This window comes from Strigops habroptila, chromosome 22 (genome assembly GCF_004027225.2).
Source record: "Strigops habroptila isolate Jane chromosome 22, bStrHab1.2.pri, whole genome shotgun sequence".
Lineage (NCBI taxonomy): Eukaryota > Metazoa > Chordata > Aves > Psittaciformes > Psittacidae > Strigops > Strigops habroptila.
In genome coordinates, this window is record NC_044298.2 from 402,106 (window position 1) to 530,943 (window position 128,838).

The following is a 128,838-nucleotide window of genomic DNA, read 5'->3' on the forward strand; positions in this document are numbered from 1 at the left end:
CATGATGGGACCAAGCGTGTCCTGATGGGATCAACCATGTCCATGATGGGACCAAGCGTGTCCCAGTCATGAGCATTGCCATGATGGGACCAGCTGTGCCCTGATGGGACCAACCATGTCCATGATGGGACCAACCATGTCCTGATGGGACCAACCATGTCCATGACAGGACCAAGTGTGTCCCAGTGATGAGCATGTCCGTGATGGGACCAGCTGTGCCCTGATGGGACTAAGCGTGTTCTCGATGGGATTGAGTGTGATAGAACCAGATGTGCCCTGATGGGACCAAGCATGTCCCCAACAGGACCAAGCATGTCCTTGATGGGACCAATTCTGCCCAGGCAGGACCAAACGTGTCCCCAACAAGACCAAGTGTGTCCTGATGGGACCAAGTGTATCCCCAACGGGACGGGGTTTGTCCCCTGCGGGACAGACCGTGCCCTGATGGGAACAAGCGTGTCCCCAACAGGACCGAGCATGTCCCTTATGGGACCAAACGTGCGCCAATGGGGCTGAGCGTGCCCCAGTCACACTCAGGGCACCAACAGCCCCCCATGTCCCACCCCTGCAGACCAGAAGCCACCAAACCACACTGGGCACCATCAAATTGGGGGCCCAGAGCACCCGAACCCCGCTCCAATGCTGGTGCACCAGGGCGATGGGGGGGGTGCAGGGGGTCCAGCCATGGGGGGGGGGGCTGTGGGGCTGGTGCTTTAAGAGCCCCCCCCAGCCCGGCCCCCTGCAGCCGGGGAGGGGTTTGTTTGGTGAGAAGGGGATTTCAATGGAGCCACCACAAAACCTCCCTGTGGGGTGAGGGCCGGGGGGGGGGGGGGGGCGGGATGACCTCAGCGATGACTTCATCCCGCTCCCAGCTCCCAAAAACTCCTGGGAACCTTATAAGGAAAGGACTAAAAATACAGCGCGAGGGGCCGGGGCAGCCCCCTCCCCACAACGAGCCCTTTGGGGGGGGGGGCGAGACGCGGGCGAGCAGGAGCCGCGCTGGGGCCACCAAGGGGGGGGTGGCCCTGTGGGTTGTCCCCCGTGATGGGGACAATGGATGGGGACCTAACCCCCCCCCCCCCCCACGGGAGCGGCGGGCTGGTCCCCAGCCCCACACCAGCGCAGGGATGTGGGCAGTGGGGGGTCCATCCCCATTCCCAGCCGTTCCCATCCTTTCCTGCGACCTCCCCCCCCCGTCCCGAGATGTTCCCCCCCACCACCTCCCGCTCGCCCTTCACTCGGGTCAGACCCCCCGGAATAGCTCCGGTGTCTATAATAAGCTCTTGGCCCCGTTTTGGGGCTCATTCAGCTGCTGGGTCATGCCCCCCCCCCGGCAGCTGCTGCCAAATCGGGGCGATCGCGGATGCCTGAGGCCGAGCCCCGCGGCGGGATCCCGCCGGGAATGTGCGTCTGGAGCCGTCCGTCAGCGGCGGGGAGGGCGGAGGGGGCCCGGGGGTGATGCTCCCCCATCGCATCCCATCGCATCCCACCGCATCCCACCGCATCCCACCGCATCCCATCGCATCCCACCGCGCCCCATCGCATCCCATCCCCAGGGCGATGCAACCCCCGGGGCGATGCTCCCCTCTCTATGGGGCGATGTACCCCCATGGGGTGATGCTCCCCTGCCCATTTACGCACCCGCAGCACCCATAAAGAGGGCGCAGGATGCGGCACAGGCCGGGATCAGACACCCGTCATTAAGCAGGGTGGGAATGAGCCGGGAACAGGGATGCAGCGTGGGAAGCAGCTCGGCCGGATCCCAACCCGTGTGTGTCAGCGCCGTGCCTCAGTTTCCCTTCTCACCCAGCCCCAAATGGAACGGGGCTGAGCCAACTATGGGCAAAGGGGGTACCCCGCTCCCGGGGCACCCCATGGCACCCACCTATGGGACACCGGGATGGGGGCAGCGAGGGCAGGAGGTGACTCAGCTCCGGACACGCCACTGACAAAGTGGTTCCTTCCTCATGGAATTGCCGGTGTCCGCACGCAGGTGGCACCGGGACAAACAGGGATGTGCCCCCCCCCCCGGATCCAACCTGCCACGGACACGCTGGGAAAAGCCCCCCCAGATCCCGGCTGGTGCCAGGATGTGGGGACAGGATGTGACCGCGGCCGGTCCTGAGTCACCCCCGGCAGCTGGGGCTGGGTCCGGCCTTGGAAAGGGATGAGGCTCCAGAGCGTCCCCAGGGGTTGCCCTGCGCGGTTCAGGGGCCCCATTCCCAGTTTGGGGACCCCATTCCCAGTTTGGGGGTGCCGTTCCCAGTTCAGAGTCTCCATTCCCAGTTTGGGGACCTTATTCCCAGTTCAGAGTCTCCATTCCCAGTTTGGGGACCCCGTTTCCAGTTTGGGGACCTTATTTCCAGTTCGGAGGCCCCATTCCCAGATCGGGGGCCCCATTCCCAGTTTGGGGGTGCCGTTCCCAGTTCAGAGTCTCCATTCCCAGTTTGGGGACCACGTTTCCAGTTTGGGGACCTTATTCCCAGTTCGGGGGCCCCATTCCCAGTTCGGGGGCCCCATTCCCAGTTTGCCGACCCCGTGCCAGCCCTTCCCCATCCCTCAGGGTGGAAGATCTCCAGGAATCCCGACCACATTCCAGCCGCGGGCAGGTGGAGGGGGGGTCCCTGAAACCCCATCGGGGCGACAACTGCCGGGCTTGGGTTTCGGGGCGGGGGGGGGCGCTTGTCACCTCCAGGCCCGTGGGACCCCCCCTCATCCTCCTCCTTCTCCTCCATGGACCTCCCAAACCTCTCCCTCCTGCTGGCCCCCCAAACAGGGGGACGTGGACCCCCAAAACCTCTCTTTGCTGCCCCCCCCAAATAGGGGGACATGGACCCCCCCAAACCTCTCCCTGCTGCCCCCCCCCCCCTTCACCCCACGGGGTCGGGCACGATCGCGACGCACCCCTGTCGCGACCGGGTCCCGCCGCGCCCCACGGCGCCCCCTGCAGGCCGCCCTCAGCGCTCGTCACTCTTTCACCTGATTGGCCACCTTGTTCTAGCCAATGAAAGAGGCGTCTCGCCGAGGAGGCGGCCCCCGGCTGTCTTTCACAGCCAATCGGAAGCCACAAAAGCGTTCCTCCTCCTCCCGGAACAGCGGCTAACCAATGAAAGCCGCGATCGGGGCTGACCGCTGAGGGAGGCGTGGCAGACGAGGGGCGCAGGAGGCGGCTCGCAGCCAATGAGCGTGGCGGGTGGGGCGCAGGAAGCGGCTCGCAGCCAATGAGCGCGGCGGGTGGGGCGCGGGAGGCGGTCCGCAGCCAATGGGGAGCGCGGGGGGCGTGTCCCCGGCTTCCAGAGAGTTCGGAGACGGGAGCGGAGCGGCGGTGAGTGATGGCGGCCCCGGCGCGGCCCGAGCCCCGCTCCCGGCTCCCCCCGCTCGGCGGGGCCCGGTGGCGGGCGGAGGGGATGGGGGGGTTAAAGCCGTGGTGACCGCCGGGGCGGTGCGGGCGCGCCGCGGGGATGGGTCGCTCCTGACATGTCGCGACTTCGCGGTTGTATCGCAGCGCGTCGGCAGCGAGGACGATGGTGAAGGAAACGGGTTACTACGACCTGCTGGGCGTGCGGCCGGGCGCCACGCTGGACGAGATCAAGCGGGCGTACCGGCGGCTGGCGCTGCGCTACCACCCCGACAAGAACCCCAGCGAGGGCGAGCGGGTGCGTGCAGCCCCCCCCGGCGCCCCCTGCCCGGCCCCGCTGCGCCCCCCCCGGCTCACCCCCTGTATCCCCCCAGTTCAAGCAGATCTCCCAAGCCTACGAGGTGCTGTCGGACACCCACAAACGGGCGCTGTACGACCGCGGCGGGGAGCGAGCCATGAAGGAAGGAGGCTTGGGGAGCCGGGGGGGCAGCGCTGGGTTCGGCTCGCCCATGGACATCTTCGACTTCTTCTTCGGAGGGGGAGTGCGGATGCGCGGCCGGGCTGACAGGAGAGGTACCGGCATAAAGGGGATCCCCTCTCATCCTCCAGCACCCCGCGACCTGCCCAGCGCTGCTTTTGGGGGGCAGCAGCAACGCCCCCCGCGGCACCCGGCCCGACGCTTCCTCCTCAGCCCGTCATTACTTTCTCCATCAGCCCCTGTTCAAAGGGCCCTGCCCTGGCCCGGCTTTCCCCCGGTGTCCCCGGGGCTGGGGCTGAGTCAGCCCAGCGCTGCCCTGGGCTCCTTTGGGGGGAGGCTGGAGCGAGAGTCAGGGCGTGCGGAGCCGCTGGGGTGACTCTTGGCGTGCCTCTGGCCTGGGTCATGGCACAGGGTGACTCGCCGCAGCGTTCCCTGCTGGGATGGCGCGATTTAATAGCAGGGCAATTAGGAGCCCGGGGGGAAGCGTCTGCTCCAGCTGGAGGGAGGCGATGAGGAGCTGCAGGGAAAGAGACCACCAGAAACATGGGGAGATCCCTTTGGAGCCAGCGCCTGGCTTCATCCCGAAGGATGGAGGGAAGCTGCTCGGCCACTGCTCCCTATGGAGAGCGGGGTGATGGGGAGGCTGACCCGGGCTCTCCCCTCTGTTCCCGCAGGGAAGACCGTGGTGCACCAGCTCTCCGTGTCCCTGGAGGACCTCTACAACGGCACCACTCGGAAGCTGTCCCTGCAGAAGAACATCATCTGCAGGAAGTGTGGAGGTGAGCCCCGGGGTGCCGGGGGGGGTCCCCAGCACCGCAGCCCCCTCCTCACCCCTCCTCTCCCCTCCCCGCAGGCTGTGGGGTGCGGGAGGGCGCCCAGAGGAGGTGTCCCAAGTGCCACGGCTCGGGCATGGAGGTGCGGATCCATCAGCTGGGGCCCAGTATGATCCAGCAGATCCAGACGGTGTGTTCCCAGTGCCAGGGCCAGGGCGAGTGGATCCGGCCTCGGGATTGCTGCCTCACCTGCAACGGCCGCAAGGTCGTCAGGGAGAAGAAGATCCTCAATGTCCACCTGGATAAAGGTGGGATGGGGCCGTGTGGGGCGCGGGGGCGCCCCTAAATGTGCTGCGCCCCCCCCCCTGAGCTCCGCTTCTCCCCCCCACAGGCATGAAGGACGGGCAGAAGATCACGTTCCATGAGGAAGGGGACCAGGTCCCGGGGCTGGAGCCCGGGGACATCATCATAGTCCTGGATCAGAAGGAGCATCCCGTGTTCCGGCGCAGCGGCGACGACCTCATTGTGCGCAGGGAGATCAGCCTGGCCGACGCGCTGTGCGGCTGCCGCCAGGTCATCCGCACCCTGGATAACAGGAGCCTGCTCCTGGCCTCCCCGCCAGGTGGGAGCGGGAGCGGGATGCGTGGGGCAGCCCTGCAGTGGGGCTGGGATTGGGGGCGGGATGCACTGGGACAGCCCTGCAGTGGGGCTGGGATTGGGGGCGGGATGCACTGGGACAGCCCTGCAATGGGGCTGGGATTGGATGCACTGGGCCAGCCCTGCAATGGGGCTGGGATTGGATGCACTGGGACAGCCCTGCAATGGGGCTGGGATTGGGTGCACTGGGACAGCCCTGCAATGGGGCTGGGATTGGGACCAGGATGCACTGGGACACCCTTGCGAGGGGGCTGGGCTTGGGGCTGGGATTGGCATCGGGATGCACTGGGACAGCCCTGCAGTGGGGCTGGGATTGGGATCAGGATGCACTAGGATGGCCCTGCAATGGGGCTGGGATTGGGACCAGGATGCACCAGGATGGACCGGGATGCACTGGGACAGCCCTGCAGTGGGGCTGGAGTTGGGACCGGGATGCACTGGGACAGCCCTGCGAGGGGGCTGCGCGCTGACACTTGTCCCCCCACCAGGGGACGTTATCCGGCCCGGAGACCTCAAGTGTGTCCCCAACGAGGGGATGCCCGTCTACAGGAGCCCGTTCCAGAAGGGGAAGCTCATCCTGCAGTTCCAGGTGAGGAGCGGGCGCCGGGGCCACATCCTGCACCCCTGCGGGGTCTCCGCCTGCTCACGCCGTGCTTCCCCGCGTGTTCCCAGGTGAAGTTCCCGGAGCCAGGCTGGCTGCCCCCCGAGCGCCTGCGCCAGCTCCAGGCCTTCTTCCCGCCGCAGGACGAGGTGATGGCCACGGAGGACACGGAGGAGGTGGAGCTCAGCGACTACACGGCCCATGGGGGGCCGGGGGGGCGAAGGCCCTTCCCTGGGGACCCCCCCCACGATGATGACTTTGAGGACGGGACGCGCCAGCACGTCCAGTGCCAAACCTCATAGCCAGGGCTGGGGGGGGGGGGGGCTGTGGGGCAGAGCTTGGGGGGGGGGCTATGGGGCAGGGAGGGGGCTCTCGGAGCCGTCACCTTCAGGGATGTACATAGGTCACCTTTGGACAGCACTTCACCTCCCTTTGCCCCCCCACTTTGGGGACCCCCCCCCCAGGCCCTCCTGCTAAAGGGGATGGGCCCCTTCAGTGGGTGCTGCCCTGCACTGAGGGGAAGGGGGGGCCCTCACCCCCTGCCTCAGTTTCCCCATTGATGCTGGGGCAAAGCCTCCCGACGAGCCCCATAGGGGGAGGACTTGAACTGCCCCCCCCGGCCCCGGCCGGCCCCACAGCGCCGTGGGGCCCCCACAAGGCCTTTGCTTTGCCCATTTCTGTCCTTGCTGGAGCCTGGCTCAGGCCTGGGAGCGAGGGGGGGGTTTCTCTGGTCTCTTTGCACACACAAAAGGGGGTTTTTTGGGGGGGGTCCCGTCCCTTTAATTTATTTTTTAGAGGAATTTTAAGCATTTTTTCTCTGTTGTCATTGTCGGGGGGGGGCTGGAGGGGGGGCACTTTGTACTTGGCATTAAAAGCAAATCCCGACTCCAGCGGCTGCGTGGTGCCGGATCCCTGCGGATTCCCCATGGATTCCCTGTGGGGTGGCTCCGGGCTCCTGCTCCGTGGCCGGGGTGTGCCTCAGTTTCCCTGCTGTGACCCAGCGGGGCCAGAGCTGCCCCCCAACCCCTCCTGTCCCCCCCCCTTTCACCCCATTGTGACCATCCCTGCGGAGGCACCCCCCCCCCCCCCAGACAACTTCATGCCCCCCATTGCTTTGCTGTGGGGCAGAACCAGGTGCGGGCAAAACCCCCCCAAACTGGGGGGGGAAGCTGCACCCCTTTAATGCACGAAGATGGGGGTGAACCCCTTGGGGGGGGCTGCAGCTGGACACACACACATACACCCCCCCGCTCCTGCTGGAGCTCAGGGAAGCGTTTGGCTCCAGATGTGGATGGAGGAGGAGAGCAGGAACAATGGTGGCCACCGGCCAGCTTTGGGGGGGCCCCACAGCCCCCGGGGTGAATCCGCACCCTGTGGGAGGGGGGTGATGGGTGGTGGCCGTGTTCCCCCCCCCCCCCCCCCGCCCTGGGTGTCCCCTCCCAGAGGTGACAGCGCGTTATGGGGCGCGTCACCCGCGTCCTGGGCTGCCCTGGGGGCACCCCACGGCAATGGGGTCACCCCACGGCAATGGGGTCACCACCAATGGGAGCCCCCCCCGCCCCCCAAACCGGTCTCTGCCCTTTGTCACCGGTGCCCTGTGGCACCCGCAGCACCAGGGACCCCCCTTCCCAAACCTGGCACCTCCCAGAGCCCATCACCGGGACCTCCATCCCCATGGATCATCCTGGGGGGGGGGATTGCTCCTCCAGCCCGGCTTAACCCCCCCACCCCCCCAACCAGGACCCCCCATTCCAGCCTGGAAAAGGAGGATGTTCCCCCCAAACCTGCCCAGCAAGTCCTGGGGGTCATTCCTAGCCCCATCCTCAGCCCCATCCATGGCTCCATCCCCGGCCTCATCCACCCCCCAGCACGCTCCCCCCTGGCGGGGGCTCTGGGGGCACCTCTCTGTGGCCCCCCCATTGTCCCCTGCGCAGACCCCGCGCATCCCCCCACGGCTCCAGCGATGGGGGGGGGATGTTCCATGACCCCCCCCCCCAGCACATACACTGCGGGGCCCCCCCGGGGGTCGCTCATTCATTCGCTCCCTCCCGCCCATTCATTCCTCTGCTCATTCATCCCCTCGCTCCGGCCCCGCTTTGTCTCGGCACATGAAAGCCGAGGGGCCCCCTCCCCATCCCGGGGGGCAACCGGGGGCCCCCCGCAGGTCACCGGGGCCGCTCGGGGCCGGCTGAGAGGCGCCGGGAGCACCGAAACCACCCAGGAGGAGCCATGGAGCGCGGGGGGGGGGGCCCATTCCAGAGCATTCCCGAGCACCCTCTTGGCGCTGGGGTCACTGTGACCCCCCCCTTCCCAGCTGGAATTCGGTTCCGGTGGGATGGGGGCACATCCATCACCCCCCCCCCCGGACCTCCCCATCACTTGGGGGGCAGCAGGATGGGACCCCCAATGTGGCTGGATAGTGGGGGGGTTGTGCAGGCCCCATAGACCCCCCGTGACAAGCAGAGACACGAATCGGAGCCGTCCCTTGGGCAGCCAAGGGGAAAGCGGATATTCCAAAGGGGGGTAGAAGCGGGAATTGCGCGGGGGGGGTGGGGGGGGGCTGGTTTTCCATTACCCGGGTGGGTGGTTGTGGGGTCTTGGGGTGGGAGGAAGCGGCAGGTTTGGTGATGGAGCCAGGTCCATTGACCCCCCCCCCCGCCATGGTCCCGCATCCCGGTTGGATGCTGGGAAAACCGGGACATGGTCTGGGAATGGCGATGCCAAGTGTCCACCTGGAGATACCGGAGCCTTCATCCCCCCCTCCTCCTCCTCCCCAGGGAAGGTGTAATTACACCCTTCCTGCTGCTGCTGAGGAGGGGGGGAAAGCAGCGGCCCCCCCCCATTGCTGCCCCACAGCTGCCCTATGGCTGCCTCATGGCTGCCCTATAGCTGCCCCACCTCTGCCCCATTGCTGCCCCCTGCTTCCCACGCTGGGATGTGCCAACGCGGCCACTGCCTTTGCCTGGGGGCCCTTGCGCAAGGATCGGGCGTGTGGCAGCAGGAGCAGGACATGGGGATGTCGGGACATCGGGACGTCGGGACATGGGGCAAAGGACATTTATTGGGAAGCGGAGGGAAGGGCCAGGGATGGTCCGGGAGGGGTTGGACCCGGGGGAGGGGGCCGGCCCTGGTGCTCTGTGACCACGGAGCCACCATCTGGAGCCATCGGGGGTTTCCTTCCACCACATCAATGACAATAAATACCTGGGGCGGGGACACACGGGGGCTGCGTCCAAACACAACACATCCAAGTGAACCAAACCTGCCTAAAACCAGCCCAAACCCCCCCCCCTCCACCCGGGTGCTTTGGCTGCAGCGAGAGAATGAGGCTTGTGGGGGGGCTCTGCTGTACCCCCAGGGGAAGATGCACCCCTGTGGCTGTGGGGGGACTGGAGGGGACACGGGGGGGGGACACGGGGACACTGGTGCGGTGGCATCACTCCCGGACGTAGACCCTGGTGCAGACGACGTCGTCGGCCGTCATGGTCTGCAATGAGGAGCAGGTCATGGATGGGACCCCCCCACACGCACGCACATATATAAAGGGAGTTTCCCAGCATGCCCCGGGGCAGGGATGCTCACCAGGATGAGCTCCCCGTCGTTGGTCATCTCCCTGGACCAGCCCGTCTTGGGCCCCTCGCCCCGGAGCAGCCGCTGCTCACAAACCATCTTGTTCTCACTCGCCCACTTGGCCAAGCTCTGCACAGGGGACAAGGGGACAATGGGGGGGGGGACACCCCGAGACACCCCCAGAGCCCCCCCACAGGGTGCACTATCTGTCAGTGTGCTGGGACATGCATGGGGATGGGGATGGGGATGTGGATGGGGATGTGAATGGGGACACGGATGGGGATGGGGACACGGATGGGGGCACGGATGGGGATGTGGATGGGGATGGGGACATGGATGGGGACACTGATGGGGATGTGAATGGGGACATGGATGGGGACGTGGGTGGGGACACAGATGGGGACACGGATGGGGATGGGGACATGGATGGGGATGTGAATGGGGACGTGGATGGGGACGTGGATGGGGACGTGGATGGGGACGTGGATGGGGACATTTGCTCCTGCTCCCAACAGTGTCTGGGATCACATGTACCCGGGGCAGGGGGCACAGGGAAGGCGGAGGGACCGTCCCCCTCCGACAAGAGGGAGCATGTGGCTGCATGTGTGCAAACACGCGTGTGCACGCATGACCACGGGCGCACTTGCACCAGTGTGCACGCACACGTGTGTAACTGCTCTCACACGCCTCCATGTGCCCTTGTGCAAAACATGTGTGGACACGACGCGTGTCCATCTACGCACACGCGAGAGCGCGCACACGCACACGAGTGCTCCTGCCCTCCCGCCACACGCGTGTGGGTGCGTGGAGACACGCGTGTGGGTGCGGGGGGACGCGGGGGGGGCCGCACCTTGCAGGGCCGCCCGTCCACCGTCTGCTCCTCGAACTCCTGCCCGATGCAGAAGCTGATCTCCGTGGTCCGCACCGTGGTCGAGGTCTTGATGTAGAAGCTCTCCCCGTCCTGCCGGATCTCCACCGCGGGCTTGGAGGCTGCCGCCACCGCGATCTTCCTCAGCATCACGTTAACCCCTGGGGACAAGGGGCGGGACATGGGGCTCCCCACTGATGGGGGGCCCGGGGGTGGCTCTGGGGCGCGGGGGGCGCACACACACACACGCGCGCATCGCCAGGGGGACCCCGGCCCCGCGGAGGCACATCTGGCTCAGCCACATCTGGCTCTCGTTACCTGGCTCCGGATGCGCCCCGGGGAAGGGATGAGGGTGATGGGGTGGGGGGGGGTGTGAAGGGGCTCCCCCAGGCCGGGGTGACGGCGGGGACACGGCCCTCGGTGACCCGCGGGTCCCCCCCCCCAAAGCGCAGCTGCGGCTTTGTCCGCGCTGCCGCGGGCGCCTCATCCATCACCGGCCGAGCCCCGCGCTGTCACCGCGGCCGCGCTTTGGGGACGTTGTTCCCTTGGCACCCTCCGCCTTGTGCCCCGGTCCCCCCCTCAGAGAAGGGCCCTGCGGGGAGGGGGTCCCCCCGCATGGGAATGAGGGGACACGGATGGTCCCAACCCCGCAGCGGGGACACGGGGGGATGCGGGTGCTCGGCGCGGGGGGGGGGGCACACGAAAACGTCCCTGGGAGGCTCCCCATGGCCGGGACCTTGGGGATGCTGCTGCTGACCAGGGCGGTGCAGGGGGGACCCCCAGGTCTGACCCACACTTGGGGGTCCCTGAGGCCCCCCCCCCCATGATGCTCAAGAGGAGAAAACAGCCGCCAAAGGGAGCAAAGTCCCTTTATTGCGGGGGGAAGGGGGCACGATGCAGGCAGATGTGGGGGTCCGGAGCTGACACACCCTCCCCCCCCCCCCAGCGCCTCCACCATGGGGGCCCTGAGGCCGGGGGGGCCCCGGAGCCTCCCAGGTCCGCGGTGGGGAGGGAGGAGCAGCCGGTCGCAGATCGCTTTCCCTGCTGCGGTTCCCCCGGTGGGGGGTGGGGGGGAGGGAGGGGGCCGCGGGGGGGGGGCGGGGAATGAAACCCAAGAAAGTGATAATTATCCTGAAATATTCGCTCCGGATCCCCTAACCTGGAAAAAATCCCGCTCCGGCGGCCCGGGGGGGGCCCTGCCCACAGCCCCGGGGCCCCCCGCTTCCCCCCCCGGCCGTGGGGCCCGGCTCTATGCACCTCCCAAAGCCCCCTCACAGTGTGGGGCAGAGGGGACCCGACATAGGATGGGGGCACCCCGTAGAGTGAGGGCCCCTTGGGTGGGATGTTGGGGATACCGGGGAGGGGGGAGCCCCATTGGGTGCCTTTGGGGGGGGGGCAGGCGCAGGGTGTTGGGGGGGATGATGGTTGGGGAGCACCACAGCGGCGGGGGGGGCCGCAGGGGCTGTGCTGGACCCCCCCTCCCAACCTCCCGTGCCTCAGTTTCCCCAACGGGCTTTGTGAAAGGGGGGGCTCCGGACGCCCCCAGGGCTGGAGGAGGGGTTCGGTGGGGGGAGATGTGGGGCAGGACCCCCCCCGATCCCCCCCACACCTCGGGGCTCGCACTCACCCAACGCCTTCAGCAGCTCCTCGAAGTTCTCCGAGCTCTTCATCTTCCAGTTCCCGGAGAAATTGGGCATCGCGGGGCCGGGGGGGGACAACGGCGCAGCGAGGGGGGGACACCGAGGGGGGGACACCGGGGGGGGACACCGAGGGGGGGACACCGAGGGGGAACGGACGGCACCAGCGACCCGCCGCTCCCTGCGCACCGGCCCCGCCGCTCTCCGGTCCCGGCCCGGCCCGGCCCGCCCGCGCCGCCCGTTTTATTGCCGGGCCGGTCCCACCCGCTCCGCCCCCGGCCCCGGCCCCGGCCCCGGCCCCGGCCCGGGGGGGCTCCGCGCTCACCTGCGGGGCTCCGCACCGGGAGGGCGCCGGAGGGACCCCCCCAAAGTGTCTGCACCCCCTTAAAGTGTCTGTGCTCCCTAAAGTGACTGTGACCACCCCTAAAGTGACTGAACCCCCTTAAAGTGTCTGTGCGCCCCTAAAGTGACTGTGACCACCCCTGAAGTGTCTGTGCCCCCTAAAGTGACTGAACCCCCCCAAAGTGTCTGCGACCCCCCAAAGTGTCTGCACCCCCTTAAAGTGTCTGTGCCCCCCAAAGTGTCTGTGCACCCCTAAAGTGACTGTGACCACCCCTAAAGTGACTGAACCCCCCCAAAGTGTCTGTGCGCCCCTAAAGTGTCTGTGACCCCCCTAAAGTGTCTGCACCCCCTAAAGTGACTGAACCCCCCCAAAGTGTCTGTGCGCCTCTAAAGTGTCTGCACCCCCCTTAAAGTGTCTGCACCCCCCAAAGTGACTGAACCCCCCTAAAGTGTCTGTGCCCCCCAAACTGCCCACATCCCCCCCCCCCGAGCTGCCCGCACCCCTCTAACCTCCCTGCACCCCTAACCCCAGCCCTGCCTCGCGCGGGGGGGGCCACACGCGTGCACACACACGTCCCGACACGCGTGCACACGCAGCGCGCAGGTGCTCGGGCCCGCACATACATGATGCGTGCACACAAGCGAGGAGCTCCACGTGTCGCGTGTCCAGCCCCGCGCTCACACGCGTGTGTCACACATGTGCAAGCGTGTTCGGGCTGCGGGAGGTTGGGTTTTGGGGGGGAAGGGGAGGATTTGGGGTGCTCGGTTGAGCCGGTACCGGGATGAGCGAGAAATGGCGTTTCTGGCTCCTTGGCAGCTCCAAGATGGAAGGAGCGAGATTCCTGCTGCACTTTGGGGGTGAAGCTGCCCCCCCGGAGCCACATTCCCGTCCCGAGCCCCCCACATTCCATGGGGTGGCGCCGCCGAGGAGCCAAGTTGTGGCTTGTCGCGAGTCCCTAATCCCCTGAAGAACAGGATTCCCAACAAAGAGCTGACAGATCCCGACCTACGGCGGCTGCTGGAGGGGATGGGGCTGGAATGGGGGGGGTCGGGGAGGGGGGCACCCCAAGGCTGTGTGTGTGTCCCCCCCCAGGGCCACAGGAGGTGGCAACGGCATGGATTTGGGGGAAAAGCAGCTGGATTTGGAGAAGTGGGTGGAGGGGATGGGGTGGGACCCCCCCCCCGCCCCACATCTGGAAGGGATTCTGTTGGGAAGGGCGGATAAAGGCTTCACACCCCCCCGAATTCCTTGGAAACCGCAGAAATCCCGAGGGCAGGGTCCAATGGGGGTCACCCCCCAACTGCCTCTCATTGGGGGGGGACAATGTCCAGTGTCACCCGAGCTCCCCGGTGGGACAGGACCCCCCCAACTTCTCACTGCGTTGAGCTGAGGGGCTCCAAGGTTGGGGGGGGCGGTGTGAAGCCGCCCGTGCTGCCCCCCCCCACCCCTGCAAATCCATCCCAGCTGTGGGGCTCCCTCGGGAATCGATCCCAGCCGGACAGCGGGAACGTGCCCCACTGTGGGGCTGGGGGGGGGGGGGACCCCACACACACACCTCATGGCCCCCCCCCTCCCCTCCATGTGCCCCCCGGCGCCGGCTCCTCCTTCCCGAGGAGGTAAAAGCTCCTTTAAGGCTCGGCCATTCCAAAGCCTGGTCGTAAACTCGGCTCCAACACAAAGGCTCCCGCTTCCCATCCATGCGCTCACCTTCCCTGGGATCCGGGGGCATTCCCACCCCTTCCCGGCACGGCTCTGGGTGAGGCGGGAGCGCACACACACGGAGCCTTTGGGAAAGGGGAGCTGACCCCCAAAACACCCCGCAGGATCCCATGGGATGCTCGGGAATGCTGCGGCCCCCCCAGTCCCACATGGATGCAGGAGGGATCCCCAAGCCCTGGGAGCAGGCACTACCCAGCAGCCCACGACTGAACTGGGAAAGGGGGTGACAATGGGGGGGTCCCCCATGAGCATGGGCTGGTGTGAAGGTGGGGGGGGGGCGGGCAACTGCTTCTCCTTCAACCAGCAGCACCCCCACAGAGCCTGGTGTGGGGCACCCCACTGCCCACCCCCCCGGGGGGGTCCCCCCATTGGTCTCCAGCACCAAAAGGCTCATGAATCATTCCCGTTTAATTGGGATTGGGGCTGTAACCAGCTCAGTTCCAAACAGCCCCCACCCCGGGGCAGCCCCAGAACTGGGGTTCGGGGCAGCCCCACACCGGAGGCAGCGCTAAGGACGCGGTGGTGGCACTGGTGGCACTGGTGGCACCGGTCCCCCGTGCCCAGGCTCGTCCTGGCCCTTGTGCAATGAGGAAGATGGAACCAAAGCTCCCAAACGAAGAGCTCCCGGAGCCCTTCGGCGCTTCCTGCTCCTGGCAGAGGTAGTTGTGCAAGATGGGAAGGACCAGGAAGGGAAGGAGCCCGCCCTGGGCACCGCTTCCCGCAGGGAATGGGGCTGTGGAGCAGGGAGAGCCCCTCGGAGGCACCCAGACTGTGGTACCAGCACCGCTGGGGGGCACAGTGTGGCCCCAGCTCTGCCCCACGTCGCTGGGGAGGACGGGGGCTGTCACACAGTGCTGGGATAAGGCACATCAGGGCGCAGGGATGCTGGTGCCCGGCTCCATGCTCCCACCCGTTGTCCATAGGGATGGATGGAACAGCACCGGGACCCCTCTTGGGGTGCAGGATGGAGCTGGGGGGGCCTCACTCCTGCTTGGGGGTCAGCAGGAGCTGTTGCTCCCATTCCACCTCCACCACCTTGTAGAGCTCCATGGTGGTCCGGGCGTCCTCCACCGAGGAGTGGCCGCTCTTCCCGACCTGTTGGGGACAGAGCACGGGGGGGGCACAGCCTGAGACACTGCTCTGACACTAACCCCCCCCCCCCAGCGCTGCAGGGGTCCCTCCTCCTGTGGGCTGGCACCCAGTGAGGGGGAAACTGAGGCACGGGGCAGCCTCGCAGTGGGGGCACAACTTGGAGCGCCCCGAGCTCAGGATGGTGGGAATCATGGAATGGGTCGGGTTGGAGCAACCTTAAAGCTCATCTAAAGCCACGGGCAGGGACACCTTCCACTAGAGCAGGTTGCTCCAAGCCCCTGTGTCCAACCTGGCCTTGAACACTGCCAGGGCTGGGGCCCTTCCCGCCGGGGGGGTGCCCCACCTGGATGTCCTTGTGCAGCAGCTCCTTGGCCAGGCGCTTCAGGGACACGGTGGCGTTCTCGGGGAAGCCGCCTTTGCGGTTCAGCAGCGGCATCTTGGACGTGTCGCGGGTGAGAGCTTCGGGGTGGAAGTACTTGAGCGCCTTGAAGTCGTTGTGGACGGCGTGACCCACCACCACCTTCCCCGCGAGGAGGCGCAGGATCTGCGGAAGCGGCTCGGCGTGAACGCAGCCTCCCCCCGTGGGGCTGCCCCACGGCGGGACCCACAACGAGCCTCCCCCCCCCACCCCACCCCCCACCCAAAAACCCGGCCCGGCTCCGCACCTCTTTCCGCGCCGCGCCGAACGGGACGGCGCCGGCCATGTGGTGCCGCCGGATGCCGCTCCAGCGGGTGCGGTAATCCACGACGGGCGCGGCGGGCCGGACGTACCGGTCGTACAGCACGTCCCCGCCGTAGCCCACGATGCTGCAGCGGGCCAGGGCGCTGCGGCGCCCGCCGGGGCCCGTACCCACCATCTCGCAGTCGATCGCCACCGCCGGGCCGCTGGGGGGCGCTGCGGGGCCGCTCCCGCTCCCGCCGCTGCCTTTGGCGCGGGCGGGCGCCGGCCCCCGCCGCTCCGCGCGCCGCCGCTGCAGGAAGCGCCGGTGCTTCCGGTTGCCGCGCGGGGCCGCGCGGGGCCGCGCCACGTGCGCCGCGTGCACGTTGAGGATCAGGTCGGACATCGCGGGGGGGGGAGGGGAGCGGGGGGGGGGAGGAACCGGGACCCCCCCGGAGCCGGCACCGGCGGCCGCGGCACGAGGCGGGGTAACCGGCGGAAGTGACGCGATAGCCCGGCGGGAAGGCGCGGATGGAGGCGGGCGGTGAGTGGTGCGCGGCGGCTCCCCGCGGTGGTGACGTGCCGGGTGACGTCACGGCGGGGGGGGGGACACAAACACGCGCTGGAGCTGCCCGGTGATGACGTCACGGCCGCGGGAAGGGGGGGGGGGAAATGGCACGGCCGGGTGACGTCACGGCGGTGGGAGGGGCGAGGGAGCCGCGGCCCCGGTGATGTCACTGCCCGGTGACGTCATGGACACCGGTGTGATGTCATCGGCCCGGTGAGCTCACAGCCAGGGGGAGGGGGATGGCGCCTGGTGATGACGTCAGAGCCCTAGTGGTGACATCAGCGTCCCAGGAAACACCCCGGGATGACATCACAGCCACATGGGTGACATCACAGCCCATGGGGGGACACCCCCCATGATGTCACAGCTCCAGGGGAAGCCCTGGGATGACATCACAGCCCCAGGAGTGACGTCACAGCCCCAGGGGAAGCCCTGGGATGACATCACAGCCCCAGGAGTGACGTCACCGCCCCAGGGGACACCCCCCGGATGACATCACACCCCAAGGGGTGACCTCACACCCCCAGGATGACATCACCACCCCCCTCCCCAGGTTCCCCCATGGCCGCCCCCCCCCCATGGGGCTCTGCAGTGGGAGCAGCAGCGAGCAGCCGACATCGTCCGGCTGCTGTCTCTGTACCGGCCCCTGCTCGACGCCTGCGTCATCGTGAGTGCCCCCCCCGGGCCCCCCCATATCTCCCCCCGTGTCCCCCCACATCCCCCAGCCCCACCGCCCCCTCTCCCGCAGGATTTCTTCGCCGAGGGGCTGTGGGCGCAGCTCCCCCCCCCCATGGCAGGCAGCCCTGGCCTCGGCCGCCCCCCCGCAGCTCGCCCGCCTCCTGGGGGGGCCCGATCCGGGGGGGCCGGGGCCCCTCTGGCCGCTGTCCCTGTTGGCCTTCGCCGCCGCCTCCCGCGCCCTGTCCTTCCCGCGGGGCCCCCCCGGCGCCGCCGCGCGCCCCCCCTGCCAGAGCCGCCGCCTGCACCCGCTGCTGCGCCGCCACGTCAAGCCCAAGAAGCAGCACGAGATCCGGCGCCTGGGAAACGTGGGTGCCCCCCCCCCCCGCACCCTTACCCCCCCAAAACACCCCCCAACACCCTCCTGTCCCCACAGCTCCTGCAGCGCCTGAGCCAGGCCACCGGCTGCACGCACGTGGTGGACGTCGGAGCGGGGCAGGTAGGAACGGGGGGGCCCTGGGGGGGGGGGTCTCCATGTGTGTCCCCATTGTCTGAGTGTGTGTCCCCCCCCCTTTCCCAGGGCCACCTCTCGCGGTTCCTGGCCTTCGGCCTCGGTTTCTCCGTCACGGCGGTGGAGGGTGACGGCCGCTTGGCCGGAGCCGCCGAGCGCTTCGACCGGGAGCTGCTGCGGGAGCTGCACAAAACGGGGGGCACCGGCCCCGAGCGGCCCCCCCGGCGCCGCCCCCCCCCCCAGCCCCGCTCCCCGCTCACCCCCCGGGGCCCACAGCACGTTCCGGGCCGCTTGGACCCGCTGCTTCCATGGGGGGAATTCCTGTTACCCCCCAACCCACCCGCTCCTGCTGCCCGGAACCCCTTGGGGGGCCCGGGGGGGGCAACGGACGGGCAGCGGGTGCTGGTGACGGGGCTCCACGCCTGCGGGGACCTGAGCCCGGCGCTGCTGCGCCACTTCGCCCGCAGCCCCGCGGTGGCCGCCGTGGCCTCGGTGGGCTGCTGCTACATGAAGCTCTCGACCCCCCCGCACCCCCCCGGGTACCCGCTCAGCTCCTGGGTCTCCGCTTTACCGGGCCATGAGCTCTCGTACCGGGCGCGGGAGAGCGCCTGCCACGCGCTGGAGCAGTACCGGGGGCGCCTGGGGGGGGGCAGCCCCCGCCTGCGGGCGCATTGCTACCGGGCTGTGCTCGAGACCCTCATCCGGGGGGCCCGGCCCGGCCTCAGGCGCCCCGGGGTGCAGACCGTGAAGAAGGCGCATGCCCTCAGCTTCCCGCAGTGTGTCGGGGGGGGGGGGGCACGGACCCCCCCGGTGAGATTTGGGGGGGGGAAGCCCCATGTGTGTCCCCCAGTAAGTTTGGGGCTTCCCCTCAGTGAGATTGAGGTGGGGGGACTCCCCTCTGTGTGTTCCCCAGTGAGGTTTGGGGGGGGACACCCTTATTAATGTCCCCCAGTGTGGCTGGGGGGGGGGGAGCCCCATTAGTGTCCCCAAGTGAGTTTGGGGCCTCCCCCAGGGAGTTTGGGTTGTGGGAACCCCCCTCAGTCAGTTTAGGGGGGACGACCCCTATTAGTGTCCCCCAGCAAGTTTGGGGCTTCCCCTCAGAGGGTTTGGGGTGGGGGGGACCCCCTTCAGCCCCCCCTATCCCCCCCCAGATACGCCCGCCTGGGGCTGCCCCGCGTGGGGCTGGATCCCGCCAGCATCCCGCTGGATTCGGCCGCGGTCGGGACCATGCTGGAGCAGCAGCACCAGGTCGTGGCCTTCTTCAGCCTCACGCTGCTGCTGGCGCCGCTGGTGGAGACCCTCATCCTCCTCGACCGGCTGCTCTACCTGCGGGAGCGCGGTGGGTGCCCGGCGGCGCTGCCCCCGGCGACGGGCCGGTGCCACCGGTGCCACCGCTGAGCCCCCCCCTCCGTGTCCCCACAGGCTTCCACTGCGCCCTCGTGCCCCTCTTCGACCCCCGGTTCTCCCCACGGAACCTGGTGCTGGTGGCCGCGCGCTGCCCCCTGGGCACGGTGCTGGCGGGGCTGGAGGAGGAGGAGGAGGAAGGCAGCGAGGATGAAGCTGAGCCCCCCCCAGCGGGACAGAGCCCCCCGAACCCCAGCACCGGGCACCGGCCGCAATAAACCCATCATCAGTGGCTGCACCAAAGCACCACGGGGCAACGTGAGAGGTGTTTATTACCCTGGGGGGGGTGGTCCAGTCCCCCCCCAGTTAATACCAGTAAGATTTCTTAGCCCGGCGCGTCTCCACGATGTCCATTGCATCCATGATCTCCTCCTCAAAGGTCTTCAGAGACGGCACGTACGTCTTCTCCATCGCATCCTCCACCGACGTGTCCTTTGGGCCATCTGTGTGCCAAGGGACAGCGTTGACCCCCCCCCCAGCCCCTCCCCGTGATCCCAACATGTGTGTGTCCCCCCGCCATGTCCCCACTCACCGATCCACTGCTCGGGGACGATGCCGTCGCGGCGCTGCTGCAGCGGCAAAGGGATGATGCGGCCGCTGCGCAGGGACACGCGGACGCGCTCGCCCTCCTCCGTGTAGCGCCATTGCACCTCCGTGGGCTTCCTGACGGCAAACAGCAGCTTGAAGGGGGGGTCATAGTGGGGGGGTCACTTTGGGGGGGGTCCTCTCACCCCCTTCTCCGTGCCCGTTACCGGTCCTCGGGGTCCACCAGGGAGATCTGGCTGAGCAGCAGCGGCGCCTCGCTGGCAACGTAGGTGCCGCTGTACTTGGTGGTGCGGTTGATGTAGCGGTAGTGCTGGCATGGGGATGGGGGGGTCACCACCAGCACCCACAGCCTGTGTGTGCCCCCCCCCCAGTCCCCAGCTCCAGCCTCACCGTGTTCAGCCCTTCCACCACCACCCAGTTGCGGGCTCGCACCACCTGGGTGACCATCGCCTGCTTCCCCGCGTCCTTCCCGCTCAGGACCTGGACCTGCGGCGTGAGGAGAAGCGGGGGGTCAATGGGCATGGACCCCGTTGTGTGGGGATGGGGGGGGAGGATAAAAAGGGGGGACACACACACACACTCACCGTGTCCCCCTGGAACACCTTCCAGTCCTCGCTGGCGATGGGCTCCACGATGACCCTGCGGCGCTGCTTGCCCGGCGGGTTGCGGTGCTTGGCGGCCGCGGTGTCGGGGGGCCACGTGCCGTGCCGGTAACCGGCGGGCAGCCGCGCCGCAGCCAGCACGGCCGAGAGGCGCATGGCTGGGGGGGACACGCTGAGGCACCCGGGGACCCCCATGGGGCACCCAGGGACCCCCTTGAGGCACTCGGGGACCCCCATGGGGTACTCAGGGACCCCCATGGGACATCCAAGGACCCCCATGGGGCACCCAGAGACCCCTTTGAGGCACTCGGGGATCCCCATGGGGTACTCAGGGACCCCCATGAGACACCCAAGGACCCCCATGGGGCACACAGAGACACCCATGGGGCACTCAGGGACACCCATGGGGCACTCAGGGACACCCATGGGGTCATGGATGCTGTGACTTAGAGGGGGGGGTCACCCGGGGTCCCTCTTACATGCCCCCCCCCCCCAGTGGCACCCCGGGGTCGCTCTGAGCGTGGTCCCTCTCCCCAGCAGGACCCCCTCTAGAGCTCCCTGTCCCAAGGGGACCCCCAAACGCCCCCCATAGGCCCCCGGTGCCCCCCAGAGGCCCCCGGTGTCGCGTCCCCCCGCCCTCACCTCCAGCTCCCGCGCCCTCCGAGCCGCGAGGGGGCGTGGCCTGGCGCGGTGCACGCCGGGACGGGTAGTCCCGGGGGAGGGGGACTCTGTGGCGGCGCGGTGCACGCTGGGAGTTGTAGTCCTTCCCTCCACTGCCGGCGCGGTGCCTTAGGGCCGCGCGGTGCACGCTGGGAGTTGTAGTCCTCTCCCCCCCCACCGCCCGCGCTGTGCCTTGGGGGACCGCGCGGTGCACGCTGGGAGTTGTAGTCCTTTCCCTCACCGCCCCTCCGCGCACACCCCCGGTGTCCGCGGCCTTGGTCTGCGATGGAGGCCGCGGCCCCTCCCCGCCGCCCCGCGGGGCTCCCTAAGCGAGGCCGGGGCTCCCCCCGCGGCCTACGCGCTGCCCCGGCCGGGGCCTCTCGGTGGCCGCTGGGAGCTGTAGTCCTCAGCCCCGGCTCCATTTTCTCCTCAGGGCCCGGGGCCGGGGGAGCCGTGACCCGGCGGGACCCGCTCCGGCCGCCGCGGGCAGCGGACCCGCGCAAAGGGAGGCGCCAGCCGGTGTGGAAGCGCTTTAAAAAGGCATGAATCGCTTTTATTTCCAATCAATCAACTGCTCAGCCCCTAGGACTCACACTACAGAAGCATGCACCGCGCCGGGGGGGGCGCGGGCCGGGGCTCGGGGCTCTCCCCCCGGGGGCTCAATTCATTCCTCGGCTCTTGGTTCCTGGTTTCAATCGCGGGTTCGGGTGGGTTTTTCCTCAGCCGGAGCTTCGCACGCAACGAGCAGCACCCAAAGGAGCCCATCGGGGACGGGACCGGCGCGCCGGGGAGCCCGCTACAGGCTGCCGTGGGGAGACACGCACATGGAGGGGGGGCTCGGTCGCGGCGGCTCCGTCGCCCCGAGGGGAGCCCGCGGCGCGCACTCACCTCTCCTTGTGGTCTCTGACCTCCCCCGTGCCCGTCTCCTTGGCCTCGGTGGCGTCGGGCGCGCCGGCGGCGCTGTTCTTCTCCCCATCGCCCGCGTTGGGCTTCGGCTCCTCCTTGGGGGGCTCCTCGTTGTCCATCTTCACCCCTTCCTGCCCCTCCGCTTCCTTGGGGCGTTTGGGGGAGTTCTGGGCAAGGGAGAAGCGAGGCTCAGCCTGGCCCCCCCCGCCCCCCGGTACCCGCAGCCCCATTCCCGACCTTTTCCTACCTCGGAAGCATCTTCTGCTTTCCTCTTGATCCCGGCTTTCTCGTTCTTCTCCTTGGATTGCTCGTCGATCACCAGCTTCCCCTCCTCGTCGCTGCTGCCCTCGGCGTTGCCCTTCTTCTCCCCGTCGCCCTCCGGCTCCCGCTCGGCGTCCTCGGGGCAGGTCTTCTTCTGGGTGGGCTGAAGGGAATCGCGCAGGGAATCACATCGGGAACGACACGGGGGGAATGAGCCACGTGGAGGGGACGACCCAACCACCGCTCACCTGGTAGCCAGAGGCTTTGACTGTTGGGTTGTTCTCGATCTCCCACAAGCCTTCGCTGAAGCCTTTCCGCTTGTTGGGCTTCCCAAACTTCTCCTTGCATTCCTCGTAGGGGAAGAGGTCTTTGGGCCCCAGGAACGCTCTGCTCGGGAAGGAAGGAGCCGTGAGGGATGGATCCCACCTCTCCCCATGGCCATGGGGCGCTGCTGCCCCCCCGCTGCCCCCCACTCACGTCTCGTGGGTCCCGAAGAAGAACACTTGGTATTTGTTGGAGGAGGATTTGACGGCGGCTTCCGGCATCTCGTCAATCTGCGGGACACCGGGATGGGATGAGCACAGGGAACACCCGGACGCCGGCGCGTCCAACCGGGCACGGCTCGGGAGAACAGCATCCCTTGGGAATCCACCCCCTGGCAGCACCCCCCCCCCCCCGGCATTCACACTGTGCCCAGCGGTGCCAGGGCAGCGGGGGGGTCCCTTCTCCCACCCCACGGATAAGCTCTTGTCTAGACTGGCTCAGCCAGATTTAGCTCCACAGATCCCGCGGGAGCCATCGCTTCCATAGGGATAAAGCAGGAGGTGTCGGGGTGCTCGGTGCTGGGCCCCCCCCCAAAGGCGCCGTGATCCCGCTGCTGTCAGGTGCTGCTTCCCTGAGCGCGAATATTCCCAAGGTGCCAAGTGGGAATAGAGCGAAAGCGACTCCGGCGGCTTTAAATAGCAGCTAAAAATAACGCCCCCCCGCCCCCCCCGGCTCCAGCCGGCACGAGGAGCCAGCAATTCCCAAGGGAAGCCTGGAAGGAGCCGAGCAGGGCCTTGGGGTGCTGGGTGCCACTCCCGGGGTGCTGCTGCCCCACGGCGCAGCCTTTGCCGTGTCACTGTCACCCCAATGTCCCCCAAACCATCAGACGGGGATGCTCTAAGGGCTGACCGGGCCCAGGGTTTCATTCCCAGAGCTGGGAATACCGCCCGGCTTCACCCCTCGCCATCCGGGACTAAGAGATGCTGCTGTGCCAAGGGGCTGCGGGCACCGGGAACGAGCGGGAAGCTGCTGCGCACATTCCCTGCTCCCGCAGAGCTGGACCAGGATGCGGCTCCGTTGCCATCAGTTGGGAGCATCCATCTTCCCGGATCCAGGGGGTTTTTTGGGATCATGCCCTACCCAAGCCCCACCCCCGGCACCACCATCCTGCCCCAAAGCTCCCTCTGCTCCCCCCATCCGGCACCTCCAAACGCATTCCAGGAGCAGGGATGAGGGGAGCGGGGATGGTCTCACCCTTCTCTCAGCTCATTCCCGGGACGACGGAGCAAAGGCTCCACTATCCCGAGTGGGAACACGGCCCCCGAGCCCCCCACAGAGCCCCCCCAACGTGCTGGTTTCAGCCTCCTTCCCTAAGGAACGTCGCTGAGGACACAGTTTGAGCCGAAGGGACCTTCCCAGCTCATCTCCTCCAATGCAACAACCAGGGACACCCGGACACCGGGCGCCGTGTCCCCACGCCAGGACCCGTCCTTGGCCAAGGTCGTGCTCGAGACCCACGGATGGGCCCCGATGAGGCGGGACCCAGCACCCAACCCTTATCTCTGCCCTTCCCCAGCACCCCCTTCCCGTGGGGCTCCTCTATCTGCAGGGGCAGGCGGGAGCTGGCCTGCGGGTGACACCCTGCTGGGCACCGCGATAGCACCCATGGGTGCTGGGGGGGGGAGCCCCCCAACACCCCCCAAGGGCCAAAGAGCCCCGGGCCAGGCTCCGGTGTGGCTTTGTCCATCCCGTTGCTCGGTGGTTGCAGGTTAAAGCACAGTCCCCCCCCACTGTCCCCCCCCCCGGTGGCACCAGCACGTCCTTGCCCCCGGCACTGGGGGGCACTGGGAACAAGAGGCTCCGGAGCGTGGCAAGGGAGGGACGGGCACAAGCCCCACTGTGGACTCTGCCCCCAACCTCTGCTCCTGCCCTTTGCAACTGGTCCATGGGGCAGGAGCGGAGCAAAGGGAGGTCCCGGGGACCCCAAGGGAGCAGTTCCCCCCCCACCCCGCCTCAGTTTCCCCATTGCTGGCAGTGGGGAGTTGGCCGTAGGGAAGAGGGAATGAATGGAATTCATTCACATGGGGCGCACAGGCAGGTGGGTTGGGGGGCCGGGCTCATGCAGCCCCATCCCAGTGCCCAGCTGGGTATGACACCACGGTGATGGGCTGCACCCAGCACCCCTGCCCCCCAAGTTCCCTGGATTCAGCCCCAAAGTGGATCCGACCTGGCTACAAGGAGCGCCCCCCACCGTATGCCTGGCGATGGGAATGGGACCCCTGGCACAGCGCACCCCGGTCCCTGCCGTGCTCCCACCTCATCCCAGCGGGTTCTGGATAACGGATGGGCTGCCTGGATAAGGGCTGGGATGTGAGGAAGAGGATGGTGTGTGTGTGTGAGGAAGCAGAGGTCCCGCTCCCCGCCCCTCATCTCCGTGCCTCAGTTTCCCTTCTCTTTAGCGCTGCCCCATTGAACCGAAGTGGGGGGGCACTGAGCTGCCGCCATAACCCCGACCTCCCCACGGTGCTTCCAGCTTTCCCTTTGCCATTCCTACCCCTTCCCTCGCCATTCCAGCCACACCTGGTTGGGAACAACCATCCCAGCACGTTTCATCACAACACCCGCTTAGTCACGGGGTTAGTCACCGGAGGGAGCGGTGATGGGGGGGGTGGGGGGTGTTCAACACCCCAAATCCCCCTTTATCCACCCCATATCCCTCATGGAAAACCTGTTCCATGATGGTGGATCCCTGTGGCTCCTCCTCGCAAAGCCGCTTCCAGCGGCCGGTGCCAAATCCGAGCGGTTCCCAACCCCCTCCGCGGCCTCCCCGCCAGAGCCCTACAAACCAAACAAAAGTTATTCAAAGCCAGGAGGGGGGAAGGAGGAGGGAATGGTCGGGAATGGTTGGGAATGTTGGGAATGGTGGCGAGGGGACAAGCAGCGCGATTCCTCCCCGTTCCGCTTTGATTCGGGAAGCAAGGGGGGGGGGGGTGTTAGCGGCCCAGTTTGCAACAAGGCCGGGAAAGGGGGGGGGGGAAACATTCCAAGGATTAAACTGCATCATTAACTGCTTCATATAACCCCAACCGTATCCCCAAGCCGGAGCTTCCCACCGGGATCAAGCTGGCTGCATCCCGGTGTCCGCGGCCCATGTGCTGCCCCCCACGCCGGGGGCTTTGGGGTCCCCAGCGCCGCGCAGGGACCCCCCCCTCCACCATCCATACGGTGCTTGGGAATGCTGCCCGGCAGCCAGGAATGGGACTGGGGGCCTGGCACATGGTGGGCACCTGCCTCGGCACCCCCACGTGTGTGTGTGTGTCCCCCCCCAAACTCCGTCCCAACTCCTCCATAGCATCCATTATCCAAAGCCCAACTCCAGGCCCCCCCCCATGGCCCCGCGGCGGTGGGAAGGCCACGGGGGTCACAATAGGATGATAGGATTGGGGGGGGGTGATTTTAGCTACACCCCCCCCCCCCCCAAATCCCCCCGTGCTCCGGAGCGGGAAGCGGCGCTTCACCCTTCTGCCCATAGGAACCCAACCTATGGGTCCCCCCATTCCCACCCGTGACCCCCCCGATCCCCTCCACACCCCCCAAGAGTGGGGGTGAATAAACAGCACAGAAGGGCCCCGGGACGCGGTTCCCGGTACCCGAAACCCCCAAAATCCCATTAAAATAACCACAAAGCGCTTCCCCCCCCCCCCCCGGTACCGACCTCCCCCCCCAACTTTTCCACCCCGCGGCCTTATATAAGGCAGCGGTAAAGTTGGAGCCAGCCGGGAGTCCCGTGTGTGTCCCCCCCCGTTCCCGGTTCACCGGCCGCGTTATGCAACGGGGAGCACCGGGAAAGCGGGCGGAAGGATCAAACCGGGTCCCGTGGCTGTCCCCCCGCCTCGTTCGGTCGCCGGTTGCTTACCCGGGCGGGCCAGTGCGGGTAACCCTTCATCTTGGCAAAGACCAGGTCCCCGCATTTGTATTCCTTCTGCCGGTTGGACCGGGACATCTTCGCTGGCGGCTGCTCCCGGTGCAACGGAGGGGAAGGGGAAAGGGGGAAAGGGGAGAAGGGGAAAGGGAAAGGGGGGGGTTAAAGCCGAACTTTAGGACGCGAACCCCTAAAGCAGGAGGGATCCGCACGGCAAAGCACCGCGGGGAGGGGGGGGGGGGGAAGGAGGAGGAGGAGGGGACCCGAAGGTTCCTCCTGCCCCCCGGTGCGGCGGCGCCCGGTAACGAGCCCTATGGGGGGGGCGCGGCGGCGGGGGGGGGGCAGCCCCGGCCCCGCGGCGTTAGAGGCGGCGCGGAGCGGCGGAGGGTCCGCGCCCCATGCGGTTGTTTGTGTTTGAATTCAACTGCTCCCTCCCTCCGCCGCCCCCCCCGGCCTCCTCCTCCTCCTCCTCCTCCTCCGCCGCCGCCGCCGCCGCCGCCGCCGCCCGGTGGATGCGCTCGGTGGCTCCGCAGCGCTGCCTGGCCCCGGCCCACGCGGGAGGGGAAAATGGAGCCCGATACGAGTGGATGGGGAACGGTGGGGGGGTGGTTCCAGCTCGGGATGGGGGAGTTGTCGTGGGTGTGTCGCGATAAAAGGGGACGCGGCGCGGCCATGCGGTGTGGGGGTATGGTAGGGGCGGGCGGAAGCATGTGGAAGCGGTGTAAATCCATGTGAAAACAGTGTAAAACCAGCGTGAATCCATGTGAAACCAATGTAAAACCAGTGTAAATCCATGTGGAACCGGTGTAAAACTGTGTAAAACCAGTGTAAATCCATGTGGAACCGGTGTAAAACTGTGTAAAACCAGCGTGAATCCATGTGAAACCGATGTAAAACCAGTGTAAATCCATGTGGAACCGGTGTAAAACTGTGTAAAACCAGTGTAAATCCATGTGGAACTGGTGTAAAACTGTGTAAAACCAGTGTAAATCCATGTGGAACTGGTGTAAAACTGTGTAAAACCAGTGTAAATCCATGTGGAACTGGTGTAAAACTGTGTAAAACCAGTGTAAATCCATGTGGAACTGGTGTAAAACTGTGTAAAACCAGTGTAAATCCATGTGAAAACAGTGTAAAAGTGTGTAAAACCAGCGTGAATCCATGTGAAACCAGTGTAAAACCAGTGTAAATCCATGTGAAACCAGTGTAAAACCAGTGTAAATCCATGTGAAAACAGTGTAAAACTGTGTAAAACCAGTGTAAATCCATGTGAAAACAGTGTAAAAGTGTGTAAAACCAGCGTGAATCCATGTGGAACCAGTGTAAAACTGTGTAAAACTGGTGTAAATCCATGTGAAACCAGTGTAAAACCAGTGTAAATCCATGTGAAACCAGTGTAAAACTGTGTAAAACCAGTGTAAATGCATGTGAAACCGGTGTAAAACTGTGTAAAACCAGTGCAAATCCATGTAAAACAGTGTTAAACTGTGTAAAACCAGTGTAACATTGTGTAAAACTGTGTAAAACCAGTGTAACATTGTGTAAAACTGTGCAAAACCGGTGTAAAACTGTGTTCAACTGTTAAACCAGTGTAAAACCAGAGGAAATTCGTGTAAAACCAGTGTAAAAGCAGTGTAAAACCATGTAAACCCAGTGTAAAACCATCTAACACTGTGCAAAACAGTGTAACACCACACAAACCCCAGTCTAAACCCTTTGTAAACCTGTGTAAACTGGTGAAAAACCAGGTAAACCCAGTTAAAAGTGGGGTCAAACCAGTTAAATCTGGGGTAAAAGTGGGGTAAAGCCAGTGCAAACCTAGTGAAAGGCCAGTGAAAGCCTTGCACAGGCGGTGTAAAGCCGGTGTAAAGCCATGCAAACCCCTTGTAAACCCAAACCGTGTCGAGCCGGTGCCATTCCCAACGTTCCCCATCCCAGCAGGAGCTGATGGTGCCGCCGGAGCAGGAGGACTTTGGAAAGAGGGAAGATAAACAACTGGGAGCATTTTGTGCTCTGGGCGAGCTCCAGCATTCCCCAAAGCGTTGCTCTTCCCAAACCCCCCGTTCTACCAGGATCACTCCCAACATGGAGAACAGAATCCTGGAATGGGTTGGGTTGGAGGGACCTTAAAGCTCATCTAAAGCCATGCGCAGGGACACCTTCCACTGGAGCAGGTTGCTCCAAGCCCCTGTGTCCAACCTGGCCTTGAACACTGCCAGGGATGGGGCAGCCACAGCTTCTCTGGGCACCCTGTGCCAGCGCCTCAGCACCCTCACAGGGAAGAGCTTCTGCCTCAGAGCTCATCTCAATCTCCCCTCTGGCAGGTTAAAGCCATTGCCCTTGTCCTGTCCCTCCATCCCTTGTCCAAAGCCCCTCTCCAGGTTTCCTGGAGCCCCTTTAGGCACTGGAGCTGCTCTAAGGTCTCCCCTTCACGCAGCAGAGGGGCAGGATCCCCTCCCTGCCCTGCTGCTCCCGCTCTGCGGTGAATTAAACGTGCAGGAACATCTCTGTGGGGCTGGGGACGGGGGTTATGGGGTGATGGAGGCATAAACTGTCACCTCAAGCTCTATAAACCTGTCCCAGGTTCAGACTTGGAGCAGTGCAGCTCGCCTGGGGGGGCCGGGGTGGCGATGGGGACGCTGTCCCAGCACCCAGCCTGGCCCAACCAAGCATTAAATGAAGCCCAAACCCTTTGCAAGACGAAAAGCTCCACCATGAGCCGGGGTTCCTGGGCTGGATCCTTTCCCTTCCTCCCCTGGGGCTGCTTTCCTTGGCTCCACTTCTCCTCCCGAGCTGCAAAGGAACACAAAGGGAGAGGCAGCGGGGTCAGAGCTCCCAGCAGGACCCCGGGGAGGGCCAGGCTTGAGGAATCTCCAGCTTAAACAAGAAAAGCTGGATAAAGGGCAAGGAAAAACAAGGTTTTGCTCCCTCCTTGTGCGAGGCGAGAGCAGGACCTCGGTTCAACTCGGTCCCCGCAGGGTTAGTGCTGGGTTTCCAGGTTTAACTCCTGCTTTCCAATGGACCCGCTTAGGAAGGAGGGAATGAACCAACACACTGGGGAGGTGCCGCCGTACCCCGGGATTTCACCCCAAGGGTTGATCCACGGCTTCGGGTCCCACCGCATGTGGGGAGCTGGGGCTGAGCCGCGCAGGGAGAGCGGCCCCGCAGTGACACAGCACCCGGGCCCGGGCCCGCCGGGAGCTGTAGTCCGCGCTCCGCCGCTCGCTTGGCGATGAACTAAGCGGCCTGGCAGCGGGGAGCGCCGGGAGCTGTAGTGCGGCCGCCGCCGCCGAGCCCCCGCGGGCCCCCGGCGGGCCGCAGCCGGGCTAGGCCGTACTCTACCCCGGGGCTTAGCCAGGCCTCACTAGGCCCGACCTAGGCCTGGGCCTAGACCTTGCCCGCGGCTCCCCTGGGCGTCCCCTCCCCGCTCCCCCGCCATGTCCCGCCCCGGCCCCGCCGCCCCGCGGCTCACGGGGCACGCCGGGAGCGGTGGTCCCCGCCGGGCGGCGAGCGGACTACACTTCCCATGGTGCCGCGCGGCGGGTCCGCGCTGGGAGGCGGGCGAGGGGCCGCGCGCAGGGCACGCTGGGAGTTGTAGTTCCCGCCGCGCCGGGGCGCGGACCCTGCCGGCAGCCATTATCTGGGAGCGCGGCGCGCCGGGCGCGGAACCGGGCGTTGGGGCCGCTCCGCCGCTGCTCCGAGCCCGCGGCCCCGCCGCTGCTCCGCCGGGCTGGGGCCGCGATGGCGGCTTAGCCTCGCCCTCGGCCTCCCCTTGCTCCCCGCTGTGCTCGCTGAAGGCGCGGCGGCAGCGCGGCCTAGCCGAGAGGGCGGATCCTCGGCCTCGCGTAGCGGCTGCTGCCCGCGGAGGGCCGCCCTCCTCGGGAGGCCATGTCCTTGGTGGCCTATGCCAGCAGCGAAGAGGAGAGCGATGCGGAGGAGCCCGCGGGCGACGAGGAGGAAGCCGCCGCCGCTCCTCCTCCTCCTTCTGCCGCCGCAGCCCAGCAGCCCCCGGCGCGGGGGCTCTTCGCGACTCTGCCTCCCCCCAAAGCCCCCGCGGTGCCCCCGCCGCCGGGCAGCGGCTTCCCCCTGCTGCCGCCGCCGCCTCCCTTCCTTATGGGCCCTCCGCCTGGCGTGAGGGGCTTCGGCGCCCCCCCGGGCCCCGCCGTCAGCCCGCCCGAGGCGGGCGGGAGCGGGGAGCAGCAGCCCCGGCCGGGGGGGCTGCTCCTGCCGCCCCCCAGGAACGCTGCCGCCGACACCGCTGCCCTCAGCCTGCCCCCTCCCGGCGCGGCCGCTGCTGCTCCCGCCGCGGCCGGGGGGGATTCGAGCCTCCCCAAGCCCAAGAAGAGGACGGAGCCGGTGCGGATCACGGTGCCCGAGTTGCACAAGGGAGATGTGAGTATGAAACCGCGCTCGGCCCCGCTCATTGTGTGTGGGAGCTCCTCTCCCCGAGGTTGGTTTGCCTGGAAAGAGCAGCGTCTCCTTCCCCTGCTCGCACCCATCCCAAGGGATTAGATACAAGCTCTTCCCTGTGAGGGTGCTGAGGCGCTGGCACAGGGTGCCCAGAGAAGCTGTGGCTGCCCCATCCCTGGCAGTGTTCAAGGCCAGGTTGGACACAGGGGCTTGGAGCAACCTGCTCTGGTGGAAGGTGTCCCTGCGCGTGGAGCTGGAGGAGCTTTAAGGTCCCTTTAGCCCAACCCATCCCATGATAATCTATCACGGCACCAGAACCTGTTGTGCTGGCATCTACAGGGAGATTTGTCCTGGCTCCAGCCCTAATCCTAAAGAGCTTTCCAGCATTAAACTGATATAGAAACCTGATTTATAATCCCAACACAGCAAACCCCAGCTTATCTCCACCCTTATTCACTCCCGAAGGTACCGAGGTGCTGATGTGGATGGCCTTGGGTGGGGGCATCCCCCTAAAGTCTCTTCTCCTCTTTGCTCTGCCAGCGGTGGCTTTGCCTGTCAAGTTCTTCTGTCTCCGCAGGCTTCGGGTGTCCTGCAGCCCTTTAGTGCTCGTTTCCCTCTTTGCTCGTGGTTGCAGGGTGTTACAGGGCTCCTGAGCACTAAATCCAGGCAGCCCCGTGGTGGGAGCAGGGAAAGGCAGGTCCCTGCCCCCTTAGTGAGCAGCTTTCCCTCTCCCCTTCGCCGTGGGTCTGTGCCTGGCCTCAGGTGCTGCTGCTGCTGCTGAGGAGCTGCACTGGGGTGCTCGGGGCAGCGCAGGGAACAGCTTTGGCTGCAGGTTTCCAGCTTGCTCCTGCTCCTGTGGACGGTGTCCGTCCCACAGCAGGAACCCAGGTGGGCTTTTAGCTCTCTGCCCTGCCCTGGATGCATCAGCAAGAGCTTGAGCGCATCCCCTGGTGCCTTCTAGTGCCCTTGGCTGATGATAGACCCAGAGCTGCGTCGCTGGGACCTGTGCCTGGTTCAGGCCTCCGTTGTAGGGTGGCTTTGTCGTTCCGATGCCTCCCCTTGTGCTAAGCTCTCTTTTTCTTTCTCAGTCAGATTCAGAGGAAGATGAACCAACAAAGAAGAAAAATACTCTTCAGGTAAATCCCGAGGAGGTTTTTTTTCCCCTGGGAAGAAGCATTTGTGGGGGACAGATCTTGGCCTTCCGCTGGTACAAATGAGCCCCTTTAGCACGTGGCTTTTAGTGTATGAAATTCGTGAACTCCCCTCAGGGATCGCCCTCTTTTGGGGCAGTTTCAGAGTTTTCAGCCTCAAAAAGCCCGGCGTTACGTTGGGAAGTTGGCACCTATTTGTAAAGAGCACATTTCCCTTCGAAGCCCCTCTGGCCTTTTGGGTGAGAAAGCACCCGCAAAGTGCTTTTCAAAGCAGCAACTGCTGGTGCTGAGCCATGGGGAAGCCGTTCGTGGTGGTAGAGAGGGGCGAACGGGCAGCAAAGCTCCGGAGTCTCACTCATCCCTCTTCTCTTTTCCCTCTGGGACCCGTTTGCCCTGCCTGAAACCGTGCAGGGCCGCGGCGAGGGCTCCGGTTTGTCCGCTCTGCTTCCTCAACCCAAGAACATGACAGTGAAGGAGACCAATCGGTTACTTTTGCCCTACTCCATCTCGAGGAAAGCCGGAGAAACCCCCTGTGACTCCAAAGCTAAAGCCCCCACCTCTTCCTCCAAAGCAAAACCTCTCTCCAAGCCAGCAGTGCCCACGACTCCGTCTCCATCCGCTATCAAAGCCGCTGCCAAGAGCGCGGCCCTGCAGGTAACCAAACAGATCACGCAGGAAGAGGAGGACAGCGACGAAGAGGTCGAGCCAGAGAACTACTTCTCCTTGTCTGACAGGAGCGAGCCCGGCGTGGTGGGTGCTGACACCTACATGTACTCTGGCCCCGTGGTGCCGGAGGACCCCCCGCCCGGGACGGAGCCGGAGCCCCACTTCCAGGACGCTGCTGCCAACGCGCCTCTGGAGTTCAAGACGGGCGCGGGCTCCAGTGGGGCTCAGCACAGTTGGGTGCCCAAGCCTGGAGAAGATTACAGCAGCCAGCCCTACAGCCACTTCCCTGCCTACAGCGAGGCGGGCGCCTACTATCAGGTGAGTTCTGCTCGGGAAAGACCTCTGGGGTGAGCGGGGGGCTGAGGGAGTTGTGGGAGCAGAGGGGAGCTGGGGCAGGGAGCAGAGATCCACGGTGTTGAACACATCAGAGGCTCATGGGCTGAGGTGGGGTGGAAACGACCTCAAGGTCCTCCAGCTCCAACCCCCTGCCATGGGCAAGGACACCTTCCACTAGAGCAGGTTGCTCCAAGCCCCTGTGTCCAACCTGGCCTTGAACACTGCCAGGGATGGGGCCCTTCCCGCTGGGGGTAGCGCACTCTGTCCCCCAGGCTGGCGAAGCAGCAGCTGGGGGCTGTGATTCCATGCTCCATCCTTGGCCCCTGTGCATGGATGCTCCAGGGTTCATTTCCCTCTGCTCTTGTGCCAAACTGCTTTTCCTTCTGCTGACAGGATTACTACGGCGGCGGGTACTACCAGGAGGGGGAACCAGCCCAGGCAGCAGCGCAGGAGATGAGCAGCGACTCCTCCTTCATCGATGACGAAGCGGTTGGCACCTCACTCTCTGTCCTGCTGCAGAATTGCTGTTTAAGCTCCGTTTGAGCCCAGGACCCCACCAGCCCTCCCTGTGCTTCGTGCTGGGTTGTTCCGTGGGCTCTAGCGCTGGGTGATGCCCTCCCTGCAGCCTCTCGGGCTGCTGCTTCAGCACGTTCCTGTGTGTTATCAGGCGGGGATGAGCTCCTAGAGCTCCATTCCCTCCTTGTGAGGGGCATGTGGGGCAGACGGGGGGTGTGAAGATGGGCCTGGCCGAGCTGCAGATGAGCCACTCTTGAGGTACCTTCACGGTGCACCCTCCAGCGCAGCAGTGAATTCCCCACTCGGTTAAAACCCTCTTTTCAACCACCTTTTCCCACTGTTGAGCTCATGTAGAAGCTGCCAGTCTCATAAGCTGAGCCTGCCAGTGCTGCAGAGGACAGTCACCCCTCGCTCCTCCGAGGGACCCCTGCCCTTTAGAGGTGTATTTGTGCCACGGGAGGTGGGTGTGTTGGCAGCAGAACCTCAGGCACCTCCCTAGAGCTTGAATTGAGTGGCTCGGGAGGCCGAGGTTCTCCTGAGCAAGACTGAGAACACGAGTCGATGCTGTTTTCTGCGTGGGGCGGTGAGGTTATAACCTTCCCGCTGCCAGGTTTAAGGTCTGTAGCAGAGCAGAACTCGCCTCGATACCAGGGGAGGTGGTGGTTGGGGGGGCCGGGGCTCAGCCTCCATCCCCCTTCCCTTGTTCCAGAGCTGCTGTGACTCTGGTGGCTTCTCTTGTTCCAGTTCAAGCGGCTGCAGGGCAAGAGGAACCGCGGGAGGGAAGAGATCAACTTTGTGGATATCAAAGGTGATGATCAGCTCAGCGGAGCCCAGCAGTGGCTCACCAAGTCCTTGACTGAGGAGAAGACCATGAAGTCCTTCAGCAAGGTACAGGCAGGGGTTTGGAGACCTCCGTGCAGTTCCCAGCTGGAGGTGTGTTAGATGCACCCACCAGCACGGGGGGACGGGGACCCTGGGGTGTTGTATAAAGAATTCCACCTCGGAGAGCTGCTCAGAACACGGGCTGTGGGTGGTAAAGAGCAGCCAGGAGCTGCTCCAGCTGAAGGAACCTGCCCAGAGCCCTTTCATAGGAAACAAATGCTGCTTAGAATCAGACTGTGAGGTTGGGAGGAACCTCAGGGATCATCTGGTCCATCCTTTCGTGGCAAAAGCACAGTGTAGACAAGGTGGCCCAGCTGAACCTTCAAAGTATCCAGGAATGGGGAATCTGCCACCTCCCTGGGGCCGTGATCCCAAAGGCTGGTGGTTCTCCTGGTGAAAACATCCTCTCGTGCCCACCCTCCTCTCGCCCTGCCTTTGTGCAGGCTCTGCTCGTGTTTTGCTCGCTGGGCCAGGATCTTTCCAGCCTTAACAATTCCCTTGCTTTTGCTTCCTAGAAAAAAGGAGATCAGCCCACGGGGCAGCAGAGGAGGAAACACCAGATCACGTACCTGATCCATCAGGTGAGTGGCAGCAGCCTGCGGGAGCCCCGGCCTGCTCCGAGGCCACCAACAGCCTCGGGGCAGCAGCACCTTGACCCTGGGGGTGTCCTGGCACTGAGCTCCTGCCTGGCTTTTGGCTCTGCTTCCCCCCCCCCAGCTCTGGGCTGTGTTCTGAGGCTCTTTGCTGCCCGGCTTCATTCCCCCCCCCTCCCTGCTGCTGCCGTGTCCTTGGTGAGCAGCTCCTGACCCTGTCCCCCCCCCCGAGAAGCTGCGTTGCAGCCTGCACATCCCGATGGATTCAGGCCCCCGGCATGAGGATGGTGCGAGCTCCGCGAGGAGGCTGCTCGCTGAAGTGCCCCCGGTGGTGGGGTGGGGGGGGGGTGTGAAGCGCTGGGAGCTGCTGACTCAGCACCACTGATCTCAATCCTCTCCCGTCCCGCAGGCGAAGGAGCGAGAGCTGGAGCTGAAGAACACTTGGTCTGAGAACAAGCTCAGCCGGCGCCAGACTCAAGCCAAATACGGGTTCTGACACCTCTGGCCTGCTCCGTGGCTGTGTCCCTCCTGTGTGGGCTCACCCCTGGGGTGGCAGGACACCGCGCTCCCCTGCGGCACGAGAAGGGTCCTGAACTCATGCGAGCTGGTCCTGAACCTCCAGCCGTCACCTTTCCCCTCCCTCCTTACAAACAAGAGCGTGGAAGGTCCAAGCCAAGCCTGTTCCACGCAGCGGATCCAGCCCAAGGCAGGAGATGTGCCTGGCACGAGGCTGCGGGCGCAGGGGCTGCTCCTCCTCCCGGGTAACCTCACCCAGGAACCTTGGGCAGAGTCTCAATAAACTCCCAATTCCCACTTTGCTCCTTTCCCGGACTCGCTGTGCGTTGAGAGTGTGATTGTCCTTGCTGAAGGATGCTTCCCAAGAGCAAGCCTGGCTTTTTGCCCCCTTGTTTTTTGTGGTCCCTTTGAGTTGAGCCATCCTCAACGGCTGCTTCCTCGTGGCTGAGTAACTGCAGAGCTCCTCTCACGCGACGGCTCTTGGTTTCTGTTCGAGTGGGGCTGGGTTAATGCTCCTCTTCTCAGCTCCACCAGCCTCTGTGTCTCCAGCTGTGCTGAGGGGAACCTCCTTTTGCAGGTCAGAGCTTGCCCTCGAGCTGAGAACACCCCGGGGGTGATTGCGGGGAGGATCTCGAGGTGCTTTTGGATTAACATGCTCAGTGTGTGGATGTACCTTCCCTTTCCCCCCCGCTTCCTCCTGAGCCACGGCCTGCAGTGCTGCGCCAGGCTTGGCCCAGCGCTATTCCCAGCGTCGGGAAGCTCACCCAGCACCCCCAGAGGGAAGCTGCCAACTGGACGTGTAGGATGACTTCTTCTTTCTCCCCGCTTTGTTTGTATCCTCCTGGTTCCAATGAAGTATTAACTTGTCCCTGCTGGCTGGGAAGAGGGATTGAAGCTGAGATGTGGAATCCAAGGGCTTGGTTGGGGTGATGGGGCTGCAGATCATGGGCTTTGCTGGCCAGACCCACGTCTCCTCAGCCACATCTCAGTGGCCTCCCTCGTGTGATGCTAAAGGGGACAGGGCTGGTGTTGACCTGGCATTCCTGCTACTACGGGTTGTAGTGGTGTGAGCACGGGCAGAGCAGCTCCTATTTGTTGGATTTAGGACTCCCAAGAGGGGTTTTTCCTCCCCTGACTCCTGTTAAAACCAAGCAACCAACCCTGAGTGAAACCTTTCCTTCGAGTGGTTTAAAGGAGCCCCATTCCCGGCTCACTTCCCGGGATGGTTTAGTACTTCCAGAGCCCCTTTGGAGCAGTGAATGAGCAGAATAAAGTCACTGTGGAGTAATTTATTCCTCTCTCCCCTGTACAGCCCAGGCCTCCAGAGACACATTTGATAAAGGAATAAAGTTTTCAATGAACTCGGTCACATCCGTGTCCGTCCCCGGGCGCTCGGCTCCTTGCTCCAGGTACTCCGCATCCTCTCTCCCTGCCCATGGGAAGGCTGCAGCCCGTGTTTTGGGAGCAGCCTTGGTTTCCTCTCCAAGCAGATGCTGTTGCCCAGCCAGGGCTGAAACACTCACCCGAGGGAATGGGCTCTGGGTGTTGCTCCCCCGTGATGGGGATTCCTCCCCCTCGGCATTCGGCATTCCCGCTTGGAGCACGGTGTGGCGGCGGTGACGGCAGAGCCGGGGCTGCAGCTCTGCTCCCAAACCCTTCCTCTGCAGCCTCGGGGGGATTGTGGAGTCCTGGAGGTTGAAGCCTTTCTCCTCTCCCTATTCCATGTGGAACGGCTCATGCTTAGCACTGGAGAGGAGCTGGGATAATGGCCACAGCCCTGGCCCTCTCCTCCTGGCTCCAGAGGCTTCCTTTGGCAGTGAAGGAGCCTTGGAGGGTGCTTGTCTCAGACCCGCCTCCACTGATGCCTTAGAGATGGGCTCCCGAGAGCTGCTCGTACATATTGTTGGGGTCCCCCTGCCCCACAGCGCTCCTCCTGCGGCCGACAGGGGCATCCTGCTCCGGTGCAGGGTTCCTGGTGCCCTGCAGAGCCACAGTGAGAGGGGAAGGGAAACAGGGGCAGGCCAAGGGGAATGGCTTTAACCTGCCCGAGGGGAGACTGAGATGAGCTCTGAGGCAGAAGCTCTTCCCTGTGAGGGTGCTGAGGCGCTGGCACAGGGTGCCCAGAGAAGCTGTGGCTGCCCCATCCCTGGCAGTGTTCAAGGCCAGGTTGGACACAGGGGCTTGGAGCAACCTGCTCTAGTGGAAGGTGTCCCTGCCCGTGGAGCTGGAGGAGCTTTAAGGAATCCCAGGCTGGGATTCTATGGGAATAGAATCCATAAGATCGTTCCTTATGGAGCTGGGAGCCAGGACGCGGCTCTACATCGGTCCCTCACCCTCCCAGGGCTGAGCAGGGCCACGGGGCCGGGACAGGACCCCTCTCCTCCCGCTGCCCCCCCGCTGTGGAGCAAACCCCAAGCCCGCAGCTCCCGGCCGCGGCACTGGGAGCAGCGGGTGGCTCTGCAGCGACCTGCGCCCGGAGCCAACCCGCGGGGCCGCGCCGGGGGCTCCGCTCTCCCCCCCAGCCGTGGTGGGAGCCGCCGGGAGCTGCCTCCTCCGGGAATGGCGCCCGGGTGGGCTGCGGGGGGGCCTGGGGGGCAGGTCCTGCCCTGCCACCACCACCTCGGAGTAGATGTTCTCGCTGCAGCCCCGGCCCATGGCATAGAAGGGGCCGGGCTCCTCCTGCTCGCGGTGCGCGGTGGGGCCGGGAGCGGTGCCCTCGTGGGGCTCGGCGTAGAGGTGGCAGCTCAGGAGCTGCTGGTACGTGGCCTCCTCGTGCTCCTTGGAGCTGGCCTTGGCTGGGAGCGGTGGCGGGACACCGGGAGCCTGTGGAGATGGGGTCCAGCATCATTCCATGGGGGCTGCATCCTCCATCCCGCCTCCAGCCCCATCCCTGTGCCCTGCCGTTACCTCCCTGGCTGAGCATCCCTCGGCGCCGGGCTCCACGGGCAGCAGAGGGGCTGTGGCCTCCTGCCTGGCTCCCCGCGGTCCCTTGGACACGGTGCTGTACACCGGGAACATTCCTGGTGCTCCTCTCCATGGGAATCGCGCGGCATCGGTGCCGTGGGGCTCATCTTCCTGCACGGGGAGGAGAGGAGCTGAGATCCCGCCTCGGCTCCCTGCTCCTCCGGGGGTGCCGCTCCGCTTCCAACCCTCTTTTTGTGACGCTTGGACTTCCCTTGGCTTCGCTTTCGGAGCTGGGAACCCCCCATCCATCCGTAGAGTGGGAATGACTCCACTCTTCCCGCTCACCCGTGCCCGTGGCACCGTCAGGACCTCGTGGAAGGGCGCGATGGGCGCTGTGCTGTAGTGCTGCAGGAGGTCACGCAGCTCCGTGTGCGCGCTGCGCTCCCCCAGGATCACGTACTTCCCATCCGGATCCTGGGCCAGGACAAAGTGCCGGCAGCGATCCCTGCCCCTGGAGCGGGGGAAAAGGGGCTGGGGTCGGCACAAGGGGTGGGAAGGGGCCTGAGCACAGCGGGAGGGTCCCTCACCTGTAGGACAGGACGAAGCCAACGGTGCTCTCACTGAAGCGCACCAGGAAGCAGCCCAAGGGCTCATCCTGCAGGAGCTGCTCCGCCTCCCTATGGGAAAGGGTCCGGAGCCACTGACCCCGCTCCCTCCGTGGGATGCAGGGCTCCAGTCCCGGAGCCCAGGGATGGGGATGCTGCAGGGGACACCCTGTTCCCCCGCCCCTGCTCACCTCCGGCTGATGAAGCCATGGAACCACGGGGGAAGCTCACCCTCGGCCCTCAGCCTCCCGACCTGAGTCTGCTGGAACCAGAGCTGTGTCCGGGCACGCAGGGCCCCCAGCGCCGGGTCCCCCTGCACCGGGGGGCCCCGGAGGGAAGGGGAGAGCATCCGCGTGTGGGGATGTGCCCCCGGGATGTCCTGATCCCAGCGTGGGGCTCCTGATGCAGGACACGGTCCCTGCAGTGTGTGAGCTCTGGGGGCTGGACCCGTCACAGCCCCACAGCCCCTGCCCCGCGTGTTGTGGTGCCCCAGGGGCTGCTCTGCCCTGTGGGGCTGCACTGGGGTCGGGTCGGGTCCTGGCTTGGTGCTGGCTCTGTTGTTGGAGGTGCTGAAGAGGTGACGGGCATCCTCCGTGGGGTTCCCTGTCCCGGGGAGAAACAGGCTCAGAGCCTTGGGGCACCCTGTGCCAGCGCCTCAGCACCCTCCCAAGGAAGAGCTTCTTCCTTAACTCCAACCTGCACTTCCCCTGTTCCAGTTTAAGCCCTGGGAATCCCCAATCCCTCCCTCGCAACCCCTGTGTCCAGCACCCCTTTGGCTGGGGGGAGCATCCCCTCATCACCCGTCTCTTGGGGTTTGCTCCTCGGCCTTTTCCCTCCCGTCCCGGCCCAAACCCCGATCCCCGCCGTGCACCCACCTCTGCCCGGGCGCGCAGGGGCTGGGGGGTCCATGGCTGGAGCCCATGGGACGAGGGGGGGGCTGCGCCTGCGCCTCGGCTGCCTGCGAGGGGCAGGAAGCGGCGACGGAGCCGCAAGAGCCTTGGGGTGATGGGACACGTCCTGGCAAGGTGGCACCGGGTGGCAGCGGGCGGCGATGGGGTGACACCGGCAGCGGAGGGGCTCATGGCCCCGGCTCATGCCACGAGCTGGGATCCGGTTCCTGGCACGGTGGGATCCGGCATCATTCCCCTTCCTCGTGCTCCGGCTGCCTGGGATGTGCTGGGAGCATCGGCCCAGCAAAGGGGATGAGCCCAATGGGAAGCTTCCAGCACTGTCGGCTCCATCCCATGGCTGCTTCCCAGGGCAGGGCTGGAGTCACCGTCCCTGCAAGTGTTCACACCCCGTGTAGCCGAGGCTCAGTGCCGTGGGTTAGCGGTGGCCTTGGCAGCGCTGGGAGCGGTTGGACTGGATGAGCTGAAAGGTCTCTTCCAACCTGGTTGATTCCATGATTCCATGTGAGCCGCGATTTCCTCCTGGTGCTGCCAGCTCCGGAGCCAGCCCCGCATTGGCACAAGCGATGCTGCACCCCAGAGACGGCTGAGAACAGGGATTAGAGCTGGGAATGGCTCATCCATCGCACCGGGACAGGGACGGGCTCTGCAGAGCCGGGATGGGGACGGGGATGGGGACGGGGACGGGGATGGGGATGGGGATGGGGATGGGGACGGGGATGGGGATGGGGATGGCTCCCGGTGCCCTCCCGCACCCCGAGGCGCCAGCCCCGGCTCTCTCCACCTTAAGAGCCCCGTGTCCCTCCCTGCACCCTCGCACCCGCTTCCCCCACGGCAGACACCAGCCGGGTTTCCTGTTCGCAACCCTCGCTTACGGACAGCGGCTGCTCCAGACACCGGGAATTGCCCCTGAAAGGCCTTTTCCAGCAAAGAGCTTCTCCTGGGAACCGTGGCCAGATCCTGCCCCGGCTCCTGGGAAACGCTCTGAGGAGGAGCCGGGATTGGCTGGAGGAGCTGGGGGGGGACCCTCACACAGAGGAAAGCGCTGTCCCGGGGCAGGGAACAGGGATTGGGAGCTGGACACTTGAGGAGCCGCTTTCCCTGGGAGCCGAGGGAATGAGCCTGGCCACGGTGCTGTGCCTCAGTTCCCCCCCTGCAGCACCGCGCCTGACCCACGGCTCTGCCCCACAGGAGCATCGGGGGCAGAACCCACACCCTGTGGGTGAGGGGCGATGCGAGGGGTGCCCGGGGGAAACTGAAGCACAGGGACATGGGGACACGGGGACACGGGGACACGGGGACACGGAGCCGGGGCTGGTGCTGCCGTGACTCGGTGGCTCTGGGGCTCAAGGCTGCATTTGGCTGAACACACGTTCTAATTGTAGGAAGCAGTTAATAGCCATGGGGGCCCCCCCGTCTCCCCATCCATCCATTCATCCATCCATCCATCCCAGCACTGTTCAGCCCCGGTTTCATGGTGCTGACAGGTCACTGGGGCAGCAGCCCCCCTCCCCAGCTCCCTGCTTCAGTGGGGCTGCCCCATGGCTGGACCCTCACCCGTGCTCGGCCCTAGAGTGAGAAATAAACATCTCCCCCTCATCCATTCTCCTCTCCCGCAGCTTCCTCCCGCTCCTCAGGGGGAACGCGGGGTCCCGGCCCCCCGGCCCCGCGCTGCCGTGGAGGGTGACCCTGGCATTGTCACCTCTGTGCCGCGCCGGGGGGCTCCATCGGCTGCATCCCTGCGCCAGAGCACCTGGATGCTCCTGCTCAGGCGGGGACACTGAGGCAGGCGCAGCCCTTCCTTCCTTCCCGGCCCATCCCGGCGCGGGGGGGGGTTGGTGGTGTTTTCCCTCCTCTATTTCCCAAACAAGCGCTGGCCGCGGCCCGGACAGTTGTCAGGCTAAATATTTAGTGTGCAACACCCGAAAACAAAAGTGAAGGGGCCGCGGGGGCCGCGGGGGCCACCCCTGTGCCATAGGGCGGCGTTCCATAGGGAGAGCGGCCGGACACGGAGCAGCAGCGCCCAAAGCAGGACGGGGCCGGGGTCCCACCGGGGATGGGGACCAGGGTGCGGGGTGCCCTGCGGCTGGGGGTGATGCTGCTGCTCCTCGGCCCCCTCCCGCTGCCCCCAGTGCGGGCGCCATCCGAAAGTAAGTGCCTGGGATGGGGCGGGGAGGGGGGCCGGAGCCGGGTGAGGGGGTCCTGGGGGGGCTGTGCCTGTGGATGGGGGTTCCAAAGCTCTTTGGGTTCTCCCTGCCTCAGTTTCCAGCCCCCTGTGCTGTGGATTCCCCATCCAGGAGGGGGAGAGTGTGGGATACCCCCCCCCCCCGATTTGCTGGGATGGGAAGAAGGGAGCGTGGTGGGAGGTTTGGCTGGAGCTGGGAGCTGGAATGGTGGGAAGGAGCCATGGGCAGCACTGTTAGTGGCAGTGAATGGAAAAGGACTGGGGAAGCGGGTGGCTCCTGTGGCTCCTATGGCCGTGGTGGGGAATGTCCTGGCTCTGATAGGGGCACGTCTGGGATCAGGGTCTGTCCTGCCCCTCCTGGTCCCTGCTGGCTTTTGCCTCAGTTTCCCTGCTCATCAAGGGGCTGTGGATGGAGGGGATGCTCCTCCCTGGGTCCCTGTCCCCTCTCTGTCCCACAGGGACAGGGGGACCCCTTGCACAGGGGAGGGATGGGGTGGCGTTGCCAAGGTCAGGGCTGGTGCTGCACCCACAGAGGGTCCCTGTGCCCACATGCATCCATGAGGTCCCATTGCTGGGATCTCAGCAGGTTCCTTCCACCATCACTCAGCATCAGGGCCCAGGCTGGGGATGCTGCTGGTGGGAAGCTGCCGCCTTCTCCTTGTATCCCTGCTGGCACTGGGAAGTGGGGGATGCTCCCACGGTACTCCCATTCTCTGGGTGGGAGAGCCCCGGGATGGCAAATCCAGTGGCGGGTTACTGGGAATGATGGAGCAGGAGCTGCATCATCACATGTCTATGGGGGACGGGAAGATGCTGTGAGCTCCCCACGGAGCATCCTGACCCCCGCGGGGCGCAGGGACGTGGCGAGACAACAGCCAGCCCTTGTTAGCATCACCCCTCAGCGCGGTGATGGACGCGGTGCCGCGGGGAGCCCGCCTGTCACAGCCGCTCGTGTCACCCCAGCCCATCACAGCCACGTCTGACGGGCAGCAACGGGGTGTCAAACCCCCCCCAGCACCACCGTGGTGACCTGTGGGTGGTGGCGATGGGGGGCAGCTGCCCCGTTCCTGCTGCCCACAGCGTTCCGCCCTGTCACCACCCCAGTCTGCGGCAGCATGGACATCCGCAACGACGTGTCCCAGCTCCAGAAGCTGGAGAACTGCTCCATCATCGAGGGCAACCTGCAGATCCTGCTCATGTTCACCACGGGTGCTGAGGACTTCCGGGGGCTGAGCTTCCCTCGCCTGCTCATGATCACCGAGTACCTGCTCCTCTTCCGTGTGTACGGGCTGGAAAGCCTCCGGGATCTCTTCCCCAACCTCTCCGTCATCCGCGGCACCAACCTCTTCTTCAGCTATGCCTTGGTCATCTTCGAGATGCCGCATCTGCGGGACGTGGGGCTGCACAGCCTGGGCCACATCCTGCGCGGCTCGGTGCGCATCGAGCGCAACCAGGAGCTCTGTCACCTCTCCACCATCGACTGGGGGCTGCTGCTGCCCGACGCCGTGGACAACACCTACATCGTGGGCAATAAACCGGCTGAGGAATGCGCCGACGTGTGCCCGGGCATCCTGGACGTGGAGAAGCCGTGTGCTCAGACCAGCGTCAACGGGCAGCTCGAGTACCGCTGCTGGACATCCAGCTACTGCCAGAAGGGTGGGTACCGGCGGCGGGGCCCGTCCGCCGCGATGGGGCCGCTCTGCAGTGCGGGGAGGACGGGGAGGGCACGCGGTGGGTAACCGGATCCGCGCTGTATCATCCCGCTGCTGTTGTCCCGGTGCGAGGTCACCGCGGGCCCCTCCCGGGCTCGTTTGCTGTAAACAGGAGGTTGGGCATGGAATATGTACTATAAACACTGATCCTTATCAGGGCACCGGCACCTCTGCACCGCGACCTGCAGCCACAGCCTGTCTCCTTTCCTTTCCTTTCCTTTCCTTTCCTTTCCTTTCCTTTCCTTTCCTTTCCTTTCCTTTCCTTTCCTTTCCTTTCCTTTCCTTTCCTTTCCTTTCCTTTCCTTTCCTTTCCTTTCCTTTCCTTTCCTTTCCTTTCCTTTCCTTTCCTTTCCTTTCCTTTCCTTTCCTTTCCTTTCCTTTCCTTTCCTTTCCTTTCTTTTCCTTTCTTTTCCTTTCTTTCCTTTCCTTTCCTTTCCTTTCCTTTCCTTTCCTTTCCTTTCCTTTCCTTTCCTTTCCTTTCCTTTCCTTTCCTTTCCTTTCCTTTCCTTTCCTTTTCCTTTCCTTTCCTTTCTTTTCCTTTCTTTTCCTTTCTTTTCCTTTTCCTTTCCTTTCCTTCCTTTCCTTTCCTTTCCTTCCTTTCCTTTCCTTTCCTTTCCTTTCCTTTCCTTTCCTTTCCTTTCCTTTCCTTTCCTTTCCTTTCCTTTCCTTTCCTTTCCTTTCCTTTCCTTTCCCTTTCCTTTCCTTTCCTTGATTCCTCCCTCCTTCTTTCTTTCCCTTTATCCCCTCATCCCACTATGTATCTGCCCCTCCCTCCTTCCATTCCTGCATCACTTTATGGCTCAATCGCTTCATCCCTACATCTTCTTGTGTGTGGAGACCTCAGAGCAGCTTCCAGTACAAGGATGCTGGAGGGGGACCTTCATCAGGGACTGCAGCGATAGGACAAGGGGTGATGGGTTCAAACTGAAACAGGGGAAGTTCAGGTTGGAGATAAGGCAGAAGCTCTTCCCTGTGAGGGTGCTGAGGCGCTGGCACAGGGTGCCCAGAGAAGCTGTGGCTGCCCCATCCCTGGCAGTGTTCAAGGCCAGGTTGGACACAGGGGCTTGGAGCAACCTGCTCTAGTGGAAGGTGTCCCTGCCCGGGGCAGGGGTTGGAGCTGGAGGAGCTCTAAGCTCCATCCACCCCCCCCATGCCATGTCCCCGGTGCCGTGTCTCCCCTCGCAGTGTGTCCCTGCGGCGCGGGCTCTGCCTGCACGGCCACGGGCGAGTGCTGCCACGCCGAGTGCCTGGGGGGCTGCGGGAGGCCCCGGGACGGCCGCTCCTGCGTCGCCTGCCGCCACTTCCAGTTCCAGGGCCAGTGCCTGCCCTCCTGCCCGCCCCGCACCTACGAGTACGAGGGCTGGCGCTGCGTCACCGCCGAGTACTGCGCCAGCCTGCGCAAGGTCTCCGGCAACCCCCGCGACGCCTCCAAGTTTGTCATCCACCAGCGGCAGTGCCTCTCCGAGTGCCCCGCGGGATACACCAGGAACGAGAGCAGGTCGGGATGCGCGTGGGCATGGCGGTGGTAGAGGGGCCCTGGAGCACAAGTGTGATGAGGAACGGCTGAGGGACCTGGGGGGGTTTAGTCTGGAGAAGAGAAGGCTCAGGGGGGACCTTCTCGCTCTCTGCAACTGCCTGACAGGAGGATGGAGCCAGGAGGGGGCTGGTCTCTGCTCCCAAGGGATGGGACAAGAGGAAACGGCCTCAAGCTGCACCAGGGCAGGGTTAGATGGAGCTGAGGAACAATTCCTTCCCCAGAGGGTGCTCAGGCATTGGAACAGGCTGCCCAGGGCAGGGCTGGAGTCACCGGCCCTGCAAGTGTTCACCCCCCGTGTAGCCGAGGCCTCAGTGCCATGGGTTAGTGGTGGCCTTGGCAGTGCTGGGCAGCGGTTGGACTTGATGAGCTGAAAGGTCTTTTCCACCCTCATTGATTCCATAATTCCATGATCCTCTGTCCCATCCCCTTTCTCCTGCCTGCAGCATGTTCTGCCACAAGTGCGAGGGGCTGTGCCCCAAGGAGTGCAAGGTGGGCACCAAGACCATCGACTCGACGCGGGCAGCGCAGGAGCTGGGGGGCTGCACCCTCATTGAAGGCAACCTCATCGTGAACATCCGCCGGGGCTGTGAGTGCTGGGTCCAGGCTTCTGCATCCCACCCTGCTCAGGGGGGAAGGAGAAGGGTGGATGAATGGGGGGTTCCTCACTCTAGTGGGTTGTCCCTAGATAACCTGGCCTCGGAGCTGCAGAGCAGCCTGGGGCTCATCGAGACCATCACGGGCTTCCTGAAGATCAAACACTCCTTTGCCCTCGTCTCCTTGTCCTTCTTCAAGAACCTCAAGCTGATCCGTGGTGACTCCATGGTTGATGGGTGAGGACGGGGTGTGGGTTTGGGTCTGGGGGGACACATGGCGTTGGGGTGCCCATGCCCACCTCTTCTGTCCATGTCTCCTCCAGGAATTACACCCTGTACGTGCTGGACAACCAGAACCTGCAGCAGCTCTGGGACTGGAGCCACCACGTCCTCTCCATCCCCGTGGGCAAGATGTACTTTGCCTTCAACCCCAAGCTGTGCCTGGCCGAGATCTACCGCATGGAGGAGGTGACGGGCACCAAGGGGCGGCAGAACAAGGCTGAGATCAACCCTCGCACCAACGGGGACCGCGCGTCCTGTGAGTACAGGGCCGGGGACACGCGGCAGCGCCTCGAGCCCCTGTCCCAACCCTCCCTCCTCTCCACAGGCAAGACCCAGACCCTGCGCTTCATCTCCAATGTCACCGAGTCCGACCGCATCTTCCTCAAGTGGGAGCGGTACCGGCCCCCCGAGTACCGGGATCTCCTCAGCTTCATCGTCTACTACAAGGAGTCGTAAGTGGTCCCCATCCACTGCTTGACCCCCTTGCGGAAGGTTTGGGAGCCCCATCCCATGGTGTCTTGCTGCACCCTGGAGGGTTGTGTGGCCAGGAGGGGATCCCAATGCCCGCTGTGGGGCAGACCCTTCCAGAACGTGTCAGAGTACGTGGGGCAGGACGCGTGTGGGGCGCAGAGCTGGAACGTGCTGGACGTGGAGCTGCCTCTCAGCAGCGATCAGGAGCCCGGCGTGGCCCTGCTCAACCTCCGCCCCTGGACTCAATACGCCATCTTCGTCCGTGCCATCACCCTCACCACCGCCGAGGAAGGGCGCAACTATGGGGCGCAGAGCGAGGTGGTCTACATCCGCACCATGCCGGCAGGTAAGGGGATGGGGATGGGGCTGCGGATGCCCATGGTGGACCCCCAGAGATGGACTGACATCCCCCTGTGCACCCAGCCCCGACAGTGCCCCGGGACGTCATCTCCATGTCCAACTCCTCCTCCCACATCGTGGTGCGTTGGAAGCCACCGACGCAGCGCAACGGCAACATCACCTACTACCTGGTGCTGTGGCAGCAGCTGGCTGAGGATATGGAGCTCTACGTCAACGACTACTGCCACAAAGGTGAGGGCGGGCAGGATGGGTGCAGTGGCCAAGGACAGGGATGTTTCCACCGAGCTGGGCTCCAGGAGCACCTCCAGCCCTGCCCATTTCTACCTGCAGGCCTGAAGCTGCCCACCAGCAGCGCGGACACCCGCTTCGGTGCCGGGGATGGAGACAGCCCCGAGGTGGAGCAGGATGCGGAGGAGCGGTGCTGCCCCTGCCGCCCGGCCGATGGGCAGCTCCACATGCAGGGGGAGGCCGAGTCCTTCCAGAAGAAGTTTGAGAACTTCCTGCACAACTCCATCATCATCCCCAGGTGATGTCTAAGGGGGGTCCCCCAGGCTGAGCCTGCCCTGGGTTGGGGGTCCCCGTTGGTGCGAGGGTTGATCTCAGCCTTGTTCTGCCGCCCCTTGGTGCCCATCACCTCCTCCACGCGGTAGATCTCGGCCAGGCACAGCTTGGGGTTGAAGGCAAAGTACATCTTGCCCACGGGGATGGAGAGGATGTGGTGGCTCCAGTTCCAGAGCTGCTGCAGGTTCTGGTTGTCGAGCACATACAGGGTGTAATTCCTGGAGGACACATGGATGGGGGTCTGGCAGCTGTTCCTGATGGATGCTTTAACCAATTTCTCACTATCTCAGGCCTCCCTGGAAGGTGACGTCCATCAACAAGAGCCCACAGAGGTGAGCAGGGACCACACAAGCCCTTCCCCGCTCAGTTTTGGGGAGCCACCACCCATGTGCTGTGTCCCTCCCCATGTCCCGCAGGACCCCGAAGCGCCGCAGGGACGTGGTGGCCGTCACATCCCCAACCAACGTGTCCTGGGTGGAGCCTCCGGCCCCCTCGAGCCGCGCTGGGGGGGATCCCAAACCCCACTTCCAGATCTTCGAGGACAAGGTGGTGCGTGACCGCGCGGTGCTGTCGCGGCTGCGGCACTTCACCGAGTACCGCATCGACATCCACGCCTGCAACCACGCCGCGCACACCGTGGGCTGCAGCGCCTCCACCTTCGTCTTCGCCAGGACCATGCCTGAGCGTACGTCCCAAACCTGCCCCCATGGTGCCGGAATGCTCTGGGAGCTTTCTGCATGGGCTGGCTGGGGGTGATGGTGGGAGCTGAGCCCCTCTGTGCCCCCTCTCCAGTGCAAGCTGACAACATTCCCGGCAATGTCACGTGGGAGCCGGCGGGGAAGAACAGTGTCCTGCTGCGCTGGGAGGAGCCCCGCAACCCCAATGGGCTCATCCTCAAGTATGAGATCAAGTACAGCCGCGAGAGCGAGGTGAGGACCCCCCCGCAGCACCCCCTGACACGTCTGGTTACGGGGGCACAGCACCCATCGATCCTGCCCCTTCCCATCCCATGCCCTCCCCATCCCATCCTCATCCCTTCCCCTTCCCATCCCAACCCCATCCCATTCCCTCCTCATCCCCATCCCTTCTCCTTCCCATTCCCAACCTTTCCCCTTCCCATTCCCATCCTCATCCCATCCCATCCTCATCCCCATCCCATCCAATCCCATCCCATCTGCTCCCCTCCTCATCCCCATCCTCATCTGCATCCTCATCCCTATCCCATCCCCTTCCCACCATCTCATCTCTCTCTCCTGAGGCCCGTGCACGGCTGGGGGGGAATGCAGCCCCCTTTCCCACCCCACCGTTGTCCCCCCCAGGAGGTCACCACCGTTGTCTGTGTGTCCCGCCACCGCTATTCCAAGTACGGAGGGGTCCACCTGGCTCTGCTCCAGCCAGGAAACTACTCGGCCAAGGTCCGGGCCACCTCTCTGGCTGGCAACGGCTCATGGACGGGGCTCATCAAGTTCTACATCCTGGGGCCAGGTACCCACAAGGGACAGGGGGGACACCAGCAGGGTCCCCAGCCATGGGCAGGCAGGGAGAGGGGCTGGGGGGTGGGGAGCTGGGGGTCGGGGGTGCTGCTGGATCAGGAAATGCTGGTGGGTTGGGAGCCTCCAGCCAACTGGGACCTCCCCAGTGAGCCAGGACTGCTGATAAATGATGGGAAGTGGCTTGGGGAGAGCTTCTGCCAGTTCCCTTGGTGGGTCCCATCCAGCCCTATAAACCTGTGTGTGTCTAAGTGGTGTAGAAGGTCACTGACCATTTCCCCTTGGATGATGAGGGCTTCATGGTGCTCCCTGCCCTTGTCTTCCAGCTCAGGGGGCTGGTACCCAAAGACAACTGGTCTCACTCTTACACACTGAGGCAAAGGCAGCATTAACTACCTCAACCTTCTCCTCAGCCTTCATCACTGTTTCCCTCCACATCCAATAAAGGATGGAGAATCCCCTTCACCCTCCTTTTGGTGTTAACGTATTTGTAGAGACATTTTCATTGCTCAAGGCCAGGTTGGACACAGGGACTTGGAGCAACCTGCTCTAGTGGAAGGTGTCCCTGCCCGTGGCAGGGGATTGGAGCTGGATGAGCTTTAAGGTCCCTTCAACCCAACCCATTCCATGAGTCTGCCTTTTACAGCTGTAGCCACATTAAGTTCTAGTCAGGCCTTAGCCCTTCTAATTTTCTCCCTGCATAACCTTGTGGTCCTCCTGAGCTGCCTGCTCCTTCTTTCAAAGGTCACCGACATTCCTTTTATCCCTGATTTCCAGCCAAATCTCCCATTCATCCAGGCCAGTCTTCTCCCATCCTTCCTCAGAGGATGCTGCTGGACTGGGGAGTTGGGGAATTGGGGGACACTGTTGGACTGGGACACTGGAGGATCAGGGGATGCTGCTGGATTTGGGGTCCGGGGGACGGGGGGATGCTCTGGGATGGGGACACCCATGGACCAGTGGGTGCTGCTGGGCTGGGGAGCTGGCGCAGTGGTGGTGGTGGTGGGACAAGCGTCCCTGCAATGTGTGGGGCGGGATGAGTGCCCACGGCCGCCTGCTCCCAGCAGCCGAGGAGGAGTCCAACAGCTTCCACGTCCTGCTCACTGTCACGCCCGTGGTGCTCATGGTGCTCATCTCCTGCCTCGCCATCTTCGTCTTCTTCTACAACAAGAAGAGGTAGCGACCGTCCCCGTGTCCCCAGGGCTGGGGAGGGATGTGGGGAGGTGGCACCGTGCCCTCGCCCCCATCGTCTGAGTGGTGGCCACCCCTGGCAGGAGCAATGACGGGTACCCCAGCGGGACGCTCTACGCCTCCGTCAACCCCGAGTACTTCAGCACCTCGGACAGTATGTGGGGACGGGCAGGGGCCTCCCCGCTGCCACCTTCCTATGGGACCATGCCAGGGATGGGATGGGAATGGAGATGGGATGGGATGTGGTTGTGGATGAAGATGGAGATGGGGATGGGGAAGAGGATGGGGATGGGAATGTGATGGAGATGGATGGGGATGGAGATGGAAATGGGGATGGGGAGAAAGGTGGGGATGGGAATGTACTGGAGATGGATGGGGATGAAGATGGAGATGAGGATGGGAACAAGGATGGGGATGGGGACAAAGGTGGGGATGGGAATGTGCTGGAAATGGATGGGGACGAAGATGGAGATGGGGATGGGGACAAAGGTGGGGGTGGGAATGTGCTGGGGATGGATGGGGATGAAGATGGAGATGGGGATGGGGACAAAGGTGGGGGTGGGAATGTGATGGAGATGGGGATGGGACAAGGATGGAGATGGGAAAAGGATGAGGATGAGCACAAGGATGGTGATGTGATGGAGATGGGGATGAAGACGAAGACAGATGTGGTCATGAAGATGGGGATGTGGCTTGGAATGGAGATGGGAATGGGGATGAGAATGAGAATGGGGACAAGGATGGAAATAGGGATGGAATGGGGTGAGGATGAAGATGGAGATAGCGGCAGGGATGGACGCTGACTGTGATGGGGATGGTGACAGTGATGGTGACAGTGACAGGGGGACCCCCTCACCCCACAGTGTACATACCCGACGAGTGGGAGGTGTCACGGGAGAGGATCACGGTGATCCGGGAGCTGGGGCAGGGCTCCTTCGGGATGGTGTACGAGGGGCTGCTGCTGGGGCTGGACACTGAGGGTGAGGAGACCAAGGTGGCCCTGAAGACAGTCAATGAGCTGGCCACCATGCGGGAGCGCATCGAGTTCCTCAACGAGGCCTCCGTCATGAAAGCCTTCAAGTGCCATCATGTGGTAGGTGGGGGGCCAAGGGGAACGGAGGGGACATGGAGGGGCCTGGCCACAAACATGCCACCCCTCTTCGTCCCCCCCAGGTCCGTCTGCTCGGTGTCGTGTCCCAGGGCCAGCCAGCTCTGGTCATCATGGAGCTGATGACACGTGGGGACCTGAAGAGCTACCTGCGCTCGCTCAGGCCTGATGCTGAGGTGAGGGGCTGGCCAGGTCCCACAGTGCCCATGGGCACAGGGACGCCCACCCTATCCCTGGGGGGAGACCTGGTGTGTCCCCCAGCCCTGGATCTCTGTGCATGGTGCAGAACAACCCTGGGCTGCCACGGCCATCACTCAAGGACATGATCCAGATGGCCGGGGAGATTGCCGATGGCATGGCCTACCTCAACGCCAACAAGTTCGTGCACCGAGACCTGGCTGCCCGCAACTGCATGGTGTCCGAGGACTTCACTGTCAAGATTGGAGGTGCCAGCCCCACACAGAACCACAGACTGGTTTGGGTTGAAGGGACCTTAAAGCTCATCCAGCTCCAAGCCCCTGCCACGGGCAGGGGCACCTTCCACTAGAGCAGGTTGCTCCAAGCCCCTGTGTCCAACCTGGCCTTGAACACTGCCAGGGATGGGGCAGCCACAGCTTCTCTGGGCACCCTGTGCCAGCGCCTCAGCACCCTCACAGGGAAGAGCTTCTGCCTCAGAGCTCATCTCAATCTCCCCTCTGGCAGGTTAAAGCCATTCCCCTTGCCCTGTCTCCTTGTCCAAAGCCCCTCTCCAGGTTTCCTGGAGCCCCTTTAGGCACTGGAGCTGCTCTAAGGTCTCCCCTTCAGGAGCCTTCTCTTCTCCAGGCTGCCCCAGCCCAGCTCTCTCAGCCTGTCTTCACACAGGAGCTGCTCCAGCCCCTGCTCGTCCTTGTGGCCTCCTCTGGACCTGCTCCAGCAGCTCCATGTCCTTCTGATGTTGAGGACACTGGGACTGCACACAGTGCTGCAGGGGGGTCTCGCCAGAGCATCCTGGTGCTCACATCTCCTTCCTCCCTCCTCTTCCTCCTCTTCCTCCTCACCAGATTTCGGCATGACCCGGGATATCTACGAGACAGATTATTACCGGAAGGGGGGCAAGGGGCTGCTCCCCGTGCGCTGGATGTCCCCAGAGGCCCTCAAGGATGGCATCTTCAACACGCAGTCCGATGTGTGGTAGGTGCTGGGGCGCGGGGAGCCCTGTGGGGCCGGGGGGGACGTGTCCAAGTTGAGTGCCGTGGTGCTGGCAGGTCCTTCGGGGTGGTGCTGTGGGAGATCACCACGCTGGCCGAGCAGCCCTACCAGGGCATGTCCAACGAGCAGGTCCTGCGCTTCGTCATGGACAACGGGGTCCTGGAGCGCCCCGAGAACTGCCCTGACAAACTGTGAGTGTCGGGATGGTGGAGACCCCCCCCCAACCCCGCTGTGCTGGGGAAAGCTGCTTAGAGAAACCAGCACCGAGCCCATCACCCCGGTGCCTGGTCCCTGGGGTGGCTTTGGGGTGAGCCCCGACCCCAGCGGGTGCCTCTTCTCCCGCAGGCACGAGCTGATGTGCCTGTGCTGGCAACAGAACCCGCGGCAGCGCCCTTCCTTCATCCAGCTCCTGGAGAGCATCAAGGACCACATGGCGCCCGCTTTCCGCACCCTCTCCTTCTTCTACAGCCGCGGTGGCTCGGGAGAACCCTCCGACACCGACATGGATCAATCCCATGGGAAGGAGGAGCCCCCCGAGTCCCCTCCGCCTTCCCATAAGGACCACAGCTCCGGCGGGCTTCCCAATGGCACAGCCTGATCCCATCCCGGCGTGTCCTTGGACTCTGCATCCCCCGGCCACCCCCCCACTGCCGGGACCCCCCCCCCGTGTTATTTATTGCTTCCAAGGAGCGGGTGCCTTGGGAAAGGGGTGGCAGGAAAAACCAGGATGCTCCATGGGGCGCATTTCCCCTGGGAATATATTGGGGTGCCCCAAGTCAAGGGAAGGGAGCGGGAAGGTGCCAGATGAACAGAGGTCACCCTGGTCTGTCCTTATCGTTTAGGGAGGGGAAGGAAATGGGGGTCTGGGGGTGAGGTGCGAGGTTTGGGGTTTGGGGTCCCCCCATCAACCAGCAAACAGGTCAGTCGTGCGACCCCCCCTCTTTTACAGGTGGGGAAACTGAGGCACGGGGCTGTCCTCTGCCTCCCCCCCGTCCCCAGCACTGGGACCAGTCTCAGGGCTCTGCTGGTCTGTGTAAGGGGCTCCACTGTCTGATCTGTGCCCATGGGATGAGGGCGAATAAAGGGGGGGATGAAGCTTGGACGTGGCGGTGCCTGGTTTGGGGGGGTCACGGCGAAGGGGGAGGTGCAGCTCGTGGGGGTTTCCACTCCCCCCCCCCGCCCCATCTGCTTCCTGCGGCGCCCGCACCGGGGCAAAAACAAGGAAGTGGGGAGGTTGCGGTGGGCGGCAGCTCCGCTGGGGGGGGGGGGAATGTTGGTGCCACCAAATGTCCCCCCCGTCTCCAGCCCCTCTGCACCCCAACAGAACAGGGCGCTGGGGCAAGAGCCAGAGCCAGGGCAGCTCTGTCCTGCCTTGAGTTTCTGGGGGCACAGCCCGGGGGGTGCGTGACAGATTGAGGGGCTCTGAGTTTCCCCATGAGCCCGGGTGTGCTGGTGTGATGTCCCCTGTCCTGGGCTGGAGCCGGGTCCTGGAGTGTGCCCCAATGTGTTTGGGGGTGCTGGGGAGCTGCTTTGTGGGGCGGGGGGTGCGGTTTGGGGCTGTAGGGCGCAGGGCACGGGCAGGCGCCCCGTTCGGTGCCCGTTGCGGCGGGACCCCGTGTCCGTGAGGCTCCGGGCAGGGCTGTGGCCGGTCCGGGGGGCTCCTGCCCCGCTTCATCCCGGCCGGGGGGCGCCGGGGGCGGTGCCGGGGCGGGGGGAGCCGCCGGCCCCTCCCGGGAGGCCGGTCTCTGCGTGGCTCTTAAGCCCCGCACGGCCCCGTGCTTGGGCTGCCGGGCAAGTGCGAGGGACGGCGGCCCCGGCCCCGGTCCCGGCGCCGCGATGCCGCCGCTGCCCGCCTGGCTCTGCCTGGCCGCGCTGCTGCTGCCGCTGCCGCTGCCCGCCCCGGGCGCTGCCGGTCCCTGCCCCCGGGGCTGCCGCTGCCCCCGAGCCGGTTCCGTGCTCTGCCGGGAGCCCGGCACCGTGAGCAGCCTGGCGCGGCTGCTGGGGACCGGCGGCTTCACCGACGTGTGAGTGGGGCTGGGGAGGCAGTGGTGGGGCTGGGGGTGAAGTGATGGGGCTGGGGAGGCAGTGGTGGGGCTGGGGGTGAAGTGATGGGGCTGGGGAGGCAGTGATGGGGCTGGGGAGGCAGTGATGGGGCTGGGGAGGCAGTGGTGGGGCTGGGGATGCAGTGATGGGGCTGGGGGTGAAATGATGGGGCTGGGGAGGCAGTGATGGGGCTGGGGAGGCAGCGATGGGGCTGGGGAGGCGGTGGGGCTCGGGGTGAAGTGGTGGGGCTGGGGAGGCAGTGGTGGGGCTGGGGAGGCAGTGATGGGGCTGGGGAGGCAGTGATGGGGCTCGGGGTGAAGTGGTGGGGCTGGGGAGGCAGTGGTGGGGCTGGGGAGGCAGTGGTGGGGCTGGGAGACAGGGCAACAGAGCTGAGGGTGACAGAGCTTAGGCTGGGGGTGATGGAGATGGTGATGATGGGTCTGAGGAACGGGGTGATGGAACGATGGAGCTGGGGGTGATGGAGCTCTGGGAGGGGGTTGGTAGATTTGGGGCAGAGCAAGGGGCCTGGGGCTGCTGCTGATGGGGTGATGGGGCTGGGGATGAAGGAGCCCGGGATGGGGCGATGGGACTGGGGATCTTCTATGGGGCTGTGGGAAATGAGGCTGTGGGAAATGGGGAGAGGCACTGGGGGCTGCACAGATGGGGGGGCCCTCTGCATCCCCCCCAAGGAACCAGTGAAGGGCTGGGGGCAGCTCTTCGCTCCCTCCCACAGTGATGCCAGTGGGAGCGATGGGCTGAGGGTGCAGTGGGGTCCCTGGGCAGGGAGGAACCGATCTCGTTGTCCCCACCCTGGTGGGGTGTCACCCTGCTCGGGATGCTAAGGGGAGGGGGCACCCCGAATTTGCTGGTTTGGAAGACCTTTGCTCTTGCTCATCCTCCTGCGTGGTGGGGAGAGGAGGGTGCTGGGGTGGCAGGGGGTGCAGGGACACCCCCCCCCCCCCCGCAGTCCTGGCTGTGCCGCATTGCCGGGGCTGGCTGCAGCGTGTCTCCGTGCCTCAGTTTCCCCATGTGCCTGGGATGCTGCGTCAGCTCTTTGTTCACCGGGTGGGGACGGGGGTCCCCCAAGAGACCCCTCAGCCTCCACCTCAGCCCCGTCCCTCCCATCCCCACAGCCTCATCCATGGGGAACCCCCCACGGGGGTCGCAGTGGAACCAAAACCCTCTCGGTGTGGGTCTGAATCCCCACTTAACGCCCGACAATTCGGGGTTGCAGGAGCAGCGCCCACTTCTAAAGGGGTTTTCCTTCCCCCCCTGCCTTGGGAACACAGGAAGGGGGGGGAAGGCAGCCGATGCCTCCCTCCCCCTGTGCTTTGCTGCCCCCCCAAACCCTTCCTCTGCCCCCCAGCGTCATCGAGAACCAGCAGACGCTGACGGCCCTGACCCGGGCTGACACCAGGATGCTGCGGGACCTCCGGAGCCTGTGAGCACCCCGGGGGCGGGGGGGGGGGTCCCTGTCCGGCGCCATGGGGGGAGGCTGGTGCATGGAGCTTGATCCCGCTGCTGGGAGACAAAGGGGGGATGCTCCCAGGATGGGTATTGGGGGTTCCCATTGCGGGGGCTCAGCCCTTTCCTCCCGCAGCACCATCTCCAGGTCGGGGCTGCAGCACATTTCTGACGATGCCTTCCTGGACACCCCCAGGCTGAGCCATGTGTGAGTGTCCCCCCCCCAGTTCCCTTCCCCATCCCCGCGGGCGCTCAGCCTCGGTGCAGGGTGGCCGGATCGATGGTGTCACCGGGCCGGGGGGGTACACGTGGGGCTCTGCTATTGAGTAGGAAACCATCGACCTGGGGGGCTTCCGGCCCCCCCTCCGGGAGCTCTGTGGTGCAGGGGGGGACCCTGTCCTGCGGTGCGTGGGGGTCCCTTCTCACCTGGAAGCTGGTGGCACTGTGGCAGAGGTGGTTTTGCTTGGTCACGGTGTGACAGTGTGGCCCCGGTGCCAGGGTGGGGTGATGCAGGAAGGGGTCTATGGTGGGAAGGGGCGGCTGATGGGGTCCATCCCGGCAGGAATCTTTCCTTCAACGTGCTGCAAAGCCTCTCCTGGAAGAGCTTCCAGCATCTGCCCCTGCAAGAGCTGTGAGTGATGGGGAAGGGGAAGGTGGGTGCGGAGCATCCCTGGCCAGGGATGCACCCTGCGGTGACAAAGAGGCAGGAACAGGGCTGGGGATGCAGAAAGACGGTGGCTCTGACCACCACGGTGTGGGGATGGGGACAGGGGTGGCACATGTGGCATCCGGCTCGGGGCAGCATCAGCGGGATTGGGATTGGGAATGCAGCATCCTGCCTCCGCTCACCCAGTCGGGGACCCGGAGCCCGTGTCGAGTCCTTGTCCTCTTCCCTGCCCCATCTCAGCATCCTGGTGGGGAACCCCTTCAACTGCTCCTGCGGCCTCCGCTGGCTGCAGCTCTGGCAGATCGGGAGCCGGGCCGAGCTGGGCAACCAGTCGCTGGGCTGCTGGGAGGGCTCTGAACTGGTGCCACTGGGCAGCCGGCCCCTGCGCGCCTGCGGTACGTGCCAGGCTTGGGTGCTGGGGCTGGTCCCCCCCTTCCTGAGCCCTTTGCGGGGACACACGGCCCCGCTCACCCCCTTGTCCTGGGCAGAGCCCCCGACCGTCCGCATCGAGCCCCCCGGAGCCGCGCTGCGCCAAGGGGACAGCGTCAACCTCACGTGCCACATCGCGGCCGAGCCGCCGGCCACCGCGGAATGGGTGCTCCCCGAGGTGGGACCCGAGCTGCCCGTGGTCACCAAGGCAAGTTAGAGTCATGGAGCGGTTTGGCTTGGAAAGGACCTTCAGGTCATTCAGTTCCATGGGTAGGCACAGATGTCACTAAACCATGTAACCCAAGGCTCAACCTGGCTTTGAAGTTCAACGTCACCGGGGCAGGGGCAGGGACATCACTGTCCCTACCATGGTGGGGTGGCCATGGGGGGCTGCAGGAGCTGGCACAGCTCGGGGGGGATGTTTGCTCATCCCGGTGCTCCCGCAGCTCTCGGACCGGGAGCTCATCCTGGAGATCAGCAACGCCTCCTCCAGCCTCAACCACAAGGACCTGACGTGCCGGGCAGAGAACGTGGCGGGGCCGGCGGAGGACAGCGTGGTGCTGAACGTCACTTGTGAGCAGCCTGAGGGGGCCGGAGCAGGGTCGGGGTGTGGGGTCTGGCTCCGGCCCCCACCCGGCTCTATGCGTGTGCCCCCTCTTTAGTCCCCCCCGTGATCCTGCTGCTGCACGAAGCCATCCCGCAGCACTTCTGGTGCATCCCGTTCTCGGTGGACGGCAACCCGGCGCCCAGCATCCGCTGGCTCTTCAACGGCTCAGCCCTGGCCGAGGGGCCCTACATCCACACGCGCATCGTGGAGTACGAGCACAACTCCACCGTGCTGCACGGCTGCCTCCAGCTCAACCGCCCCACGCACGTCAACAACGGCAACTACACCCTCGTGCTCCGCAATCCGCTGGGAAGCGCATCCCGCAGCGTCCAGGGCCGCTTCATGGAAAACCCCTTCAGCTTCAGCCCCGAGGAGCCCATTCCCGGTGGGTGCTGCCTGGGGGCTCCATCTCCTTGGTTCTATGTGGCTCTGTGTGTGGCTCCGGTGTGCCTCAGTCTCCCCAGGGGTGGGAGAAGGGAAGGGCAGGGAATAATGAGGTTTTTCCTCCTTTGCCTTGGGAATAACAAGGTTTTTCCTCCTTTGCCTCGGGAATAACGAGGTTTTCTCCTTTCTCTCTCCCGTTGGGCTGCACCAGTGTCTCTGTCTCCACTGGGTGAGTGACCAGGCGCCGCAGTGGGTACAAACCCTGCCCCAACACCCCCCCAACAGGGCTGATCCTGGGATACCCCCAACCCTGCGCTGCAGGAGTGTTGCCATCCCGGCTCCCGTCCCCCCTCCCTGGGGCCACCCCATAGGACGGGGACCCCCTGCCCCACACTCACCCCACACCTTTCTCCCCCCGCAGGGACCAGGAATAGCTCATTGGATGGGCCCGTGGAGACGGCGGATGAGCACGCGTTTGGGGTGAGGGGGTGCTCCATGGCTGGGGGGACCAGGACACCCCAAAAAGGGGGGGACAAAGCCTTAAGGGACAGCACAAAGCAAAGCCGAGCGGGATGCGATGGGGCTGAAGGACAGCGCTCCCGTGCCTCAGTTTCCCCCGGGATCTGGGGCCATTCACAAGGGCCCCAGCCTGTCCCCGCTGTCCCCAGGTCTCGGTGGCCGTGGCACTGGCTGTGTTCGCCTCCCTCTTCCTCTCCGTCATGCTCATCGCGCTCAACAAGTGCGGGCGCCGCTCCAAGTTCGGCATCAACCGTGAGTCCCCCCCGGGGCCACGCTCCGGGCACCGGGACACCCGGTGATGGGGACACTGATGGGGACCATGGACGGAGATGCTGATGGGGATGTTGATGGGGACCATTGGGGGGGACATTGATGGGGACCACAGGCATGGACATTGATGCAGACATTGATGGGGATCACTGGGGGGATGTTTATGGGGACCAGGGGTGAGCACGTTGATGTGGACCAGGTCTGGGGACATTAATGGGGACGCTGGGTGGGGATGTTGATGGGGACCATTGGGGGGGACATTGATGTAGACATTTTGGGGGACCAGGGGTGGGGATGCTGATGGGGACCACGGATGGGGGTACTGATGGGGATGCTGACGGGGACTGGGGTGGGTGCTGGCCCCCCCCCGGCAGCACAGGCAGCAGCTGCTAATCCACTCCTGGAATAGATTCAGCCTCTAAATGGATTTGATGGGGCTGCCTGGCCCCCAGGGGCCGGCCGGGCCGAGGGGATGCTCGGCAGAGCCTGGCACTGGCTGCGCTGGCTGGGGGGGACTGTGGGACCCCCCCGATGGCCTTGTCCTTGTCCCTGCAAGGCTCGGCTGTGCTGGCCCAAGAGGACGACCTGGCCATGTCATTGCACTTCATGAACCTGGGCAGCAGCCCCCTGTCCTCGGCCGAGAGCAAGCTGGAGGGGCTGAAGAGCAACTTCATCGAGAACCCCCAGTACTTCTGCGACGCTTGTAAGGGCTGAAGGGAGGGGGGGGACCAAGAGCATCCTCCCAGTGCCTCATCCCTGGTCTGGGGGGGCACTGATGGGTTGCGGTCCCCTCCAGGCGTGCACCACGTACAGCGTCGGGACATTGTGCTCAAGTGGGAGCTGGGTGAAGGCGCCTTCGGGAAGGTTTTCTTGGCCGAGTGCTACAACCTCCTCCCAGAGCAGGAGAAGATGCTGGTGGCTGTGAAGGTGAGGAGGGGGGATGACCATGATGCTGATGGGGGTGTCTATGGGGGGGGTGTTTGACGCTGTGTCCCCACAGGCGCTGAAGGAGGTGACGGAAAGCGCCCGCTTGGACTTCCAGCGCGAGGCCGAGCTGCTGACGGTGCTGCAGCACGAGCACATCGTCAAGTTCTACGGCGTCTGCACTGAGGGCGAGCCCCTCATCATGGTCTTCGAGTACATGAAGCACGGGGACCTCAACCGCTTCCTCAGGTGGGCCTGGGGGGGGGGTCCCAGGCCCCCCCCTTTCCTTGGCCGCTCCATCAGCGCTGCCAGCCTGCTCCCTGCTAATGCAGCCCTCCTTGCAATATTGATTAGATTAGCTGTCTGAGAGGCTCAAATAGAGAGAGATTGGCCATCAGCTGGAATGAGCAGAGACTTTTCGATTGCCCCCCCAGGTATTGCTGCTAGACGGGGGGGGGGGGGGCGGAGCTGCCAGAGGCATCGCTTTAGTGGCCGCGCTGAGCTCTGAGACGTGGCTGCTGTGATTATCGTTATGGGAGTTGGCATTAATGGTTGTGCCGAGCAGAACCCCCCCAGCTCCCGCTGTCAGCAGCGCTCGGCATCAAAGGCAGAGCGGCTGGATGCGGCCCCCACGCTCCCCGTTCACACCCCGGCAGCCTGTGTCCGTGCCATGTAGTCATGGAATGCTTTGGGATGAAGGGAGCTTAAAGCTCCTGACGCTCCAATCCGCTGCCACAGGCAGGGACACCTTCCCCTGGCCCAGCTTGCTCCAAGCCCCGTGTCGCATCCTTCCTGGCACAGCTCTTCCCTGCCTTTACCCACCCGTTCCCACTGTGCCCCCTGGCTCGTTCCCGGCTCCGAGCAGCCCCTGTGCCCGGCAGGTCCCACGGCCCCGATGCCAAGATGCTGGAGCAGGGGCAGGGGCAGCCCTGCGGGCCGCTGACGCTGAGCCACATGCTGCAGATCGCCACGCAGATCGCCTCGGGCATGGTCTATCTCGCCTCCCTCCACTTCGTCCACCGGGACCTGGCCACCCGCAACTGCCTGGTGGGCCACGACCTGGTGGTGAAGATCGGGGACTTCGGCATGTCCCGGGATATCTACAGCACCGACTATTACCGGGTGAGCCGCGAGCAGCGGTGCTCCACGTCCTTCTCCCAGCCCGTGTCCATCAGTGTTCAATCACAGCATCCAAGCCTGGTTTGGGTTGGAGGGACCTTAAAGCTCATCCAGCTCCACGGGCAGGGACACCTTCCACTAGAGCAGGTTGCTCCAAGCCCCTGTGTCCAACCTGGCCTTGAACACTGCCAGGGATGGGGCAGCCACAGCTTCTCTGGGCACCCTCAGTGTTAAAACCTTTCTAGTCTGAGGCATGGTTGGGGGCTTGAGGGGGGCAAAGGGGGGATCCCTGCCCCACTGATGGCCCTGCTGCGGGTAGGTGGGGGCAGGACCATGCTGCCCCATCCGCTGGATGCCCCCCGAGAGCATCCTCTACCGTAAGTTCACCACCGAGAGCGATATCTGGAGCTTCGGCGTGGTGCTCTGGGAGATCTTCACCTATGGGAAGCAGCCCTGGTACCAGCTCTCCAACACCGAGGTGCGTGATGGGGGGGGGAGAGGATGGTGTCAGGGCCCCGGGGGGGGGGTTATTCCATCTCCATCCCATATTCCCACAGGCCATCGAGTGCATCACGCAGGGCCGGGAGCTGGAGCGGCCCCGCACGTGCCCCTCCGAGGTGTACTCCATCATGCAGAGCTGCTGGCAACGGGAGCCCCAGCAGCGCCGGCCCATCAAGGACATCCACAGCCACCTCCAAGCCCTTGTCAAGACCCCCCCCATCTACCTGGACATCCTGGGCTGAGTGGGGACCCCCCCAACCTCCCTCTGCTCCCTGCTGTCCCCTTTCCCGCTGCCTCCCACCCAATGAATCCCCCCGGACTGATGCTCTAAGAGAGGGGGGAGAGGAATGAAACCTTATTTATAGTGGAAAATGGCCTTCCCACTGCCCTGGGGGGCTGCAGGCCTGGGCTGGGGGCCCCCCAAGGCTGACGGGGCAGAGCTGAGAGCCCCCAGCACAGGGTTGGGGCCACCGTTGGTGTTGAGGGCTCAGCTCTATGGGGAGGGGAGTTGGGGCACCCAAGGCTCGGCTGCTCCTTCATCCCGGTCCCTGGCTGGTGGGGTGCTCTGCTCTGCAGCACAACCAGTCCGTAATAAAGCTGTCCGGCTCCCCCCGCACTGGGACCCACTGGCTCCGGGTGGGATTGGAGGAAGTTTGGGGGAAAAAGAGGGGTTTTTGGAGCAGGGGGGCTGTGGTGCAGGAAGAGGAGCTGGAGGGGATGTGCCAGGGTCTGAGGATGGTGTGTGCCTGGGATGCAGGGACAGTGTGTGCCCGGGATTGCAGGGATGATGTCCCTGTCCACCGATCCAGAGAGGGAGCCATGGGGCTCAGCATCCCTCCAGGATGCTCTTGCCGTACCTCAGCCGGCCTGGGTCCCTTTGCCGAGGGGTCCGGGGGGGCGGATAGGACTCCACGGCACAAAGCCAAAGGATGAAGCCCCCTCCCTTCCCCACAGCCCTCATCGGAGCCAGGGGGTTATCACATGCCCTGTAGCATCCACTCCATCATCCCTCCCCGGGCTCTCCGGCCGCCTTGGTAATGGTCGAGACCTGGATCTGACCGTAATGGAGCTGAATTGATTCCATCTGGCTCATTAGGCCGGGCCTGGCAGCTCTTTTGTTACCCACCACGACCCGAGATAAGCAGGAGGGAAGGGGGGTGCAGAGGGGAAACTGAGGCAGGGGCGACCGGGGGCTCACAGCGGGTGCCAAGGGGCTCAGGACCCCGGTATGGGCTGTATGGAGGAGCCCCGGCACCCTGTGCTCCATCCCTAGCCCCTGCAGTGGGGCTGGATCCAGCTCCAACCCCTCACCCTGGGCTGTGGGGAGTTGCTGCGGGCAGGATGTGACCCCTCTGGAGCACAGCGCGGCCGCCCGAGCCCCCCACCCGCCTCCTTGGGGTCTCTCCTATCCTGTTCCTCGGCTGATTTATGGCCTTTTTTCCCTCTTATCTCATTTGAGGAAGGAACAAGATTAAACCTTTGAGCTTTTCCAGCCCTCGCCGCAGCTTTGCCGCAGAGCAACGCCCCAGAACGGCCCCTGTGCAAGCGATGCCCCCCCCCCAAAGCGGGGCGGGCTCCCTGCGCCCCTGCCTCAGTTTCCCCTTTGGGGGGTCAGGGAAGGGTTAAGCTCCCTCCAGCCCCGCTCCCTGAAGGCTCCAGCGCTGATTGATCCCCCCCCGGCTCCTCCCGCCGCAGTTTCTCGGTGTCGGGCTCCGGGGGGAGCTGTAATGGACTCGCAATGAGGTAATTAACGGCTCCGCTCCCGCCCGCCCCAGCGGCCCCGCGGCCCCGCTGACGGCGGCTAAAAGGGGGGGGGCCCGGCCCCGTTCTGCTCCTTTGGGGTGTGGGGAGGTCCATGGCCGCATCCTGCACAAGGGGCTCCCAACCCACCCCGGTGCTGCCAGCGCGGACCCCGCTGAGGCTGGGTCTGCTCCGAGCATCCCTAAGAGCACACCCAGGTCCCCCCCTTGTGTTTTGGGGGGTCCCCCCCCAAGGATGGGGTGGACGGTTTGGGGGCTTTGGGGATGCAGCACGAGTGCTGCCTGGCCCCACACAGCCCCTGCTTGCCCCCTAAGTGCACTTGGGGGTCCTGATCCAGCACCGGGGGTCTCGGGGGGGCTGTGGAGGCATCTCGGCGCTGGGACGCAGCTGCAGTGTCCCCAAGCACCATTTCCCCCTGCCCTGGGGACACCTTAAAGAGCAGCAGCCTGTGGGGGGGTCACTTCCACACCAGCCTCAGCTCCCAATGGCCCCCCAGCCCGGGACCCCTCTGTGCCCACAGCCCCCCCCCCCGGGAAGCGCTGTTTTGGGGTGGCCACAGCAGACCCGCAGCTGCAGGTGGGTTTGATCCTAATGGAGCCCTGGGATGGGTGGGAATGAGCCGCACTGGGATGTGGGAATCGTTCCGAGTGATTAGAGCTATTACTGTAACGAGGAGAAGCGATTAATGGCGCCTTGACAGCACTTGAGGCTGGATAATGCACTGTGCTCGCTGGGCTGCCAGGATGGGGGTCCCAGCGTGGCCGGGGATCCCGGGATCTGCATGGGATGTATGGTCAGGAGCCCGGGATACAGGTTAGTAGGGGTGATGCATAGATCCTGGGACGTAGGGGTGATGGATGGCTGAGGGTTCCAGAATGTGAGGGTGATGGATGGCCAGGGGGATCCCAGGACGGAGGGATGGAGTGTGGGATGCAGGGGTGATACATGTCTGTGATGCTGGGATGCAGGGACAACATGTGCCTTGGATGTTGGGATGCAGGAACGATGGGTACCCAATATGCCGGGATGATGTGGGTACAGTGTGCATCCAGGATGCTGGGATCCTGGGATGATGTGTGCTTAGGATGCAGGGATGATGTACAGGGATGCTCAGCTCCCAGTGCCTACAGGAAATCCTGTGAGGGGCTTCGGCCAAGGGCTGCAGGGACAACAGACAATAGAAATCCACTTTATTTGGTCAAAGCCAAGCCTGTGCTGGAGAACACCAAGCCCAGCGCACCCCTTAGTGCCGGGGTACCGCTGCCACCGCCACCGAGCAGCCACGGAGCACCTTGTCCATGGGCTCCTGCTCATGGCTCCGGGCCAGCGCGGTGGAGCCAAGGCTGCAGCTGCCCCAGAGCAGGACCCAAGTGACTTCAAGCCACTGCTTGTACCACGGCCAGCACGGCACGACGGGCTGCAGACCTGACACCAGCAGGTTTATCCCTTGGGAAGCAGCTCAAGGAATCCCTGATCAACTCCCCCCAGTCCCTTCCCTTGGTTGGGTGGATCAGGAGCAGAGGGGGAGCAACGGGATGAGGATTGGGGCAGGAGGAGGAGTGGGACAGAGGGAGACACAATGTGGGCAACTGCAACTGGCACCTGGGTCCCCTCTGAGCCTGGGCCACGGGATGAAGGGGAGGGCACCAAGGAGAGGGCAGAGGAGCCCCTGCAGCAGCCCCTGGGGACAAGGGTGATCCTGGGGGTCTCTCGGGGCTCATCCCACTCAGTTGATGGGCTCGTACTCGGAGTAGCGCTTCCTCTGGGCGCAGAGGAGCAGGCAGCTGCCCAGCAGCAGCAGCAGCACCGGGGTGCCCAGCGCCACGGCCATGATGGAGATGACGAGGGGGGAGAAGGTGTCCTGGGGGGGCTGCCCGAAGCCCAGCAGCGCCGACCTGCAGAGGGGAGGAGACAAGTCACACTCTGCTCCGAGAGACCCCCCTGCAGCACTGGGTGCAGCCTCTGGTGGCCCCACAGCAAGGACATGGAGCTGTTGGAGCAAGTCCAGAGGAGGCCACGAGGAATGAGCAGGGCTGGAGCAGCTCCCATGGGAGCCAGGCTGAGAACATTGGGGATGCTCAGCCTGGAGAAGAGAAGCTGCGTGGAGACCTCAGAGCAGCTTCCAGTGTCTGAAGGGGGTACAAGGATGCTGGAGAGGGACCTTCACCAGGGACTGGAGCGATAGGACAGGGGGTGATGGGTTCAAACTGAAACAGGGCAAGTTCAGGTTGGAGATAAGGCAGAAGTTCTTTACCAAATCCAGTTTGTGGTTCTATGATCCTGTGGGGATCAGCTGTGGCCCACGAGTCACATATCTGGGGCTTACTACCCTGATAGATCAACACATAGATGCAAGAAAGCTTTGGAAAGAGGCTTTGGACAAGGGCCTGCAGGAACAGGACAAGGGGGAACGGCTTTAACCTGCCAGAGGGGAGATCTGAATGGTTTGGGGTGAAGGGAATGTAAAGCTCATCCAGTTCCACGGGCAGGGACACCTTCCACTAGAGCAGGTTGCTCCAAGCCCCTGTGTCCAACCTGGCCTTGAACACTGCCAGGATGGGGCAGCCACAGCTTCTCTGGGCACCCTGAAGGCAGCAGAACTTCCCCCTCACCAGCCTCAGGTAGCGCTTCTCCTGGGTAAACCTTCCCCTCCTCTCCCCAAAGGAGATGTTGACGGCGCTGACGCTTGTAAGCTGCTGCCGGCCCCGTCCCCAAAGTAGGCACGGACAACGCTGACATGGGCAGGCTCCAGTTGGCCGCTCGCAGCCCATGGGAGCGACACCGGATCCCGTCCTCACGCCGGGGGCTCCGGGAGCCGTAGGCTGTCGCCTTCCACTGCAGGAAGCTCCGCGGGGAGCTGTCGTTCTGGGCCTGCGCTGCCAGGGAGAGCATCTGGTGCAGGGCGAGAGCAGCGGGAGTGAGGGCAGGGGAGGGTCCTCCCCCTGGTTCCCGTGGGAAGGGGTGTCCCGAGCCCACCCTCACCTCGAAGATGGTGGGAGTGTACTCGTCATCGATGGAACGTGCCGCCCGCAGCTCCGGCGCCACCCCCGGCTCCTCCACCGCGGCCACCTCCAGCACGAAGCGGGAGCTGTTGCTCCGCGGGGCCACCCCGGCCAGCACAAACTCCCACCTTGGAGCTGTTTCGCTGTGTTGCAGGAGGTGGCAGGGGCTCGTCGCGGCCACTCGGCCTCGCTAGGCTGTCACCGCGGGATCACGGGGCAGGGGTCCGGCTGGGGCACCGCGCGGGGTGACATTCCCGCTCCAGGACACGTGTTGGATGGCAGCACCCCAGGCGCGTGCGTTGCCCATTCCCCGAGGACGTATCCTCGCGAATGCCAGGGCTCGTTGGAGGAAGCTGCCACCGGGATCAGGCAGCCGGGACCCCGGAGAACTCGGCCGTCATGTGCCGTGTGGTTCAGCGGTGTGATTGGATGTTGGCCCAGGAGAAGCCGGACAGGTCGTGTACGTGGGGTAGAAAGGCTCCTCCTGAGCTTCTCGGCCCTGCTGGTACTCGAACACTCTCGGGGAGAAGGAAGAGGAGAGGGGATGGGAGCCATTACCTGGTGCTGAGGATTCTGGGAATCAAACAGGGTGCAAAAGACCTTCCAGCTCATCACGTCCAATCCGTTCCCCAGCACTGCAAGGCACCACTAAACCCATGGCACGTGAAGGCCTCGGCTACACGGGGGGTGAACACTTGCAGGGGCGCGGTGACTCCAGCCCTGCCCTGGGCAGCCTGTTCCAATGCCTGAGCACCCTCTGGGGAAGGAATTGTTCCTCAGCTCCATCTAACCTGCCCTGTGCAGCTTGAGGCCGTTTCCTCTTGTCCCATCCTTGTTCCTTGGGGAGCAGAGACCAGCCCTAATGCTGTGGGTCCACGAGCTGCGCGCACGGGCTGGGAGAGAAGGGAGCCCACGGAGGAGCTGCCTTGGCCAAAAGGACCCTCGTGCTCCAGCCAGGACACACTGGGGGGAGCTGCCGTCCCCTCTGCTCCGGTCCCCCCTCATGTCCCCTGCTCCCGCAGCAGCCCCCCCCGGCGCAGGGTGACGTCCCTCGGCGGTACCGTTGGGTGAAGACAACGGCAGCCGCGTGGGTGACGCTGCCGGGAGGGTCGATCCAGACGGGGGGCCCCCCCGGGCGGGAGGCGGGTGAGAGCAGCCGGTCCAGTTGATCCCCAGGGTGCTGGTGCTGCTCTGGGTGGCCACCAGCAGCACCGCGGGCGCCCGATGCTGCTGCCACACGTAGTGCAGGGTGTCGGCGGGTCCCACCGCCCGCACGTGGAGCAGGTTGACCGAGGAGTTGTTCCCAGCCGGGGTTGTACTGCAGGGACACCTACGGGGGAGCGGAGCTCCGGCTTCCACCTCCAGCCCCACACACACGGCGGCTCTCCGGGAGCTTCCAACCGCAGGCTCCCTGCCCGCAGCTCCCCCGCCTCAGGACCCGGACAAGGCTGCGGGGGCACCGGAGCGGCTGCGCGACACGGGGTGGCCCCGGCTCCGGTCTGAACACGGGGGGGGACACCCGGACACCGGACACCAGAACCCCCCTCCCGGCTCCGGCCTGAAGCACCTTCGGCCACCGCAGCCCCAGCCCCGCCGCGGGGGCTGTGCGGGCCCCACCCGGGCTCCCCGGCCCCGCTCACCCGCCGCCCGCCGCCGGCCCCGGCCACCGCCGCCGCCACCACCGGCACCAGCAGCAGCAGCACCACCACGGCCGCCGCCATGTTGCGAGCGCAGCCGCTCACGTGACCGCGCGGACACCGCGCCCTTAAAGGGGCCGCCGCCCTCTAGAAAGCACCATTGTGGGGGTCCTGTCCCCCCCCCCCGAGCCCATGAACCAGCCCAGCGGCAGGTTCCTACCCCCCCAATTCCCCATGCACTGCACAAAGGGACTGGAATGATGTGATTGGGTTTATTTCCCAGGCAAACCGTGACATTCCAGAGCCTCCCGTGCCCAGTGCCTGCCCCCCGAGCAGGGCACTGAGCCCCCGCCCCACCTTCGCGTTGCTCTGCCCCATCCCACCCCAAGGCTTCAGCCCCAGCAGCTCCAGGGAGCCGGGTGCCGGCTGGTTCTTCCCATCGGCGACTGGATCCCTCATTCCCGGAGCTCATTCCTGCGCTGGCTCTGGCGCCGCCGGGCCCTGGCTCTTCTCCTCGCCCTTCTTTTTGTGCCCCGACACGATGTCATCGATGCGGAGCAGGAGAACGGCCGTCTGGGGAGAGAGCACCCGGAGCCAGTCAGGAACCGCATCCCGGCTCCCTCCCCACGAGCCCCCCGCTGGGATGTGGGCGCGCAGGAGCCGGGGGGCCCCGGGCCCCGTCCTCACCTCCACCGCTGTCTTGTAGGTCTGCAGCTTGACCGCCAGCGGCTCCCAGACCCCCAGCTCCTTCATGTCCACCAGGGCTCCGGTCTCCCCGTTCACCCCCCACGTCTGGCTGTTGTCCTGAGTGTGTTTTGCCTGTCGGGAAAGATGGGATCACCACCGGGGGCTGGGACCTTCTGAGGAGACCTTAGTGTGGCCTCCCAGTGCCTAAAGGGGCTGCAGGAAACCTGGAGAGGGGCTTTGGGCAAGGGATGGAGGGACAGGCCAAGGGGAATGGCTTTAACCTGCCAGAGGGGAGGTTGGGATGGGATCTTGGGCAGAAGCTCTTCCCTGTGAGGGTGCTGAGGCGCTGGCACAGGGTGCCCAGAGAAGCTGTGGCTGCCCCATCCCTGGCAGTGCTCAAGGCCAGGTTGGACAGAGGGGCTTGGAGCAACCTGCTCTAGCGGAAGGTGTCCCTGCAGCGGGTCAGCAGCCACCGGGAGAGATGCTCCCGGGATCCAGGCACCGCACGTGAGAAGCTGGAGGCAGCAGAGCCCAAAAGCTGCTTTGGGAGCGCCCAGACCAGCCGCAAGCGGCTGCCCCGACTCGAGCCGCTGCCCCGGCTGCGGGGCCGCGCCGGCTCCGCGCAGCGCCGCGCTCCCACCAGCAAGCGCCGCACTTGCGCTTCGCTGCCCGCGAGAGGCAACGGACGGGCTGAACCCGGGGCTCCCGAGCGCGTTCCTCGGGAGAACCTTCCATAGGTCCATGGACCTCACACTGCAGCGGAGCAGGAGGCTCCCAGCTTACCCTGTGAAATCATTCTATGAGCAAAACACTCTGAAGAGTACCCAGGCGGGTGATGCTGCTGATGAGATATATAATAATATATGTTATATATTATTATATAATATATGTTCTATATATGTTATATAGTATTATATAATATATATTATAAATATTATATAATATATATTATATACTTTAATTATATATTATATATAATCAATGTATATTATATATAATCAATATATATTGTACATAATTAATAAATTATATATTATATATGATTTTATAATGTATTATATATAATAATATATTATTATTAATATATAGAAACCCTATAATCTATTAATACTACATCATGATACTATAATGGAATATTATGATATATTCCTTAAATAGACTAGAAATCCTCTCAATACCCACCAAATGCTAGAACACTTAAGACCACGGGGTTTTCTTCTTCTTGGACATGTTACCTTGGAATTCTAACTCCGAATTACCTCGCTATGGCTTTGGAAATGGCATTTCCAGGGAAAAGGATGGATTTCAGCCTCATGCTGTGACTTTTGGTGCCCTTTCCTTGCTGCCTGCATTGCTCCGTGCACAAGGGTTTGCCTGCTTGAAGTGAAGCGTTTCAAGGGGGGCTACAAAGAAGATGGAAACTCCCTTTTCCATGAGTCACATCGAAAAGGTGACGGATCATGGGGACAAGTTATTCCTGGGGAGATTCCAGCTGGAGACAAGAGGAAATCTTTCCCCATGAGAAAAACCAGCCACGGGAATAATGTCTGCAGGGAAGGGGGGCATTCCCCGGCGTTGGGACACTTGGGGTTGGGCTGGGCAGGGTGCTGGGACACCCTTGGGTGCTGTGCCTGGAAAGGCTGGAGCGGATGATCCTTGAGGTCCCTTTCTATGATCTTTGGGGTACCAGAAGCGCGCTGTGAGCCCCAGGAATGGGGCTCCACGAGGAGCAGGGTGAGACGGGGACATGGCACCAGGACACTGCGGTGCCTCAGTTTACCCCCTGCGGGACCCACCCCCCAACCCTATGGGGTGCTCCAGGCTGCATCTGCCCCACGACCTGCACCCACACCCCCAGCCCTGCAGGGGGGGGAGCCTGTGGGGCTGGTGTCCCATGTGCTTCCCATAGGGACATTGATGGGGACAGGCCACGCATCACACATGCCCCCATCAGGGACCGTCCTGCTCAGGGACACCCCCATGTCCTGGGCACCCCCACAGGCCATGGGGCAGCCCCAGCGGGGTGTGGGGCTGAGGCTGGGCCAAGTGGGGCAGGGCTGGAACGATGTGTCCTGCCAGCACATTCCTGCCTGAGTCACTGCTGGATCCTGCCCGGGCGGGACCGTGCCCACAGCCCCACGGCAGCCCCATTGCACCCCACAGCCGGGCTAACACGCCCCCCACTCAGTTCATACACGTGTGTGTGCCCAAACCCCCCCTCACCCCATCATGGAATCACACACTCGGTTGGAAAAGACCGTTAAGCTCCTGGAGTCCAACCCCAACAACCACCCAAACGCAGAGCCCCCCCCCCCCCCGGCACCCCCAATGTGCTCCTACCAACCCCATCCTGCCCTCCCCAAAGCCCCACAGCACCCTGTGCCCACACTCGCATGTGTAGGGGGGTCCCCATGCACCGAACAGCCCCATAACCCCCAGCCAGGGCACTGAGGCACCCAGGCAAGGGGGGGGCTGATACCACCCGGTGTCACCCCACGGCTGTGGGGGGGGCCCGACCGGACGCCCGGGTTCCTGGAAGGGGCACACGTGACTTCCCCACACGCTGCTATTCACAGCCCTTGTTGCCGGGCAGAGCTGAGCCGCGGGGGGGGGGGGGGACGACAGAACCCCAACATGCACCCCAACACCCCACCTGGCACCCCAAACGGGGGGGGATAACAGCGCCCCATCCCCAGCATTGCTCCCCCAAAGCCTCCCCATTGCAAGGACCTGCCTGGTCCCCTCAACCCAGCACTCAGGGGCTCCCCATGGCACCCTGCAAGACCCCAGCTCTAGGAGGGGTGCAGCACCCTGCCCCATAGATCTGGGGGGGGGGGGCAGTATACGCCCCCAAAGCAGGCTGTGCCAGCAATACAGAGGGGCAGCACCCCGGAAAGAGACACGTTTGGGGCAAAAGCAGCCCTGACACAAGCAATTAAGGTCTATGATGATCTATTAGTATCTATTATTAATATCTAAGATTATCCCTTGGCTGAGCCCCCAGCACAAAGTGAGCCAGAAACGGGCAGGAATTGGGGGGGGTTTTGCCTCGCTGGGGGATTTCCTGCATTTGCATGTGCTTGTCACCACCCTCCCCCTCCCAGCACAGGCAGCGGGGCCACATCCTGCTGCAGCCCCGCTTGGTGCCCCCCACCCTTCCCAGGGGACAAGGGACCCCAAGTGAGCCCGGAGCGGTGCTGAGCCCCCCCTGCCCTGCCCCAGGCAGCGGCTGCTTCCATCCCTCCCTTCTTACCCCCACCCCCCCCCCCCCCCCCGTTTACAGCCGCGGTTCCGAGAAGCCGGAGGCACTTCTGGGAAGCAGAAGAGGAAGCTCCGGGTTATCGGCGCCACCAGGACCCGCCGGGGCCCAGCTCCAGCTTTGCAGGAGGGCCCCGGGGCTGGAGCAGGTCCGGAAGAGCCTGGAAAGAGGCGGCATTGAGAAGAGCTCCACAAACCCACCCCACGGCGCAGGCTCTGCCCCGAGCCCCCAGCCCGGCTCCTGCACCCAGCGCTGCAGGGAGGGGGGTCGCAGCCACCGCAGCGCTCGGGGTAGGGCCGTGCTGTGCCCCCTCCGGAGGGGATGGTGGGGCTCGGGTTCTTGCAGCAGGAGGAAGCTGCTCCCCGAAACCCAAGCGGGGGCTGCAGGAACTGGGCTGCGCTTCCTCCATCCCCAGCCTGAGGAACTGAAACTCCGGGGCCACGGAGCAGAGTTCCCCCCTCAAGGGGCTCCTCAACTGCAGCACGAGCCCAGCTCCCGCCTTGGAAGGGGCACTGAGGACAAGGCCCCGCTCCATGGGGCTGGGGGCTCCTGTCTCGCTGCTGCAGAGCCAAGCGCAGGCACCCACAACGCACCCCAGGGTGCTCCCCACGGACCTTCCCCACCACGCAGGAAAGAGCATCTCAACACGGAGCAGCTCTGGGGAACCCCAGCAAGAGCCACCAACCCCCCAGAGCTCACCTCCCACAGAGGCTTTCTGGTAAGCAGGAGGCTGTGGGGTGCCCCCCAGGCAGGAAGAGCCCCACAGCAGCAAAGCAGAGCAGGAGCACTGAGCACATCAGCATCTCATCCAGGAAATCAAGTTTGGGTGTTAAGAGGATTGAGAACCAAGGACATTTATTGACAAAACTAAGTGCTTGTTCAGCAAACAAGCAGGTCTGGCAATAGCACCATCTTTCAGCTCTCCACTCGGGTTTCCATGGGGGCTGCAGGTCAAGCACTAGGGATGAGGATGCTCGTCCCTGTGCAGGACCCAGCCCTAGAGCAGAGCTCCCCAAGAACCAACCAGCCACAGCCGGAGGGCAGGAGGCAGACGAGTGCTTCGAGCCCCCCCGAGAAGCACCCCCAAATGGCTGGGAAGGGCAGGCTGGCACCCAGCGCCTTGCCCCAGCTGCACATCTGAGCTGACACCTTTCAGTCTGCTCCAGAACGTTTACATTCAAACATCAGCTTTAACTCATGGCTTTAGAGGATCCGGATGAAGGGAGGAGCAGGGAAGGGACTGACACCAACTCCCGCAGCTCCCCACCCCCTGCGAGGGCAAGAAGGGCCAAAGAGGTTAAAAATCAAGAGGAACATCACGCGTTGCCAGCAAGCTGCGGGCACAGAGCGTCCACCAGCTCCTTGCTGCACTCCCTGGCAATGCTGCTCAAGTACGTCAGAGAAAGGCTCACTTGGAGTCAAGGCAGGAGAAGGCTTCGCCACACGAACGCTGCTTCCCAGGAGGCACGAAGTGCCGTGCACCCAGCAGCGCTTCTACCACATTCAGATCGCCTTGGTTGTGTCATTAGCTCTGGAAAACTGTACATATCTTACAGATGTATAGCTATTTACAGGTCCTGTACAGCCTCTTCCCCCCCCACCTCCATGGGGGGGGGGGGTTTACATACAAATGCTCTCCCTATTTTTAACCTGCCCGTGTGTGGTGAGACCCATGAGCGCAGCTGAGCCGGGGCCGATGCAGCTGCAGCACAGGGGCTGCGGTTGCAGCACAGGGGCTGTGGTTGCAGCCCGGCCCCACCTCGCTCCTCCCTGCTCCGACACTCCTCTGCCTGCACCGTGACCTGCCTCGGGAGGGAAGGGCCGTGCAGGGCTCCAGCACCCCGTGTTCCGCCAGCAGGTCACCCCTCCTGCTGCTGGCACAGCCCTAACGCTTCTGGAGGGCTGGGGCGTGCAGAGCCAGGGGCCGGCACACCTCGGGGCATGGCAATGCTTCTGCTCCAACAGGAAAGCCACAAGTTTAGGCAGGGCAGCAGCAGCAGCAGATGCTATTTCCAGAAAGCCACAACCCTGAAACATCTGCTCCACGCAGAGCTGCTGTGCCAAGCTCAGGAGGCTTCAGTCCAGGCTGCTGGTGCTCACTGGCTTGCTGCTAAGCAGGTTGGTTCCCTCTGGGATAAAACTGAAGCAAGTCCACTTGAGCTTTCTGTCAGCATCCTCTTGGAAAGAAGCAGAACACCAAATCTTCCACTTTCTGTTCCCAAAGCAGTAAATCCTCAGCGGTACCCACAATCTCACCAGATTGCTCAGGGGATGTTCTCCTTGGGCCACTCAAGTCCAGCTTCGTAAGTACTCAGAGGAGGAAGAGATGAGCTCGCCAACCCCCAAACAGAGCCAGTCCACCCCGAGTCCTGTCCCTCTGCAGCAGCCCCGGGGCTCACCGGATCATGTAGGCCAAGCTCGCTCCCAGTCCAGCCACGCCTGCAAACGCCATCAGCACGTTTCTGATGCTGCCTTCCAGGTCCTCGACTCGAAAGAAGTCCACAAAGCCCTCCTAGGGGGAAGAAGGGGAAGTCATTTCCCCACCAGCCCCCCCCTCTGCAGCAGGAAGGCACCACAAGCCTTTATCCCTGGCAGAGAGGGCTGGGTCCAGCCCGTGCAGCGCATCCCAGTGTGCTCCCCCCGGCCACATCCCACCCCACAGAGGTGGCAGCGCCGGGGACCACTCTGAAGCCAGCTCAGCACACCCGGCACTGACTCAGCTTTAGGAATGCTGCCCTCCCCACGCCGGGTGGGGGGGCCCATTTTTAGGTCAAGGCTGAGTCAGGCAGCTCGTGGTGAGGAGCTCCCGAGCCACCAGCGCTGGGGCTGGGTGTGTGACCGTGGGGCTGAGCGGAGCAGTGAGTCACCTCCGTGCTGACACGTGTGGTTGCCAGCGAGCAGGTCACAAACAGGAAGCTCTGGGGCCGGGCAGGACTCACCCAACCTCCCTGGCTCAGCAGCCACTCGCGCCGGGAGGAGACGAGCGCGTCCGTGATGATCCCTGCCAGGGAGCTGATGCACTTCTCCTGCTGGATGCTCTTCAGGTGCTTCGCGACGAAGGCCCCGAAGGAGATGAGCGTCACCACCCGGCCCCAGTTGGTCACTCCGTCACTGAACAAGTGCGCAGCCACCTCTCGCACCGACTGCAGGTCCTCCTCCTTCTGGATTTCCAGCTTCCGAAGCATTCCTGCAAGAGACGCTGCTTTAGAGGCAGGAACACGACACAGAGACCCCACAAGGCCACCAGTGAGAAGGTGCTGCACGCGCATCCGGGTCCAAAAGCTCGCAGGAGCAGTGATGGAGAGCAAGTACCTGCCTCTGCTGCTCACACTTGCCTGGGCGAGACAAAAACCAGCCCCTGACCCCTCTCTAGGTCCTTCCTCCCCACCTCGCGCCCAGCTGCAGCTCACCCTCTCCCTCACCAGGGCTCTAAAGCCGCCCAGCACAGCAGCGAGGGTGCAGCCTGGCAGGAGCCCTGCTGCTCGAGCAGCAGCCAGGCAGATGTGTCACCAGTTATTAACGTGGGGTTAGCGACTGGAACACCACAACTGCACCCAGTCTGACCTGCAATGCCCCCTGCTGAACAAGCAAACAAGACAAGCCCTCACAAAAACGAAAGGCATCGCTGCTGGTTGTTGCTCAAACCAACAGGAAACCTTCCTGTTGGTTCCTTTTCTGCACACGCTTTATCCCTGCGGAAGCCTCGCGCCAACACCAGCCTTGCTCCGAGCATTCCTCGTTCCATGGATTTGGCCAGGGTTACGGAACCACAGCCTTTACATCAGCGCTGCTCGGGACAAAAGGGCGAAACTGAAACCCTTTTGAGTTCAAAACAACCCTGGACCATGTTCCTGGAACAAGGAGGGTGTTTCTCTCACCGTCCCTCTGTGCCAGGCACCGTCCTGAGCTGGGTGCAGTGAGGTGGGGGCTGAAAGCAGCCCCAGCACAAACCCCCCCCGCTGGGAGCTCGGCCCCAAACCAGCTCGTTTCTGAGTCACATGAAACCAAGTCAAAAGGGTTCAGTTCCCACTTCCAGGCTGTTCCCAGGACACCGCAGAGCCAAGCCCGAGCTTGGGTCAATGGTCAACAATGGGTCAAGTTTCTACTTGGCTACTCCAGGGCTCCTCACAAGTGAACTGGTTACAGGAGCAGGGCTACAAGCTGAGCACATCCCCTGGGAGAGCTTAGTCACAGCATCAACCAGGCCGGAAAAGACCTTTAAACTCATCCAGTCCAACCGTTCCCAGCGCTGCCAAGGCCACCACTGCCCCATGGCATTGAGGGACCCATGGACACGGTGTGTGAACACTTGCAGGGACGGTGACTCCAGCCCTGCCCTGGGCAGCCTGTTCCAATGCCTGAGCACCCTCTGGGGAAGGAATTGTTCCTCAGCTCCATCTAAACCTCCCCTGGTGCAGCTTGAGGCCATTTCCTCTTGTCCCATCCCTTGGGAGCAGAGACCAGCCCCCTCCTGGCTCCATCCTCCTGTCAGGCAGTTGCAGAGAGCGATAAGGTCCCCCCTGAGCCTTCTCTTCTCCAGACTAAACCCCCCCAGGTCCCTCAGCCGGTCCTCATCACACTTGTGCTCCAGGCCCTGCACCAGCCCTTCTCTGGCCCCGCTCCAGCCCCTCAATGTCTCTCTTGCAGAACTGAACCCGGGGTTCGAGGTGCAGCCTCGTTCCACCCAAGCCGGGGTGTGAGGAGCTCCTGAGCTTTGGCCACCGGGGGTTATTTGCACGCCGTCGTGCTGAGCCAAGCAGGACGCAGGAGGAACCGGGGCTAATCTGTAACCACATTATCTCCTCCGCACACATTTATCCACACACCCCCCCCAAGCGAGCAAAGTTCAGTTTCGCTTTTCAAACCCACTCGATTGCTTTAAACTTCAACCCAGGCACTGAATGACCCGAAGCTCTGCTCCCACCGCACCCCCCTCTCCGTGCTGGGGGGGGGTTTGCTCCAGCCCCAAGGGCCACCCCCAGCCTAACCCCCCCCCCCAACGCCGCAGCCAGGGCAGAGGGAGCGGGATCCCCCCGGAACCCACATCCCACAGGACCCCCATTCCCTCCCCTCCCAGGACCGCACATGAGGAGGGGCCGGGACCCCAAAGGAGGGGAAGCGGCTCCGTCCCCGCCCGCCGCCACCCACCCTGGAAGGCGAGTTCGTGCTTCGCCATGACGCCGTCGCCGACCCTCCGCAGCGTCTCCAGCGCCTTCCCCATCACCGCATCCGCCGCCCCTCCGGGCCGGCCGGGCCCGCCCAGCAGCCCCGGGAACAGCTTCTTGGCTCCGGGCTCGGCCTCGCCCGCCGCCTCCCGCAGGTAGCGGCCGATGAGCTCCAGCGAGGCCTGGCGCAGCGCGTCGGGCGGCGGCGCGGGCAGCGAGTCCCCCGCGGGGCCGCGCTCGGGCTCGGGCTCGCAGCCATCCAGCTCCTCCTCGGGGCTCCAGAGCGGCACCGGCCGCGCCGGGGCGGGCAGCGGGGCCGGGGCGGGCAGCGGGGCCGCGCCGCAGCCCAGCAGCGCCTCAGCGCGCCCGGCGGCCCAAGCCCCCGCGGGGGCCGCGGAGGGCGGCGGCGGGGCCGGGCCCCCTCCCGGTGCGGCGGGAGCGGGGGCCAGCGCGGGGCTGCCGCCGCAGTAGAGGTTGAGGCCGATGACCGCGTTCCGCTTGAGCGCGAACATGGCAGCCCCCGGACAAGGGCCGCGGCGCCGCCCGCTCCGCTCTATATGGCGGCGGTGACGCGGCGCGGGGCGCGGCGGGGCGGGACCGGGGGGGGACCGGGAGCGCCGGTTCCGCTTCCGGACGCGCTTCCGGGCTCGCCCCGCCGAGGGGCGGCGCTGTGCGGGCAGGGGGCTGCGCTAGGGGGGTGCTGCGGAGCCCCGAGCCCCAGCGGGGGAAGAGGAGGCTCAGGGGGGACGTGGTCGCTCCCTGGCAGGAGGACGGAGCCAGGAGGGGGCTGGTCTCTGCTCCCAAGGGATGGGACAAGAGGAACCGGCCTCAAGCTGCACCAGGGGAGGTTTAGATGGAGATGAGGAACAATTCCTTCCCCAAAGGGTGCTCAGGCATTGGAGCAGGCTGCCCAGGGCAGGGCTGGAGCCACCGTCCCTGCAAGTGTTCACACCCCGTGTAGCCGAGGCCTCAGTGCCATGGGTTAGTGGTGGCCTTGGCACTTGGGACTGGATGAGCTGAAAGGTCTTTTCCACCCCATGATTCCATGACCCCGCTCCAGCCCTTTTCGTGCCCATCCAGAGCCACTGGAAACTGGGGCCGGACACCCAGAAATCCCCCCCCCCCCCCCGGTGCATCCTCTGAAGGCAGGAAAGGGTTTCCCTGTGACCCCGGTGAGCAGCTCGGCCACGCCAGGGCCGTGTGCTGGGGCCTCCCTGTGCCACCAGTGTCCAAAGGCCACCGCAGCCGGGACGGTGGCACCAGCCCCGGCCCCGCAGCGTCACCGCGGTGAGACGTGAGCAGCGCCGGGCACTGGGGCAGAGGCCGTGGGGACGTGGTTGTGGGTCACCTCCTGGTGCAGGCGGTGCTGGGCTCCTGCCAAAGGCAGGGGGAACCTCCTGCCCGCCCCACAGCAGCGCCTCAGAGCGCCGTGGGGCTGGGGCGGGATATGGGAGGACCCCAGATGTGGGCGAGAGCTCCTCACAGGGGTGTTTCCTGCGGCGGGGAAGAAGCCCCTTCTCTGGGGATAGGAACTGCAGCAAAGCCGAGTCTCTGCCCCCATCGTGAGCATCACCCGAGGAACCGCAGAGGAGGAAGCTGTGGTGAGCACGGGGGCACGGTCCCGAGTGCCCCACACCGCTCTTGCTCCATAGCTGCCAAGCAGCAGAGCCACGCACCCAGCCTGGGTGCCCCTTCACCCCCTCTGCCAGCCCCACAGAGCAGGGCGAGAGCAGCCCCGGGGGCCAGCAAGGCCAAACCTGCCCCCTCAGGAGCCTCCCCTGGAATGTGTCCTTGCCGGGAAGCGCATTCCCGGCGCTGGGAGCAGCGCCCGGCACACGCCTCCCGCGCGGTGCCAGGCTGGGCAGCACAAACACCGGCCCAGGGCGGGGAGCGGCTGGAACAGCGTGTCCCTGAGCGAACACCCAGCCCGGGGGGGGGGCACAGAGGGGCCGGGGCTCGCAGCAGCACCCCCGTGACACCCGGTGACGCCAGCGGTGACGCCAAGGCTGCCAGCGGGGACAAAGGGAGCCGCAATGGGAGGGTGGCACCGTGGGGCAGCCCATACACCCCATGGCCCCATCGCTGGGTGATGGCCCCCGCACACCCACAGCCCTGTGTACATGCCGTGGCCGCAGCACTAGGGGACAGCCCCATGGAGAACCCATGGCCCCATAAGTGGGGTTTGACTTCACACCCCCCCCCCCAAACTCCCATAAGCCCCATTCCCAGGGGACAGCCCTATGGACACCCCACAGCCACCTACACAGCCCCATTGCTGGGGGCCAGCCCCATGCAAACCAGATTTGACAAGGAGGAGAGGATGGGAATGTGAGGCCCGGCCGGGGGCAGGATGGAAATGACCCCATTCCATCGCTATTTCCCTTGTATGGAATTGCTTTCACTGGGTCTCATCCTGCAGCAAACAATCACTTCCCTTTCCCATGGATTTCCAGCAAACCAGGGAAAGACGTGGCTGGAGCCTCATCCCTGCCCCCTGGCACAGGGGCAGCCCCGAGCTGCAACATCCCCTTTCGGGTCATTACAGTTCCTTGGCTTAGGAAAGGAAAGGCAAAGCAAGGCGAGCGCTCTGCAAGAGCTCAACATGTAAAAAATTAGATATATTTTTATATATATATATATGATTCATATCTATTTACAGCATGGCTGGGACACACGGGACATCCGAGGAGGCTGCAGGCAGTGCCAGCTCACCCAGGGCGTGCAAAGGGACTGGAGACCAAAGCCCAGCCCCGGGGTGACCAGGGGGCACCCCCAGTGCCCCTTTGCCTGCTCCACAACGTGGGAGATGTGGGGAAGGGAGCCCCCAGCTCGGGGTGCCCGAGGGGAGGAGCTGCAGCGGGTTTGCTCCGAGCACACCCTTGGCAAACACCCTGCCAGGAAGCAGCGCCCCGCTCCTGGGGACACGGCAGCAGGGAGCTGACACCCGTCAGACGGGTTCCCCGAGGCAGCCGGGCAGGAACACGCTGTGCCCGTGCAGAGCAGCACCCGCTGCCTCCCAGCCCTGGGATCCCCCCTCGTCATCCCCACACAACGAAAGCAAAAAGTCCACTCGACTTCCTCCTAAACGCCTCCAAAAGCAGGCACGGGGGTGCTGAGCCCGTGCAGTGCACAGGGCAGGAGGTGCTGCACCTCCAGCCAGTGCCTGAGGAGCAGGCAGGACGTGCACAGGCTGCAGCATCGCACCCACCTCGCTGTTTGCTTGGGGTTTGGTTGGTTTTGTCCAGGCCTAGAGCAAAGAAAAGGCAAAGAAGGGAAAGGAAAGGGAGAAAAAAGGAAGAAATCCAAGCGTGGGGCACCCGACACTGCTCTCTCCCTTCCTACCTCCATGCTCGGTGGCTCCGGCGCATCTTCCCCTTGCAGGGTGGTTATTCCCTGCTCCGGAGATCAGCTCCAGGAGCTCCCACCCACCTCACCGGCTGCTTTGCAAGTGCCAACCCGTGGGCATGAGGCCGGGGCTCCGCTGCTTGGCCGCTCTCTGCGGTGTCCAGCACCTCGCTGCTGGTGGGACCCAGCTCAGCACCTCCAGCAGCCCATGGAGAGAAGCTGCCTGAAGCCCTGCAGCAGCGAGCCCCACGCGCCCCCTGCTCCGATGGAGCTGTGCTTGAAACCCAGAGCAGCTTCAAGCCCCCAGAACCTTTCCCAACGCAGCCGCAGGGCTGTGGGACGTGAGGTCCCCTCCTGCGAGCTCAGCCCAGCGCTGCAGCCACGGAGCTCTTTGCACATCAGCTTGTTCCTTCGCTCCGAAGCTCCAGCCCACATCCCGCACCTTCTGCCCAGCGCTCACACAGCTCGGCTCCGAGCACTCCCCTCCTACCCAGCACCAAGCAACAGCAACGACTCCGAGCCCCTTCCTGCTGTGAGGAGGCAGCGCTCCGGAGGCTCGGCAAGCTTCCAAACAGCAGGAAAACGAAGGTGGGAACCGAGTGGTTTTGCTAAAGGAGCAGCTGAACCTGCCCGTGTGTCCTGCTGACGCCTCTTACGTGTCTTCTGGGGGCTGGGCTGTGTTTGCTGGGCTGCTCAAGGAACTACGGGGATTCTGGTGCTCCTGTCGCTATGGTACAGTGAAGTTCAATCCATTTAGGCAAAAGGAGGAGGAGAAGGGGGAAGGCCGGGCTGTGAGCGCGGGTTACCCGGCCAGCTTGCTGGTCACAAGCGAGGACTTGCGCTGCGGGAGGTCCTGCGGGGTGGGAATGTGGTCTCCTGTCACCAGGTTCTTGTCTGGCCCCGCACTCGGCAGCTGCTTGTTCTTCATCTTTGCCTTGGCCATGTTGTAGTCACCGGAATCAAAGTATTTTTGCTGGAAGAGGAGGTTGGGGTTACATTGGTTTGCAGGAATGGGGGGGGGGGGGGAACACACAGAGCAAAGACACACACACGGAGCCTTCAGGGAGCTGCTAGGGTTGCTCAAACCCAGGTCACAACCCATGGTGGGAAGGGAGGATCCAAGCAGGGGAAGCTGGAGCTCAAAGGGCGTTTCACTCCCTTATCACACACGTCAGGATGCGGCCTCCCTCATGGTGCTGCTCACCCCCCCCAGTGGTGCAGAGAAGGCTGGACAGCAGAGCAGAGCCTGCCCCAGAGCAGAGCCTGCCCCAGAGCAGAGCCGCTGCCAGCGCTCAGGAGGGGTTATTCTGCCCCAGGAAGGAGGAGAGGCAGCAGGGACAGCCCGAGCAGCTCCGCTGGGCTCTTGGGAAGGGATTTAAGGCCGTTTCCAGGGAGGAAAGTTGCCTTTTTTCGCTGGTGTCACCAGTGAACACGCAGCCAGCCCTTCGTGCCCCTTACAGCAGCCCAGAGCCCATGCAAAGCGCAGAGCAGAGACAAAACTCAGCACCCCAGTGGCCCTCCAAAGCCCAGGACCACAGCAGCAGGGGGGGGATGCATGCACCTGGTTTGCCCCTGACCCCCAGGGTGGGATCTACCCCTGGGGGAGATGCACAGAGCAAAAGCCACGGAGGAAGGGGCAGCTTTTGGGTTCTTGCTCCATCACGGCAGCCCTCACCGCTGCAGGCTGGTGCCTGCTGGGTGCCACAGCCTTTGAGTGCCTGCTCCAGGAGTGCAACACACTTTTGGGGCTGGGGAAGGGTGGTGGGATCCCTCTGGCTGCTTGGAGCTTGGCTGCCTGGGCCAGGGCGGGAGGGAAGGACACGGCTGAGCCCCGGCTGGGCAATACCTACCCCTTTCTGCAGTCTCTTCATGAGGAAGTCGGAGCCTCCGGGCTTCTGGCCCAGGTTGGGGTATTTGGCCTTGAGTTTGACCTCTTCTGCTCGCTCAGGGGTGATGGCTTCCTTCTCCTGCATGTCCTGAAAGACAGAGAGGGGGGTGAAGAGCCCCTTCAGCCCCACAGAAAACACATCCCTGCGATGCTGTAACACCGTGTTCAGCGCCAGGCAAGGAATGTTCCCCTGGGAAACCTGCCTCTGGAGCAGGGCAATGGGGCTGGTGCAGGGCCTGGAGCACAAGTGTGATGAGGAACGGCTGAGGGACCTGGGAGGGTTTAGATGGAGAAGAGAAGGCTCAGGGGGGACCTTCTCGCTCTCTGCAACTGCCTGACAGGAGGATGGAGCCAGGAGGGGGCTGGTCTCTGCTCCCAAGGGATGGGACAAGAGGAAACGGCCTCAAGCTGCACCAGGGCAGGTTTAGATGGAGCTGAGGAACAATTCCTTCCCCTGAGGGTGCTCAGGCATTGGAACAGGCTGCCCAGGGCAGGGCTGGGGAATGGTTGGACTGGATGAGCTGAAAGCTCTTTTCCACCCCGGTTAATTCCATGAGCTGTGAGGCAGGGAAGCGCTCGGGAGCTGGGAGCAGCAGCGGCTGCGCAGGCTCAGCACATCCCACTCGGAGCGCTCAGCACCCCGCGCCCCCCCCCGCCATGGGGTGCCCATGGGATTGAAGTGGGAGGTGAAGGCGGGGGAAGGTGCCGAGAGTCTTGTCACGATCTGCAGCTTCCGCAGCTGCGGGGCTTTGCCCACACAGAGCCTGGAGGAGCTCAGCGCCCCCTCCCCAGCTCCATGGCAGCTCCAGGAGCTGCAGCCAGTGCAGGAAAAGACCTTTCAGCTCATCCAGCCCCAAGTGCCAAGGCCACCACTAACCCATGGCACTGAGGCCTTGGCTACACGGGGTGTGAACACTTGCAGGGACGGTGACTCCAGCCCTGCCCTGGGCAGCCTGTTCCAATGCCTGAGCACCCTCTGGGGAAGGAATTGTTCCTCAGCTCCATCTAAACCTGCCCTGGGGCAGCTTGAGGCCGTTTCCTCTTGTCCCATCCCTTGGGAGCAGAGACCCCACCTCGCTGCAGCCACCCGCAGCCCCGTGGCTCCGTCCCCCCGTGGCTCCCGCAGTGTGGGGGGTGCCCCATTGCCCAGCGCCGCTCCCAGCACCTCCTCCCGGTGCCTGGAAGCAGCACATCCGCCTCCTCCTGCACCACCCCCGGAGCCAACACACAGCAGGGGAGGGACACAAAGCTTCTCCCACTGATGGGGCTGCCCCCCCCCCCCCCATAACCCACACCCCAACGCTGCCAGCACCCACAGGACCCCCCCATAACCCCCTCCATGACCCGCACCTTAATGTTGCCAGCACCCCCATAACCCCCCCATGACCCGCACCCCATCGCTGCCAGCACCCACAGCACCCCCCTATAACCTCCCCCATGACCTGCACCCCAATGCTGCCAGCACCCCCCCATAACCCATACCCCATTGTCAGCACCCCCAGGACCCCCCAGCACCCTCCCCACGACCCGCACCCCATCGCTGCCAGCACCCACAGGACCCCCCCCATAACCCCCCCCATGACCCGCACCTCAATGCTGCCAGCACCCCCATAACCCCCCCCCATAACCCGCACCCCAACACTGCCAGCACCCACAGCACCCCCCCCCTAACCCGCACCCATCGCTGTCAGCACCCACAGCACCCCCCCAGGACCCCTCCCATGACCCCCCCCATAACCTGCACTCGTCGCTGTCGCCACCCCCAGGACCCCCCCCCCAGCACCCCCAGTATCCCACAAGCCCCCGCGCACCCCCCCCACCGCCGAGACCCCGCTCTCCCACCAGCCCTGTCGGAAGTCCAACCCTCAACCCTCGCGGCAGCCAATGAGAAGCCAGCATTCAGCAGCACCCGACAGAAGCAACCAATGCGCGCACAGGGCTGCGAAGAGCGACGTGCGGCTGAGCCAATGGGAGCCTGTCAGATCCGCCCCCGGCGTTCCCCACCTGTTTCTCCTGCCCCGTCTCCTCGCCGCGGGCGCCGGTACCGAGCGGGGCCGCCATGGCGGGGCCGGGGATGGGGCCTCCGCGCCCCGCGCTGCCGCCGCGCTGCCGCTGCTCCGGCCAGCCCCACGCTCCAAAATGGCCGCCGCCGCCCCCTAACGCCTCAGCTACATGACGGACAGCAGCTCTGACCAATGGGCGCAGGGAGGCGGCCGCGATGACATCATACCTGACCAATCAGCGCCCGAGGGGAACGGGGGGGGTGGGCAGAGCGGCGGGGGCGGTGCCTCCGCGGCCACCGGCCAATGGGAAGCGATGTGCTACCACGGGGGCGGAGCCTCCGCGGCTGGAGCGGCCACTGGCCAATGGGAAGCGAGGCGCTACCACGGGGGCGGGGCCAGGGGCGGAGCCTCGGGGCCGGTACCGGGTCCCTGCTCCCGCCCCGCTCCGGGTGCTGCGGAGCCGGGCCCGGGGCAGCGCTCGGGGAGCTGGGAAAGAGCCGCGGGGTGACGGCACCCGCAGCACGGCCCGTTCCCCTCCCGCCCCCGGCCGGGGCTCTTTGCGGGCAGAGCCAGCGCTGGAGCCGTGCGCGCCACCTCCGAGCCCCGCCGCACGGACACCCGGTCAGCGCGGAAAGCAGCGGAACACCCCCACCCGCGGCCCCAACCGGCGGAGTTCAACAGGCAGAACACCTCCTGCTGCTGAGAAATACATTGACAGGAGCTACAGGCGGTGGCGGGGGGGTATAAAAGAGAATCACAGTTCAACCTCCACTAGAAACAGCGGGTGCGTGACGGTGGCACGGCCGGGACCGGCCCCACGGCTCTTGCACGGCTGCTCCTCCGTGGCTCTGCGCTGGGGCGGCCCCAGTGGGCAGCCCCCCCAGTGGGCAGCCCCCAGCCTGCGCCCCACGGGGAGGGATGAGCTCAAAGGCAAGAGGCAGAGGGAGCCGTGGAGGCAGCCGCGGCACAGGCAGCCCCGTTCCCGCAGGCAGAGGCAGGGCTCGGCTCTGCCCCAAGAAGGAAGCCAATGGACCGAGGAGCACAAAGAGCTGCCGCCGTCTCCCCCTGGAAGCACTGGCTGGTGGAGGAGCGAGTGTCCTGTCCACAGAGGTGGGCTTGTACCCTGCAGGGGGGGAAAGAGCAAAACCCCCCGTTATCCCCAAGCGGAGCCCACCGCTGCTGCAGGAACTCTGTGCCCAGAACCCCCCCCGACCTTGTGGCAAGGGGCTGAGGCTGCCCCACATGGTCCTGGGGCTCTTTTAGGACTTATTGAAGGCTGCCAGCACAGCCCACACCATCTCCGTGCCCTTGGCTTTGGCAGCTTCCACCTCAGGGTCCATGTCGAGGAGGTCTTTGGTCCTGTTCATTGCCACGTCGTACTTGTCATCCGCCAGGCTGGCGAACACGTTCTCCAGCACATCCGAGGAGTGGGCCAGCACCAGGAGAGCCAGAGTCCTGCGGTCCATGCGGTGCGGGTCGTTCACCCACCGCTCCAGCACGCTCTCCTGCAGCCTCCGCACCAGGCGCTGCTTCTCGGTGCCGTTGCTGACTGGGTGCGTGGTCATGTCGAAGAGCAGGAAGTTCTGCTTCTCCGTGGTGAGGATGCCCTTCTCCACCAGCGCCTTGGCCACGCGCTCGCGCACGTTCCGCAGCTGGTACTGCAGCTTGAAGGGGTTCCAGGTCTCTCCTGTAGGAGAAGGGACCTTGTTCAACACGGACTTGGCCACCCAACCCCAGCCTGCTTCCAGCCCATCCCTGCTGCAGGAACCCTGCTCCTCGCCTTGGCCTCACTCTGGCTTCTCCCAGTATCCAAGCTGGAAAAGCTCCCTGAGACCACAGGGGGCAGATCCATTGGGACCCCCCCTGTTAACCAGGACACTGGACTCCAGACTCGGGGCTCAGCAAGAAGAGGCAATGGGGAGCAAGGTCCAGCTCTTCCACCCAGCTCCCAGCAAAAACAACCTGGAAAACCATTCTCTGCCCCCACATTCCACCTTCCCTTGCTCCTCTGGCAGTGCTCGGCCCATTTCCAGTGCCCAGCCGTGGGGCAGGGATGGATGACAGGGAGCATCCCAAGGGATAGGGGCTCTAAGCAGCCCTACCAGTGAGCAGCTCTATCCAGGTCTGCACCGATTCTGCAGCCTCCGTGGCCTTGATGTGCCGGAGGGTCTCATCCAGCAGAACGTCCCCGGTGGGCGCATCCGACTTCAGGAGCACCTGGAAGGACAAAGTGGGACGTGAGGCTGGGTGAGGAGCTGCTGCTCCCCATCCTGCAGCACCCGCGGTGCTGAGCCGCCCGGCTCCGGCCCATCGGCACCTTCCTCTCCAGCAGCCTCTTCTTCCTCATGGAGGGCGGCTCCAGGCGGATGCGGCCGCGGAAGGCCAGCTCGATGAGGATGCCGCCGCGCAGGCCTGAGGAGATGCAGTCATTCCAGAAGGAGGTGTAGCCCTGGGAGGAACAGGAAGGAGAGGAGAGAGATGGGAATAGGAGCTCTGTTAGAGCCATTCCCAGCACCTTGAGACCACCCGGCTCCAACCCCCTGCCCCGGGCAGGGACACCTTCCACTAGAGCAGGTTGCTCCAAGCCCCTGTGTCCAACCTGGCCTTGAACACTGCCAGGGATGGGGCATGAATTTCCCACACACAAGTGGGAGGAGAAGATTCCCAGTCAGGGATAAAGGATGGGAAAATCCATCCCATCTCTGCCCCCAGCTCCGGGGCTGGGGTGCAGCACTTGGGGTCCCACCAGCGGGGACCTGGCCCATTCCGCACCCCGGCTGGATGTGTTTGGTGTTTTCCAAGCCTGCTCCAGGACACGGTGCTCATCCCGGGAACCACAAGCTCCAAAATGGGGAAGGCATTTGGCAAAGCAACAAGAAGGTGCAGAGCTCTGGAAAACACAACCCACGAGGAACCAGGAGCTGAATTGGGTTTGGTCCAGAGGGGACGGCAGGAGAGTAGGATAAGGGGGGGGCAGCAGCAAAAAGGGAGGGAATGGCCGCTTCCCACTTCCACTGGGTGAAGTCCTGGGCTAAATCATAGCCAGAGAGATTGGAGCTGGCACCAGGAAGAAGTAAGTGTCTGCACAAGGAAGCCCAGGAATGGTTTGCAGGGAGGGAAATCTCTGTCCCTTGAACATTAAGAACATTCCACTGATGCTTCCCAGAGCTGAGCCTGGTTTGAAGCCAGGGGACAGCCCCTCCATTCCCTTCTTCCACTTGTTCTCTATCCCCTGCTGAGCACAAAGCCGGGTTATTCCAGCTCCGTGGCCGTGGCACCCACACAGGGCACCAGCCCTTGGGTTTCCAGGCCGGCAGCAGGGCTGGGAATGGGAATGGGGCAGGTGCTGTTCGAGATGGGCCCGAGGGAAGAGGGACCCCAATACACCAGAAACACCAGGGCCTGTTCCCAACAACCCCTTCGTTGCTGTTTTCCTCCGGAGAGGAGGAAAGGGAAGGTCCAACCGGACACTGCAGCCAAAGGAGCCCCGTTCCCAAGGGAACAGGCTGGGATCACGCAGCCTCCTACATGGAAGCTCTCAGAGGCTTTAGTGTGGGTGAACTCTGGTCCACAGCGTGTGTTTGCCCAACGCATCTGGCCACCAGCTTGTGCTTGTGCAGCACAGAGAACAGCAAGGAAATGAGAATCCTTATTTGCTTCCTTCACTTCCTTGTGTGGGAAGACAAAGGCACCTTTCATCCCGGCCGTGTCCCGCCTGTGCCCTTCGGGAACCGGTTCTCCAGCAGAGGTGACCGAGGTGTCACCGGGTGGGAGGGCACGTTAGCATCTCCGGGACGTTCTAAGGGGTCTGGAACCACCCAAGTCCAAAGCTCCTGGGTTACTTTCGGGCTCTGGAACCAGGCTGGTGACAGAGGCCAGGCTGGGCTCAGCCAGTTCCTCCTCAGCTGGTCCTTCAATAATGAAATTCCGCTCTGAAATCCTTGGATTTGGCTGAAATTGTGGGGGTTTCCCACGACAGAGCTGGGAAAAGCCAATGGTGGGAGCCCAGCACCAGGTCGCTGCTGCCTCCGTCCTCCTCTGGAGACGAAGGAATGCGGAAAGACAGGACTGGAGAGGGAGAGGTGTGACAAGGGGTTGTTCACATCTATTGAGCTCTCCCAACTTCCTGGTGCCCGAATGACCATTCCCAGCAACACATTAACCAAGCCAAGAACACCAAAGCCAGCCCAGGACAAAGCAGAGCTCCGAGGCTGCTCCCAAACCATGCTGCCACGGTCTCTTACAGCCCTGCTCTCCTGTGACCCCGGTGCAGCTCAGCCCTAGAGCTTATCTGGGTTCCTGGAGCAGGACACCCACAAGCCTCTGTCACTCACAACCTGCAGCTCTTCCCGCCTGGATCTGCGGGAGCGTGGCCCACATCAGGAGCCATGTCCTGAGCAGATCCCGGTGGGAACAAGGCACCAGCTCGCACTAACTCAGCGGCAGCGGGGCAGTTTCCTTTCCTCAGGGTTGGAGACAGGCTCACACGAGTGCTCCTGGAGCTAAACCAACTGGGTTTAAGGTATTCCTCAGCCATTACCAAGCCAAGAAGCGCCTCAGGCAGCTGATGAGCTTCCCCTGGCCTCCAATCCCCCATCTGCTTGACAGGAACAGCAGCACCAGACTCCCCCAAAGAGACCAAGATGATGCTGTGCCTCGTCTACTCTAGTGCCTGCAACAGCGCAGGCCAGAGCCAGGCAGCTCCGAGCACTCAGCACAAGGTTGGCTTCTCCTTTCCCTGCAGCAGAAAGGGTGCTCGGGGTGTTCCTGTGTCCTGGCTGGGGGTTTCAGACAGGGAATTGCTCTTGGGTGAGGGAACAGGACACTGATTGTCTGCTGCACGAGGTGAGGCCCCTTTCACCCCATGCCCCTGGCACAGAACAAACCCACCTCTGCTCTGCCACAAGGGCCCCCTCACCTCCAGCATCTTCTTGCAGTCCCCACGGCAGAGCTGGTGGGGTGGCACTTGGGAGCAAAGCCCAGAGCTCAGTCTCAGCTACAGGTGGAGGCGGTTTGCACTGAACAGGTTGGCTTTGCCCAAGAGGACTCGGAGCATCTCATCCAACCCCGCCTGCTGCTGAGCCCCACGTGCGGCACAGCAGGGCCTGCCTCGGCTGCCTTACCTCCTTGTCCTTCAGCCCCAGGAGCAGCACCTCCTCCATGAGCGTGAGGCGAATGTCTTTGGAGTCGTCGGGGTCCTCATCGTTCAGGTCTCTGTCTGCGGCCGCATCCTCCTCCCCGGTGGGTTTCCTGTCCGTGCTCCTGCCCTCGGCGCGGCGGCTGCGGTGCGTGAGCGTCGTCATCTCCCCCCCGAGCCGAGCTCTGCTCCTGGACACGATGGACACAGCAGCGCTGAGCCCCAGCTCCGGGCAGGCACAGACCAGGGATCCTCGTCCCACCCTTCCCAGGCTGCCTGTGCCAGTCACGGGTAGGGAGCAGCCGCTGTCACCCAACAGCGTGCTTAGAGCCATGGAGTCAACCGGCTTGGAAGAGACCTTTCAGCTCATCCAGTCCCAACTGCCAAGGCCACCACTGCCCCATGGCACTGAGGCCTCGGCTACACGGGGTGTGAACACTTGCAGGGCCGGTGACTCCAGCCCTGCCCTGGGCAGCCTGTTCTAATGCCTGAGCACCCTCTGGGGAAGGAATTGTTCCTCATCTCCACCTAACCCTGCCCTGGTGCAGCTTGAGGCTGTTTCCTCTTGTCCCGTCCCTTGTTTCTTGGGAGCAGAGACCAGCCCCCTCCTGGCTCCATCCTCCTGTCAGGCAGTTGCAGAGAGCGATAAGGTCCCCCCTGAGCCTTCTCTTCTCCAGACTAAACCCCCCCAGGTCCCTCAGCCATTCCTCATCACACTTGTGCTCCAGGCCCTGCACCAGCCCCATTGCCCTCCTCTGGCCCCGCTGCAGCACCTCAATGTCTCTCTTGGAGTGAGGGGCCCAGAACTGACACAGGATTCGAGGTGCAGCCTCACCAGTGCCCAGCGCTGGAGGGGATGGGACGGGGGGGCAGCCCCGGGCCGCAGCACAGGCGGGTCCCACACGGGGACACGGGGCGCAGGACCCGGGCACGGCCCGTCCTCACCTCGCAGCGCTGGGAACACGCTGCGGCCGCAGCCCCGAACCTCCCGGAGCCCCCGCACCCAGCGCGGCGGGACCCGGGGGTGCGGGGGGGTGCCCGGGCCCGTCCCCGCACGGGGCTCCAGCGCTGCGGGACAAGCGCCGCGCTCAGCGCCCCCCCCCCGAGCTTACCCTGCCCGGCGGGTCCTTCCCGAGCCTGCCCCGCTCCTTCCACCGCGGTCAAACTTCGGGGGCCGGCCGGAGGAAACGCTTCCTGGTGGGGCCGGGGCGGGCGGGAGCGGCCGGCGGCTTCCTGCGCTCCGGGAACGCGGGCGAATGGGAACCCGCACGGCCCCGGGGCCTCCAATGAGCGCGGCCGGAGGGGTGGGAGCTCCCGGCCTCCTCCTCCTTCTCCTCCTTTTCTTCCTCCTCTATCCCCTCTTCCTCGGTCGCCCCGTCGTGCCCAAGCGACCGCTAAAGAAACGCCAGAGCAACGGAGACGTTCAGACCGTTTTAATGGAGGAATGATAAAAAGACATTCTGCGTTTCAAAGCCAAAAACCGTCCGGAAACGTTCGGCTATTCCCACCTGAAGGCGGCGGCAGCTCCGCGCAGAGACAGCTTCAAGTCATGGACAGCCAAGGGAAAAGGACATTGTTTGTTAGGGAAAGGCAAAGTGCCGCGTCCGGCTGCCCAGGGAAGCGTTCGAAGTGCACACATAAGTAATCCTCCACCGTTCTAACAGAGCCGCAGCTGAACGCTTTGTAATGACACGTAAATAGATCCCATCACATCTGTACAGCCGTTCTGGCATGAAATATGGAAGTGGAGGTGTGAAGAAAGCTGCTTACTGGAGTGTGGTGCCTTCAGGCTGGCAGAAATGAGCCCCCCAAGTGCCCCAGCAGCAAAAGCAGAACATGTAACAGCGCTGAAAGTGAACCCGAGCTTGAATGAACCCAGGACTTGAGGGGGTTTGAGCCCCACGAGGCAGGTTCCGGACAAGGAGTTCCTCAGCTTTGAAACAGAGCCCAAAGTTCCTGGTGAAACCTTGTGGGTGATGAACCTCCCACAGTCACCATCAGAGCGTACCAGGTTACAAGCAGGAGTTAAATCCCCAACTCACCTTGGAACAAGTTCTCCCAGTAGTCACCCACCTTTTGTCTTTCCTGATGGGATACAACCTCCTCTGAAAAGTAACTTCTGATTTCTTCACCTGGGCTTCTTGACAGGCTTTTTCCTTTTCAAAACTGTCCATTTTGACTACAAACAGAACCCAAAAGATCCCTACAAGATATTGAAATAGGAACATTCACATTCAACAACAACGTGGAAGTGGCGTGGAGAACTCTGTGAACAACCAGCTGGACACGGGCATCTAGAACTGCTCCTTTGGTTCACTGATCTTCCTCCTTTTTGGCAGCACGTCTTGGCTGGATGAGAGCTCAAACTGATGAACCTGCCAAGGGAGAACAATCCCTGGGTCACAGGGTGCTGCACAGCTCCATGGCATTAGCAAGTGGAACCTGGGAAAAGCCCACCCTGACCCGGCTGCATCAAGAGCTGCATTGAGCATCTGGCTTCATCCTGCTACGACCTGGTCCCTGTGCAGAGGTGCTAAGCCTGGAGAAACATCTGGATACTCTTTGCTGGCAGAACTGACCCTCCCTCTGAACTCCTGAAGGCAGGCTGGGATGTATTTATGCTGTTAGAGCAGGAACTCCTGTGTCACAGGGTGCCCGGAGAAGCTGTGGCTGCCCCATCCCTGGCAGTGTTCAAGGCCAGGTTGGACACAGGGGCTTGGAGCAACCTGCTCTAGTGGAAGGTGTCCCTGCCCGTGGCAGGGGTTGGAGCTGGAGGAGCTGGGGTTCTGTGATTCCATGGAGGCAACACAACTGAAGCCTAGTGCCACGAGCAGCCAGAAGCCAACTGCAAATGGGGCAGAAGCAGGCAGCAGGAGCACCCTGCACCACCAGGAGGGTGCTCAGCATCACACCGAGCTGCCTGCCCGAGTTTTAGCCAGTTATTTGCCTTGCATACGTGTGAAAAGGTGGCAGTTCAGCCTTTAGCTCTGCTGGGCTTTGGGTTATTTAAGGCTGTGGTTAAATTCTAGTATTAAGTTCATTAAACCCCCTTAGTTTTCATAACGCAGACAGTAAACATAGAGCAGGATGGGGCTTTTCCTCCACGTCAGGGAATAAATGCATCCTCCAGAAGATCTAACCAGCCCTAACACATCTTTCTCAGCCTGTGTTAACTGCATCAACACTCGGCTTCTAGCTCTTTGGAACAGATGATTTATTTTTGGATCCTAAGAATCCAAACGTGTTGAATTTCATGGGAATTGCAGAAGTGATGAGAATCCCATTCTGTCCGTGGGAAATGTATTGAAGCTTAAGAGGTTTATTCACCCTTTGGAACAGAGAAAGAACAGCAACAGAACAGTACTAACAGTGCTGGCCTGGAATATCTTTCCGCTCCTTGTCCTGCTCTCTGACACATTAAGTTGAGATGTTTTACTGGCCAAATGATCCACCTAAAATCAGAAGAGAGATGTGTCCTTGAGACAGCAGTAAATCTACCTGTATCTTAGAGGCTACAGCAGGGTTCAGTGCTGCAGCACGCACAGAGCTCTGTCTCTGCTCCCCACTGCTTAAGCTGAAATTGAAATACAGGAGTATTTAAATCCTCAATCATACCCACTGAAGTCACCAGCACTATTTACAGCTGAAGGTGTCAAAGAGCCCTGTCAGAGAAAAGCAGCAGTTATTTTGATCCCTAAGTCACTCACAGTTACCTGGGCTGATGCTTTTGTAAGATCTCTTAAGGACCTGTGGTTGAAGTCATCCTCCACCTTTAAATTAAACCACCTTGCTACATGCAGGGACAGAGCCCGAGTCAGAAACCTGCTTTTTAACAACCTTTCGACATGTTTGGGTCTGGCAGAACGAGCAGAGCCATTTCTGTTGGGCAGAGTGTTTAGCTAATGCAGTTTAGAAACAGGAGAATTGCATTCCCAGTTCTCCTACCAACAGCCAGACCATCTGCTCGCTGTGAAAGCTGCCTCACAGAGCAACAGCCTTTTGGTGCTGCTTCAGAATATGAGCAGGTTTTGTGAAACACCAGCAAGTAAAAGGTAAAGGCATTTTACTGCTGAAAATACTGGTGTAAATTACCCTTTAGCAGCTTCCCTATTAATTACTCCAAGTAGGAAAGAAGCTTTACAAAAGCTCTAGTGGAAGTTTTAACAAGCCAGGATGGAGTTTTCATACCTGAGGATTAGAAACATACAGATTCTGGTTCCCTCCAGTCTTTTTCACTTCATCTTCCTCACAAGTTAAGTGTGGTTCTGCGAAAGAGTTGCATAAGCACAGCGTTGACAACACACTCAGAGCCTCTCAGCACTGCTCTTTGCCACCAGGACACTTTGGAAGTGCAGGGAATGGGTTCTTCAGAGGGCTCAAATTCTCTGTGTGCAAGTTGGTAACTCCACCAAGCACTGCACCCTCTTACATCTTCAGCATTCAGGGATTTCCTACCACAGTCATAAAGATGCTCATGCTAAGTAGTAGATTTACACACAGGATCTTTGGAAAAGTGGGCTTGATCCCCAAACTCCTTTATAGACTGGACAGCTAAAGGCTGGTCTATGCTGGGAATTGCTTCCAAGATTTAAAACCTAAACACCTCACGAGCCCATTTTTACCCTGTGGGGCCACTGTGGCACAGCCTGTGCTGCCTCCGAGCCCACCACCAGCAGATGCTCCCAGTTTGGGACCAAACACAACCCAAGGGAGCAGCTCCTGGAGCTACAGTTCCCTTGTCACTGCCTGCAGCTGCAGGAAACAGAGGCACAACCTGAAGGGACTTGACAAATCCACAGAAACGTTACCTTGAGCTTCTGAACTCCTCACATTATTCCTATCTCCCTCTTTGTTATCCAGGATGGGATTTTCCTAGATGAAGAAAAAGGACTATCATTTACTGCAGACAAAGCAGGAAGAGGGGTTGTACTCAGATGCTCTGCGCCAGAGCTTTCCAGGGATTCTCAGTGGAGCAAACTGCTCTGAAGTGATTTCATCGGACATGGAATGTGCAGAGCAGCTCAGCATTCTCTCATTAGTAACGAACCACACATTTAATTCAACCACCAAGAAAAACACCTGTAAAAAGTACTCCAGTTGTGGCTGCCTGGATGTATAGTGCTGCACTAAAAGATCCCAGAGCACATTTATTGCCAGCCAAAACTCTGGCTGGAGCAGCTCACTTGGGACTGCAACGGGACAGCTTCAGGGAGGCTTCCCTGGGTCCTGGGCTGCTTGTTCAGCTCCACACGCTGGTACCCACAGCACGAAGCTGCTCCTCTGCTCCTCTCTAGTCTCGCAGAGACACAACCACCAACAGCAGTGCTGCTGCTGGGCATTCTGCAGGTGCCCTTGTTCAATACTGCTTTGACAAGGACACATTCTAACTGGAGCAGTCAAATTCAAGCAACAAATGTACTGAAGACATGAGCTTGGTTAAATACATCTGGAAACCCAGAGGTTTTTATTAATGTTAGAGCGAGACACGCAGTGACTCCATCAATGGTCTTTCTCTAGGTTATAACCCACAGAACAAGCCACACGGAACATGTGTGCTCTTACAGTCATGTCGTGGTTCTCCTCTTCTGGATCATCCCTGTCCACTCGGATCATCTGGAGAGGCATATTGGTCTCTCCACTCTTCAGGATGCTTTTATCAACGTTTTCCATTCGTTGTTTTTCAGTTGTCACTTTAACTTTCAGCATATGAAAAGGCGTTGGCACTTCACCCACGTTCAGATACATGGGCTCCCCTTCAAATATCATCCCCTCACATTCACCTTCCTTAAACCCAGGGGGTTGGTAATCAGGTGGTGTAACTGCAGGAAAGGATTCATTAAATGTGTTAGAATGAAACACAGTCTTGTAAAATGTATTTCTGTGTGGCAAGAGGACTTTTCTCCTTTACATACAAAGAGCTACTAAATAAATGCATGGGGAGCAGAGGATAACCACTATTCAATGTGTACTAAGTTCTTTTTCCCCCTACACTACAGGCAAAACCCCATTAAAGCCATTTGAAACAGTTAAATATGGAAAGAGATGAGCTTGAGGCTCTGATTTTTCATTGTAAAGCAACGTAAAGTAATACTTTCTGAAAGCAGAGCTAGCCATTTAAATAGTGATCCCAACTGGCAAACGTGTTACATCTTGGCACACTCAGGAAAACTCTGTTTTAAAGTGCACTGAAATCCTGCTCCAGCAAAGTCAGTGACAACCTCGTGTTCCTACAGTGATCAAATCCATCCCCTTTGGATTTTTGAGTGTCATCAGAAACAGACACAAGCGAAATAACATCATTAACAAGTCCCACCATCCATAAAGATCATACATGGAAAGATTTCTCGGAATTGCTTTCCACTGTGTGAACAGAGCTGAGGAATCAGGGTAAGATGGAAACGTTACCTTCATCATAATAGAACAGCTTCATAGTCAGGCAAACATCATTTGGTAAGGGGCTGAGGTTCTGCATCAGAACGTAGATCTTGCGGATGAGGAGGATGCTGGCTTTCTTGGTGTCTGCACAGGTGATGGTGGAGTTATTCCTGATGTCCTTACTAAAAACGAACAAAGTAGTCAGAGTTTAACACACCAAGCTCTTTCCAACAGTAAGATACATGAGTAACAGACTATGAGTGTCCGAAGCAGACATACAGGCACTGCAACTCCTCATGCTAAGTGACCTGTGTGTTCTCTGCCCTTTGGAGAGCCAAGCCTGAGGCAGGGGCATCCTGAAAGCATTGTGGTTCAGCATGTGTGACCAACTGCTGCATTTTACATTACACAGTGCTTAAACAATACCAGGGAGGAAAGGAAAGAGGGAGGAAAGGAAAGAGGGAGGAAAGGAGAAAAGGAGGAACTTTTGAAAGCCCCAATTCTATGACATCTCACATCCTTGCTTTCCCTTAAGTAACACTATTGCCTCTGACAAGAATGGTTACTGGTAAGAGAACACATTCCAATGCTAAACATCTCACCCTCCACACTTGAAATATCTTAAAGAACCTGCTCAGAGTGTTGGACTCCGACACCAAGAATCATCTTTTGAGCGGATGTCGAAAAACATCCCCTGCCAAAACGCTTCATTGCATTTGAAGTCTAAGCTGACAACACCTGGTGATACGACGAGTCTTAAGAGCCAGCATGAAAAAAGGAAACACCAAAGAGATCAACTGTCCAGTTTTTACGTGCAGGTGTAAAAGCAGAGCAGATCCCGGGGGCAGTACCTGCTGAAGTCCAGGAGGGGCCCGTTGTGGGTGTACTTGAATTTGAAGTGGTAACACTCAGTGATGGTCTGCAAGCAAAGGCAGGGATTAGTGAGCAACCCGCTCCGAGGCAAACTGCTGCTGGCTGGTAACTGCTGCTTCACCTGAGGCCGCCCCAACTCCTGGCTCTGCCGCTCCCAGGCACCCAGTACAGCTTCCTTCACAGCACTGATGTGTGTAACTGCCACCACACAAAACCGAGGGGCTACGCTTCCCAGGAATTTCTACATTTCCCAGGAATCACCATGAGAAAATATTCTGAAACATCAGCTGAAGTTTTTAGGATAAAATATTGATCCCAATTCATGTGAACGGTAAGTACTACTGCTTGGATCCACATACGAACGGTAAGTACTACTGCTTGGATCCACATACGAACGGTAAGTACTACTGCTTGGATCCACATATGAACGGTAAGTACTACTGCTTGGATCCACATATGAACGGTAAGTACTACTGCTTGGATCCACATATGAACGGTAAGTACTACTGCTTGGATCCACATATGAACGGTAAGTACTACTGCTTGTATCCATCATATGAATGGTAAGTACTACTGCTTGGATCCACATATGAACGGTAAGTACTACTGCTTGGATCCACATATGAACGGTAAGTACTACTGCTTGTATCCATCATATGAATGGTAAGTACTACTGCTTGGATCCACCATATGAATGGTAAGTACTACTGCTTGGATCCACATATGAATGGTAAGTACTACTGCTTGTATCCGTCATGAATGGTAAGTACTACTGCTTGTATCCACATATGAATGGTTAAGTACCACTGCTTGTATCCACATATGAATGGTAAGTACTACTGCTTGGATCCACATATGAATGCTAAGTACTACTGTTTGTATACACATTTCACTATATCCATACTATATCCAGTAAAATACTCCAGCAGATTTACCTGAGGATCTTCTGGATGGGTATAGACCTGTATTTTTAAAGTAAAGAGAAAAAGCAGAGTCAGATGTGGACACCTCTCTAAGCATCTACCTTAACCAACCATGTACCTTACTTTCCAGAGATACTCACTGCCAGGACAATCATTCTGAGCTGTTGGAAACATGAGGAAAGAAAAAGAACATTAAATGTATTCCCTAGCTCGCTTCTGCTTGCCAAGCTGTTCTGCTTCTCTAGCTCTGGAAACCAACAGAGACAACTAAGGCCTGTTTTGAAGGGAAACCTCTTTCTATGCTCAACTCCTTCTCTCTTTCAGAAAGGACTTAGCAACTGGCAGAAGAAAATGCCCACGTAGCCCTGACGTTAAGTGTTTGCTTACACAGAATATGATCCCAAGACGGGGATGCACCCACACTGTAGCTGTTTTAACACGTTAAAGCACAGCTATTCCCTAACCAGAAAGTCCTGTAACTGCACTGCAGCTCACGGATTTGGATCAATGAATGCTTCAATACATTGAAAATAGCTAAATGATAGAAGGACTTACGTATTTCTTCTGCAAGGCATCGTAGCATCCTAACATCCTGCAAAAAGCAAATGATATTGTCCATCTAATCTCCATGTGCTTTGCTTCTAACTAACTAAAATGGTCCCACCCCTACTAAAAATGGACTTGCTGTTTCAAGCGACATTGCCACCCCTGCCCTAAAAGCACTGCCTGCTCTGCTGTTCACTCACAGCAAGGCAACTGTACTATCTGCAACCAGCCACAAAGCTTCCTTTCAGAGCTGCCACGCGGTGGAAGTGTTCCAGATGCCCAGAAATCAACGTACCATTTCACCAGCTGAGTGGAGCCAGGACAGTTCTTGTCTTCCCTCAGGATTTTGACACAGACATCTCCAAAAAAGCAGAATGAATCCATGCACAGTTACTTGGGACAAAACGGAACTACATTGCTAAGAGAGTAAAGCTCATTCCCTAAAAGCATCTACCAAAAGCAGACTCAAATCAGCATCACCAATAGGTGTAGGCACAGTTTTAATTGCTGAGTCAGCATCACCATTAGCAACTCTTAATGTATTAGTGAAGTTTCCATCCCAGCCACTGAAAATGGCCATTACATTAAGACCAAGTGGCTTCAAAAGCACTCAGTAACTTCTTAGCAACCCTTTGACAATAGATTTTGCAAAGCAGCATGAAACCAGCCTGTTACCATCCATATATCTTGTTCTGTAGGCGCTTTCAGGAAAGATGCCTCTCAGGTATGTAATGCAGGACACTGCTACTGCCAGGAGCCTCTTCACCAGCATCAGGGACTGCTGCTCAGTGGCTATTTTGGTAGGAAACACAACTGCGCTCTGAAAGAGAACAAACTAAGTTCATCTCTGCCCACATCCAACCTGGACAGGCTGCAATCTGGTCCAGTGCTGGCTTAGCATTTGAATTCAACACAAAAGTATCACTTTTGCCATTTATAAAGGGAAGCAGATTCCTAACACTTGCTGTATTCAGGTCACAGCTGATTTCTACCAAGTGCACAAGCACAAACTCAAACTCTTCTGCTATGCTATCTTTGCTTGTAGTTAAAAGATGGAATTAACTGTAATTTTCAAGTGAAGCAGCACTGCACAGCGCCCGGGGGCACTATTTCAGCTGCTGTTCCCTGACTTTTCCAGTTCAAACAACATCCTGTGCCGAGATACACATGGAAATCATACCGCACAGTTCCTTTGCTTCTGAGCAGTTGCCATCTCGCGGATACTCTTCTGTCTGTTAATGAAACACTGCATTAACACGTGTCTGTCCCTTCACAAGGACACAGAAGCCCAGACCGCAGCTATTCGCCTTTAATACCTGAACCCACAAACACTTCTTGCGCAATTAACCTGTTATCAGCTCAAACCAACACTGAGGTGCTGGAGGTGCCATCCCTGGAAGCGTTCACACCCCGTGTACATGAAGCCCTCAGTGCCATGGGTTAGCAGTGCCCTTGGCAGCGCTGGGGAGTGGTTGGACTTGATGAGCTTAAAAGGTCTTTTCCAACCCAGTTGATTCCATGGTTCTATTTCCAAAGGACCCTACGAAGAGGCTTTCCACATTGAAGCCACTTCCAGCCAAAGCTCAGCAGAAGCTTTAGAAAGCATCTCCAAGGCTTGGGCTGTTTCCCTCTGCAAATTAAATGGGGAAGGAGACCCCTCCAGAGCTATTCTTTTTATTGAGCCATGTTATCATTAAGCCTTTAACCCTCGGCACCATGACATGAACCTTCTCACCACCTCTATAAACAGCCCACCACATGCCTACACGGTCTTACAAGTAGGGGGACAGCTCTGGACCACGCAGGGCATGGAGCTCCCCTCAGGTGAGCCTCCACACCCCCGCCTGCTGCATGGCCGAGCTCTGTGAGGAACACAGCGAGAGGCCAGCCCCTCCGCGGCACCATTCCCCTCAGGAAAAGCCACCTGCCTCCTCAGGGTATAAGGGGCACCCACAGAAGGGAAAGCGGCCCCAGCGGGAGCGCGGAAAGACCCAGACCCCGCCGCCGCGCTGAGGAGCCGGACACTGCGCGCAGCGCCGCCGCGCCTCCGCTTTTATAGCGCACGGGGCCGTGTGCAAAGAGTGGGGCGGGAGCGGCCGCCGCGAGCCGTGCGCACCGCGCGCCCCCCCTCCCCCCCCTCCCCCCTTGCGCACAATATGGTGGTGGGGGGGGGGGCGTTAGAGTGATGAGTTGATGCGGTCTCAGCGCATTTAAACGCAAAAGTGACTCACAGCATCAGTTGTTCACTTAAAACCTTCTATGTGTGGGGACAAAACCGTCCTCTGATCATCTGGTTGACCAGTGTGCTGTGCCCCTTAAGCACTTTGCCCTGTTGGGAGGCGCAGCATGAGGTGATCCTGTGGGAACAGGACGGTGACTCTTTCACTCGCTCCCAACCGTACACACAACCGCATCTGCGGCTCCCCGCGGGGCTCCTGCTCTGCTGAGCCCTCCGGGGATGGGGACTGCTCCTGGGGGTGCCCGTGATCCCAGCGCAGGGTGCCACAGCCTGGCCTGGAGCTTCCCTGGAGGTACGAGCTCAATGTGAGAGAACAGCGAGGAGCTGCAGCAAGGAAAGCCACTGGGAGCATAGAATGACAGCATCAACCAGGGCGGAAAAGACCTTTCAGCTCATCCAGTCCAACCATTCCCCAGCACTAAGGCCGCCACTAACCCATGGCACTGTGCTCTGAACTACAGAGGTGACAAAACTCCTCCTCGCACTGAGCCAGTGTTGTCAGGAATCCCCTCAGAGAACATTTGTTCAGGATGGTGCTGAAGAGCTGAGGTTGGGATGGCTGGAGAAGCTTTTGGAGAGGAAAAAAACCCAACCCAAACCATTACAAAGAGCACAGTCTTCTGTGTTTCTATCAGTGACTATCACTTGAGCTACTACAGCGATGGGCAATGCACCAGCTCTTAAGATAGCTTCGCAAGTTGGCGTCTCCAGTGTGAGTCATGACTCCCTCAGGCAGCTCAGGGGGTCTGGGCTCTGGTTCTGGATAAAATAAACCTATTGAACAAAGAGCATCTGCTCAAGCTGAAGGTGTGGGAAGGGACCGTGGTTTGTGAGAGGTTTCCCACCTGAAAACCATCCTTTTCTTTGTTAGCAAGAAGAATTCCCCGTGTCACAGGGGTAGCAAGAGGCCAAAGCCGAGCATCCTGCGTCTGGGCTGTAGGAGAAGGGAGGTGAAGCAGTTTGTGAGAGGTACCTACCTGCGGGAGCAGCACCAGTGACAAAGGGCCAGCTGGAATTCCCTCTGCCACCTCTTCCTGCTCCAGATCCCACACACGGGGCGTTCGGACAGTCAAACTCATCTTTATTTCTACCACTCCATCAGCAATGCACAGACATAAAGCGATCTCTTGTGTCATGGACCCAATGCTCAGTAGAGGAAAATGGCATGTCCTTTATGACTGTAGGCCCTGCTCGAGCAGGGCTTGGACCAGATGACCTCCGGAGGTCCCTTCCAACCTCAACCAGCCCCATTTCCACCATTCCACCACTGACACCTCGGAGGCTCTCCCTGCCCCTCATGGAGTGAGGGTCAGGATGGGTGTTCTAAGGAGAAGCACCATTCTCAGTGCAGAACCAAACCTGGCCAGGTGAGCCACTGTGACACAGCCCATGTCACAGAGCTCCTTCTCATCATAGCTCCGTGGCCCAGACCCTCCTTGAACCTGCGCTTCCCACGAGGCCTCGGTGAGTTCTTGGATCCATGAGGAATCCTTCCTGTCGCTCAGAGGCGCACAGGGAGGAGGTGGGACAGTGTGGGAGCTGTTTGGTGGAGCACATCCGAGTGTTTCCCGGTCCAAGCCATCAGAATCCTTCCCCCGGCAGCCTCATGTGCTGACCCAAAGCAAGAACATGACAAACCTGGAAGAGCTGATCACCAACACTGAGCTCTGCAGCAAGGTCCCATTTCCCACCCTCAGGAAGCTTCCCATGAAGCATCAGTGATGCTCTATCTGAGGAGCATCGCTGCAGACAAGATGAACAGAGATGGGGTTCAATCCTGTGTGGGGCACCCTGAGCACTGCAGAGGCCACTGTATGCAGCACCCTTCCCTTGCCCTGGTGCTGAAATGGCAAGGTGCTCCTGTTCCAGAAACCTCTGTTCTCCCTGTCCAGGACTGTTGCCCATTCCCTGAGCTGCGATGTGCTTCCATACCTGATCCTAGTAAGAAAAGCAATGGAATTCTTTGTTTTCCCCTACATCCCTATATCTGGGGGTTAGAAATGATGATGGGCACATTGGAAGCTTCCAGAAGAGCCTGAGAACAATGACAGAAACATGTCCACCAAGTAGCAATGCCTAAAAAGGGACCATTGCTTTTGGCCTGGTCTTTATGAAGGCTCTCTTAATAGTAGACCTTTTCTCCATGATCAGCTGCTTAATAAAGACCTAGTACAGTGTTTATTAAGGTTTATTAAGTTTGAGCATCTCTCCATGATGGTCATTTGTTAGAAGTCTTTACTGAAAAGCCATTGAGATGATGCTGATGCTTTGTTCTTGCACTACCCCAGACCTCGTTGAGGCAAATGCCCCCAGGCCCTCAGAGACACTTTTGTGCGGAGAAGTGGCTCAAAGTCATCTCTGTGAGATGAAGGAGAGATGGAAATGAGAGCTAGCACCAAAACCTGCTGCTGGGCAGATGTGCTGCCACTTCTGAGCGCTGGTGCCACTGCTGCGTCTGCCGCCCATGCGCCTGAGCAGCACGAAGAACTTGGTGGTTTATGTGGGTTTAGATGCAAAGAGCAGAGGTTCAGCTCCATGGCCCTGCTCTTCCCATGGGAACCAGCCCCATTCTTCCCACCTTGGCCTGTCCTCCTGCACGCTGTGCACACACATGGGCACTGCTGGCCAAGGCCCTTGGTTCCTGATGTTCAGGGATATCATGGCTGTGGCGGAAGGATTTGACCTTAACTCAAGGAGGGGCCTACCCCAGCTCTTTTAAGGAGCCAGATGGGGTGGTTACACCAGGTACATACAGCAATGGGGAGCTGCTGGCACTTCACTTGGATCTGCTTGAGTGCTGCCCGAGTTCAAGGCTTCCTCTTTCCCAGATGATGTTGATGTGTTGGTGAGCTCCAGGACGCTCCAGTCAGATGTCCCCTGTTCTTAGGAGCTCGTGCAGAAGTGCACGCAGGAGACAGGGAACTTCTACTCCATCCTTACCAACAGAGAAGATGCTGGCTTCGTTTTAAGGGATCCTTGTTGGACTCTGGCTCTCCGGGAGCACCAGTGACAATGGCACTTTGTGAAGACTTTTCCCAAAGCCTCAGTGAGTCTCCGTCCATGGCAGAGAAGTTGCTCAATGTAAGTTTGTTGGTTTATGCTCCTTGGAGTGGGTTTGACATCCCATCAAAGGATGGGGCAACTGAGCCCTGCTGCCCAGCTCCAACCTGCTGGGCCTTTGGGCTGTAGGAAGCTTGCTGTAGGCTCTTGCTTTGGTTTGCTGTTTGAAGGGTGCAGGAAGGGAGGCAGTGCTACTTCTGCTGGGCAAGAGAAAGCCCTGTAAGGGCCTTGCCATCAAGAGGAGAAAGCCCAAATCAGTGGCAGGGCTGCTGATGTTCATCCCATGATCTGGACGTGGTGCAGAGACACCATGGCCTTACTGAGACCAGCCCTTTGTGGCTGCTGACATGCTGTTGGTGTAGTTCTCCTGGCCTTATGGAAGAGAAGGAGCCAGGGGGTGGGTTCCTCCATGCTGCAGAGGTGTGGGGACTCTTTGGAAGGACACTGGGGATAAAACCAGCTGGGAAACGTTTGCGCTTGGTTCAGCACTAGTTAAAGCAAGCACCTCACTGAAACCAGGAGCAGCCAAGCTTCCCTTGTGTTTGCCTCCATTGACTCCTTCCCTGGCAAACAAGGAGTCTCCTGGCCATCAGCTCTTGCCCTTGCACAACGGCTGGCAATGCTCCTCACCCTGGCAGATGATGCGCTGTGTTTTACCAAGGGGCTGAAGTTTACTGAGAGGCCACTCGTTATCTGAGCTATGGAAAGGCCATTGCGAGCACTGAGTTCATTTCCTTGGAGTAACAGCAGATCTTTCTGTCCCTGTTGCAGAAGGACTGGCTCATTTCAGGCAGAGATGCCACACTCACTCCAAGCCGTCCTGGCCCTGTCCACCAGTGCCCACAGTGAGTATAGCTGATCCTGCAGCCCTTGTCTGACCAAGATGGAAAGCTTCTGACAGAGGATGGATCCAAGAGCAGATGCACACAGGTCCTCTGTGATGGTTCCCTGCCTTCTGTGCAGCTTGTGAACCAAAGTATCTCCCAAACACCTCCTTGGCTCGAGATGGCACAGGCGGGCTGAGGCAAAAGCCTCGGTCTAGCAAGGATCTGCTGAGCCGTTCCTGAGGCCAACACTGCTCAGTGGCTCCCTTGATGGCCTAGGACGTGAGGTGGACTCTGTAGAGATACCCTGATGTTCAGAATGGTGCCTCCTTCCTCTTCCCAGGTCTGAGATGAGGGCAGTGCCCCAGAGAGCTCCTTTCTCACACAGGGACATCCTTGCCGAATTCGAGAGCGCTTTGGGCAGCATGGGAGTCACAGGTAATGCCAGTGGCTGGTTCCTGCTGGAGTTTGTGCCTCTTCATCCTGGGTGGTGGTTAGGGCTCAAGCTACAGCAGATGCTGGGGTGGTGGAAGCCCCCTGTATGCCTCTGTTTACTCCTGGTAGATCCCAAGGGACTTGTTTTGGAGCAAGGAGGGCTCAGAGCCGGTAACTGCAGCTGATGGGGATGAAACACATTTCTCCCCTGCGCTCCGGGTGCTGGAGCATCTGCCCCGTTTTAGGTGTGTGTTTGCACAGGGGGAGGTCCCTGAGCACTGTGTGACTCACGCTCTGCCTTGAGCTGTGGGAGCCTGAGGGTTGGTGTCGTGAGTTGATGAGAGGAACCACACCAAGAACAACGGGGAAAGGTTGCTGAGCTGTGCCTGCTTCTCTGGTAAAGCCGGGAAGTCTGGCTCCTCCACCTGAATTCCTCAGGAGCAGCGCAGCTGTAACGTGGTGGAGTTGAATGTGCCATCGTAGCAAATGGTTCTATACCAAACATATGCAGTGCCAAGAAATTGTGCCTCCAAAAGAGACTCTTCAGGGCCAAGAGGTGTCTCCCCCTGAAAGCTGCAGAGGAAGGAGCAGCCACAGCACGAGACAACTCATGCCAAAGAGAACCATAATGTGGCTATGGAGGGTCGAACGGGAGGAAGGGTGGTGTCGGGAAGGGCTTAAGAGGAATCTCAGTGGGGATTTAACGAGGTTCTGACCCTCAGAGCAGAGCTGTGCCTCCTCCTGCCTCCCCTCAGAGCTCTCCTCTCACATCACAGTGGCTCTTCATCGCGCCTTCCGCCGCCTGCAAAGGCACCATCCTTCAGGCTGCTCAGCCAGAGCCAAGCTGGAGGAGAAGGGGCCTCCTGGCAGGTGAGACTCTGAAAGGACTCTCTTGGAGTGGCCTTGTGCTTGGGGGGCGTTTTAGCAGCTCAACCATGGCGGTGGGAAGGGCTCTCAGGAGGCCGAGCCCACGCCGCTGCTCCGAGCAGTCCGCTGTGAGCCGAGCTCAGGGCAGGTTGCTTCATCCTCTCTTGTCTTCAAAGCTTTTCAGGTTCAGAGAGCGCCCAAGCTCTGAGGAACCTGCTCTTGTTTCCTTTGGGGCCACTATTTGTCTTAACTCAGAACACCCAGTGCATTGCCCTGCTGGATGGGAAGTCCCCCAGGATTTGGGACAGCAGGGTGATGGCCAGGAGGGGAATGCCACAATATCCCCACGTGCCTGTCGTTGCACAGGATGCAAATCCTCTGCTTGTTTCATCAAGAGGGCCACATCAGGCTGGAAGAAGCTTCTCCCCTTGATTTCCTTGGTGGCACATCTCAGTGCTCCAGCCCAGGGTTGTCCCTGTCTCTGCGGAGGGGAAGACAAGTGGGTGCAGAGAGCTCACTCTGCTGCCAAAGCAGGGTGGAGAAGGAGCTCTTCCTGCATGCCACTGAGCCAGCCCGGGGGGGATTTGCAGCCTGTTGCCACACGGTGCAGGAGGGCAGCACAAAGAAACTCCTGTGGAGAGGCCGGAGCTGCTGGTGCTCACTGCTGAAGGATGCAGGCACACAGGACAGGTATGGAAGAGGGACTGAGGCAACCGTGCCTCTCAGCTGCAGGGAACCAGGGGGGGATATCTTAGGAGAAACTTAAAAGAAGATGTAGATACTAGTGCTGAGGAGATCTCTTATGGGGATCATTCTCCCATTCAAGTACCTGGTTTGGGTATTGTTCAGCTCAGAAAGGGAACTGTTGCCCTCTTCAAAAAGCACCTCTTTGATGACTTAGTTCATTGGCCACAAGAAAAGGGATTCCTGGTGCATCTGTGAGAACTGGCCCTTGACAGGAGCTGGGGAAAAGGGAAGATGAGAGACAGAGGAAAGCATCATTGAAAAGGAGGAAAACCCAGGTGAGCCTAACCACTGCTGTTGAATTGCTGGGTTCCTGTAGAAAAGACAGCCTGTAATTGGGATGGATGCTAGAAAACTGGAGGCATCCAAGGCCAAGATGAAGGAGAAAGAAGAGCTCAGGAAAGCAGGAAGGATCACCTTGCCAGCATTGCCTCCACTGCAAGCTGGGAGAGGAAGGCGCGCGGTGCAGCGGGCCCAGGTATGGCAGAATGAACTGGTTGCACTGGTTGGGGTGGTGCTGCTCCAGCCCTGGCAGGGAATCACCTCGAGCAGGATTTCCCTCTCCCACCACATGGCTTGAGCCAGGGCCAGCCACTGGCGTGGAGGGGAAGAGCATCCCTCCAGGTAGCACGGAGAGCACTGCGTGGAGGCTGCCACTTCTGGCCGCATCCTGCCACATGTTTCCCTGCTGTTGTGTATGAACACGGCTTGCTGCTGGTTTCGGAAGCCACCACATCCACCTGAGCCCACCTTTGGGTTCTGCGAGAAGCACGTTTGTTGTCACATAAAGAACCAGCGTGAGCAGCAAGGATGGGATCAAGGCTTTGACTAATATCAAGCCAGAAGGTTCTAATGACACCGTTGGAGAAATACGTGTCCAAGTTTTGCCTTTAAACTGAAAGAAAGTAGGTTTGGGCCACCCAAACCCAGATGTTGCATTCTGTTTGTTCCACCTGTGCCAAGGCCAAGCTTCTCCCTTTTTGACAGCCACATATTCCTGTCATTTGTCTGTCCTGCAGCTGCCCCAGGAGGCCAAAGATGACCTCAGCTTCCCAGGGCCTCCCTCTTGTACCAAAGAGGATCTACAAACAGCAGAGGCCTGGACTCAGGCGAGGAGACAGCTCAGAACTGAGCTGGAAAACTTGGGGAACATCAAGAGATGGCTGAGACAGAAACCCTTCCTCAGCAGCCAAGAACAACTCTACTTGCAAAGAATAAAAGCACAGCGAGCAGGCAGGAGAGCTGCTGGCAGCCAGGAGGTGAGTGTGGAAGTGCATGGGAACAGCGTCTGCTGGCACATCACTGGAGTGATGCTGCTTTAGCTCAGCTGATGCCACGCTGATGGCCGTGGTGACCCTTATAATGGTGATCTCAGGGTGTTCCCTAATCCTTTCCAGCACCCACAACGAAAGGGCAGGAAGAAGAGCAGCATTCCCCTTGTTTGTGCACCATATCCCCAGGCTCTGGTGACGCTGCAAAGCCTCCTGCAGAAGAAGACACTGAACATAGTGGATGTATTCAAGGCAGCTGGTCTGGACGGGATGAAGATCAAGAGAGCAGACTTCATTAAAGTCATCAAGGAGGTATACAGGAACAGGAAAGTCATGAATCCACTTGGATTCAATGAATTGGCCTTGGGTTCAGAGCAGCCTCCCTGTGTGCTGGGCTGCAGCAAGAGGAGCATGAGCAGCAGGTTGAGGGAGGGGATCCTGCCCCTCTGCTCTGCTCTTGTGAGACCCCCCCTGCAGCACTGTGTGCAGCTCTGGTGTCCTCAGCATAAGGACATGGAGCTGTTGGAGCGAGTCCAGAGGATGAGCAGGGGCTGGAGCAGCTCCCATAGGAGCCAGGCTGAGAACATTGGGGATGCTCAGCCTGGAGAAGAGAAGCTGCGTGGAGGCCTCAGAGCAGCTCCCAGTGCCTGAAGGGGGCTACAAGGATGTGGAGAGGGACCTTCATCAGGGACTGGAGCGATAGGACAAGGGGTGATGGGTTCAAACTGAAACAGGGCAAGTTCAGGTTGGAGATAAGGCAGAAGCTCTTCCCTGTGAGGGTGCTGAGGCGCTGGCACAGACTTTTCCCAGAGAAGCTGTGGCTGCCCCATCCCTGGCAGTGTTCAAGGCCAGGCTGGACACAGGGGCTTGGAGCAACCTGCTCCAGTGGAAGGTGTCCCTGCCCGTGGCAGGGGTTGGAGCTGGATGAGCTTTAAGATCCCTTCAACCCAACCCAGGCTGGATTCTCTGATTCTGGTTCAAGCTGCACTATGTCCCTGAAACACAGAGGCTGGGACGTTTGGGGCAGCAGAAGCTGAGGCCCTGCAGGGGCAGCTGGAGGCCGGTCAAGTTGTGAATGCTGGATAAACCAAAGGAGACCAAGAGTGAAGCTCGCCCCGCTCTGGGACAAGCCTTGATCCTTTGGTGATCCCACTGGGCTTTTCTGTTTTGGTTTCCAGACCAAAGTTCCCATCAGTGACCAGGACCTGGAGGACGTGGTCATCTTCTTGACTTCCTCTAAACCAGGGAATCTTATAAGACCTGAAGATCTGATTGACTGTCAAAAGCAATGGCTGGAAATGAGGAAAGGCCAAACCCCAAAGACCAAAACAGGTGGGAGGAGAGCACTGGGTTGGGAAAGCACCACTCGACAGACAGGACATGCAAAAGTGGGTCCAGAATACAGCTTCTCGAGGCCATTGTCCTAGAAGACAGTAGCCAGAAGGGAGACTTCTGTGGAGGAGCTGAAGGATCTGGGGGACACGCCAAACCCCTGTGGCTTAAACATGGATGAGCTGTTCCTTTCTGCTCTGCTCTAATGCAGCTTCTCTGGGCTTTTTGGCTGGTTTTTCACCTATCCAAGGTGTGGGAGCTCAGTTCCAGAAAGCCACCTCCAAAACTGCCACTTCTGGGGCCACAGGCAAAGGGATGAAGCTTCACCCTCCTACCACCTTGGAAGTTCCAGCAGTGAACGTGGAGCCAGAAGAACGCCACCCCAGCTATGATGACATGGAAGAGATTGGGAAAAACCTCCGAGAGAGGAAGAGGAGGGAAAAGGTACGTGTGTGGCAGGAGAACAGTGTCCTGGGTGCCTTGGGGAATGTGGGGTGGCTCAGAGGACAGTGCAGCCTCTGGTACCCCAAAGATCATAGGCTCATAGAAAGGGACCTCAAGGACCATGTGCTCCAACCTTTCTTGGCAAAGCATGACCTAGACTCGATGTCCCAGCACCCTGTGCAGCCCAATCTTACGTGTCCAACATTGGGGAGTGCACCAGCTCCCAGGGGAGATTATTCCAATGGCTGGTTGTTGTCAGTCTGAAACATTTTCCTCTGGGATTCTGTGATCCTATGATCCTGTGAAGGGAATGCAGCAGCTCCAGGGCCCCACTGAACGCTAACCTGGACCTGCCCTTCCCTTGCAGAGCAAAGACAGCCCGATAGAATGGAAAGAGAAGAGCCGTTTGGTGAGGTGTGGGGATGGCCCCGTGGATGAGCACTGCCTGCCCTCAACCCTGGAGCCTGGCCTGGGGGAGCTGGTGGACCAGTACCGCAGGAACACCGTGCTCAGCTACCTGGCAAGCTCCAAGCTGTGCAGGGAGCACAACGTGCCCATTTTTGAGCCAACGCTGCAGAAAGGTAAAGCAAAGCCCATGATGCGACTGCACTAAATGTGACAGGTTCATGGCTCTTCCCAAGCCCAGAAGCGTGGCTGATGTCGGGGGGTGCTGCCAATGGACTGTTCCAGCCCTCGGAGGGCTGTGGCAGATGCTGCCGGTCAGGATCAGCAACATCATCAGTAGGGCCATGGCAGGGCTGAGGTATCAAAGGGTGCTGCGGATGGGGCAGGGCCCTGTCCCAGTGCCCTGGGGCTGCAGCCAGGTTCGGCTGAGAGCGTAGATCATGAGGCAAGTTTGTGGGGATGGGGCAGGTCCACGGTCAAGCTGGGAAGTCAGAGCATGGTCAGGATCAGTGGGTCCATAGCCAGGAGCATACATGGCTCTGGCTGAGCTGCAGGCTGCTACACTACATCATCTGAGCTCAGCGAGGGCTCCCGATCCCAGGGTGAGGCATGACTTTAATGTGTACGCTTTGCCACAGGCCTGCTGCATCCAGGAGACAAGATCATCAAGGTGGGAGAACACGTAAGGAAGATCAGGCAGCCTGGAGGATACTACACCACAGGACGTGTCGATGCTCTGTCACTTGGCAGCACCTTCAGATCAGGAACTGCAGCAGGAACTGCAGCAGGAGCTGCAGGAGGAGCTGCAGGAGGAGCTGCAGCAGGAAGAGCAGCAGGAGCTGCATCGAGAACTAGAAGCCAGGCCAAGGAGGCAGAAAAAACCAGGTTTGTTCAGAGGCCTTAAGATCAGTCCCCTCCTGCTGCCCTCTGGGTATCGCCCTCTGTGCTCAGAGGCAGCGCTGAGGAGGGAACCGGGAGATGCTGCAGCACTCACTGGGTTGCAGTGGTGCTGGTGAGCAGTTTGTGGTGCCTGGCAGGAGCCTTGCAGCTCTGTGCTCTGAACTGGAGAAGTGACAAAACTCCTCCTCACGCTGAGCCAGTGTTGTCAGGAATCCCCTCAGAGAACGTTTGTTTTTGGGGAAGAAAGACAATCCTGAAGAGCTGAGCTTGGGATGGCTGGAGAAGCTTTGGGACAGGAAAATCCCAACCCAAACCCCTGCAGAGCAGAGCACCATCTCCTCTGCTTACCTCAGTTAAAAGTGTTTAGCTACTACAGCGATGGGCAACGCACCAGCTCTTAAGACAGCTTCACAAGTTGGTGTTTCCATGTCAGTCATGTGCAGTAAGGACCAACACAGCCTGCAAGGGGCTGGCAGAGCTTCCTGGGGCCTGGAAGGCTGGTTCCTGCCTTCCAGGAGAGCAGTGAGTGTCTGTCAAGCGCGTTATTGTCTCTTATCTGTTCCCCCTCCCTGTTTTCACAGGCTTCTTCAGAGGAGTAAGATACAAAAGACAAGTGAGAACAGGTTCTGGCCGGGTCATCTCCTGGATAAACTGTGCCTTTACTTCCCTGACAAGCAGCATGACAGGGCACACGCCTTGTTCAGCTACGTGTCTCCAACCAAGTCATCCTACCGTGGCTACTTCTGAGCTGCTCAGAAGCCGGGACACTCAGCCTCTGCAGACGCTGCCTTCAAGAAGACCCATTCGCCCTGAAGCTCTTCTCCGAGCAGCAGCAGATGTGAGCAGAGCTTTGGGATCCCTCAGTCACATCAGGGCCCTGCTTCTGGCTCAAATCAACATATTAAAGAGCATGCACTCGGGGGGAATGTGGTTCGTGAGAGGTGGTTGTGACCTGAAAGGAGTTCTTTAGGATGACCTCCCTCCCCTTGCAACCGACGGCCAAGCTGGTGATACCCTTTTACTGAATTAAGGTGAAACAACACCAACCAACCAGTTTGATGATTTATTAATACAAAAGACAAGGCACATGGATAGATCTAACTCAACAAGGCTCGCTTGAACTGGATCAGCAAGCCTGGGCCACGGGTTTTACTGAGATCTAGTCAATATTCCATGAAAAAGAGAGAAGAGAGAAAGAAGAAGTGTCACCACCCGTGGATCCAGCGATGTCTTGTCAGTCCTCTTCACCCAGGGTACCACTGGTGGTGGGAGCTCCCCTCCTGACCTGAGCTGCTCTTTGGTGTTGCTGTTCTTTGGGGTGTTATCCATTACCTGCACGCAAAGCCTCGAGAGGCATTACTGTGATAACGATGGATGTGTTGTAGGAGCACACACACAGCTCCAGAGCCGGCGTTCCCTGAGCATCCTCCGGGTGCTCATTGTCCCTGTGGAGGCTGCTCAGCTTTGACCAACGGGACAGAACAATCCTGCCTGTGCACTATCAAGAGCCAACATCCTTGTTGTTTGCTTTGCTTATGCTCAAGGACTCCCATGGGCAAGCGCTTGGGACAAGCCCCGTTTCCTGTCTCTGACTCACACTGTGGAATGTCAACAGCGGCCGAGCCGAGGTCAGCGGCCAGGCTCCCTCAGAGGTTTCCCACCTGGAGGAGCCCTTTTCCCAAGGGAATGTTCTGGCCTGCTTTTTTAGCACGAAGAATTCCCCATGCACCGGCAGGGCTGCAGGGACCCATCGTGGCACTGGGGGGGCTCGGCTACACCGTGTGTGAACCCCCCCCAGGGCCGGTGACTCCAGCCCTGCCCTGGGCAGCCTCTCCCAATGCCTGAGCACCCTCTGGGGAAGGAATTGTTCCTCAGCTCCATCTAACCCTCCCCTGGTGCAGCTTGAGGCCGGTTCCTCTTGTCCCATCCCTTGTTCCTCGGGACGATCCGGTCTGCGCGGGGCAGCGCTCAACATGGCGCCAGCGCGGCGCCGGGCTGTGACCAGCAGGCGGCGGCGGTGCGTGTGTGACCGCCCGCGGTGCGCATGCGGGGGGACCCCTTCCCCTTCCCGTTCCCGTTCCCTCCCGTCGCCGCCGGCGGCGCTCGGAGCCCGTGTCCTGCCGCTCCCGGTGCCGCTCCCCGCCCGCCCGCTCCCGCCGCCCTCGCCGGAGGGGGGGGGTGCGCCCCGCGGGCAGCGCCGTCCCCATGGTAACGCGCGGAAGGGGCGTTGCGCGGCGCGCTGCGGGGCGGAAATGACGCGGTGCGAGGCGCGGGGGCGGTGGAGCCGCAGCCGGAGCCGGGCCGGAGCCATGTCCGCGGGCGGTGCAGCGCAGCGCGACGCCGGGGCCGCCGCCGGGTGAGGCCGCGACGCGGGTCCCCCCCCGAGCGCCCCCGGGGAGCGGCGGCTCCGCGGCCCGGCCTGGAGCTCCCGCGGGGCCGCGGCCAACGCTGAGGCCTCTCTCTCTTTTTGCAGGCGCCGCAGTAAGTGGGACCAGCCCGGCCCGGCCCCCGCCTTCCTCCTCCCCGGCACCGCGCCGCTGCCCGGGCGGCCCTTTCCCGGCGGCGGGGATGGCGGCTCCGCGGTGGCGGGTTCCGAGAGCTCCGCGGCCCCCTCCGGAGCGCTGGATGCGGCCGCGGCCGTGGCCGCGAAGATCAACGCGATGCTGATGGCCAAAGGGAAGCTGAAGCCGGCGCCCAGCACGGCGGACAAGGTGGGTGCCCGCAGCGGAGGTGGTGGGCGACGGGGGGTGTCACGGCTGTGTTGTGGAGACCTGCGCCCTTTAGTTGTGTGAGGAGCTCTCAGATGGGGAATGATGGAGGTTTGCTTCGTGAAGTTGGATATAGCAAAAAAAAAAAAACCCCAAAAACCAGTTGGAATAAACTTCTTAAATTTCCCTTTTCAGAATAACAGAAAGCATCGGGGGCAGTGCCGCAGCTGCTCTGTACGGCTTAACCCCAGCCTGGGTTGGGTTGAAGGGAGCTTAAAGCTCCTCCAGCTCCAACCCCCTGCCCCGGGCAGGGACACCTTCCACTAGAGCAGGTTGCTCCAAGCCCCTGTGTCCAACCTGGCCTTGAACACTGCCAGGGATGGGGCAGCCACAGCTTCTCTGGGCACCCTGTGCCAGCGCCTCAGCACCCTCACAGGGAAGAGCTTCTGCCTTGTATCTAACTTGAACTTGCCCTGTTTCAGTTTGAACCCATCACCCCTTGTCCTGTCACTCCAGTCCCTGATGAAGGTCCCTCTCCGCATCCTTGTAGTCCCCTTTCAGATACTGGAAGCTGCTCTGAGGTCTCCACGCAGCTTCTGCCATATCTGTGACTCTGGCTTTTTCTTTCATAGCGCTTGGATACTGACACAAAACATTATGCCTTTGTTTTGTGTGTGGGGGAAAGGTGTAGTCACGGTGTGGATGAGTTCAGGTCTTGAACAGGAGTTCTATGTCTAAGAGGAGTTGAAATATGAATTCCAGGTGTTCTTAGTCTCAGCTTTCTGTCCGAGGTGCCAGCTCAAGTGTGAGATGCCTTGGTTTCAGTTTGAGCAACTTTGCTGCTTAGTTCTACATCTGTTTTCTCTATTTATAGAACAGAAGCAGTAGTTACTTAGGATACTCTCATGCACTGAAGATAAAACTAGTGTTTTTATTTAGGCTCAAGGTTGTGAAGAGGTAAACGATGAAGTAGTAGATGTAATGTGCTTTCTGTTAGTGTTTGTAAAGATTCAACAGCTGAGAAGGGAGAAAGAAAAGGATATTCACCTCTAGAGCACCAGGGTCAGGTTGTTGCATCGTTTATCTCTGCTTTCCATCTATTTCTGGTCTTTTGCAATGGTTCTCTTTGAAGCTGCAGGCGCTGGGAAAAGGTCCAGCTACAAGTAAAAGCAAAGATGACCTTGTGGTGGCAGAGGTGGAAATCAATGACGTCCCCCTCACGTGCAGAAACCTGCTGACAAGAGGACAGACTCAGGACGAGGTATGGTCGGGATCTACATCTGCTTTGTTAGGTTTGTTTGGGCGTGTTTGTAAGGCTAAAAGAGTTGCAATCAACTATATTCAGTGGTGGTTCCCTTGTTACCAAACTCAGGGTTTTCTGAAGACACTCAGTTTAGTGCTTTATTCAATACAATGTCCTATGATGAGCTAAGGTAGCACGGTTGGTATCGTTTAGTGGGCACCATCCCTTTTCTTACCACTTTAATTAATGCTTCTGGTCTCTTTAGAACCCAGCGAAGCTTAAACACTTTGGGGTTTCTCTGTGCTTGGTTTCTTGTCGCTAAACTTGTCCCTGGGGTTTGGAATCATTTGTAGATAAGTCGGCTGAGCGGAGCGGCTGTATCGACCCGAGGGAGGTTCATGACGGCAGAAGAGAAAGCCAAAGTGGGACCAGGGTTTGTGTTTCTCTTTGGGGGTTTCTGCTTTGGGGGCTCAGGGGTGGGGCTTTTGGTTTGGTTTTCCTGAGCAGTGTCACCGTTGGGTGCCAGAGTCAATGGAGCACTGAGTGGTTGGAATATGTTTGTCATTAGCATAGCACTAAGTGCATGGCTGTTCTCCCACCTGCCCAGTGCTGAGAGGTGAAAACAAAGAGTATATAAAGGCTTTATGGAAGGCGCTATGTTTGTGACATAAGTGTATATATATTAGATTGGATCTATTCTTGTCTGTTCTTTGGGAGTTTAGTGGAGTATTTGACATTTCCTTTCCAGAGATCGTCCTTTGTACCTTCACGTGCAGGGTCAGACACGGGAGCTGGTTGACAGTAAGTGCACAATGAATTCTGCTGTTCTGTCATTCCTCGTGATAAAGGGGGTGATTAAGGGCCTTTGTTATGAGCAGCATGGATTTGTACTGTAAATATCTTGGTGTCGATAACAGACCCCATTCAAACATTGATGTTAAGATCTTTACCTGAGGTGCTCCGTACTGCGTCAGTCATGACACTAAAACCTGTCATAGACCCCAAGGAAAGTGGGAGGGAATGGTTGTAGGCAGGTACAGGACTTATGTATAAGTTTACTCACTGATAACACACTGAGATTTCATTACAATAGGTGCGTGACAGGGATATACATACAAGTATGAATATTAGAAGCACAAAGAGCTGTCTTGCCTGTGCCTTCTGGGAGGAAAAGAAAAGGGAAACTATAAAATCTTTCACATGTTTGTTTGCTCATACAAGCAGATGTAAGTTCTGCACAGGGTTAATGTAAATGTTTCCAACAGTTGCTAAAATGTGTGGGCTAAAACTGCCCCCCTGCATACGTCAGCCTAAGCTTTAGCAGGGTGAGAGTGGACAAAGAACCTTGGTGCTTGCTGCGTCCTTTGTGATCCAATCCTGGAATGCTAATATTAGATTTGGGTAATCTGGACAGTTGACAAGGGCCGAAACAACTGAATTTCCTGTTCTGTCAACTAGGAGCTGTTAACAGAATTAAAGAGATCATTACTAATGGAGTAGTGAAAGCAGCTACAGGTTCTAGCCCGACGTTCAACGGAGCTACAGTTACTGTCTATCACCAGCCAGCCCCTATTACTCAGTTGTCTCCAGCAGTTGGCCAAAAACCTCCATTCCAGTCAGGGGTGAGTAGTGAATTGCTGTGAATTTCATTGAAGATCACTGATGACAAGATTTACCTGTTACAAAGTGTACATTGTACGTTGTGGAAACTGGAGGGCTGATCAAACTGAGCCTGAAGAGTGAGGCTCAGATGACAGCAGCCTCCTAAAAGAAAAGGGATGGGGAGAGCAGTCCTACTTACAGCAAAGCAAAGGGCTGACTGTGCCATCTGACACTTAACTGTCACAGGAACAAGATTTGTAGCCTCATTCTTAGAGTGAAATAATGAGCTTTTACTGTTACATTTACAGATGCATTACGTTCAGGACAAGTTATTTGTTGGGTTGGAACACGCTGTGCCCACGTTTAATGTGAAGGAGAAGGTGGAAGGGCCTGGTTGCTCCTATTTGCAGCACATTCAGATTGAAACGGGTGCCAAAGTCTTTCTTCGTGGCAAAGGCTCAGGCTGCATAGAACCAGCATCGGGCAGAGAAGCTTTTGAACCCATGTACATCTACATCAGGTATGAGTGGTGGTTAGAAACAAACAGAAACCCCAGTGCCAAGGCACAAATGTGGCTTAATGTTTCATCAGGGTGGGGAATTCTTAATTCTGACTGACCTCATGCAAACGAGATGGGTTTTGAACCTGACTTTTAGTAGAGCTCTCTCTAAAGTGATAAAGATTTCAGCCACGCGGTGCTGTGGTATAAAGTGATATTCAACCATCAGGTATTGCTTTTGGTTGGAACACAATGAAGCTGCATCCTTTTTGGGCTCGAGTTGTGATGTCAAGCTTTAAGGGAAGAATACAAATGTATTGAGCAATCTAGTCAGTGTTCTATCAGCATTTCTTGTAGTATTTAGACCCGAATTTTCATGTGGAAAACGCTCACAGCTTTTGTTCCCCATTGTGCTAAATAGCTGCAGAGCTGCCACAGTCCTGTCGAGGTGACTGAGCACTCATTTAAGGGGGAAGACCTGGCAGCAGGTTGCTGATGAAAGAAGGAGCTCACAGAAACATTTGTGCTTATGAGCTATTTCTTTGTGTGTGTTTGCAGTCACCCAAAGCCAGAAGGTTTGGCAGCTGCTAAAAAGCTGTGTGAGAACCTATTGCAAACCGTGAGTAGCTCTTACAACTCTGAGGTTTCAGAGCCTGTCCCAGCTCCAGTGTGTGCCTGGCTATTGCTGCTTTGTGTGCTCTCAGCAAAGCTGTCCGTGGGTCCTGACTTGCTGATAGTGTTTTCCCTTCCAAGTACTGCTGAGTCTTTCTGTTTGTATTGCTAATGGAGTATGGGCTACAAAGCTTGCTTTGGAAGAATAGATGGAAGCTTTTAGCTTCTTCGACTGAAGGGATTCGTTTGCCACTCTGTTTCCTGTGCAGGATTATCCTGTGTGTTACAGGAGTCTGTCCCAGAGCCCAGCAGGATGAGTGGGGTTTTCTTCTCAGTGTGTGTGTGGGGATTATTGCTGTCTCTCTGCATGTTGTGTTCTGGAAGCAAAGCCCCCTTACGGTTGTGTGCTCAAATGCCTTTTGCCTGCAAAAGGTTAATATGCTACATAATGTTTCTTGTCTAATCTGTGCCAATTCCTTGTAGGTTCATGCTGAGTACTCTCGATTTGTGAACCAGATAACCACTGCAGTACCCCTAGCAGGTAAACCTCAGCAATCCTGAAGCATTTGGAGTTGCATTCTGCAGAGCTGTACTTGCAGTTAGTCTTGTGGAAGTCTCGAACTTACAAGCTTTCATTTTTGGCGATGAAATCTGATGTTTTGGTGACGAACTGAACTGAAGATGTTGTTTTCCCCTTTCTCTCTTTAGGCTTCACACAGCCTGCTGCTATCAACAGTGTACCTTCCCAGCCCTCCTATTACCCTTCCAACGGCTATCAGTCTGGTTATCCTGTTGTTCCTCCTCCTCAACAACCAGTTCAGCCACCATATGGTGTACCAGGCATAGTACCACCTGCAGTACCTTTGGCACCCGGAGTCTTAACAACGCTACCTACAGGAGTTCCGCCTGTGCCAACCCAGTATCCCATATCTCAAGTGCAGCCTCCAGCCAGCACTGGCCAGGTACTGTCACAGTTAATCTTTTGCCCTGTAGCTGTCAATTTCTTAAGTTGTTTCTTTGCTACCAAGAAAATACTTGAAGTAATTCCAGCTGGAGAATTCTTTGGGGTGTTTTTGATTTGTTAATGCTTTGCTGGTACTTCTGTCTGAGCAATTACATTGTTGAATGGCTGCTTCATCCTCTCTTTTTCCTATCCTGTGAACATAAAGGATGTTTGCAGGGGGTGCTCACTCCCATAGGAGAAGCATTACCACAGGCTTTGATGCAGCTCTGTGCAGGTACAATGAATTTGAGTTACAGATAGTGATTAGTTTCTAGAAATGAAATACTTGTTTCATCTCGAAGCTGTGGATTTCCTTCTAGTTTCAATTAGTTCTGCCAAGAGGACCTACTTGCGTGTTCTGCTCCTATTTGTGAAAGTCTACGTTTGATGAATACTTCAGATGCCTATTATCCAATTTTCCTGTCTTTTGTTTCAACTTCTGCATGCCAGAGCCCACTGAGTGGTCCTTTCCTTCCTGCTGCCCCAGTTAAAACCACCATGCCGACTGGTACACAGCCACAAGTCCAACCCCATCCCCAGGGTCAAAAGAGACGCTTCACCGAGGAGCTGCCGGATGAGAGAGAGTCAGGACTGCTGGGATACCAGGTGGAATAAAATCACCAATTTTACTTCATTCACCAAAGCAGAACTTGGCTGGAGAGAGATGATTTAGCACAGTTTATCTGGAAACAGTCGTGCAAGGCCTTTGGCAGATGGCAGCAGTTGTTGCACAGCCTCAAGACCACGCTTTGGTTTCTTTGAGTGGATGCACTGTTGTTAAACTGTGACTTGCTGGTGCATTGGCACCTTGTTTTCATACCTCAGTCTTTCCTGAAGGCTACTGGTGCATTCAGGTCAAAGAGATGCCCATAGTGTGTTTCTGGTCAGTTTAAAGAGAGATTTGTTGGGGTTTGGGGGGTCTTTTGCAGGCTTGTTTGAGGGGTGGGAGGGAACCGTGGTAATAACGCCCAGGTTTTCCCCATTTACCTTCCTTGCAGGTTGCACTTGAGAGGATTTCAAGTAGCCTTAGTTAGAAATGGTTATTTTTGTTTTAAATAGCAAACCACTTGATTTTAATGAAAGTAATTTTGAGTTCTTAGGCTTGTATGTGAGAAAACGGAGTTTCTGCAAACACTTCTCAGATGATACACCCCTGCTCACGGGCAGAAACCCTTGATAAAAACTCTGCCTAGAGACAATAAGCAGCTGCCTCTCTGTTAGACCTACTGTTACTATCTCCAGCAGAGCTTGCTGTGGCACGAGGCCTGTTCAGTGCTCAGAATTAGCTGACTGAGGAGGGAATAAGTTGATCCATGAACTAAAGCTACTACTGAGAAGGTGGAGTAGGTGATGAGGTGTCTGCCCTCGTGCTTCTCAGGCGTGTTCCTTAACTGCATTACCCTCAGTATTTTTAGGAGAAAGCCTTTAGTTTAACAGTGGTTTCTTCTGCTAGTTGGCAGTATGCTCTGAAAAGTTGGCTTTCCTATCATTATCATTAAGGAGCTGTAGCTTATGTTGTAGTGGTAGATTTGCTAATGCCGTGTGTTTTTCTGCTCATAGCATGGACCCATTCATATGACTAATTTAGGTACAGGCTTCTCCAGTCAGAGTGAACTCGATGGAGCCGGGTCGAAGGCAGCAAGTTCCTCAGGAAAGGAGAGAGAGAGGGACAGGTGAGTGAGGGCAGGATTGCCTTCGGGTCTCTCCTCATCCTGATGGAAAGCCTAGTTCCGAGGTGATCCGTGTTTCACGTTCTCTGCTGTGACTTGGGGGCTGGAGGGGGGTTGGTTGGTTTGGGGCTTGGAAGGAGAAGGGATGCAAGGGCTGCCTTTTCATGCTCCATAAGGGAAATAGCTTCATATCCACTCCTCCCAAAGTCTGCTCTTGCTTCATGTGAGCGTGTTTTGCCAGCTTCTTGAGATACTGAGATATTCATGTGCAACAGGTCAGCACTTACACTTAGAATGGTTCCAGTTTAAAACACACCTGAAAAAGTTGTAAACTCCTTATTTTGCAGTCTAAAGTTTCAGGGAAAGATCTACTTGAAAGTCCCTTTGTTTTCTGGTGTTAGGAAATACATCGAGGGTGTTGGCAGTGTTTTCTATGTTCTCAATCTTGTCTGTAGTCCTAAATTGGGCATAGCAATAGCTATGAAGCCTTCAGGCATCACTAGTCTTCCTTATGCACGCCAGTGTGGTGAGCCACAAAACTGTCAGGCTTGCATGTCAAATAGCTCCAGAGCATGGTTTGGCTTGGAAGGGACCTTTAAAGATTGTCTAGGCCACCCCCCTCTCCTATGGGAAGGGACATCTACTAGAGCAGGTTGCTCCACACAGCTCGGTGTCATTGGTCCCACTGCCTGTCATTGATGAAGGTATTAAATAGTATTGGTCGCAGTGTGGACCCTTGAGGGACACCACTCGTTACTGGTTTCCACTTGGATGCTGAGCCGTTGACTGTAACTCTTTGGATGTGGCCATCCAGCCAGTTCCTTACCCATCTAATAGTCCATCCATCAAATCCATTCCTCTCTGATTTAGAGCTAAGAATGTTGGGGTGACCATAGTGAAGCTTTACAGAAGTCCAGGCAGGTGACATCAGTTGCTGTTCCCGCGTCTGCTGATGCAGTCACTCCATCCTAGAAGACCACTAGATTAGTCAGGCAATTAAACTCCTCGGGTGAAGGACTGGCTTCTGAACTTGTTTTCTGTTACCTTTGACTCTCTGCTTGCTTAAACCAGAAGAACTAAGGGCTTGCATTGGTTTAAACAGGCAGTTGATGCCTCCGCCAGCTTTTCCTGTCACTGGGATGAAATCGGACTCTGAAGACAGAAATGGTGCGGGGTCTTTACCAGGCAACCATGGTGAGTGCAGTGAATAACAGACACTTGTAAGTCAAGTTTCCTTTCCCATATGGGTTTATGCTGGTCTTAGCACTTGTTTAAAGCAGTGGGGGTTCTTTTTGGCTGTTCTTTAGACTGTCTAGATGAAAAGCAGCTCGTGCTGCCCTGCTCTAAACCCACTGGGATTAAACACACGATGCTTCTCTTAGAACCTGAATAAATACCTGTATGAATGAGGAGAGTGTAATGGAGTGAAGGGCAGGTATTTTTTGTCCCATCAGCCAGCTGAGGCACGCAATCTCATAGGCTTGTTTTGTAACACAGATGTCCTGTGGCTTTACTTTGTGAACAGCTATCTCTAGAGGCACTAAGGCGTATCGGTGGGAGTTATGGTTCAGGTGTGTATCCACAGACATGAGTTATGTCTGCAAACGGCACAAGTTCTCTCAGATTTCATCCTTCCTTAGGGCTGGCACACAGCAAGTGTTTGCAACTTGGTAGAACATGTCATCACTTGAACTCTTGTGGTAGTTCGGTGCCTTGCAGGGCTGCAGGTACATCATGTTAGCCTGTTTAACCGTAGTTTCTCTGCAGTATTGCTCCCAGAGGTTGTTCTTCTGTTAGCTTGCTTTTGAGCAAAGTTTCTACTTTTCTTGACATATTGATCTCTGTAACGGTGACGTTGCCATCGCTGACACCCAGTTGCTAACTTTACCTTTCTTGTGTGTTTCTTTCTTCTTTCTCTGTTCTCTTACATGGTTCTGATGGATCACATGTGCTGTTGCTGCTGCTGTTTCGTGTGGCCTTCGACCTTGGATGACCATTGGCCTTGTGACCTCAAAATGGTGTCCAACTAACGATTTACAATTAACGTCTTTTTTTTATTAACTCGTTTTGGGGCATTTTATCTCTTTATTTTGATTTTTTTTTTCCCTTCTCGGGGGCTGGGGGGTGTGGGGGTGTTTTGTTTTCCCCTCCTAGATCATCAAGCAAAGAAGATGAAAACTGCAGAAAAGGGCTTTGGCTTAGTGGCATATGCTGGAGATTCATCAGATGAAGAGGAGGAACACGGGGGCCATAAAAACGCAAGTACTTTTTCACAGGGATGGAGTTTGGGGTACCAGTACCCTTCCTCACAACAGCGAGCTAAACAACAGATGCCATTTTGGATGGCACCGTAAAAGCTGCAGAGAAGAGTTTTCATTCATCTGGTTTTTTCCCCCCCCCTCTAGCAATAATGCATGTATATTACAGCCTGAACTTTGCAAATACACATTGTTTTTACATTTGCAGAAGCTAAAGGTTCAGTATTTCCCCCCCCCCGCCTTGAAAGGGCTCCATCATTTTTAAACTCCTTATTTCTGCAGTGAATCTCTCAAATAAAACCACACCATGAATTGAACTAGTGTTCTGGCAGGGCTAGTCCCTTGTGCAGTGGGGGAAGCACTGTGAAGAGAAGAGAGGGAAGGCTCCATTTTTCCAGGATCACTTAAAAATGGCAAGAGTCAGTCACGCTGCCTTCACCCTCTGCCTGGTGTTTGTGTTCTGTGGAGTGTTCCTGCTCTCAGCGTGTGTTTGCAGCCCTGTGTGAGCTAATGGTGACCACAGCTTCAATGTTGGGACTTTGAACCAAGGAAAGGAACATACAGTCACTCTGAAAAACCTGAGGATCACGTTTCTTCAAACTCTTACTTTGGTTTTTACTTTGAAAGTATCTCCTGTAACTCAGCACTGGCGTTTTCTTCTTCGAAACATGCTTTTACTAACCCACAACTTCTCTTTCTAGCCAGATGTGAGGGCAGGGGCGCGCGGGTGAGTTCATCTCGGTGCTGTGGCACTGGTGCTTCATCTTCTCCCCTCCCTCTGGGGTTGCTCCCATTCCGCGGTCAGACAGGACTCCTTCTGTGAGCTTCGCCCCATCTCTTAACTCATTTTCTTACGTGATTCCACCCCTTCTGGCTCATGGTGGGTTGACAAAGTCAAGTGGGCACCAGCCAGGACCGCTTGGTGCCGGCGTCGCTCCTGCCTTGAACCCGGGCACAAGCTCTTGGACTGTTGATGGACACGAACTGCAACAAGCGTTTTCTTGGCGGGGCAAAGAACTCTTTTTGTACGGAGAAGGGATGTGACGAGGTGCTGCTCAGCGTTTGAAACGGGAGAAACTGCTTTAAAACGGGGCTGTGTGGTGCTGCTGTGCCCCGAGTGACCGTGCTGCCTCCCTTGTACAAACACTGTCTTTCCGATGTGTTGTAAATACTCAGAACCCTCCTTTCATGATAATTAAAAGTATGAAGAGTCCGGGTCTGGCCGCTCGCTGGGGTGAGGGTCCCGCTGTGGGGAGCGCGCTGAGGGAAGCGGCGCCGCCATCGCGCCTGCGCTGACCCTTCCGCGCCGCCCTCCGAGCGCCGCCCCCTCGGCGCTGGCGGTGGAGGAGCCGCCGCCATTTTGGTGCCGCCGCCTCAGGAGGGTGAGGAGAGAGCGGGGACGCCGCCGCCGCCGTTCACGATCGTTCTCTCCTCTTCAGCGGCCGCTTCGACGCTGAGGAGATGGATTCCGGAGCCCGCCCGGGCGGCGGCGCCGCACCGGGGCAGTCCCGCGAGTACAAGCTGGTGATGTTGGGCGCCGGCGGTGTCGGCAAGAGCGGTGCGTGAGCTCCGGGCGGGGCGGCCCCGCAGGTTCCCGAGCGGGGGTGTCCGCCGGTGTCGGGGTGCGCTGGGGCGGGCAGGGGCATCGCTCTCTGCTCCCGGTTGTTTATAACCTGTTCGATCAACCGCGTTTCTCCGAGCTTGCACCGAGCACGGGTTTGTTTTAGCTGCCAGGGAAGGAATGTGCTGAACGCTGAGGCGGCAGATGCCGCCCGGCCTGTGCAATTGTGTCTCTTGGCTTTTGTTTCTAGCCATGACCATGCAGTTCATCAGCCACCGGTTTCCAGAGGATCACGATCCCACAATTGGTGAGAAAAGTCTCTCTTCTCTTTGCCGGTCAGTCCCTCCCTTTGCAGGTGAAGCTGCTGTGGGGTCCATTGCTTGCAAATACTCAGTTGAAAGCAAGCTGTGCATTTGGCTATAAATTGAGGACCAAAGTCCTTTAGGTTACTCATATAAAGGTATGAAAGTTCTGAGGCTGCTGGGAGGACTGGCATGTACATAGCCTGAGGTTTAGCTCTTTAATGCTTTTCCTGTCCTGTGTATTCAGGCCGCGTGCTATCTACGTTTGTATGTTGGCAGAGAAAGGCTGAAACCTGCTGGGTTTTTTATTATTAGTTGCCTATAAATCCACTCTCTATGCTGGGGAGCAGCTCTCAGGTAGGAATCTGTCAGGTCCAGTTGTGTTCTGTGGTTTACAGACGGAGAGGGAGGAAAGTGCTTAACAGCTCCCTGTGCTGCTGCAGAACTTTTGCAGCAACTTAAGAGAAACCTTTCCCAACAGCGTCAAAGGAGAAGTGGGAAAAGCAGCCAGCTTCTTGTTGGAAACAGCCACTGAAGAGTGGGAGAGCTGACTTAGAGGAACACAATATTCATCATCTTCTAAAAGAGAATAGCAGTTGGGGGTGGCCAGTTCTTCTCTTGAATCCCGGGTATTTTCTGGCTTTGGGAAAAGTATAATGCTCTTCCTCTGTGCTTTCTACTGAAGTGTCCAAACTGAGGGTGTCAGAAATGGCAGGTACAAGGGTGTGACTTTAGCAAACGTTTGGGAGGATCTTAAGTCACATCACTGGTTGTTAGATGAAGAGCAGACTAAAGGAGTAGAGGAATATTGCCAGCTTGGGTGGTTCTAGTGTGCCATTCTCTTTGAGAACTGATGACTACTGAGTATTGCAGTTGTAGCCAACCTTGTTCTTTCCCATGTGCTGTGAATTCACAGAGGATGCTTATAAAATACGGATACGCATCGATGATGAACCTGCCAATCTGGATATCCTGGACACAGCAGGACAGGTACGTCAGTAATAAGAACATTAGGAGGATGTGAAAAGTCTCTACTGGTCAGGCATAGAGGCAGAAATCCTGTAAAAGTGTACACGTCTTTTCTTCCAAATTGGTTTTTGAGCTCTCTGACTTTCAAGCATTGCGTTGCTCATAGCACTTGTGTCCCCCTCGCTGTATTTAGGCATCTCAGGACGGTGCTCTGGGTTCAGGCAGTGCTTTCTCTGTTGCACCTTTCTGTTCGTGATCAACAAGCGATAGGCATTGGCTGATAAATGGCGTGTTGGTATGATCTCTACAGCGAGGAAACTTGGTGTTAATCCCAAACGTATGCTATCTTGGCCTACATGTAATGGGACGTTACAAGGGGGTGGGATGGAAGAATCATGGAATGGTTTGGGTTGAAGGGAGCTTAAAGCTCCTCCAGCTCCAACCCCTGCCACGAGCAGGGACACCTTCCCCTAGAGCAGGTTGCTCCAAGCCCCTGTGTCCAACCTGGCCTTGAACACTGCCAGGGATGGGGCAGCCACAGCTTCTCTGTGCCAGCGCCTGCCTCGCTGCTTCCCGGAGCTGCTGTGCACGTTGTGCTTCCCGTTCTGAGCAGTTCAGACAGGGATTGTGCAGCTGAAATGTCCTTGTCTGTTTGTAGGCAGAGTTTACGGCCATGAGGGACCAGTACATGAGGGCTGGGGAGGGCTTCATCATCTGCTACTCCATCACAGACCGGCGCAGCTTCCACGAGGTGCGCGAGTTCAAGCAGCTCATCTACCGCGTCCGCCGCACCGACGACACCCCCGTGGTGCTGGTGGGGAACAAATCCGACCTGGCACAGCTACGGCAGGTAAACGGCACAAGCCAGGCCCACAGCTACAAGCTCTTTGCTGTTGGAAAATGCAGCCATACAAAAGGTTCTACTCCCTTTCTGCATGCTTATTATCTAAGTTGAACCGTAGAGAAGTACTTGTGCAGCCTGCAATGTGATCAATAAGCACACGTGTAGAGCAATCACAAGAGGAAAGTCTTCCAGTTGATGCTTTGGGCTTCAGCTGCTCTTGGGCTCTTCTTTTTTTGATTGAATTCCTGGAAAATGCTGGTAGCTATGGTAAAACACTCGTGCTCTGAGATGGAAAGTATAGGATGAGGAATGGGTGTTGCTTTCCTATGGCCTTGTCAAGAGTGGGCTTTTTGGTCTGGTTTGGGGTTTTTTTGGAAAGGTTTTGCTTGGTTCTGGGAAGTAGAAACATCATAAATCTCCCCTGTTTCAGTTTGAACCCACCACCCCTTGTCCTGTCACCACAGTCCCTGAGGAAGGTCCCTCTCCAGCATCCTTGTAGCCCCCTTCACATACTCGAAGCTGCTTTGAGGTCTCCACGCAGCTTCTCTTCTCCACTTTCCAAAATGACTTTATTGTTTCATGAGTGTCCAGAGGGTCTCTTGCAGATGGTTGCCTTGCTACAGAAGTGAGGAGTGAAAGTGAAAGAAAACCAGAGAAAGATGATGTAGAGAAAGATGATGTAGAGAAAGATGATGTAGAGAAAGATGATGTAGAGAAAGATGATGTAGAGAAAGATGATGTAGAGAAAGATGATGTAGAGAAAGATGATGTAGAGAAAGATGATGTAGAGGTCAGTGGCAATGAGCTGTTTTGGAACTGGGAAGCTGCATGCACAGTTCCAGAGCAAGCAGAGCAAGAAATGGTAAAGAAATAAACTTTGTACCAGCACCAGTGTGGCAGCAGGAGCAGGGCAGTGACTGTGCCCCTGTGCTGGGCACTGGTGAGGCTGCATCTTGAATCCTGGGTTCAGTTCTGGGCCCCTCACTACAAGAGAGACATTGAGGTGCTGGAGCGGGGCCAGAGAAGGGCACTGGAGCTGGTGCAGGGCCTGGAGCACAAGTGTGATGAGGAACGGCTGAGGGACCTGGGGGGTTTAGTCTGGAGAAGAGAAGGCTCAGGGGGGACCTTATCGCTCTCTGCAACTGCCTGACAGGAGGATGGAGCCAGGAGGGGGCTGGTCTCTGCTCCCAAGGGATGGGGCAAGAGGGAACGGCCTCAAGCTGCACCAGGGCAGGTTTAGATGGAGCTGAGGAACAATTCCTTCCCCAAAGGGTGCTCAGGCATTGGAACAGGCTGCCCAGGGCAGGGCTGGAGTCACCGTCCCTGCAAGTGTTCACACCCCGTGTAGCCGAGGCCTCAGTGCCATGGGGCAGTGGTGGCCTTGGCAGCGCTGGGAACAGTTGGACTGGATGAGCTGAAAGGTCTTTCCAGCTTGGCTGATTCCCTGATTCCATGGTTCTGGCTTTCCTGACGAGTGGGGTTTTGATTGCAGGTCTCCAAAGAAGAAGGCTCATCTTTGGCTCGAGAGTTCAACTGCCCCTTCTTCGAGACGTCGGCCGCATTCCGCTACTACATCGATGATGTGTTCCATGCCCTGGTGCGGGAGATCCGCAGGAAGGAGAAGGAAGCAGTGATGGCAATGGAGAAGAAATCAAAACCCAAAAGCAGCGTGTGGAAAAGGCTGAAGTCACCCTTTAGGAGGAAGAAGGATTCGGTCACTTGAACGGAGGGGATTCCTCTGCACATAGAACAAAACCTGTGAACAGCCATTTGTAACCAAAGCAGTTTAGTGACAACGTTTTGGGGGCGTGTTTTAAACCTGAATGGACTTCTGTGAGGGAACTTTTACCAGTTCTTCTTGTTTAGAATGATACTCCCTTCATTTTGGATATTTCCCTTCAGACCAGTAGCGGTTGTACTGTTGTTTGTTGTCATTTTTTGACTGGATCCAGCAACTGTTGCTTGTGTGTTGGTTACAAATGCTGATAGGTTTATGGCCCTGCACTTTGGAACGTTTCTCTCCAGTCACTGCGTGCTGGAAGCTGAATTGTGTAAGATATTGCTGAAGTTCTCCCCAACTTAACTTAATGAATCTTCTGTTTCTAGTGGTTTGCACAAGCAAATGTTGCTGCTCTCTGGAACGGCGACCCACATCCCAAGGGGTGCCTTGTTGAGCTCGTGGTGAAGAGTAGTTTACACAGTGTTTGTCCTGGCCAGCAGCCTTGGCTGGGTGTGGGTAGCACTGAAAGGAGCTGTGCTAGAGTTCTTGTGTTCTCATGTCAGAGATTTCCTTCCAGCAGCAGTGTGGAAGTGGTGAGTTCAGCAGCAGTGCTGTAGGTGGGATTCAAAACAAGTCAGAAGCAGCAAATGCTCGTTCCTATGGCAGCTGTAACTTGGCAACAGTCATGGAGATGGAGCATTTCCTCCTGTACCCAGCGTTTACTGGGTGCCACAGCATGTGTCATGTCACGATGCTGCAGGAGCCACAGCTTTGAGTTCTCTGGCTTGCTTGTTGAAAGCCAGAGCTGTAAAAGGGTGTGCTGGCTTATTTATTTCCCCTCTGGTTTACGTTCCTGGCCTAAAGGAGCCAGTAGCTTTGGTAAGTAGAAGCCTCTAACATAGTGATTCCAAATGATAACTACTTTGTAGCCAAAATGCCTGATCCCGAGGTATGTGGGCCTAGAATTAACACCCCTAATGCTGGTAAGATGCTTCCAGTGGAATTGCTGGTGCAGTGGAAGGAAGGAATCAGCTGGGCACAGTGACAGTCCCTGCTGGGGTCACATCCTGACCTGTGCAGGTGGCACAGGTGCAGGTTTTCTTGTGCTCGGTAAAGAATGATGTGGTTAAAGTGCTGCTGGCACAGTCCCTCCATATGTAGACTTGTTCTCTGCTTTGGAGCTGATTTACACCCACATCAGTTGCGGAGTTAAATCCAGCAGAGACACGATGTCTGGTGTTCCTCTGGGGTTTAGTAACAGAACAAACCATAGTTGGGTAACTCAGACATGGCTAAAACAGGTTTCCTGGAGAACTAAGTGCCTGGAATCTTTCTGTTTCAGAGTGAAAGAGCTTCGTAGGCTGAGTATAGTAGAGCTTCTATTGTTCTTTGATCATCTGTGTCAGTCACTCTGTTAATCTTGTTCCAAAGCCAACTCTGTAACGTCAGTCTGAGTGTGCTGCATGGGAGAGAGCAGTCAAAACTGAAAGCTCCTATGGAACAGGATTAGGCCAAGAAACAAGGATAGCAAATACATGAACGTCAGCTTCTTGCTAAACT

The 128,838-nt window shown here is 60.2% G+C and overlaps 16 protein-coding genes and 1 non-coding gene across 34 annotated transcripts in view; 8 read left to right on the top strand and 9 right to left on the bottom strand.

Annotated features, from left to right (window-relative positions):
* Positions 1–3,266: 3,266 nt before the first annotated feature.
* On the top strand, positions 3,267–6,757 carry LOC115602785 (dnaJ homolog subfamily A member 1-like). Of its 2 annotated transcripts, none has more exons than XM_030474188.1 (8): positions 3,267–3,325; positions 3,506–3,656; positions 3,733–3,931; positions 4,511–4,615; positions 4,690–4,917; positions 5,001–5,231; positions 5,755–5,855; positions 5,939–6,757. In XM_030474188.1, exons 2-8 carry the CDS (start codon positions 3,525–3,527, stop codon positions 6,167–6,169), a joined length of 1,227 nt encoding a protein of 408 aa, XP_030330048.1. In that variant the 5' UTR covers positions 3,267–3,325; positions 3,506–3,524; the 3' UTR covers positions 6,170–6,757. The 2 variants fall into 2 exon arrangements, with proteins under 2 accessions (XP_030330048.1, XP_030330049.1); XM_030474189.1 differs by having other exon boundaries at positions 3,310–3,325; positions 3,501–3,656.
* Positions 6,758–8,339: 1,582 nt separating this feature from the next.
* On the bottom strand, positions 8,340–12,153 carry CRABP2 (cellular retinoic acid binding protein 2). The gene is made up of 4 exons (XM_030474194.1): positions 11,933–12,153; positions 10,288–10,466; positions 9,450–9,566; positions 8,340–9,354 (listed from the first exon to the last, which is right to left on the bottom strand). Exons 1-4 carry the CDS (start codon positions 12,000–12,002, stop codon positions 9,304–9,306), a joined length of 417 nt encoding a protein of 138 aa, XP_030330054.1. The 5' UTR covers positions 12,003–12,153; the 3' UTR covers positions 8,340–9,303.
* Positions 12,154–14,394: 2,241 nt separating this feature from the next.
* On the bottom strand, positions 14,395–16,276 carry ISG20L2 (interferon stimulated exonuclease gene 20 like 2). The gene is made up of 3 exons (XM_030474190.1): positions 15,762–16,276; positions 15,440–15,640; positions 14,395–15,099 (listed from the first exon to the last, which is right to left on the bottom strand). Exons 1-3 carry the CDS (start codon positions 16,158–16,160, stop codon positions 14,986–14,988), a joined length of 714 nt encoding a protein of 237 aa, XP_030330050.1. The 5' UTR covers positions 16,161–16,276; the 3' UTR covers positions 14,395–14,985.
* Positions 15,901–19,169, top strand: RRNAD1 (ribosomal RNA adenine dimethylase domain containing 1). Its single transcript, XM_030473667.1, has 7 exons — positions 15,901–16,298; positions 16,876–16,989; positions 17,071–17,365; positions 17,434–17,496; positions 17,578–18,284; positions 18,660–18,847; positions 18,931–19,169. The coding sequence occupies exons 1-7, from the start codon at positions 15,901–15,903 to the stop codon at positions 19,128–19,130; spliced, it is 1,965 nt and encodes a 654-aa protein (XP_030329527.1). The 3' UTR covers positions 19,131–19,169.
* MRPL24 (mitochondrial ribosomal protein L24) lies at positions 19,160–20,781 on the bottom strand. Of its 2 annotated transcripts, none has more exons than XM_030474191.1 (6): positions 20,703–20,781; positions 20,043–20,218; positions 19,849–19,944; positions 19,665–19,768; positions 19,445–19,575; positions 19,160–19,355 (listed from the first exon to the last, which is right to left on the bottom strand). In XM_030474191.1, exons 2-6 carry the CDS (start codon positions 20,214–20,216, stop codon positions 19,219–19,221), a joined length of 642 nt encoding a protein of 213 aa, XP_030330051.1. In that variant the 5' UTR covers positions 20,217–20,218; positions 20,703–20,781; the 3' UTR covers positions 19,160–19,218. The 2 variants fall into 2 exon arrangements, with proteins under 2 accessions (XP_030330051.1, XP_030330053.1); XM_030474193.1 differs by having other exon boundaries at positions 19,163–19,355; positions 19,445–19,592.
* A 464-nt stretch (positions 20,782–21,245) lies between these two features.
* On the bottom strand, positions 21,246–27,664 carry HDGF (heparin binding growth factor). 2 transcript variants are annotated; one of them, XM_030474195.1, is made up of 6 exons: positions 26,068–27,664; positions 22,365–22,441; positions 22,136–22,274; positions 21,874–22,050; positions 21,609–21,793; positions 21,246–21,523 (listed from the first exon to the last, which is right to left on the bottom strand). In XM_030474195.1, exons 1-6 carry the CDS (start codon positions 26,152–26,154, stop codon positions 21,517–21,519), a joined length of 672 nt encoding a protein of 223 aa, XP_030330055.1. In that variant the 5' UTR covers positions 26,155–27,664; the 3' UTR covers positions 21,246–21,516. The 2 variants fall into 2 exon arrangements, with proteins under 2 accessions (XP_030330055.1, XP_030330056.1); XM_030474196.1 differs by lacking the exon at positions 26,068–27,664 and adding an exon at positions 24,880–24,980.
* Positions 27,665–29,673: 2,009 nt separating this feature from the next.
* On the top strand, positions 29,674–36,510 carry PRCC (proline rich mitotic checkpoint control factor). 2 transcript variants are annotated; one of them, XM_030474198.1, is made up of 7 exons: positions 29,674–30,465; positions 31,572–31,619; positions 32,046–32,618; positions 33,030–33,125; positions 33,897–34,040; positions 34,550–34,615; positions 35,037–36,510. In XM_030474198.1, exons 1-7 carry the CDS (start codon positions 29,962–29,964, stop codon positions 35,121–35,123), a joined length of 1,518 nt encoding a protein of 505 aa, XP_030330058.1. In that variant the 5' UTR covers positions 29,674–29,961; the 3' UTR covers positions 35,124–36,510. The 2 variants fall into 2 exon arrangements, with proteins under 2 accessions (XP_030330058.1, XP_030330057.1); XM_030474197.1 differs by having other exon boundaries at positions 29,685–30,465; positions 31,572–31,622; positions 32,019–32,618.
* Positions 36,511–42,846: 6,336 nt separating this feature from the next.
* On the top strand, positions 42,847–52,866 carry INSRR (insulin receptor related receptor). The gene is given in 21 exon segments (XM_030474199.1): positions 42,847–43,401; positions 44,643–44,955; positions 45,438–45,580; positions 45,680–45,824; positions 45,911–46,125; positions 46,195–46,321; positions 46,448–46,686; positions 46,764–46,931; positions 47,031–47,226; positions 47,552–47,612; positions 47,742–47,946; positions 48,054–48,190; positions 48,584–48,746; positions 49,819–49,930; positions 50,047–50,096; positions 50,806–51,035; positions 51,116–51,226; positions 51,337–51,496; positions 52,091–52,220; positions 52,295–52,429; positions 52,584–52,866. Coding segments are annotated over 21 exon segments (3,834 nt in total). The 5' UTR covers positions 42,847–42,860; the 3' UTR covers positions 52,837–52,866.
* A 1,208-nt stretch (positions 52,867–54,074) lies between these two features.
* NTRK1 (neurotrophic receptor tyrosine kinase 1) lies at positions 54,075–61,778 on the top strand. Its single transcript, XM_030474200.1, has 17 exons — positions 54,075–54,262; positions 55,648–55,722; positions 55,882–55,953; positions 56,308–56,376; positions 56,653–56,807; positions 56,901–57,049; positions 57,288–57,414; positions 57,504–57,833; positions 58,044–58,061; positions 58,254–58,312; positions 58,501–58,603; positions 59,178–59,324; positions 59,418–59,548; positions 59,622–59,794; positions 60,427–60,667; positions 60,984–61,142; positions 61,222–61,778. Exons 1-17 carry the CDS (start codon positions 54,075–54,077, stop codon positions 61,405–61,407), a joined length of 2,382 nt encoding a protein of 793 aa, XP_030330060.1. The 3' UTR covers positions 61,408–61,778.
* Positions 61,779–64,099: 2,321 nt separating this feature from the next.
* Positions 64,100–66,329, bottom strand: GLMP (glycosylated lysosomal membrane protein). The gene is made up of 4 exons (XM_032920372.1): positions 66,309–66,329; positions 65,909–66,118; positions 65,539–65,818; positions 64,100–64,821 (listed from the first exon to the last, which is right to left on the bottom strand). The coding sequence occupies exons 1-4, from the start codon at positions 66,327–66,329 to the stop codon at positions 64,367–64,369; spliced, it is 966 nt and encodes a 321-aa protein (XP_032776263.1). The 3' UTR covers positions 64,100–64,366.
* A 1,765-nt stretch (positions 66,330–68,094) lies between these two features.
* Positions 68,095–77,269, bottom strand: MCL1 (MCL1 apoptosis regulator, BCL2 family member). Of its 2 annotated transcripts, XM_030474203.1 has the most exons (6): positions 76,660–77,269; positions 74,451–74,698; positions 73,911–74,023; positions 71,534–71,671; positions 68,253–68,384; positions 68,095–68,138 (listed from the first exon to the last, which is right to left on the bottom strand). In XM_030474203.1, the coding sequence occupies exons 1-5, from the start codon at positions 77,186–77,188 to the stop codon at positions 68,345–68,347; spliced, it is 1,068 nt and encodes a 355-aa protein (XP_030330063.1). In that variant the 5' UTR covers positions 77,189–77,269; the 3' UTR covers positions 68,095–68,138; positions 68,253–68,344. The 2 variants fall into 2 exon arrangements, with proteins under 2 accessions (XP_030330063.1, XP_030330064.1); XM_030474204.1 differs by lacking the exon at positions 71,534–71,671.
* A 2,004-nt stretch (positions 77,270–79,273) lies between these two features.
* On the bottom strand, positions 79,274–84,114 carry ENSA (endosulfine alpha). Of its 5 annotated transcripts, XM_030474209.1 has the most exons (5): positions 83,752–83,887; positions 82,113–82,181; positions 81,872–81,997; positions 80,828–80,994; positions 79,274–80,748 (listed from the first exon to the last, which is right to left on the bottom strand). In XM_030474209.1, exons 1-5 carry the CDS (start codon positions 83,806–83,808, stop codon positions 80,715–80,717), a joined length of 453 nt encoding a protein of 150 aa, XP_030330069.1. In that variant the 5' UTR covers positions 83,809–83,887; the 3' UTR covers positions 79,274–80,714. The 5 variants fall into 5 exon arrangements, with proteins under 5 accessions (XP_030330069.1, XP_030330071.1, XP_030330070.1 ...); XM_030474211.1 differs by lacking the exons at positions 82,113–82,181; positions 83,752–83,887 and adding an exon at positions 83,914–84,114; XM_030474210.1 differs by having other exon boundaries at positions 79,274–80,994; positions 83,752–83,876.
* Positions 84,115–84,606: 492 nt separating this feature from the next.
* On the bottom strand, positions 84,607–90,325 carry GOLPH3L (golgi phosphoprotein 3 like). 4 transcript variants are annotated; one of them, XM_030474205.1, is made up of 6 exons: positions 90,162–90,248; positions 89,036–89,240; positions 86,230–86,361; positions 86,015–86,129; positions 85,126–85,599; positions 84,607–85,035 (listed from the first exon to the last, which is right to left on the bottom strand). In XM_030474205.1, the coding sequence occupies exons 2-5, from the start codon at positions 89,213–89,215 to the stop codon at positions 85,172–85,174; spliced, it is 855 nt and encodes a 284-aa protein (XP_030330065.1). In that variant the 5' UTR covers positions 89,216–89,240; positions 90,162–90,248; the 3' UTR covers positions 84,607–85,035; positions 85,126–85,171. The 4 variants fall into 4 exon arrangements, with proteins under 4 accessions (XP_030330065.1, XP_030330068.1, XP_030330066.1 ...); XM_030474208.1 differs by having other exon boundaries at positions 84,607–85,599; positions 90,162–90,325; XM_030474206.1 differs by having other exon boundaries at positions 84,607–85,599; positions 90,187–90,264.
* A 351-nt stretch (positions 90,326–90,676) lies between these two features.
* Positions 90,677–99,168, bottom strand: HORMAD1 (HORMA domain containing 1). The gene is made up of 13 exons (XM_030474202.1): positions 98,947–99,168; positions 98,442–98,586; positions 98,062–98,125; positions 97,776–97,812; positions 97,361–97,381; positions 97,233–97,259; positions 96,276–96,343; positions 95,455–95,606; positions 94,612–94,868; positions 93,858–93,921; positions 93,238–93,314; positions 92,418–92,501; positions 90,677–91,424 (listed from the first exon to the last, which is right to left on the bottom strand). Exons 1-13 carry the CDS (start codon positions 99,016–99,018, stop codon positions 91,344–91,346), a joined length of 1,149 nt encoding a protein of 382 aa, XP_030330062.1. The 5' UTR covers positions 99,019–99,168; the 3' UTR covers positions 90,677–91,343.
* Positions 99,169–112,338: 13,170 nt separating this feature from the next.
* KHDC4 (KH domain containing 4, pre-mRNA splicing factor) lies at positions 112,339–123,095 on the top strand. Of its 6 annotated transcripts, none has more exons than XR_003989708.1 (14): positions 112,339–112,643; positions 112,761–112,998; positions 114,134–114,256; positions 114,592–114,671; positions 114,987–115,039; positions 115,697–115,860; positions 116,149–116,360; positions 116,898–116,958; positions 117,435–117,492; positions 117,660–117,913; positions 118,405–118,560; positions 119,543–119,627; positions 120,727–120,818; positions 121,779–123,095. XR_003989708.1 is itself a non-coding variant. In XM_030474215.1 (14 exons), the coding sequence occupies exons 1-14, from the start codon at positions 112,540–112,542 to the stop codon at positions 121,976–121,978; spliced, it is 1,908 nt and encodes a 635-aa protein (XP_030330075.1). In that variant the 5' UTR covers positions 112,339–112,539; the 3' UTR covers positions 121,979–123,095. The 6 variants fall into 6 exon arrangements, 4 of the variants coding, with proteins under 4 accessions (XP_030330075.1, XP_030330077.1, XP_030330074.1 ...); XM_030474215.1 differs by having other exon boundaries at positions 119,515–119,627; XR_003989707.1 differs by having other exon boundaries at positions 112,344–112,643; positions 114,128–114,256.
* On the top strand, positions 115,947–116,075 carry LOC115602823. Its single transcript, XR_003989717.1, has one exon.
* Positions 123,096–123,196: 101 nt separating the features above from the next.
* The window catches only part of RIT1 (Ras like without CAAX 1), a 6,466-nt gene continuing 824 nt past the window's right edge, over positions 123,197–128,838 (top strand). Inside the window, exons 1-5 of the mRNA XM_030474218.1 lie at positions 123,197–123,440; positions 123,694–123,750; positions 124,662–124,735; positions 125,373–125,564; positions 127,051–128,838. The exon at positions 127,051–128,838 is cut by the window's right edge and continues 824 nt beyond it. Coding sequence (XP_030330078.1) covers positions 123,344–123,440; positions 123,694–123,750; positions 124,662–124,735; positions 125,373–125,564; positions 127,051–127,281 — 651 coding nt within the window. The 5' untranslated portion in view covers positions 123,197–123,343 and the 3' untranslated portion in view covers positions 127,282–128,838. The remainder of the gene's footprint in view (positions 123,441–123,693; positions 123,751–124,661; positions 124,736–125,372; positions 125,565–127,050) is intronic.

Coding starts and splice junctions, on each gene's coding strand:
- CRABP2 (XM_030474194.1), bottom strand. CDS start 12,002: ATGCCCAATTTCTCCGGGAACTGGAAGATGAAGAGCTCGGAGAACTTC. Junction 9,567..10,287: donor TGGACGGGCGGCCCTGCAAG/GTGCGGCCCCCC, acceptor TCCCCTGTGCAG/AGCTTGGCCAAGTGGGCGAG. Junction 9,355..9,449: donor ACGACGGGGAGCTCATCCTG/GTGAGCATCCCT, acceptor TCCTCATTGCAG/ACCATGACGGCCGACGACGT.
- MCL1 (XM_030474203.1), bottom strand. CDS start 77,188: ATGTTCGCGCTCAAGCGGAACGCGGTCATCGGCCTCAACCTCTACTGC. Junction 74,024..74,450: donor TGCTGAGCCAGGGAGGTTGG/GTGAGTCCTGCC, acceptor TCTTCCCCCTAG/GAGGGCTTTGTGGACTTCTT. Junction 71,672..73,910: donor AGCTTGGCCTACATGATCCG/GTGAGCCCCGGG, acceptor GCCTCTTTCCAG/GCTCTTCCGGACCTGCTCCA.
- HORMAD1 (XM_030474202.1), bottom strand. CDS start 99,018: ATGCAGTGTTTCATTAACAGACAGAAGAGTATCCGCGAGATGGCAACT. Junction 96,344..97,232: donor CCCATCCAGAAGATCCTCAG/GTAAATCTGCTG, acceptor CTTTGCTTGCAG/ACCATCACTGAGTGTTACCA. Junction 93,315..93,857: donor GAGGAGTTCAGAAGCTCAAG/GTAACGTTTCTG, acceptor ACTCTTTCGCAG/AACCACACTTAACTTGTGAG.
- PRCC (XM_030474197.1), top strand. CDS start 29,962: ATGTCCTTGGTGGCCTATGCCAGCAGCGAAGAGGAGAGCGATGCGGAG. Junction 30,466..31,571: donor CCGAGTTGCACAAGGGAGAT/GTGAGTATGAAA, acceptor TTTCTTTCTCAG/TCAGATTCAGAGGAAGATGA. Junction 34,616..35,036: donor TCACGTACCTGATCCATCAG/GTGAGTGGCAGC, acceptor CCCGTCCCGCAG/GCGAAGGAGCGAGAGCTGGA.
- MRPL24 (XM_030474191.1), bottom strand. CDS start 20,216: ATGCGCCTCTCGGCCGTGCTGGCTGCGGCGCGGCTGCCCGCCGGTTAC. Junction 19,769..19,848: donor TGGTGGAAGGGCTGAACACG/GTGAGGCTGGAG, acceptor TCCCCATGCCAG/CACTACCGCTACATCAACCG. Junction 19,356..19,444: donor CGTCCCCGAGCAGTGGATCG/GTGAGTGGGGAC, acceptor CTTGGCACACAG/ATGGCCCAAAGGACACGTCG.
- RRNAD1 (XM_030473667.1), top strand. CDS start 15,901: ATGCTGCAGCGGGCCAGGGCGCTGCGGCGCCCGCCGGGGCCCGTACCC. Junction 17,497..17,577: donor TGGACGTCGGAGCGGGGCAG/GTAGGAACGGGG, acceptor CCCCTTTCCCAG/GGCCACCTCTCGCGGTTCCT. Junction 18,848..18,930: donor GCTCTACCTGCGGGAGCGCG/GTGGGTGCCCGG, acceptor GTGTCCCCACAG/GCTTCCACTGCGCCCTCGTG.
- NTRK1 (XM_030474200.1), top strand. CDS start 54,075: ATGCCGCCGCTGCCCGCCTGGCTCTGCCTGGCCGCGCTGCTGCTGCCG. Junction 54,263..55,647: donor ACCGGCGGCTTCACCGACGT/GTGAGTGGGGCT, acceptor TCTGCCCCCCAG/CGTCATCGAGAACCAGCAGA. Junction 58,604..59,177: donor CTCCAAGTTCGGCATCAACC/GTGAGTCCCCCC, acceptor TGTCCCTGCAAG/GCTCGGCTGTGCTGGCCCAA.
- LOC115602785 (XM_030474188.1), top strand. CDS start 3,525: ATGGTGAAGGAAACGGGTTACTACGACCTGCTGGGCGTGCGGCCGGGC. Junction 4,918..5,000: donor CAATGTCCACCTGGATAAAG/GTGGGATGGGGC, acceptor TCCCCCCCACAG/GCATGAAGGACGGGCAGAAG. Junction 5,232..5,754: donor GCTCCTGGCCTCCCCGCCAG/GTGGGAGCGGGA, acceptor TCCCCCCACCAG/GGGACGTTATCCGGCCCGGA.
- ENSA (XM_030474209.1), bottom strand. CDS start 83,808: ATGCTGGCTTCTCATTGGCTGCCGCGAGGGTTGAGGGTTGGACTTCCG. Junction 81,998..82,112: donor CCCATTGCCCTGCTCCAGAG/GCAGGTTTCCCA, acceptor TCTGTCTTTCAG/GACATGCAGGAGAAGGAAGC. Junction 80,749..80,827: donor GTGACCAGCAAGCTGGCCGG/GTAACCCGCGCT, acceptor ACTGTACCATAG/CGACAGGAGCACCAGAATCC.
- HDGF (XM_030474195.1), bottom strand. CDS start 26,154: ATGTCCCGGTCCAACCGGCAGAAGGAATACAAATGCGGGGACCTGGTC. Junction 22,442..26,067: donor ACCCGCACTGGCCCGCCCGG/GTAAGCAACCGG, acceptor GGTGTCCCGCAG/ATTGACGAGATGCCGGAAGC. Junction 21,794..21,873: donor AAGCAGAAGATGCTTCCGAG/GTAGGAAAAGGT, acceptor TCCCTTGCCCAG/AACTCCCCCAAACGCCCCAA.
- KHDC4 (XM_030474214.1), top strand. CDS start 112,540: ATGACGCGGTGCGAGGCGCGGGGGCGGTGGAGCCGCAGCCGGAGCCGG. Junction 115,861..116,148: donor AACCTCCATTCCAGTCAGGG/GTGAGTAGTGAA, acceptor TTACATTTACAG/ATGCATTACGTTCAGGACAA. Junction 117,914..118,404: donor CTCCAGCCAGCACTGGCCAG/GTACTGTCACAG, acceptor TCTGCATGCCAG/AGCCCACTGAGTGGTCCTTT.
- ISG20L2 (XM_030474190.1), bottom strand. CDS start 16,160: ATGTCCGACCTGATCCTCAACGTGCACGCGGCGCACGTGGCGCGGCCC. Junction 15,641..15,761: donor TCGGCGCGGCGCGGAAAGAG/GTGCGGAGCCGG, acceptor CCGCTTCCGCAG/ATCCTGCGCCTCCTCGCGGG. Junction 15,100..15,439: donor TGCTGCACAAGGACATCCAG/GTGGGGCACCCC, acceptor TGTCCCCAACAG/GTCGGGAAGAGCGGCCACTC.
- GOLPH3L (XM_030474208.1), bottom strand. CDS start 89,215: ATGACGACGCTCACGCACCGCAGCCGCCGCGCCGAGGGCAGGAGCACG. Junction 86,130..86,229: donor AGAGGCTGCTGGAGAGGAAG/GTGCCGATGGGC, acceptor TTGTCCTTCCAG/GTGCTCCTGAAGTCGGATGC. Junction 85,600..86,014: donor CTGGATAGAGCTGCTCACTG/GTAGGGCTGCTT, acceptor CTTCTCCTACAG/GAGAGACCTGGAACCCCTTC.
- GLMP (XM_032920372.1), bottom strand. CDS start 66,329: ATGACGGCCGAGTTCTCCGGG. Junction 66,119..66,308: donor TGACGGCCGAGTTCTCCGGG/GTCCCGGCTGCC, acceptor GTGACAGCCTAG/CGAGGCCGAGTGGCCGCGAC. Junction 64,822..65,538: donor AGAAGCGCTACCTGAGGCTG/GTGAGGGGGAAG, acceptor TCCCCTCTGCAG/GTCGGCGCTGCTGGGCTTCG.